Source organism: Lemur catta, chromosome 13 (assembly GCF_020740605.2).
Source record: "Lemur catta isolate mLemCat1 chromosome 13, mLemCat1.pri, whole genome shotgun sequence".
In the NCBI taxonomy this organism is placed as follows: Eukaryota; Metazoa; Chordata; class Mammalia; order Primates; family Lemuridae; genus Lemur; species Lemur catta.
In genome coordinates, this window is record NC_059140.1 from 79,109,101 (window position 1) to 79,253,279 (window position 144,179).

A 144,179-nucleotide genomic window follows, 5' to 3' on the forward strand; every position below is an offset into this window, starting at 1 on the left:
GACCAACAATCGTAACTGCCCAGTGCCCAGAGCCCTGGTGGCCTTCAAAGGCGTGGAGAACAGGGCCCGCCTCACTGCCCGTCCACTCACTGTCTCCGCCGTAAGTTTTATGGCACCTGCCTGAAGGTCTCTACCTTTCAAACAACTGGAATTGTGGATTGTGGGGCACTGATGGGTTTCCCCAGCCTGGCTAAGCTTGACCTCTTCTGGTTTCCACTGGCAATCGAGTGGAAAACTGCTTTTAGCAGGGCTTCACTGCAATAGTCGATATGTCATTAGCTGCAGCTATATTTAAACCTACAAGAATCAATTTCTAAGATCCCAGCAATTGTTATTGACCTATAAGCTGGTTCCTCAAACACCCTTAAAAAACGATGGTAGATCTTGGGGCGGATGGACGGAAGGTGCGTGCGTGGATGGGTGGAGGCGTGGTGTCCATGCCTGCCCTTAGGTAACCACCGTGCTCCGGGAACATTATGAGCTGAGGGGCACAGGAAGAATTCTTAGGGATTTTAAGGCAGGGTTGGGAATGAAATCCTCACAGAGGCATCTAGAAACAGTTTTGCCAGGTAATTTTGCTGCCAAGAGGGTGAGAGAAAGGGATGAGGAATATTAAGAATGGATATAAAAATCAAGGCAAATGTTAGCTCTTGATTTTCTGTTCAAAATGGGAACCATAAATAGTCACAATCTTCACCCTTGTTGGCTTCTTATAAGGAACCCTTGCCTCGGTGCATAGGCTGCGCGGTGAGGTCTGAGCCTCCAGCTGGTTCTATACCAGGAATACGGAAGACTTTTTGGAAGTGTTGATGGGCACATGTGCTTCTCCTCGGCACCGCGTGTCCCTCTGGTCACCCTGCACAGAGCAGGGGTCAGTAACTGCTTCTCAGAGAGAACCGGAGCCACAGGGATGCCTCCTGGTATGGTCAACAGAGTTAAGTGAATCTCAAATCTCATCAAGAACACCTAACTGTGACTACTAATAATAGAAATGAAGTCAAGATCTAATTAGTTTTAACAGGTCTAAGGCAAGGAAGGTCATGACACAAGTTGCTTTTTCATCATGACTGGAAGAATGGAAGAGGCAGACGCTGGCGTTGTTCAGTTGTGCTGCGTTCGTCACAGTAAGCAAGCATGCCGAGTCCATTTGGGAAAGCCGGCTCCCACGGACACTGCAGGACTCCAGGGTGCGTGGGCTGAGGATCGAGGTCTCCTGCAGCTGTCAAGGCAAACAGCAGACCCTGCCCTGGGGGTGCCCACCGCAGCATGGACGTCCAAGGAAGCCACACACGCTCTGCCTGTTTTTCCAACTGTTTCCATTTCCCAAGGGCAGACTTGACTGTGCACGAATTCCACCCAACGTATGCTAAGCAGTATGACAGGGGTAAATCACATTTTCTCAGGTGGCATTGGACACCCCTAGGTGTTTGAATTAAAGAGGCAATCCTGGCCCTGGACCCCTCTCCCCAATTTCACCTGCTAGTAAAAAGAGTCGCGATTATCAGGGACAGGAGATGCTGTGCTGCTGTCGTCCTCAGCCCCCTCCCCTCTCCACCGCAGGGAACAGAGGGGCTGGCTGTGGGCAGCTGCAGGCACCTAGGCTTTTTTAAGACCTCGGCCACCTTTGCCTTCCGCTGATTTCCTTTCATTCCCTTTCATCTCAATCGTGAAGTGGAATTCTGTTCAGAGCTTTAGCTTTGTGCCTCAAGATTATTTTAGGGCACATTGTGTGGTTTTCATTGTCCCTTTTTATATTTTTAATGTTCCTTCACCGTCTCTAAATTTTTGGAATGCTTAGATTTATTTTCTTTAAAATTGATTTCACTTATAATTCTATTGCTTTTTAATTTTTTTTTAACTTTTGACTTGTCTCTATAATGCCTTCTAGCTTCTTTTTATTTTGAGGGCAATAATTGTACCTTTTATATTCTTGTTCTTTATCTTTTATCCTTTCTACTTTTGTGTTTTAAGTTTTTGCTTTTCTGGATTTTTATCTCCCTTAGCCTAAACGGTATTTATCCTGTCTCTATTTTATTATTTAAACATTTTTTGACTTTCAGTCTTGATGTGGTTTACTAGATTCTCCTACTTAAAATGTCTAACTGATGTTTTAAAGTACCGTTAATTCCTCTCAATTCACTGGATTTATGCTCCTCTTGAATTATTACCTTTCCTTTTGCTCTTTTCTTTCTTTTCTTTTATATTTTATTTACTTTGTGATGTAATTTTAGGGTTTGTACATAGTTTAGGATTTATTTTGGGGATCACAAGTCCGGGCCGGAAACACGAATATGAGACTTGGGCCGCAGGGGAGCAGGTGGCCCGGGGCAGCCACAGGCATGTGTCTTGCCTGGAAGCTCCAAATAAAGCAAAAGCCGTGGAAGCAAATATCTAGGACAAAAGCAGGTGTTAACAGTGATCTATTCTGAGTAGGACTGTAGTTTGGTTTTCTTTCCCTGCTCTTCTGTCTTTTCAAAGTCTTTTACAAATACATTGCTTTTGTAATAATGGGAGAAAAAATAAAAAAAATAAATAAAAGGCAACAGCAGCAACAAAAACACCGTGCGCACTAGACAAAACACATCTGCTGGCTCCAGTGTGTGACCTTGATTTATTTTCACAAGGGCAGGAAACAAGCCCACGGTGCAAAGAGGGGAAGCTGCGGTCTTGCTCCTTACATTTGCCCTCGGCCACCCTCACCTCTGACCAAGCTCCTGGTTTTCAAGGGTGGTTGTCCCCAGATCTTTACTTGTCACTTCTCAAGGCTCTTACCAACCAGAGGGCTGACCAGTGAACCGGAAGGAGCGCGTGCTGCATTCCAAGGGCCACGGTTTCTTCGGAGCACCTGCATTCTTTTTATTTAGTAGATATGGTGGGTCATGTTTCCTTCCCCAGGTTAGCATCTAGGAAACTCAGAACCAACCAGGTCATCTGCTTTTTACTATGACTCGTGATCTCAGCGTCATCTCACAAATGTCCACCCCATGTTTTTTCTTTCCTTGATTTCCTCACTAATTGTTAACCTTGTTTTATGGAATATATTTCATGGGACACCTATGGTTATCTTTATAACGATAAAGGATATAAGTAAATTCATTGACTGAATACAAGCTGCCTCAGTTTATCCCCTCAGTCTCATTTCTGTATAACTCTTTCCATGCCTCTCTCCTACCCCACCAACGTGCACACACACCCTCACGGTAGACAGCCTTCTCCCGGGGCTGTCTCCAGAATCCTAGTGAGACTCGCCTGAATCCACCGTGCTTTCTTCAGGCCTTTGTCTTTGGTGCCAACTGTGTCTAGAGTTGGCTCTTTGCTTGGCCTCACCGATCCCTCCTCATTTTCAAGGTGTGAACTTTGAATCTACTCCTTGAGACGACTTCTTCAATCAGTTATCTATCTCTCCTGCCTTTCTGCTTAAGATGCTTCTCCCTGCTCTCATAGAACCCTCTAGAATAGTGTATGTTCTAACTGTAATAGTCTGTTTTCTTCTCTTGATCTTCCCTGAACTACAAGTTCCTTGGTGGCTGAGACTTTTTATTTTCTGAACATTTCTGTTAAGTGCAAGTAAAATACTCCCCGGACGCTTGCCCACATTGAAATGAGGGACAAAACCTAAAACAGCAACTGGTGAGGGCGATTTCAGAGGCACGGGCCCTTGTTTGGGTGAATTAGAATATCCTGTGTAGATTTTGCTCTAGTCATTCAATGGCATTGCCTGAAATCGCCTGACTTCCCCAGGAGAACCAGGTTTTACTGTATTCGTTACCTGTCAGGATCCATCATTTGGGTTGGTACAGATTAACCTCAAGTTTTGTAGAGAGACAGAGTTCAGGTTTTCGGATTCTAATAAATAAACCTCTGCACAGATGTATTTCCGACCGTAGCATTTCTCTTTTCATTTATACAGCACCTAATAAATTTCCTTAGCATTCACCATAAAACTGCAGATGTTCTCCTTCAAACTCGCTCTTCCTCCAGTCTACCCTGTCTGTAACAACATCCTCCTGCTCCTCCTCCCCAGAAGCCTGAAACCCTGAAATAATCTCTGACATTTTAATCTCCTTCTCCTGTTTCTTCCAGTCAATAGCCAAATCCCCTGGGTCCTATCCTTGTGACATGTCCCACTCTGCTCTTCTCTTTGTCTTCTCCTTGCCACTTCTCCGTTGAGGCCTTCTTTACCTGCTGCTTATTTGAGAACTTTATAACCTGCCTTCTGCCTCCCGTCTCTCCTCTCCAGCGCCCTATACTTGGATGATAGAAATCTTCACAGAGTGCACAGCGCCTCTGCGCTTCGCTCCTGTCCCCGGGGAGCTGAGCCCGACCCAAGGGCGTAACACACTTCCGTGAATGGAGACACAGCCGTCAGGGGGTCCTCATTGTCTATGGGTTCATGTCGGAATTTTCTAGCAAGACATTAATGACTCTGCATAGTTTTGTCTTCACCTGTTCTCCGAGCTTCTTTGCAACTCTCTCCAGCATTTCCCAACTCTCCGACTTCTCCCCAGCTGTGCCCTTTCTTGCCCTGTGGTGTGCCTCTCCAGTTATCTCTGCTTGTCAGGTGACATCTACCCTTTAAGCTTCCACTTCAATGTCACCTCCTCCATGCTTCTACTTTGATAGATATGTTTCCCCTCTCCTTGAAGTTCTGGCAGAATTTAATTTATAATCTACTTGTCTCCTAGGTCCCACTGCATTTTTTCTTGACTCACAATTACTGCATTTGACTACATGTCTGAGTTTCCCCTTCCATGCTGTGGGGTTCTCCTTCATGGCAGGAGGAAACATTGTATTTAGCTGGGTGTCCTCTACACCCGCAGTCTCCAGCCTTTTTGGCACCAGGGACTGGTTTCATAGAAGACAGTTTTTCCATGGACGAGGGTATGGGGGATGGTTTCAGGATGATTCAAGTGCATTACACTCATCGTACAGTCAGACCTCTCTGCTAATGATAATCTGTATTTGCAGCCACTCCCCAGTGCTAGCGTCACCGCCTCAGCTCCACCTCAGATCATCAGGCATTAGATTCTCATAAGGAGCCACAACCTAGATCCCTCACATGCACAGTTCACAGTAGGGTCCGTGCTCCTATGAGAATCTAATACTGCCATTGATCTGACAGGGGGCGGAGCTTATGTGTTGATGTGCACTATGGGGAACAGCTGTAAATACATATGAAGCTTTGGTTCCTCACTGCCACTCACTTCCTGCTGTGTGGCCCGGTTCCTAACAGGCTAGGGACCAGTACTGGTCTGAGGCCTGGGGGTTGGGGACCGCAGCTCTAGAGCATCTTGCAATCCGTCCCTCCTTTTATTAAGAAACCTTGATTATCTCTCATGGGTACTGAGGGCCAGTGGACCTGGCATGGGAATCACAAAGTTGAATAAAACACAGTCCTTTCCACCAACTATGACTCAGACTGGGAACTAAGGCAATCAGGAAGTCTTCTGGGATTTGTTAAAATAAAAATCCTCTGTGACCCCAGGCAAGTCATTTAACTTCCTTGAGCCTTAGATGACTCATCTGTCAAATATCCTCTCTTCAAGGGCTTTTCTAAGAAAAAATAAAATTTTAAAAATACCTAAATCAGTTAAGATCTTTAAATTTTATAGAAAAAAACCCACTGCATATATAACTCACATGTGTATGAGCTTGGACTGTTTAACTAGCAAAAACCCCAGGCTCTGATGGTCAAGGAGAATGTCTGATAATGAAGGCAAGTTTTTCAGGTGGCATCAATCTGGGACTTATTTTCTTCCTGCCAAAAGCCTGGGTGGCTTACATAACTCTACCTTGCCACAGCACAGAGATAAAAGCCAACCTTAGGTGACTGCAGCAGGTAATTTTGCAGAGTATGCATTGCAAGAGAGTGTTATACATTTTTTTTCAGGAGAAAATTAGGGACAGTAATAACCCAAGCAATAAAATGAAGACTCTGTAGTTTAATAACTTAATTTGGAGCAATAGCTCTTCAATTTTTATAATAATATGAAAACAAGGTACACGTGGATCTAAAAGCACAGGTCCCAGACAAGGACGAAGAAATTGTGGGAGGGTCTATATGGGGCGAGCGTAGAGTCATTGCCCTCAGCTATATCAGGCTATAGGGTTTCATTTAAAAAAAAAAAACAACAATTCCTTATTGGAATGCATAGGCTTATCCGATATTTTTTGTTGGTTCAAATATGGGTAGTGAACTTTAGTTCGCCTCATAAACTTTGGTTCAGTCATTTCCAGGTAACACTCTTGGTCGTTTATCAAATATCAACTTAGAACAAATTTCCTTCAGGAGGTGAAAGCAGCAGATCTTATAAATCAACAAGTGCGGTGTGAAGAGGGAGGGATGAAGAAGAGGAATAATGAATACTTGCTGTCACTGGCAATTGTACGACTGTTTTTATGCTCATTTTGTAGGGGGACTCAGAGGCATTAATTTACTTTCCCAAGTAAGCTGTTGACCTGGAATTTAACCCTGAGTGGTTTAATGCAACAGCTCACGCTCTTTGGGTCCCATCCCCCTGTCTCTGAGGTTCTGGGGTCCAGCATAAGCAGACAAGGAGGCAGACACGAGAGGTGTCTAATTATGGCTGGTGCTTACCGTGCTGTGGCACATTCAGCAGTCAGGTAATTCCGATCCAGGTGCTCCTTCCTCGCCCCGCCCCTGGCAGGGCCAGGACTGTGCGCCTGTTGGATGGGGGTCAGGAGCAGCTGCTCAGCGTGTGGTGGGGCTGGAGCAGTGTGGGAGCAGGCAGCACGCACAGGCCCACCCGCCTGGAGCTACACACACCGCCAGGCCAGCACCTTCAGTCCTCCTCATGCCATCACCATCAGCTTCCTGACTTTCATGGGGGGGTGGCAGCCCGTTCTCCACGTGCTCACCACCAACATTTCTAAGCCTGATGCCTTAGAGCCCTCTTTGTTTATTGATTGATTGCTTGGATATTGGTTATTCCTATGACATCATGAAAACCCATTCAACAAATACTAACCGCATGCCCCATATGTGTTAGGGGCTAGGGATTCAAGATGAATTTGAAATGGTCTCTGCCCTGTGGGAATTCCCTGCCTGGTGAGGGACAATGAATTAACTGTGGCAATAAAGCCACGTGAAGGAGTGCAGGGCGAGTACAGAGGCCAGCGTGATTAACTGTGCCCAGGAAAGCTCCAGAAAGAGATGACATTTGAGCTGCATTGTGAAAGTGGAGCTTCCCAGGTGAGGAGGGGCAGGAGGGCTGTTGTGACCGAAAAAGCCCAGGGCACGTCGGAGAATGCTGGTGGCGCAGGATGCTCTAGGATAACCGGATGGAAGCTGGATTGTTATTACTGGCTTTATTTCATTTATCCTGTGGACCGTGGGAACCTCAGAAGGTTTTTGAGCAGTGTAGAGATGCAATCAGATCTATATTTTAAAAATCACCCATGAAACTGTGTGAAGACATATTGAAGAAGAATGAAACCAAGGGTAACGTGTTAGAAGTATTGTCACAGCACAGAAAGTGATGACAGTGACCTCGGCTTGGGTAGTGGCAATGGGAAGGGAAGAGCAGGGACACATTTGAGAGAACTCAGAATATTGTGCACATGTTGCTCTGTTGTCTCACGCAGCAAGAACAGCAACGTTTATGGTTGTCCTGGTTCCCAGGAAAAACAGCCTGCCTGAGAAAAAAAATCACTGACTCTCGACTGGGTAACCTTGGGGAAATGGCACAAGTCCTTTTGACTCATCTGTAAAATGGGCATGAGACCACACACCCTATAGACATCATGAAGGTTAAATATAACAAGTATATCATACTGTACATAGTGAATTCGCAGCAATTTTTGTTATTTTCACCTTCCATAATTTCCTCACCTCAAAACAAGGTTAATATCAATACACTGTCCTGCTCTCATGAGATAATTGTGTTAATATTCAAAGATATAGTCACTTATATTTCCAGAAAAGATTTTATTTTTGTGAGATGTAGGTATGTATGTATGTATGTGTTTATTTCACTCTAATGTCAAGATAAAAATAAATACTATCCTTCAAAAGAAAACTAAATGAAATATGTTTAGAAAGATTTATGTATGGAGTTAAATTAAGTCTTGAGAACTGAGGTATTTGTAGTCATTATATTACTTCATTCTGAGAACAAGTACAAATGAACATGTCAAAAGTGATGACAATTATTATGCTTTTATAATATGATTTCCTACATATTCTAATTATATTCTTTTAATTAGCAACCACTCTTTGTTCTTCAGCTTCCCCCAAAGACTGAACTCCATTCCTAATGCAAAACAGTTTGTAATTTTTATGTAAGATGACACGCTATTAAGTAAAAAGAATGACAATTGTTTTTCCACTAAAGACTTAGTAATGACAAATGAGAACTTAAGCAAATCACTGAACAAATATCTAATTTATTAAATGTCTTGAAAAAGTTACTGTGTCATCACTGTCAGATTCAAAGTAACGAGAGAGGACTCCAAAGCCACCTACATTTAAACTTTGGAAATTTATCCAAGATTTTGACCAGGCAAGGAACAAAGATGACACATTTCAAGAGGTTTTAAAAATGTCGTTGTGAAGATCTTGTTAGGAATGTGTTGAGAGCTGTCTGGGTACCAGCATAATGCCGGGCAGCTGCGTGCTGCTCATGTGAGGGCCCACGACTGGCTGCACCACACACACACACACACACACACACACACACACACACACACACACACACACACACGGTCTCACAGAACACTGCCAGTCACCCGCGTCACCGGAATTCTCTTCACCAGTGTGCCCTGTCACCACCTCCCCTCCTCCCAAATCTTATTTTACTACTTCAATATGATACTCCTTCGTGGGGATAAGGGCATTGTATGTCAGGATGGTCAAATATTAACAGAAAAAAGGTGGAGGAGGATTAATGAAGTCTTGAGTGGTTACAGGTCCCCATGAGCTCATTTCATAGGCTCTGCATGTCTCTGCTTATATACTACAACAATCAAGAAATTTAGGGTGAAGTATCTTGGTGTCTGCAATTTGTCTTCAAGTGGGTCAGTTAAAATAAAACCACGGGGAGGTAGCGGGGGCCGGGATGGGGGCGGGGAGAGAGAGAGAGAGAGAGAGGGAGAGAGAGAGGGAGAGAAAGCAAATGTGGTAGTGTGTAGATAATTGCTGAACTTGGGTAAAAGGTATATAGGTGTTTGTTGTACCATTTCCTCAAAATTTCTTTATGTTTGAAAATTTTCAACATACAAAATTAAGGAAACTTTCCAAAATCTTTTAAAAATTTTATTTATTTATTTATTTTTATTGTATTACTTCTCACCTGAGAACATCCAGAAGCTTTTTTAAAAAGTAGTTTATGTGATGAAGAACTTTTTAAAAAAGATTTACCAATAGTTGAAGGGCAATGGAATTGTGACTGCAATAAAAGTCCATTAATACAGCAAGGCGACCTCTCTAAAAAAAACAAAAAAGGAACTTTTCTCTTTGTATGTTAACTATGGTTCCTATTGGCTTGGTTATTTTGTAAACAATTAAGAGATTTTATTTTTTAGTAGTTTTATATTTATAGGTTGAGGAGATAGTACATTGAGTTCCATATACTCACTACCCTCTTTACTGTTTCCCCTATTATTAACTTCTTGCATTAGTTTGTACATTTGTTACAATTAATGAACCAATATCGATGCGTTTTTATAAACCAAAATACGCAGTTTACATTAGAGTTTACTCTTTGTGTTGTACATTCTGTGGGTTTTGACAAATGTGTAATGTGTATCCACTATTACAGAATCATACAGAGTAGCTGCACTGCCCTAAAAATCCTGGCCTTCACCTATTCATTCCTCCCTCCCTCCCCTCCCCTCCCCTCCTCTCCTCTCCTCTCCCTTACCCTGACCTCTAGCAATTACTGATCTTCTTACTGTCTCCATATTTTTACCTTTTCCAAAATGTCATATACTTGGAATCAGCCTTTTCAGACTGACTTCTCTTATTGGGCTATATGTATTTAAGTTTCCTTCATGTATTTTTGTGGCTTGATAGTTCATTACATTTTATTGCTGAATAATATTCCATTGTATGGATATACCACAATTTGTTTATCCATTTATCTAGTGAAGGACATCTCTGTTTCTTCCAGTGTTGGGTGATTAAGAGTAAACATTCAGGTACAAGTTTTTGTGTGGACATAAGTTTCCAACTCAATTGAGTATATACCTAGGAGTGTGATTGATGGATCATACAGTAAAATTATGTTTAGCATTGTTAGAAACAGCTAAACTGTCTTTCAAAGTGGTTGTACCATTTTGCATTCCCATTAGCAATAAATGAGCATTCCTCTTGCTCTGTTTCGTTGCCAGCATTGGTATTGTTAGTTTTTTTGTATTTTAGCCATCCTAGTAGGTATGTCATGGTATTTCATTGTTGTTTTAATTTGCAATTCCCTAATGACACATATTGAGCATATGGTTTTTGCCATCTCTACTTTGGTGAGGTAACTGTTTAGATCTTTTGCTCAGTTTAAAACTGGGTTGTTTTCTTATTGAGATTTGAGTGATTTTTTTTTAATAAAGTGGGTCTTCTCATGAATTAATATGGTGGGGATTCAATACAAATTCACTTAATAGGCAACTGTTGCAGCTGCTTTTCGCTCCTGAGCTCGGTAGTGAAGGTATGAATAATTACTTGAAACACATAGTGTTTAGAGAGAAGAGAAGAGAAGAGAAAAAAATCTGAAGGAGAAAATGGCCTCCTCAGCTAAGGTCCTCCCTGTATTTATTTCCAAGGACACGTGCAAAGGGTCAGGGCCATTGGCTAATTTCTTTAACAACTTCCATACACGTCAGCTGTTTTCAGCTGAACTTTGCGCTCAGCCTCAGCAAACAGGCAGCTTCGGGCAGGTGTTTTCACCTGACCCTTCATTCACCTGCTCACGTTCTTTCCATCCATCCATCCATCCATCTATCCATCCATCCATCCACCATCCCTTCTTCTAGGCCCAGCCCTTACAGGCAATGATGGCAGGTGTTGCTACTCTCATACCTGGTGTTTGTATTCCCCTACTCCCTTACTTACCCTAACATTGATCCACACAAAATCCCAGCTTAAAATGCTTAGTAGTTCAGACTTCTTTGCAGCTAAGGGTAGTCATGTGACATGGATCTGGCCAATAAGAAGCAAGCAGAAGGTGCTGGCTAGGGCTTCCTAGAAAGACGCGGACTGGATTGGCATGTACCTCTTTGACCTTTTGCCCTTTACCTGTCCCCTACCATTTTCCTGAACATGATGCAATGCCTAGATGGGAAGCAGCCATTTTGTGAGGATGATGACAAAGGTCACAAAACAAGGACAGTAGAGCCAATGGCTAAAAGGAGCCTGAGACACAATGATACTGTGGAGTTGCAAAAGCCCTGGAGCTGTCTCTAGACTTCTTGTTTTGTGATAAGAAGTGCTCCATTTGATAAGCACTTTAATCAAGATTCTGTTACAGGTAACCAATTCACTCCCTGATTCAGCAACATTTTTCAAGCACTTATTAAGGGTGAGGCACCATAAGTGGTGGACATTAGCCCCCTAACATGACTACTCTGAGCAATTTTTATTTATAGGACTGGTTCAAAGAAGTACTATATTTGATATGATTTTTTATTATGGACACAGCACTAAGGGTAGAGTTATATTTACCACATGTTCCACACTGGATGGGCATTATGAGGAAAGGGAAGTGGAGTATTAATTCAGGACTTTACCATCATGGAAACGATGATCTAATTAGAGAGATAAGATTGACTCATATGAAACAAACCTGAACACTTTAGGACAGTGTGATTAAGGGCTAATAGTGGGTCCAAACTGATGTAGCAGCAGTTCATACAAGGCAGGGGTCTCAGAAGAGGGAGCAGCTAAGGAATTATGGTTAGCAACCTAGCAAACACATCCTGGGCATCTATACCTTCATATTTTTGAGTTCTAAATTAATGATCTAAATATAGACATGGAACTATTCCCCTGGGTAAACAAAGATGAAATGAAAGAAAGTCATTTTAATTTGAATATCAATTTAGCATTGAACTCAGCAGAAGTTTATCATTCTGGTATGCATATTTCAAATACTGGGACATTGGAATCATTCACTAACATCCTGTTTACCTTATTAATTACCAGAATATTTTATGCTGCATGATAAGGAAACTGAAATATATGTCATCTTAAAATAGAGCCTTTAAAATCCTTTTGAAAGTAATGTAGGTTGATAGATTAGACGTTTTATGAAGAGGAATGCATGATTTTTCCACTGCATTTCTGGTGCTGCAAACTTGGGTAAAATTATCAACTGCCATTCATCTTCCCCAGCGTTCTGTTGCTGTTACTAGCTAGAACAAGATGTTGATCATTATCACACATTTGTAAAGACAAGAGCGAAACAACTTGAATTAGTTTTTCTTGGACTCTTTACTGGGAATTGAATTTTTTTTCCTAAAACTTTTTCAATTTAGTTATCTTATTTGTAAATAAAAAAAATAAAGGCATGCAAATAAATAAAGATAATATTTCTATTCGATGTTTTTAACCCCCTAGGGACACCTAGGAGAACATACTTGGCTTTCGTCTTCTTCTAGTGCTTTCCTTTCCTCTTCCCTTTTGAGTTTGTTTATGGCTCAGTCATTGGGCAGCACCAGGCTATGTTCCACTGTGCTAGGGCTTAGGTTGGTAGTTTTAGGGATATCTTATGTTTTATAGATACTGTAGATTTTTCCACATCTGGGGTTGAAAGAGATTGGATAGGGTGAATAAAGAGGGAAAGAGAATCTGTGGGAGGAGAAGATGAGAAGATTTTAAAGGCGGAACGTTAACGGATTTGACCGGGGCATAAAACCAACGGAAGACAGGGCTGTAATCCCTCGGGGCTGCCGAAGCCTCAGCCCCGCAGGACGTCTGACACTTCACAGGTAGACAGACCTCTGTTTCCGGGAGCCCCCAACCAGGCAAGATTGGAGTACAGGTGGAAACCCGAAGGGACTGCTGTGGGTACCCAGCAACCAGAGGTGATCTAAGGGCCCCAGCCCGAAGCTTCCCACCTCCAAGCGCTGGAAGAGACTGTCGGCCGGAGCCGGGGGCGGAGGACGAAGGGTGAGAGCCTCCTCCTCCGCAATGCCCCGCCCCTCGGCGCCGGCGCTCCGCGCTGCTGCGGCTCCCCATTGGTCCAGACGCTCGCCAATCCTGGGGAAGGGGCCCCGTGAGCGGGCCCTGGTTGGTGGAGCCGGCGCTGGGCCCCCCTCCGGTCTGGCCGGGCCCCCCGCCGGGAGGGGGCGTGGCCGCGGCCGTGGCCGGGCCGGAGGCGGCGTCGCTCGCGCCGCTGCGTGCGGTGGGGTGCGGGCGGGAGCGCCGGGCGGCCCCGGCGCGGCGGGACCATGGAGGTCGGAGCGCAGCCCGGGCGCCGGCGGCGGGACCGCGGACCGGTGAGTGCGGGCTGCGGCCGGCCCGGCTCTCCAGTCTGGGCTGCCCTTCCCGGCTCGGCTCCGGCCGGGCGGCTGCCGGGGGAGGGGCGGGCGCGGGGCCGGGTCCCCCGCGGGCAAGTGAAGTTGCTGCATCGCGCCGCGCGCTCCGGCCCGGCGGCGGGGCCCACTGCGGGCCGCGGCGCCGCCCCGCAACCCGGTTGCATCCTCGGTCCGGCGCCCGCGCCGCCCTGGGCTTCCCGCTGTGGCTCGCGGCCCGGCGGCCCTTCCCCGCGGCCCCACGCCCGGCCCTCCAGCCCCTCGCCGTCCGGGGCGCGCTCCCAGGACGCGGGGCAGCAGCCCGCCTGGCCGCAAGTGGCGCCCGGGCCTCTGCTCGCGCCCCACGCGCGACGCCTCTGGCCGCCCCGCGCGCGGGACCTTCGCGTCGCTCCAGCTCGTTGCGCCTCACCCGCGTCTGCTCCAGACCCCGCGTGCCCCCGCCCGGGTCCAGCCTCTTCTCCCTCGGCGGCGCCTTCCCGGTGCCGCGTGCGTGGCGGTGCGGGCGCCCCTCCCCGAGGCAGCGGGGCCGCGTGGCTCTCGGCCTCAGGGCCGCGCTCGGCTCTCCGAAGCCAGGAAGGAGGTCGGGCAGCCCCGGCGGAGAGGGCAGCGCGCCCCGGGGCCGCTCCGCCCGGGATCCTCCCCGGAGACTCTGCGCGGCGGGGCCGGCGCCTGTCCCTCGCGCCGCCTGTGTGCAGAGCTCAGCGGGGGCAGAATCTTCTCCTCTCCCACCGGGCTGCTCCACGGGCAATGGCGATGTCTTCGTGGTGTGGCCTCGCTGCATGGGATAGTTCCCCGGTGGAAAGCAGAGTTCTTAATTATTAAGAAACTATGCCCTGGGCTTAGGGATGAATGGGAGCATCTGATTTTCCTAGGTGCTGTTGAATGGAATAGGAATTGTTTCTCATTTTGGGATTAATTTTTACGTTGGCGGTTTACTTTCAGCCATAATTTTTTGGGTTTTCAAAAACTGAAAGGCCACTCTTTGCAGCTCTTCAAGTCAAATGCATAATAGAGCATGACATTCGGAATCCACATTTTATAAGGGGAGAGGCTAGCTATTTGAAATATTTTGCATCATAAAAATTAGGTTTGCCTAAAACTGCTAAAATGCCTTCGACTCTATGTCAAAACTAAGTTCAAAGTGTTGTAATTGACTTATCTTTCTGTTGCCTCTAGGGCAAATTCTATTGAAGGTTGGTTGCCTCTTTTTAGGTAGGCTTTACCCAGCTTTCCTTTTCTGGAAGTTTAACAATGCAGTGATTCTTTAAAGCTAGTTCTTTTATCTACTTGAGAGGTTAAACAAAAGAAAGCTGGGTTTGACCTTTCCCAAAGGCAGTCTCATTGTGTCCTCTTCAGCTCCCTTCTCCCAGGGTTCTCATAACTTCAATGTAATACTCATTTTTCTTCATTTTGAAAGATTTTTGATTTTCTTAATTGATATTCACAAAACCTGTGTCGTTTCAGATGTTTAAAGGTTGGAAAGTTTGGTTGACTTAATATATATATTTACCTTCCAATCTGTGGTTGTTCTAGAACTATATATAAAAATTGTTCTTGCACTTCCATTTGCTGATGTGAACTTGCTTAATGGTGTTCTTTTATCTGTTTGCTTAAAATTTACAACCTAATGCTCAGTGACGTGCTACACTGTTTTACACAATTCTGATAATAAAGATGGAACACGCCTTGCTACGTGGTCATGCCAACATTGTAGCCTCCTATCTATTGTCAGTGGGTCTTCATCATACTTTACAGTTCCCATAGAAACCTGCATGTGGCAAGTAACCTTTTGGCTATTGGCATATTTTGATTAAAATAATTGCATAGTGTAAGTATTAAAAGAATCGTCCTATTGGTGGTCAAGTACTAGTGGTCATCTTTAGAGCTCCAAGAACTTTCGTTGAAGCATACTCACAGAATATGATTTTACTTGGGAGGGGCTCTGCATTGTTATTAGGGACCTTAAATTACTCCACTTCTCAGTCCTTTTTCTTTAGTGGCCTGTTTGCTTCTTTAAAGTGAGGCTTTTTTTGGCTTTACTCTTGGGCATTTGGAACCAAATGCTGCTGGCAGTCATGCATTCTTCTTTCGGGCTTGTTCTTTGCATGTGACTTAATTTATGCAGGTAATACAGAAATATTTTATGCCAGAAATACATAAATAATACACATTGTAAAATGAATTTAATGTCATTATAGTAGAGAGATTTATGAAATAAAAGGCTTAGTTTCCTTTTCCCCTTATTGCTGCCCTAATCCTGTTTCTTCAGAGATAACCATACTGTGAAGTGTATCCTTCCACATTTTTTTCATTAACCTTTTATATTCAAAAACCATTTAGTGACTGCCTACTAAGACTGAGGCACTATTTTAATCACTGGGGTTGCAAAAATAAGAGACTAGAGCTTTCAAGATGTTCATAATTTACCAGGACAAGCAATTACGGTGTAGTGTGATAAGTACTGTGATAGAGCCAGTAATCAGTGAGGGATGTGGGAGCCTCACAGGCACAACCTCATCCATTCATTCATTCACTAAACTTTAGAGTTTATAATATGTGCTGCGGATACAGAGATAAACAGGGCAAATACCTCTCTCAGTCCCAGATGAGCTTGCTGTTCAGCGTGGGTGTCAGACAGTTGTAGCTGTTGGTTCAATGCAATGTATGGTAGGGGTCTGAAAGTGTCCAGCTCACAGGAGGACCACAAACCCAAGCGTAGGGGCTATTCAGAGATCAAGAAAAGCTTCCCAGAGGAAGTAGCATGAGAAGGAATTGGTCAAAATTTAGGCTGAGGAGAGAGTGTACAGGGAGATGGTCAGGGAGATGGTGCATTGGGGTAACTGAAAACAGCAAAAGTTCAGTGCCGCGGCATGGTAGAGTGCAAAGCCAGGGAAGTGGCCAGAGGTGAGGCAGGAGAAGTAACTAGGGCCGTGCCACGTGGGGCCTTCTGATTCCTGTTGTATGGTGTTTGGACCCCTGTGGGCAATCGGAGATGGTCGAAGAATTCTGAGCAAAAGAGGGTCGTGGTCAGTTTGCACTTTGGAGAATGGATTAGAAGGGGGAAGGCTGGAAGGAGGGAAATTTGAGGAGGTGGAACTGCAGGGACTTGGTGGTTGTGGGGGGTGCGTGTGTGTCTGTGTGACGCGAGGGGGGTATTTAGGTCAGTGTCCAGTTCTGGTTGGGTGGTTGGGTAATGGTGCCATCCTTAGATAGGGGGCGGCAGCATCTTTGTGGGGGAAAAAATGTTGGCTATGCTTGGCTGGGTGGTTTTAAGTGCCTGTGGGACATAATGTTCAGTTGGCTATGTTAGGGCTCTGGATATCAGGAGATGTCTGGACTAGAGATACAAATTTGAGCATTCTTAGCTGTCCCAAACAGTTTGAGAGTTCCCCGACTGTCAGCCAGGGTGCCACGGCAAACTCACAGGGAGCCTGGGGGGTGTTTTAAATTGTTGAGGAAAACGCAGCAATACTTCATATCTGTCTAACCCTGTGGAAACGTCTAGCTCAGGTAGTTAAGAGTTTCTAGACTAGATTGCACTCCATTCCTTTCAATGACCTCATCTTTGTGAAGAGGGGTTTGCTGTACCATGTGGATATCAGTGTGGATAGGAAATGAGGGAGGTGGTGTCCAGTCTGACTCCAGCTTTTGGGAGAAATGCAGTGCTCAACAAGTGCAGACTTACCACTAGTAAGTACTTGTGGTCATTTCAGAATGAAATAAAAATACTATTTTTCTCTGAATCGAAGTATACATTTTTCAAATGGGTGCGAAGTTGTTAGGACATAAATACTTAAGTTGCTATGCAGTTGTTGGTGAAAGGCCTAGCTAGATAATGGTTTAAAAGTTTCCGTTGGAGTTAGCCCTGGGATATGATTCGTGATTTTGGCAAAAGAAGTCTCAGGAGCCTTGTTGCTGTGGATTCCGGAATGAAGGGTGCTGAGGAGGGGAGCCGGTCAGTTCTTTCCAACACTGATTATGAAGAGGAGAGAATTGCATTAACTAGAGAGGGGCACTGGTGCAGGGAATTTCTTTTTTTTAAGCGGTGACTTTATTTTTCTCTTATTAAAAACTTTTTTAAAGAACATGTTTTGTCTTCCTTTCTCCAGACATGCTAGGAAAAGCTTGGCCTCGCTGGTCTTTCTCAGGGTGGGTTCTTCTCAGCCTGGCCTTGCCTTTTCCTAAGTGCTTGTGTCCCTTGAGGTCATAATATCTTTGTGACTGACTGTCCCCTGCTGTCCTGTTCTTCTGATTGAATACTTTCTCCTGTTGGTGCTTTCTCTGGTACTTAGCTCAATGCCAGTTTTGTTTGTTTTATGTCGGAGCCTATCCCCCTATCTTAATAGATATCCTTAGATGAGAATAATTTTTCCATACTCAGATTTCACTCTTAATCTTTGGAGTCAACCCTATTCTGTTTCTTTTTTTTCCTGGACCTGTGCCTATGCTCTTGGAGGTTAGCTCTTTTCTTCTGTTGACTCTTTTTTTTTTTTTTTTCTATTTTAAACATTTCAAACATCCCAGGGTATTTTCTCATCTTTCACATCTTCTGGAGGTTCTAGACCTTGGCTCTGTGCTCAGCAATTGGGATGATTTCTCAACTTTTTGAAATTTCCCTAGGGCCTGTTCTTAGGGTGCCCTCTGACCTCCTGGAGCAGTGGTCTTTAATTGACCTAAAGGTATCATCCATTGTATTATATGTTATTGAAAATTTAGTATTTTAGTTTTTTTCTTTTAGATTTTGCTCTATGTTTCTTTTCAGTTGGTCCACTAATGTTTGCTTGCCTACTATGTCTCAGACACTATTCTAGTTACTGGTGATAAGAATGTTTAATGCAACCAAGCTCCTGCCCTCAGAAAGCTTATGTTCTAGTGAGGTAAAAACAAAGGGTATGTCATCTTGCTAACTAGTTTACAAACTCTTTTTGGCAGGAACCAGATAGCATGGTGCCTTGTACGTCATCAGTGCTTAGTGTGTGTGTTCTAGCTTGTCAGATAAACTCTCAAACATTGTAGCATGTAAAGACCTTCATGTAGGTCTTTTTTTTTTTTTTTTTTTAAAGATGGGGTCTCACTATGTTGCCCAGGCTGGACTTCCATTCCTGGGCTTAAACAGTCCTTCCGCCTCAGCCTCCCAAGTAGCTGGGACTACAGGCGCACACCACCACTCCCAGCTTTCATTTAGGTCTTGACCTTAGTTCACTATGATAATGCCCAGTATCTTCTCACACTGGCTGACCTCTCACAGCCTTTGTGATCTTTGGTTTTTGTATACTTCTGTTTGCTAGCAGTTGAAAGCTGTACTGGATTTTTAGAAGTTGCTCCAGTACATGCTGAAGATTTTATTACCATGCTGCGGCAGTTCCATTTTAGTTCATCTCATAGCATCCTCTTGTTGAGAGCTGTTATCCATTTTGTGCACGTGAACAGCTCAGTGAAATTATATTGCAGTATGAAAGTATGGGTGTGATTGACTGCAAACTAGAATCTGTGTGGCTATATTTTATCAGCTAAATGGATGAAATGGTGCATTCTTTGCACATAGTAGATACTCAACAAGTATTTTTACATTGACTGAAAATGTCATGTATTTTGATTCACAATTATATAAAAAGCAGGACATTATCACTACTGTGTAATTTACAAAATTTGGTCTGATTCATTCTGTTCCACTGATAATCTTACTTATTTTCCAGCCCCTCAAAATATGTATGTGACAAGGCTGTTTTTGTTTTTTGCCTGTTTTGTTACATAGTTCTGTGTTAGGATGTTCCTTAGGCAGGTTTCAGTTCTGAATTGGCTGTGCACCTCTTTGCTGGGCTGTATTCTATCGTAAGTTTAGAGCTAATGTTTATGGAGGGGCTCATGGATTTAAATTGTTTTCTGTGGTGCATGGAAGAAACTCTAGTCCTCATTGAGGGATGACATTAACCAGAAAGGCAATAGCGAGTGTAACTTATGTTTGCGTCATCTGACTTCCTGTGTCATCAAAAGTAAGATCTTAATTTTGAGGGGAAGATTGTAATTTTCCAATGTAGGATACATGTCCATTTTTCATAGAAATAGAAAAATGCATTTTTTAAAAATAACCAACTCAGTAGAATTTAAAACATATCTGGGTTTTCCATAGTATTTGGCTTCATTTTTGCACACCTTTTAGAGTTAATTATCATGGTTTTTGATCTAAAGACCAGAAATACACAGAAACCCCCCAACTCCCCAGTCACCTGTCTTCAGATTTTAATTACACACTGCAAACAACATTGTTTCCCAAGGCTTCACTAAAATGTGAATTGTTCTTTGAGATATCCCAATGAGGAAGATTATTAAAATGTTACTCCTTTTCAAAAGTTGGCACTGCAATTTAGAATGGTTACAAGGTTTATCAATGATAATGAAGTTCATACCTGAGCTGTAATTAAAATTTTCATAGCTTCTCTGCTGTTTGTCTGTGTTGCGTTGCATGGGCTTAATTAAAAACTTCTTCCATTTCTGACATGTCTAGTTCCCTCCATACCCCTCCTCAAAAATATTTATGGAAACTTGTGCAAAACTTCAGAACATCATTTGAAGGAAATATATAGGGATTAGGCACTAAAGGGTTTAGAACAGCTATTAATACTTTACGTTAAGCTATGTTTATGGTTACTTTTTCTTGCCAGACAGGAATTTAGAAGTTTGTGGTTTTACTTCTTAGGCTATTTGGTTTCTAATGATTACCAGATTTCGTTTGAGCCAAAATATCTTGCCCTGCATTTTAATATTTACTCAACATTCTTTCTCTTTTTGGATGCTGTCATAACTCAGTTCAACTTGTATATAAATGAAACTTACAAATAGATTTTTGTTTAAATGAAATATGTACTTTATGCAGATTTCTATTGTCTGAGATATGATTTTATTGAATATAAACAGTGGAGGCTTATCTCACTTGTCCTCCATCAGATAAAGGTCTGAATTAGCTTACAGGAAATACTCATAAAGCTAAATATAGACAATCAGAAGTATATGAGGATCAGAAATGAAAACAACAAAACCTATACTGTTTTTTTGTTTTTTTCCTCATGGCTTGGACAATAGTTCAACAAAACCTGTACTTTAAATAAGGTTCAAGTCTCTGTGGTCAGTGTTTTAGACATGAGGGCTAACTGCTTCAATAACTGCAAGATTTCAGTGACTTAGCACAAGAAACATCTGTCTCTCACCAGTGTGGAAGCTTACGTCAGGGTGCTTGTGGGATGGCCTTCCACGTGGCTGTCCAGACAGTAAGCTTTTTTCCACCTTGTGACTCAGCCTCCCATAGGAGTTGGAAACCCGCTCACCTGGTGGGTGGGGAATAAGGGCAGAGTCCTGTGGGAGGTTTTTATGGGACAGCACACATTACTTTACATTGCGCTAGCTCAGGTTTGTCCTTGCTTAGCTTAGCTAGGAAACATAGCATAGCTGTGAACCCCGGGTGAGTAGGGCATGGGCATAGGTGGTGTAACTGGGCTCTGCTCCAGACTGCCTGGGAACTTGGCTGAGCGTCCTGGTGGCCACAGTGAAAGGGAGCCATGCTCATCTCTGTGCTGTAGTTCCCACCATCCATGAAGAACATACTAGTTTCCTTTCCTTAATATGTTCCCTGATTTCACCTTGGGGCTTTGTATTGGTTACATTGAAAAGTGTGGTAGGTGATGTGCTCAGTGGCATTTTTATAGTATATAGAACAGTGGTTCTTCTAAGGCTGATTAACATAATGTCCTTAAATGAAACAAAAATGTAACTTAATTAAAAACAATTCTGTAGAGGGTCAAACTAATGTGGTTTATATACTTTCTAGTGGTACAAATGAACACACTGTACATCCTTCAAACAGCCTTTCAGTAATGTAATTGATTTCAAATGGATTTTTTGGTGAAAGATGTATAGAAGATAGTTTAAGGTTATTGTTTCTGATAAACTTGAAGTTGCCAGTATTTTATGTTGTCAATTAAAGGTAGCTTTAGAGACCAAGAGAGAGACGATTGATTAATTCAAAGTCAATATACTGCAAGCCAAGCTTGTACTAGACCAGGGGTTGGTAAACTACAGCCTGTGGGCCACATCTGGCCCTTTGCCTGATTCTGTAAAGAAAATTGTACTGGAACACAGACATGCCTATTCCTTTATGTATCATCTGTGGCTTCTTTAGTGCTGCAGGGCAGAGCTGAGCTGGAATAAGTAGTGGCAACAGAGACTGTCTAGCCCACAGAGTATAAAATATTTACTATTTGGCCTCTTACAGGAAAAATTCCTGACTCCTGTTGTGGAGAACAAATTTTCTGCCTTTTCTTATGGGGCTCATATGATAGTAGGGGAGAAAAATAATAAACAACATGTAAGTATGTGTAGTAGTAATAGCTATAAAGAAAAAGTGAGGGAGGAGAGAGTGTCAGACACTGCCATTTTTGTTAGGGTGGTCAGGGTGTCACTCCGAGGTGACATTTGAGCAGAGATGTGAATGAAGGTAAAGGAGTGAGCCCGCTAGGCAAATATTTTGGGGAAGAGGCTCCTGGGGGGAGGAGCCGCAGGTACATACACCCCTGTGCTTGAGGAGCAGCAGGAGGGCAGTGTGCATGAGGGGGTCATGGTGACAGCAGTAGTAAAGGGCTGGATTCTGTAGGGCCACGTAGACTGGGGTGCACTTTGCATTTTGGATCTGAGGTGAAAAGCCACTGCAAGGTTTTGGGCAGGGAAATGATATTTTCCTTCAACTAAAAGAGTCGCTAGGACTGCTGTGTAGAGGACAGATTGTAGGGTAAGCTTCAGAGGAGGGTGTCTGTGTCCTGGGCATTCCCAGGTGCTGTAGCTATGAGGTGAATCAGATGGATCCTGGCCTTGAGGGGCTGATCACATAATAGCAGAGAGAGGAGATCACCGTACAGCACTGCTGTTGATGGAGAAGCGAAAGGCACCCTGGATGGCACGGAAGGGGAGCCTGGTCCAAACTGGGAGGTGGCGCCTGACTGGGAACGTGGAGGGCGTTAATCACGACTCTGATCCTATACCTGAGCTCCAAGGTTCTGGGAAGGACTGCTTGTGTGGAATAATTTTCCTCACCTGTTCGACCGCGTGAACAGGTTCTCAGCCAGATCCTCAGATTCTGCAAGAGCAGAGTTGGCTGTGGCTTTTGGGTCACGTGGCGATGCCAGCAAGTGTGGTCTGGAGCATTGGGGGTGAATGATTCTGAGGCTGCATCCAGGCTCAGTGGGTACGACGCCACGGGCACTGAAGGGCAGGGTGAGATTTGCCATCTTTGTCAGCAGGACCAAGATAATTTTGGTTTGGAAAAATTAGTACCATGGGCTGTAGAAAACTCTCAGTAAATTGTCTGGAATGTATTGTAGAGCATTGCTGCTTTCCCCGTGTGCCTGGCAGTGTGAATTAGTTGCAAAATGTTCTTCTGCATAATTAAACAAATTGGTCTTCCTGTCTGGAGTTATTAGATATGACCCAATTAAACGTTGGGTGATGTCTGTAAAAATGATTTAATTTTTGAGATAAATGGTACTACACCATTTCGATAATAATTAGCTGAAAAAATATTGTCATTTAGAGAGGATATTTGCCTTTCAGTTCTCTATAAAAGGGTGTCCAGGTCATCCAGAAAGAGTATTAGTGATCATAATCTGCAGAATACATATTCTTTGCAAGTACACTGGATGTTCACCCAAGCTTTTAGCTTGTTGGGGCAAAAGCAAGTTTCAGCATGGTTTAGAGGATTGAAATCAAACAGAAGTGTTTTCTAAATTAAACTAAAATCAATAGGAAAAGGTAACTAGAAAATTGTTTATAAATAACTTGTGATCAAAGCAGATATTATATTACAATGAGAATTAGAAAATTTTAGAAATAGTTTGATTAGCCTTAATATAAAAATACTGTATATCAAAGTTTGTGGGGTGCAGCTAAAGTCACACTCAGAGGAAAATTTATAGCATAGGCTATATATTAGGAAAGAAGAAAACCTGAAAAATACTTAGTGATCTGAGCATTTATTTCAAGAAGTTAGAAAAGAATAGCAAACTAAACCCAGAAGAAGTAGGCAGACATTAAAAAAGGAGAAATTGGTAAAATAGAAAACAAATACATAGTAGAGAACATCTGCAATGCTAGTTCTTTTGAAAAGACTGATGACATCAATAAATTAGGTGAGATTAAAAAAGGCAGAAGGCACAAATAACCAATATTAGCAATGAGAAAAGGGAATATCGCAAAAGATACTAAAGGTTTTTCACAAGATATTACGAACATTTATGCTTGTAAATTTTAACTTTAGGTTAAATGGAGAAATTCTTCCCTTCAGTGTGGTTTTGTTATTCATTTAAATTGCACCTAGATCATTTGTGTTAGTGTCCCTTCCCCATCCTGTTGATTTGATTTTCTTTATAACACACTAATATTTTTAACATGCTTCCAAAAGTGCAAACTGTACAAAAAGTTACAGTTTCAGAGAAGTATCACTCATATCCCTTTGATCCTGCCCTTCCTCACCTTTATGGATAACCAACCTCACTGTTTTCTGGTTTCTTTTGTGAAGATAAGAAAATATATCCATGTTTTATTTCTCTTTCTCTCAAAACCAGAAAGTAGCAGACTGTATATGTTCTGTTGTACTTTGCTTTTTTTTTCATTAAAAGTATACCCTAGAAATTACTCTGTATCAGTTCTTAGAGCCCTTCTTCATTACTTAATTTTACAGTTACGTAGTGCTGTCCACATAGTGTGAATATAATGTAGTTGATCACCTAGTCTTCTATGCTTGGACATTTAGGTAGTTTCCAATATTTTGCAATTATAGTACAAATAGTGTTGCTATGAGCAACCTTGTACATATGTATTTTTGTATTGCAGGAGGTTTAACTTGAGGCTAAAGTCCTCAGAGTTGGATTTCTGGGTTGAAGGATAAATGCATATGTAATTTTGTTAAATACTGCCAAATTCCGCTCCATATAGATGGTACCATTTTGTGTTGCTATGAGCAGTGAGTGCCTATTTCTTTATAGCTTTGCCAATTAGAATATATTGTCAAACTTCTGAATTTTTACCAGGCTAATGGGTAAAAAATCTTGGTGTAGTTTAATTGCGTTTCCCTTTTTATGGCTAAAGTTGAAGATCCTTTCGTGTGTTTAAGGGAAATTTTTATAGTTTTTTGAGAATTGTCTATTGTCCATTTTTTTCTATAGGATTTCTGTTCCTTTCCCATTCAGTTTTTACAAGTTCTTTTTATGGACTGGGTGTGGTGGCTCACAGCTATGATCCTAGCACTTTGGGATGCTGAGGCAGGAGTTGGAGGCCAGGAGTTGAGACCAGCCTGGGCAACATAACAAGACCCTGTCTCTACAAAAATGAGAAAGTTAGCTGGGCACCCCTAACTTCTCTGAGACCTGTGAGTAATAAACTTCTGTTTCATGCATTTTGCCTTCATTTCCTTGTTGTGTCTTGTTTGACACGACATACTGTAGTGTTGTTCTCAATGTTATTTAATGTCTTTAACAAATCATAACAATCATGAATGGGCATTGCATTTTATGTAATGCATTTTCTGCATCTATTGAGATGATCATGTAATTTTTGTCCTTTATTGATATTATATAGCATGTTGATTTTTGGAGGTTGAACCAAGCTTGTATTCCTGGCATAAATCTCACTTTTTTGTGGTGTATAATCCCTTTATATGTTGCTTGATTTAGTTTGATGATATTTTGTTGAGGAATTTTACATCTGTATTCATGAAGGATATTGATCTGTAGTTTTCTGTTTTTGTCTCGCTTTGGTGTCAGGATAAAACTGGCTTTATAGATTGAGTTGGGAAGTGTTTCTTCTTTTGTTTTCTGGAAGAATTTATGAATTGATATTTCTTCCTTAAACATTGACCTGTGAGGCCATTTGGGCCTGAGCTTTTCTTTGTGGGAAGATTGTTAATTACTAATGCAGTCTTTTAATTTGTTATAGGTTTTATTCAGCTTTTTTCCTTTTTAAGTCAGTTTTGTTAATTTATATTTCCTGGGATTTTTCTTTTGATCCAAGTTGCCTAGTTTGGTGGCATAAATTACTTCATTGTATTCCCTTATAATTCTTATAAACTTTTTGTAATTGGTAGTGATCGATATCTTTGTTTTTATTCCTTATTTTGCGAATTCGTGTGCACATGCATGCGCACATGTGTCCTCTCTCTCCATTTTCTGGTCAATCTTGCTAAAAGTTTGTCAGTTTTGTTAATCTCAAACCATCTAGGTAGGATTTAACCTTAAGATTGTTTTTTAAAAAAATCATTATCTGATGTCTGTGACTGCCTTTTCAACTCTAGAATTTTAGAATGATGTTTGTCTAAGTCTGTCTTTAGAATGTGAAACTCATATTTTCAAAAACAAGAAGAAGACAGAAACTAGATTAAAATATAAAAGTAAGTAAAATATCCAAACTAGAGAAGGGGAAAGATGGTGATGATTATCATAAGCAAACTATAGTAATTATTATTTTTGATGACCATTAGTTAATTTTTTGGGTAGTAGACAAATATTAGGCCATTAAATACAAAATTCATGATTTTGAATCAAAAGTATAGTATATTGTGTCTCAAACAATAAGCAGTACAATTAAAGTAGCCGCCTAAACTATCATAACAGTTTTGCCATCTTAACCGTAGCTTGTTTATGCCTGCAGCAATGAAGCCTGGAGAGCGAGTGGCAATGAAATTGTGAAAGGTGTTTCTACAGCTTGTTGAGAATTGAGTATTTTTCCTTACAAGAAGTGGTCCAAAGCCTGGAAGAAGTTGTGGTTACTTGGTGTAAGGTCTGGTGAATATGGTATATGACAGAGTGTTTCCAAGTCCGGCTTCTGTAGTTTGAGTAGTGTCATTTATGTGACATGTGGTCAAGTGTTGTCTTGGAAGAGGATTGGCCTGTCTCTGTTTGACCAATTTCAGCTGCTTAATGGCAAGCATCCTCATCATTTCATCCAAGTGGGTAGATATCCACTGTAATCGATTGACCAGGTTTCATGAAGCTGTAGTGGATAATACCAGCACTGGACCACCAAACAGACACCATTAGCTTTTTGTGATGAATATTTGGTTTTGGACTGTGTTTTGGCATTTCATCTTTGTCCAGCCATTGTGTGAACACTTGCTATTGTCAAAAAGAATCCATTTTTCATCATGTGTAACAATACGGTGTAGAAATCGTTCACCTTTACATTGCTTTGAGACAGTTTCTGTTCTGACACTCATTTAATTCATGCAGAACACATCTGTCCAGCTTCTTTACTTTGCCCATTTGTTTCCAATGGTCCAGTATTTTTGGAATAGTAACATCAAACCTTGCTGCTAATTCACACGTAAGTTGAGATGGATTCACTTCCACTACAGCTTTCAGCTCATCATTATCCACCTTAGTCAATAACTTAATACATTCAAATATTTTAATATTCTGTGGAATATATAGGTGGGTAGTCTGGTTCCAGACAGATGTTAAATTGAAGTGCCAAGGATAGGAAACAGAGTTGAAAGTAATAGAATTCCTTTTACTGCGGAGACATTTATTTTTTGGGTTGTTTTGCAGATATAACAATATCTTTATCTTGTCTAATTTACTACTATTTTTGTGTCTCAGTGAATTCCTGAAAAAGAAAAAAAAAAACAACAACACAATTCTCTATGTATACCCCGCCCCCTGCCCAGTGTTTGACGTGATAAACCTGTCTGATTACCCTTTTCCACCAGGAGAGGACATTCCCAGTCGTTAGTGTGAGCACTGATTGTGCTTGGTCACCAGAAACGAATGAACTAGCAAGCAAAACGAATGAATGAGCTCAGAAAAGAATGAAACTGAATCATGCTGAAAAATATAAATGATTTTTTTAGGTTGCCTTTATTTCCGAAACATTAGATATTCAAAATTGGAGGTGCCTGTATATCCAGTAATTAAGGCAGTTCTTACTATGCATTTTTGGCTTTCCAGTGTTTAAGATTTTATTAAAAAACTCTTAAACTTTTACTGCTAGAAGAGTATGAGGATAGGCTCTTATTAATATGAATGTGTGCAAACATTGGCATTTGTGGTTTTCTTGTCTCAGAAGTGCTATAACATAATGTAGATTTAAAATATGTGCAGTTTTCTGTTTTTCTCAAGATGTTCAGTTCTTTTTCAGAAATCTGAATCTCAACAAATGGTGCTAAACTTTCCATGGGCTTTGTCTAAAACTGGCCAAGCATTGGATTCCTATTAATATTTCTTTTGTAGATCCAATTAACGTTCACATATTATTTCTGAAGTGTTGGATTTCATAAGTTATTTTTTGTTGCTTGTTGATATTTTGGTTATGTGGGAGGGGGCCTAATTCTAGTGTCAGCCTCAGAGTATTTCTGGTAATTTTGAAATTTATTTTTTTAAGATTGTTTTGCAGGCACTGGTTGTTGACAAAATGAGGAACTCATGTCTGAATGGATAGAATGTGATTTCTTTTCCTGAATTGAATAGAATTTGATTAATTTGACTATCTTTATTAAAATGCTAAATAATAAATTTAGCAGATTTCATTGCAATTTATGTTGACAGAATTTTTGAAGTGGTAATCTGAGCAGTTACCCTAGTTCAACCACAGTTTTTTGTAGTTGAGTGAATAGAAATCCAGAAAGATTTGAGTTGACCAAAGCATTTTGATCTGTTTTTTTTCCTCTTGCCTGGAGAAACCAATAGGAAAACTTTCACTTTTATTGCAGAGCCACTCTCTTTTAGTTGTTTGGCATTTTGATTAAAACTTTATTAAAGCCTGAGCAAGGGTGAGACCCCATCTCTACAAAAAAATAGAAAAATTAGGTGGGCGTGTTGGCACGAGTCTAGTACCCCAGCTCCTCAGGAGGCTGAGGCAGGAGGATCGCTGGAGTCCGGGAGTTGGAGATTGCAGTGAACTAATATGATGCCACTGCATTCTAGCCAGGGGAACAGAGTGAGACCCTGTCTCCACAAAAGAAAAAGCTTTATTAAAAATAAAAAAGTGCTGTTAAAAAAGGTTAAAAAACCACTGCTTCTGTGGGGAAGGGGTCCCAAGGAGATATGTTGTCAATGGAAGGCAATCAGAATCTGTTGACTTTAAAAAAAAGAAAAAAAAAAATTGGCACCTACTAGAGATTCTTTCCTTGACAAATCATTTGCTGTAAACTGGGCTTCAGTATCATGAGAGTAGACGGTGACATTTGGAATATTGAATACAGAGGAAAATACAGTGATTCTTCAGCCTTTGCTTTGGCATATGATGTTAGCTAGTATGGACTTAACTATGCTGAAATTACCTTCGGCTCCTAAAAGCATGGAATAAAGGAAGTTTGTGTGAATAGTTGGTAGATTTATGGTTTATAGACACTAAGTTCTGTTATTCATCAGCTTCCTCTTTAGAAGTTCTTGAGCTAAATTTGTGGTTCACCTTAAGCCAGTGTATAGATCTAAAGGGATGCTTTTTGGCATGAGTCTCATTTCTAGCTTGTTTGGTGCTTCTAGTCTTTTTTCTTCTTCGCTTCCAATAAATGTTATCTTGCTTTTTGAACACAGTGGGATATACCCAAAGGCAATCCTGTGGATGGTTCCTGACTAGACTTCACCTCTTTGTAGGTTTTGGGCTCGATCACCTGTGAGAACTGATGAGACAGAAGGTACCTGGTGAGGAGCAGGGACTTTGGGGCCAGCCTGGTTTGGATTCACATCTTGGCTCAGCTGTTCGTTAGCTGTGTGATTTGGGGGACGTTTCTTAACTTGAGTGAGCCTTGATTCCTTCATTGAAAAAAAAAAAATCCTTACCCCACAGGGTAGTTTGTAAGGAGTACACTTAAGTAAGGGAATGTAAATAATAAATAAAGTGCTGAGTACAGTACCAAGAATAGAATACTGCCCAGTAACCGGCAGAGTAAAGAACAGCTACAGCAGGAAAATCCCTAAGAAACCTTCAGATCTGTGTTTGTGTTCAGACACACTCTGGAAGAGAGGGCAAAAACAACCGAGATGTCTTGTTTCGCTGTTAACGTATCCTCCGTAGGATAGATACTTTGAGAGCATAATTAGTAAGAAAGATGAGGACAGGCACCTCTATGGATGCTAAAATGGGAGCAGAAGGAAATTAATGCTAAGGTAGTAATTTGAAGCCTGGGATCTTAGTGAAAAGATAGTAATAGCTGTGGTACCGTGGCTTGCACAGAATGTGAGTAACATGTATTAGTTTTCATAAGTCTGCATGTTTGTGTAATGATTTATAGTTGTAAGTAGCTTTAATTACATGATCTCAGGTGATATTTACAACAAGACTGTAAGATAGCTTATTATTCAGATGATCCTGGCTCTCATGAGTGCAATTTCCAAAAGGAGATAGCAAGGATCGGAAGAAACAGAATTATTTTCCTTAATGGGTAAGAAACAAAGGTTCTCACATGTACACATAGCAAGTGGTTCAGGAATTCCTGATTCTAGTGTAGGGCTCTTTTTCCTATAGTGTTTGTTGTTACTTTGTTTTTGCTCAAAATGGGAGTACTTGAAGATGCAGACTAGCATAACTAGAGTAGAAGACGTAGGGCTGCAGCAAGAGCACAGGGCCCCTGAGCCCAAGTAGGAGTTCTTTTCTGCTAGGTGCTGTCTTTCAAGGAAAATTCCTTATTTCATTACAAATTATGAGTTTGATTATATTATTTATTCTTTCTTTGAGCACTTTTTCATAAAAGTGGACCTGAACACACTCTCTTAGGGAGTTTGGACTTTAAATGACCCTCTGTATCCATTTCTAGAATGTCCCCTTTCCTTTTCTTAAAGCCTGGACTGTCTCTTGAAGTCACTCCAGCTTTGTTGTAGTTTGCTTTTGTGATCCAGAGGCTGCCTGAAGACCATTTCATTCTCTTCAGGTAGCCACAGTGGGTAGTAAGGAAGTGTGGTTGCCATTCAAGTAGCCCAGAAAGGTTTGCAGTGCAGAAGCTGAAAGGGTTGACCAGAGACGTGACCCACTTGGAAAGGTTCTGAAAACTCAATTCAGTGAAGAACATTTGGGCTCTATGCACTGGACCTGGGACCTCCAGTAAGATAGTTCATTTTTGCCCTTGTAAGTGGTATTTCCCCACCTCCCTGAGAAAACAAAATACACACACTTGGTTTTGTGGCATTGTGAAGATCTATTATAGCAAGCATCATAACAAAGACACTTCCTTCCAGATGTCTTTTTTTCTCTCTCATCATAGTTAATCACTTAGTTGCAAGGGACCAGTAAGTTAACAGGATGGTGGAGCAATTTTCCTATTGCTTTTCCTTTTTTTTTTTTTTTTCTTTTTTTGAGATAGCGTCTTATTCTGTCACCCAGGCTGGAGTGCATAGCTCACTGCAACCTCAAACTCCTGGCCTCAAGTGATCCTCCTGCCTCAGCCTCTTCAGTAGCTGGGACTACAGGCATGGCCCACCATGCCTGGCTAGTTTTTCTATTTTTAGTAGAGATGGGGTTTTGCTCTTGCTCAGGCTGGTCTCGAACTCCTGATCTCAAGCGATCCTCCCACCTTGGCTTCCCAGAGTGCTAGGATTACAGGCGTGAGCTACTGCCTGCGACCTTCGTATTGCTTTTTCTTGGCTAGTATGGTTTCTGCTGGAACACAGGTGAAACATCGCAGGGTTTAAAGATCTTTACTCTGAAAACCCCTGAATGTAGCAAATGAGAATATCTTGTTAATTCCCAGGAAACATTTCCTAAGAGTACTTCTCTTGAGTGCTTGTTTGTAAACCAAAAATGTGATTTTAATTTCCAGTACTATACAGTGAACACAATTTTTTATGTAATACTAGTCATAGAATTTGGAATGAAAACTATGAGGCCTCTGTTAACCTCATCTAGATTGGATACATACACTGCACTATATTGAGAGTTCTGGTTGTTAACCAGTGGAATTATTTATCACAGAAATTAATTGGAGCTTATTGGAGTTGACTTGTAATTTCAGCCATTTCTTTGTAATTACCAGGTAAAAGGGTGATTTGTCTTGAGCTCAATTATCTCTGTAAGTTAAAATAAGGAACTTATAAAATATCTTCAAGTTTTATGCTCAGTTATCTAGGAAACACAGCCAGCAAAGAAACATGTGAGATAATTATTCAGAAGTTGTAGTTGCTAGTGGTAGTGTGTTCAAGGTATATACAAGACAAGACATTTTGGAATCTCTTGCAAAGTCAGTATTGCCCTGTATATTGACCTTACCAAAAGTCATTACTGTTTCGAGGTCTTTACTGCTCTGATGGTTCTAATAACTATATCAGATAAATGTCAAGAGAGTAGAGGAATACTAGCAATACTAGTATTCCCAGTATCATCTAGGAAGAGAGTGTAGTTAGGTGGCAGATTCCCTCCTTCGAATCAGAGCTTCCGTCGTAACATAGGTGATATAGTTTTCCCAATCATTAGTGTGGAAAGTAAAAAGAAAGAAAAAACTTTTAAAAAATGGACTGAAATGAAGAAAGGCAACTCATAAATAATGTAGATCATTAAATATGAAATGTCTGATTTTGAATCAAAAGTGTAGTTTATTATATCTCAGACAAGAAGCAGTACAATTAAAGTGTGCACCTGAACTATGAAAGTGAAATGTCAGAGATACCAGCTGTCAAACTTAGCACTTAAGGAAATCAGACATATCCTATTTAATAACCTAATATTTTTGTGTCAAAAAGGAAAAACAAATTGATAACTTGGAGAAATACCAGATATGGATAAAGGGGAAAAGTCCATGGAAGTAAAAACCAGTGGAAATCAAGATGATACTGAACTAAGGATCTGAATGCAGACAGCAGCTGTGAACGTTACCTGTGGACGGAGTGCCTTGTTGAGCTGATGTGCTGTTAGGGTAGTGCTTTCAGGTTTTAGGTTCAATCACTTTGGTATACCCATAAATGAGTTTTAAGAAAATCACATGGTTAGCTGTGGTTTGCTTATAGTAGTAAGTTAGATAACTTCAGTTTTACTGTATTTAGTTATATGGGAAGATTTGAAGATTGAAGCATGATTGTCTGTTACTGCTGTTGGTAAGCGGACATCCTTACCTCATGGTCTGTTTGACTAATAAGTTAGTTTTTAAGTGTCTGGAAGGCAGAAGACTGGTTCTTCATCTCAAGTTTTGCATAATGCCCTCTGTATAGTTGGTGTTCAGTGTTCTCTGTTGATGTTATAAATTTGGTAACTATTCACTGTCAAACCTACATATTGGCAGTAAGACCATACATCCTGCAGTAAGCCTAGAAAAACCTGTTGACCAGTTATTGCTTTACTGTGTGTATGGTCTACTAAAATTACACTATGACCCCCAGATGTGCAGTGAAACACCTTGCCCTATTTATTGTGTGGCTGGCAGTTTCTAATGTGAGTGGAGGTAACAGCTGAGTGTGGTGTTGTGGAAAACTTACTTCATAGGTCTAGGCAAGAAAGAAAGGTTTAAGATTGTTACCATGGGTTCTGTTAGAATACTTGGTATTTATTGTTTTAAGAGCTTTCTTCCAAGTGACCTCGGATTGCGTGGGATAGAGGGAGAGCTGTACTTGGATGCCATAGAGCCAAGCTTTGCATCCTGGAAAGAATTGTAATACCCTGAAGGGACCTCATTTGATACATAATCGTGACTTTGTTTATATATACATTTTCTGTAATGAGATAACAGTTGATTTTTTTCAGGTTGCTTACTGTTTGGCTTTTATTGTTTTTCAATCATGTTTTGAAAGAACTTCTCCATTTCAAGATTGTTAAAAAAAATTTCTGTGTTTCTTTTAGTCCTTTAGCAGTTTCAGTACATTTTTGCTACATTTGAAACTTCGTTTGGTATAAGGGGTTATGTAAGGACTCCATTTGACTTTTTTCTCCTAATGGGTATCCAGTTGTTGTTACAGTAGCGTTTAATGAAGAAACCTTAGCCTAGTGATTTAAAATGCCATATCCGTCTAATACTGAGTCCCTATGTATGTGTTAGGCAGTTTCTGCATTTTCTAATCTGTTCCATTATAGGTTTATTGACTCAGATGACTTCAACACTATATTATTTTAATTATTGTAGATTTATAATGTTTTAGTATCTGGTGAGGGATACTCTCTACTCTTTATTCTTTTTCAGAATTATTCTATCTTCATTTGTTTTTCCAAATGGACTTTAAAATCCACTTGTCTATTTCCTAAGAGAGTTGTCAGAAATACTTAAGAAAAACCTTCCCTCCAGGTTGAATTATTAGAGCCTCGTCTGTCTTATAAATCAGGAGATTTGGTTTTGAGACCTTGTTCTGACATTAACTGGCTCTGGAATAAAAAGATTAGATTCATGTTTTACTGTTTTACAGATGCTTGGAGGCGCTTTTAAAAGAATTACCGTGTCCTTACCACTTTTTTTTGTCTTTATTTTCTCAGTCACTACATACAGCTATTGTAAAAGTCCTCAACTTTTTTTTTTTTTTTTTAGCATTGTAGAGGGGGTCCTCATATTTGCAAAAGTTGGAAACAACTGAATTAGAGTTCCATGAGCCCTTTTTTATTTTAAAATTCAATTCTAAATACTTAAAAGGTGGAATATCATCAATTCAGTCAAGTATTGAATTTAAATATTTGTAGCCATGAAAGGGCTACTCTACTGAGAGAAACTACAGAAATGGCTCTTGGCAAGATCATTTGTCTGTTTCTTTCTTTTCCTCTGTGACCAGTTGGTGTTTTGAAAGGAAGCATATTGTCTAGATTTTCAGAGTTCTCCAAAAACAAGATGGGGGAGTACGTTATTTTTGAAGCATGTAACATGATTGCATCTTCAGCAGAATTAAGTGCTTTGAAAGCTGGAATCCTTTGTGTTGTCAGAGTTGACTATTATGATTGAAATAAGTATGTATATATCTTCTTCCCCTTTTGAGTGTTCATTGTTAGATTGAGAAGAGCGGCTAGACAGAATGATTGGTTTATGGGAGAAGACAATCAAGGCTGTGATAATTCTCAGAAGTCAAGCTTGACATTTTGAAGGGCACATCAGATCTATAGTTTGTGCCAGATTGGAAAATAATGGAGCAAATGAAGAGAAAAAATGGGCCTTCATCTGTTGGTGAATGGCAGTTACCATTAAAATGAGTTTTTAAAATTAAGAGACCAAAAGTTTTTTTTGTCTCTTTTAGAAAATTACTTTGAGAATTCATTGATTTAAGGTTGCTATAGGACTTAAAAAAAAGAGTTTACCAGAAATTTTATAATCCCATCAAGAATAATATTCTGAAGTAGAGGATGAGGTTTGGAATTTATTGAGTCTAGTTACAACAGACTTAGTCTATTGAAGAGCTGTAAATAATGCTCTTAAGCAGGAGTAAATATAATCAGATAAGTAGATATAAATTAGCATTATTGAAATTAGAAAGATGAGAAAAGGGAGTTTAGGAAAGAATGTAAGCAGAAAATTATCCTGGAGTATATATTTGAAAAAATTAAAGTGGAAGTCAGGTTATTGAATCCTCAAATGCTGTTTGTTTGTGTGCCAAATAGGAATAGAATATGCCAGGAATGTGGGGCTTCTTCAGGTGAAGGTCTGGATGTATTTTATGTTTCCACTGTCCAAAAGCACATGTGACCAGATGAAACCAGAAATACACGGTCCCATTTTGACATTCCTGGGAGGGACACTGTGGCCCGGTTTGTGTAGTGTCTGTCCTGGTCCAGTTAGCTGTGGCCAGGAGGTCAGGGGTAAGGGATTACCCTTCCTCATGTTTCTAACAAATCAAGTGGTATCCCCAAATTGACTTCTGTTTCAGCTGTCATCACAGATTACATTTGGGGGGATACATATTTCTTTCCTCTAGGGTCTAATTTGATCTTGTGAACCCTTCTGCTGTCTTAGAACGCTTGACAGTCTGCACTTCCCGTAGTAATGTGTAAGAGGGTAGGTACCTGTATCTTCCCCCATCCTGGCAACATGGGAATTTTTATGTGTTTTAATCTTTGCTAATCTAACAAATTAAAATGGTATCTCATTGTGGCCCTAATTTGTATTTCTTTGTATTGCGTGAGATTGAGCATTTTTTCATGTTTGCTTTTCAAATAATCAGTAGATGGATCCTCCCTTGGTTCCTTTCTGTTTTTGTTCAACCAAATTCGTGGCCTACGGGGAGTCTTCTGTTTTGTGAGAGTATTAGTTTGGAAGAAGTTTCCACTTGTTCTGTCAGGAGTGAAGGTGAGTGCTAAACGTGGTTCATCCCAGGACTGGCCAAGGTGGAGTGGAGGGGGCAGTGCCCGGAGAGCAGTGGAGAGAAGCTGCCCCTGGACAGGCTGTCATGGTGGGAGCCTTTGTGATTGGCAGGTATCAAAGCCTTTCTACAAAGTGGGCCCACTGGGGATGGACACCTGCGTGGTTTAGAAGGTGACTTATGTAGGCAAGTGGTAAAGTCTTACTGAGGCTTAGAGTTTTTGGCTTTGTGTGGCATCATTCACAGATGTCTTTGTATGAAGGGTCTTCCTGTTTTGGCATTAGTTGAACTTTAAGAATATTATTTTAAACACGATTTTGCCTATGTTTAGTATTTAAATCTTTCCTTTAGTTATTTCTCCAAAGCATAACAGAGTTTGGCAGGTTTATATGTGCACTTGTCTTAAAAAAAAAATCCTGTTCCTGTAGGTTGGAATGTAATGTACCTTCTGCCTCTGACAGAATATTAAGATCTCATGCTTTGGATTTTCTTGAACACAGATAAATATACTCAGTTTGACTAGATGTATCTGGAGATTTTAATGTTAGTGAGCAGTGTCGTCACACTTCTTACGTAGTGTCTTGCCAGGCTGTCCTCCAGTGCTGCATTGATGGCAAGGCAAATGGAGGTTTACTGCCTGCTAGCTCAGTGTGCAGCAGGAATGGAAACCATGAACACGCTTTTTTGCTTTTGTGTGTGTAACTTACCCTTCCTCTTCCCCTTTGAAACCAACTCCTTTGGAAAGCTGAAACGGAAGACCCATATCTGAATAGCATGCTAACAGTATTCTCATTAATATGCTTTGTCAGTCCTCAGTTTGCAAGACGTTGTCAGGATGTTCTTGGTTTGAAGCCTGGGTGCTTTGATTTCCATCCTGTTAATTTCCATCCTATTAATTTCTCATCCGTGACCCTCTGCTGAGAGGGTTTTTTCCCCCCCTCATTTAATCACTCTTAGGAAAAAAAAATGGTAAAATTTGTGATATGTATTTTTAGTTGTTTCTATACGAATAAGATTGCCATCTCTTACTGTCTGTGTAAAGATGTAATATGGTATTTACTTTTGCTTCAGTAATTTTTTTGAATTTGGACCTTTTTTATTTGAGGAAAAAAAAAACAAAAAGAAGGTGGAAAATTGTTGATTAATCTTTTTAAATTTCTCTTTTTCTCTTTAAATGTCTTTCCTACTGCAGATGTCACCTTTAAAAGTGGGTCTTAAGCCAGAAGTATGCCCTACAAATTTACTCACGAAAAGTAATCTGGATGAGATTTAAGCTCAGGCAGATCTAGATGAGATTGTTAGATGAGGTCACCAAGGGAAGGCATACAGAGAGAGGGTCCAAATAAATATATCCAAAATCTGGTAATCTAACATTTCTCTAGTTTCTTCTATATAAAATATAGGAATGACATGCTACATAAACTTTTCATTCTTTCAGCAGTGAGTTATTGAACACCTGCTGTGTGCCGCGCCATGTACTGTTCTGGGCACTGAGGACACATCAGTGAACAAGACATTTAAAAAATCTCTGCCCTCCGGAAGCTGACATTCTAATGGGAGAAGTGGGCAATAAATGAGACAAATAAGTAAATTATATACACACAGCATATCTGAAAATAATAGATGCTAATGAAGGAAAAGAAATCATTGAAAGGGCGTAAGGCAGTTCACTTTTAGGAGGTTGCTTATTTCATAATTAGATTGTTTGCTTTTTTAAAAAAGTGCTTAGTTTTGAGAGTTCTTCATAAATATTTTTGCTGGGTAAAGAATCGTGTGTGACAGTTGTTTTTCCTATCAGCATTCTAAATATGTCAGTCCTTTGTATTCTGACCTTCATTGTTTTTGGTAATATTTAGCCACCTTAAATGTTGCCCTTATAGCAGTTTTCTGTAAGGCATATGTTTCTTTTTCCTCTGGTTGCTCTGAGTATTTTCTTTTTGTCTTTGGTTTTTGGCAGTTTGGCTGTGATGTGCCTAGGTGTGGTTTTCTTTTGTATTTATCCTCTGAGTTTGAGCTTCTTGGATCTGTGGGTTGACATCCTTCATCACATTTGGAAAATTCCCAGATTATTATTTCTTCAGATACTTCTTCCCCCCATTCTTTCTCTCCTTGCCTTCTGTGATTTCAATCACACATGTATTCAAACCATTTGGTATCATCCCATGGATCTTGGACATTTCATTTTTTTTTTCATTCTGCTTTGTCTTCAAATCAGAGACCCTTTTTCCCCCTGTGTCCAGTTTACTGTTAAGTTCATTGAATAAATTCTTTATTTCTGAAATTGTAATTTCTATTTCTAGCTTTTCTATTTACCTATTTAGTTCTTATTTTACCCTGCTGAAATTCTTCACCAGTTCATGTTCATCCGCTCATCTTTCTCAGTAGATCCTTTGGCACATTTAGCATAGTTATGTCTGCTGATTGCAACATCAGGGTCCTATATGGGTCTACCTCTATTGACTGTTTTGTTTTCTTCTTCTTTTTTTTTTTTATGGGTCATGTTCTCCTTGTGCTCTGCAATTTTTTATGGTATACTGGACGTTGTGTGTAAAGGAACAATAAATACTGAGGAATATCTACCCCTGGAAGAGGACTTGTTCTTTCTTTTGTCATACTGCTAATGTGGGGCCTGAGCTGGGTCTGGGTATTCTAGTAGCATTAGTTAGATTCAGTTCACTGCTGGTGTCATGCATTTTGAGAGTGGGATCAGGACTTCATTTTCAGCAGCATTTCCAATCTGAGCTGCACTGTGACCTCGGAGATCTCTTTACGTCTCAGAGCCAAGCTGCCAACTTCCTGAGCAGTGAGAGATCTCTGTTTTGTAGCTTGGCTGCAGGTTTTCTGCACGTTGGTGAGTTCTCTCTATTCTCCAGCCCATGGCTTACTGCTCCTCAGGAGATTTCTCTTTGCTCTACTCTTCTTTAGAGGATTTTTCTCAGCTCTTCCACCTTTCTCCTGGTGCAAGACAAGCTGTTGTTCTGCATCTGGGGACTTCACAGGTACCCGAGATAGGGGACCTCTCAACTCTCCTGCCCTGGCTCCTTGGGCCCTACCCCTGTGTATTTGGTAAGGGCCCACAGGAAAGAGTTGGCAGGTGGTGCAGACGTGCCGTGTGTTTGGGGATCTGTCATTTCAGCTCACATGCAGACATTAAAAGTTTGTTGGCAGTTCAGCTGCTATCTTCTAACCCCTATCTGTGGCAGATGCTTTTTCTTTTTGTCACTTTGCCAGGGATAAAAACAACTGTGGATTACCACTTTCCTTAGAAGGCCTTGTTGATACCTGGTATTTACTTCATTTAGGTTTCTTTGTGTTTTGAGCTAAGTGTCGGGGCAGATTTTCTCTTTGTAATGTTATGGAACAGAGGTTACAGTCATCCCATGGGGTTTGATTCATTTAGACAAAGTGGACAAAATATTTCCAAAGGCATCGTCTATGAATGGACTGGGGAGTTCAAACCTTGCCTTTGCCACTCAGAAGCCTTGTGGTAGTATCCAGTTACCTTCTCTCTGAAAGTACTCATTTGTTGGTTGGAGGTTATAGCTCCCTCCTCTGCCATCCTCTTTGGGCTGTGAAGATTAAATCATGTAATGTATGCAGAAGTACATAGTAGACATTCCAGGGCTTGAATGGTTTGCCTAGAATTACTGCACAGAGGGATGTTGAGATTTACCTTTAATAGTGGGGTGGGCAGTAAGGGGAGTGGAATAGCTTACCTGATAGCTTTACCTTTCCAGAGTTTATCTTCACAGTGAGATTGTTATTTCAAATGAGAGAATGTCAGGCTAGTGTTTTAAAGCATAGTCTCTGAAACCAGATTTTCTAGGTTTGACTCTCATCTCTGTTATGTTTTGCGTAATCTTGGGCAAGCCACTTCACTTCTCTGTTCCTGTTTTCTTGTCTGTAAAGTGGGGGTACTCGTAGCACCCCTTCCTAGGGTTGCTGTGCGGATTGAGTGGGAGGCAGGGCATTGCAGGCCCGGCAAACGTCAACTGCGGGGCTTCTCCTTTGCTCCTTTCTGAATGCCCCATGTCAGGGCAGACCCATTCCTGGTTAGCTTTTCAGCCCAGCAGAGAATTAAAGATACAAATCCCGACTGAAAAGGTGTTTTTAATAAGGCGTCTCACACTGCTTACAGGAGCTGGGGCACTCTGTGTTGGGTGGTTGGTGTTAGAGGCCAGGTGCCTGAGCTCCTCTTTCATGACGTTCATCTCCTTGTGTTGCGGTCTTGGGCAGAAGAGGAACAGCAGCATACATGTGTGCAGCCTCCGAGAAGAAGCAGCGCCACGGCACTGGGGAGTCTTGATGTCTGTTCTGCTCTCCGAACCCTCTGTCCGTCTCCTCACTTCTGTCTTTCCCCCTCTCCCTAATGGTCGCAGGACTGTGGTGTGTGGCAGTGGTGATCGCTGTCTTTGTGGTAGGGTAGATGTGATCAGCATATGGTTCTCTGAGGTTGAGAATGCTTAAATTTATAGATTATGTAAGAGGGAGGGCCGTGCTATGTTGAAATCCATGATTTTCTTGATTTCTATAATGTCTTCAGTATTTTTAGTACTCATGCACTTGCTTTCAAATGGATATTAAAAATTGCTGATCACTTTTTATGTTAAGATTTAAGGTCACTTGGCTGTGCAGAAGCTTTTTAATTTGATCAGGTCTCATTTATTTGTTTTCATTGCTGCTGTGATTGCCCTTGGGGTCTTCTCCATAAATTCTTTGCCTAGGCCGATGTCTTTAAGAGTTTTCCCAACATTTTCCTCTAGAATTCTTAAGGTTTCACGTCTTAGGTTTAAGTCTGTTATCCATCCTGAGTTGATTTTTGTGGGAGATGAGAGGTGAGGATGCAGTTTCAATCTTCTGCATGTGGTTATCCAATTTTCCCAGCACCATTTATTGAATAGTGATTCTTTTCCCCAGTGTGTATTTTTGTCTGCTTTGTCAAAGATTAGATGGCAGTATAAGGATGGTTTTATATCTGGGTTCTCAGTCCTGTCCAAAGTCTATATCTCTGTTCTTGTGCCAGTGCCATGCTGTTTTGGTTATCATTAGAGCGAATAAACAACCTGCAGAATGGGAGGAAATATTTGGGTGCTACATGTCCGATAAAGGGCTGATAACTAGAATCTATATAGTACTTAAGAAAATTACCAAGAAAAAATCAACCCCATTAAAAAGTGGGCAAAGGACATGAACAGAAACTTTGCAAAAGAAGACAGGCTAATGGCCAACAAACACAAAAACTGCTCAATGTCTCTGATCATCAGAGAAATGCAAATGAAAACCACAATGAGATATCACCTAACTCCAGGGAGAACTGCTGGCATGGATGTGGAGAGATAGGAACACTCTTAAACTGCTGGTGGGACTGCAAATTAGTACAACCTCTGTGGAAAATAATTTGAAGATATCTCAAAGAACTAAAAATAGAAATACCATTTGATCCAGCAATCCCACTACTAGGCATCTACCCAAAGAAAAAAAGACATTTTACAATAAAGCATCTGCAGTCAAACGTTTATGGTAGCACAGTTCACAATTGCAAAGATGTGGAAACAACCTAAGTGCCCATCAATACATGAGTGGATTAATAAAATGTGGTATATGTATACTATGGAATACTACTCAACCATAAAAAACAATGGTGAACTAACACCTCTTATATTATCTTGGATAGAGATTGAGCCCATCCTTCAAAGTGAAGTATCACAAGGATGGAAAAACATGCACCACATGTACTCGCCATCAAATTGGTACTAACTGATCAACACTTAGGTGCTCACATGGAAGTAACATTCATTGGGTGCCAGGCAGGTGGTAGGGGGAGGTGGGGATGGGTAAACTCATAACTAATGGGTGTGGAGTGCACTGTGTGGGGGATGGGCACACTTACAGCTCTGGCTTGGGCGATGCAAAGGCATTACATGTAACCAAAGTGTACCCCCATAATATTCTGAAATTTAAAAAATAAATAAATTGGAAAAAAAAGATTTAAGATCATAAATTTTAAGCATTGAGATGGATAAAAATGGTACCTAATCTCTATGTATTACTAATAACATGAAAAGTGATATAATTACACATCTTTGGTATCTGAATCATAGCATTTATTTTAGGAAATTTCCCTGGAATTCCATCTATCCCAGTAGCTGCAAAGGGAGAAGAGAAAACTGTACATGAAATTTCCTGGGGTGCCTTTTAATTTCAAGTTATGTTGACTATCTCTGTATACAGGTTTGTTGCCACTTTGATTTCTTCAGCTTACTTTATATGTGGAGTCCCATAGTAATTTAATCATTACTCTTGTGCTAAAAGGTTCTACAGAGGTGAGGTCGGCCTTTGTGAACGTGTGCTCTCGAGACTTTGAAAGAAGCTGCCGTCAACGTAGTGGGGATGAAGGTAGACGGAACAGAATCTGGATCTTGGTAGCCTCGTGCCTTTGGGGTTAACAGACTCAGCTGGCATTTTATGCAGAATTCAAGCTATTAACAGAAAACTCTACAAAGTAAATGGAGTTTTACTTAAGATAAACATGAGGATTTGAAATATGAGAGTATCTACTGCTTGGAATACCCACATTTCTGTTCCCCTTCAGTGAGTAAATGATCATTACTCATTATCTTTATTTGTAGAAATGGAAGAAGAGCAGGGTCAGGGACATCTAGCACATTGGCCGCTGGCCACAAACATGAGCTTTGTTGTTTGGAGACAAATCAGTGCTACCACCGTAACCTCAGAGGGACCGAGGAAAAGACGTGTCATCTGCGTACAGAAATGTGGTGGTATTAGCACTCCCTCTTTGCCACGTGGGCTAAGTAAGGATGCCAGATTGTGGTGGCTGCGCTTGGCTGCAGACAGGGTGTGTGTTTTGCTTTCAGTAGTAGGTGAATAATATCTACCATTTATTAAATGCCTCTGCCACCTTGCTGTGTTCTTTGCCCATGAGAGCTCATCCTCCCCTCATCTTCACACTCTAAGGAGAGGTATGATTAGCCTTATTTTTACACATGGAGAGACTGAGCTCAGACAGTAATAATTCTCCCAAGGCCCAGAGCTTTTGGTGGTGGATCCCGGATGGAACTCAAAGCTCTGACGCCCAACACCTCTGTCATTTCCCCTTTGCCATGCAGTCTCTGGTCCTCAGAAAATGTTTCTTACAAGATCATATTAGATGCCACTATTGAAGTGATTGCTGCTTAAATAATCAGAGATGGAATTTAATGCTAGAAGTATTTTTGGTACTAATGAGTTACTTTCTAGGTGACTGAAATTTTACATTCATTTCTGGGAGGTGGTCATTTTTTTCCACCTTGTTTTATTTAATCACCTTCATAAATTATACTCTTGTAGTGTGGTGGTGAGCCATATAGCTCCTGATTACTTTAGATATAGTGTGAGTTAGGGTTGACTAGAGGCTCAGGAGAACCGAATGTAGACATGCTGTAAAATGTTATTGCTGTGTTTATCAGTCTTGTTTGAACACGTAGGGTCCCCTGTGGGTGGAAGTTTATGGACTCATTTGTTATGGTGGCTGCTACTATACTTTATCCTCTGAGAGAAAAAAGAAAAACTGAAGTTATTTGTTGAATTGCACATCAAATCTTTATGTCAGGCTTAGTATTACAGAGCTAGCTTTGAAATATAGTTGGATTTTGGAATAGGTAAAAATTGTCGTGGTAATAATGAAAAAATACTTCTGCAATGCAGCATTTACATCTTATTTCCCTCAGATTGTGTGTAGATTTCATAAGTATTTTTTGTGCATTTACAATAATTTTCTTTATTTTCTTTGTCCAGATTTAAGATTTTGCATATTTAATGAAACTAAATGGTAATCTTGACTTGGTTATGATCTAACTTCATTAGTATCCAACAGATTGCTGACTCTGTGGTATTTTAGCCCAGGATGCTTGTTATCTGATTTTTAAGTACAGGTTTGAAGAGGAGGGAGATGAGGGCCGTGGGGAGTAAGAGTTACTATCATCTCAAAATAGCTGTGGATGTGCAGAGCTCCAGGTGCGAGCTGAAGGTAGAGAAGGCGGCACTGTCCTGCAGCCCCCTATGTAGGGGCCTGGGTGGTGCCATTGTAGGGGTTGGACTGTGGTTGATGTGAGGATGGATTAGAAAGTCAAGATCCAGAGAGCCAGCAGGTTGGAAGTTAAAGGTGAGCATTCTGGCACCTGAACAGGAACCAGGTGAATATTCAGGAATCAAAGTAGGTCAAATTAAGGATGTAAAAACGCAGATTTAACTAGTGGATTGGGTGAGTAGGTGCTCAGGGAGCAACATGAAGTCAGATGTAGGTGTGGGAGAAGGGCAGGAAGTAAAGCCAGTGAGATATAAGGCCACTTTAACCACAGGTAAGGAAGCCTCTTTAGTGCTTATTTATGACGGCCTGTGAACAGCTTCAAGGATTTTCTTGTTGGAGATGAAAAGGTGGTACCAAAGCTAATGGCGATGCCCTGGTTTGGTTGCTAAAGTTAGGGAGACATTTGTCTACTAGATTATTCTTTGACAGGTGGCATCATAAACAGCAATTAATGTATGCCTATTACATAGTGCATGGTATTATTTTAGACATTTAAGAAATATGATACAGTTCTTGCCCTCAAAGGGCTTCTGATTGAGTTGGTAAGACAAATCCTAGGCCTCCAAGCGTCGAGCACAGTGGAAAGTAGCCCATGGCTGATACTCCCAGTGAGTTCTGTCAGAGTTAGGAGGAAGGGGTGGTCTAGCTGGGTTGGGGTGGTCGTGAAACTGTAGTGAAGAAGATAGAGTCATAGAAGGAGTGGAGTTTGGATGAACTGCAGGACTTAGGTGAAGTTGATATAAGTGAGCATTATCTCCCGCCTTTACTGACTGTGATTTTTGGGTGAGTGTTCCACTCTTTAAGCCAATTTCCTAATTTTCCTCATTTGTAAGATATTTAATAGTTAAAGTAATTCCTATCTTGCTGGCATCAGGGTTGTTGTGGATTAAATGAGATGATTTATGTGAGAGCCCTTTGTAAATGGCACTGTGGATTCAAATGTAAGTTATTAATAATTTGCCATTTGCAGTGGCCTGTTGGATAACAGCTTTGTTTTAATTCATTCACCGTATGTAAATGAGGTGGTACTCTGGCAATCAGAGCTGTTTAATGAAGGTCATGATTAGACGTAGAGGGAAAGAGTCAGGAGACTGTTTTTAAGTAAGGTTAGAATATGCCTGAAATTTTACTTACAAACTTATAAATACATAATTAGTATTTGAAAATCAATATTTAATGTGTCTCTAAAGTGTTTTATAGTTTTTTGGTTAATAAAAAGAGGAACTGTACCGAAGAGTAAGTTACTGAGCTGTAAAAAAAAAAAAAAGTAAGAGTCCACTTAGTAACAAAATTACAGATGCTTCTCATTCTACATTCTAAAACAGGCTATTTTTAGCATCTCTTTGAATCAGGGATGAATTCTAGTTATAGGGTTCAGTAATTAAAGTGGAGAAAAATATAAAGGAGTTTAGGCAAGAAAATCTTTTTACTTGGGTTGGATTTGTTTTAAGATTTAAGCCGTTGTCTCAGGGGCCTCCCTGGAAGCCACTGCTTTGCAATCTTTGTGGGGTCAGGAGCAATAGGAAGTGCCAAAAGATCAGCCAAGGACATAGCGACCCACTTTTTAAAACAGGGGAGCTTTAAAAATTCTGGAAATCTAGGATTTCTTAACTGGTAAACTTGTATCTATGCTGTCTGCAAAATCCAGACAAAGTTTCAAGGACCCTTTGGTCTTACCCTGTCTGTCCTGTCCTGGGGCCCTTCCCTCTGGCCAGCTTGCTGCTTCCCTGGGACCTTCACCCCTCTGTCCCTGGCACCTGTTCCGCCTGACCCTGTTTTCCTCCAGCTCTCAGGCCGCCTCTGAGTATCGCTAAAGAAAACAGCTTAATGATGCCGATTGGTACCAGTCCACATTTGTGTTTAATTATTGCAGATTGCTCCGTGATGTTGCTACACAGCTTTTTTCCTTGCTCCTAGTCAGCAGTCTTTCCTCAAGCTGGAAGCCTTATTTTATCACCAGCAAGTTATTATTATTTTATCTTTTTATGCCCATTGCAAAGAAGCTCATTTAACTGTTTGGTGAAATTGAAACAACTGTTGTGTTGACTCACATTCTCATGCTTTTTGCCTGTGTAGCACTTGGAAGTGGTGATCACAGAGCCAGCACAAGGTCACTAAATACATGGCAAGGCCAGCTTTTCTGGTTGGAATAGGTCAGGAAGGTGCATTGTGATTTTTTTTTTTTTTTAACCCAGGCATTTGAGAAAATTGGCTTCTTTGACAAATGCTTTTTGACTGTTGTCTATGTGCCAATCATTGTGCTAAGTGCTAGGAATTTAAGAAAAAGAAAAAAAGATTGTCACAGTGAAGAATAGAGTAGGGGTCAAAAGTATTAGGACTCACAGGTGGCTGCCCAGGCCAGACCTGTCTACTGTAAACATTTTTTTTTTTTTTAAAGCTTAACAGTCACATGTAGGCAGAAGCACCATATAATTACATAATCCATTTTTCCTTCGAAAACCAATTATATTTACTACGGATTTCTGACCATTTTCGACCCTTAAAATTGAAGTAGAGGCTCTTTGATCTCCAGCAGTTCAGTACTTTGTGTTGCCGTAATGAATAACCAGGCAAATTTAAGAGTAGGGCTGAATCTGAACTTCTTAAATCACCTTGGTTTTAGGTATTCGTTTGCTCATTTGTTCATTATTTGTTTTGTTCTGGACCACATTGATCGAGAGGTTGGTGTGAACTGGGTGAGCCCTGGGGCTGACACCGAGGTGCAGTGACACTCTCCCAGCCCTGGTGGCTTGCACAGCCGCTGGGGTGGCACCTGGTGGCGCAGTAAGTAGCAGTGGCTGGTGTTCTTTATTGCTCGTTACCGCGTGGCCGGCCAGCCCTTCCCACGGTTAGCTCGTTTAACTCTCACAGCCTCCTCTTGGTAGGTGGGGAAACGTGGGTTTAAATAGACGGCCGAAGTCTCCGGGGTGTCAGCGGAGGAGCCGGTGGCGCTGTCTGTGCCGGGCCTGTGAAGGGGAAGGTTCTGCGAGGAGCTGAGCGGGCTGCACGGGAGAAGGGGACCCGGAGGCCTGGCGAGGGGGAGCCGCGGTGTAGAGAAGCAGCGTCGGGGAGGTCGGAGCGTCAGGAGAAGCGGGGCGAGGCCGCCCAGGAAAGGCGGCAGTGGACGCTGCTCTCAGGAATGGGACTCGCTGCCCTGGGGCGCTGCGGGCACAGGGTGGGGGGGCTGGCTGTGTGACGGGGAGGGTGTGGCTGTGTGGCCTCCTTGCTGGGCAGCACCGGAGGCTGGAGGACGGCCGTCCCCGCCCTCAGGGCCGTGGGAGCCGGTCGAGGGGGAAGGCTCCTGCGGACTCCGGCCTCAGTGGGCGAGCAGGAAGCCCCGGTTTGAAGTTGCGAGGATGAAGGCTTTAACTGAGTGTAAAGAAAGCCTTATTTCAAAGCTACAGAGTGAGTCGGGTTACAAATCATGAACTCCCAATGTGTTTGAGCGGAGTGGACAGGGATGTGCCAGAGACCCTTCGCTTAGCGAGAGGTAGAGCTCTCAGGCCCCTTCGCCCAGCAGTGCCGGTTCCAGTGTGTGGGGCCGTAAGTTTCCTGTCGCCTTCCAGGAGATGGACAGGCAGATGGACACGTGCTCTCTGTTTCAGGAGCAAGCTCTGCCTCTGGGAACTCTTTGACCACCTCTTGATATTCAGGTGGTGAGAGCAGTTATCTTCATATAACTTTGCATACTCCATACAGCTTAAAGAACAGAAATCAGTCTCTTGATGTCACTGTTCCACATGCAAATTGTAGATCTTTTCTTGTTTACTGCAGCTGGAACCAGTCTTCCCTCATAGCACTCTGTGTGTGCAGTAGGATACTTTGAGAGAGAGCTCATATTATTCATATTATGTATCACAGTATACTGTGTTAGAATTGTTCTGTCTTATTATTAGTTATTAATCTTGTACTGTGCCTAATTATAAATTTAACTTTATCATAGGTATGTAGATACAGGAAAAAACATAGTACATACAGGGTTTGGTACCATCTGCTGTTTCAGTCATCCACTGGGGGTCTTGGAACATACCCACCACTGTTTCTGTCTTGCCACATTGCATCTTCCAGCTTATGGTGTGGTGCCTTTTTGTATATAGCTTCACCTTTGTCTGATTCATGGTTATATTTCTGATTCATTGTAGGAAGCTAGAGTCAAAAGACAAAATTAAAAATCTAGTTAAAAAAATTAAAGATCTGAGCTGAGCATGGTGGCGTGAGCCTGTACTCCCAGCTGCTCATGAGGCTGGGGTGGGAGGATCACTTGAGTCCAGGAGTTCCAGGCTGCAGTGCACTGTGAATACATCTGTGGATAGCCACCGCACTCCAGCCTGGGTGACATAGCAAGACCCCATCTCTTAAAAAAATTTAAGATCTAATTGGCTTTTATTTGCAGTTCTAGAATCGTCAACACCTCATTCTATAAAACAGCGTGAGTGTTCCAATGAGCTGAGCAGAGGAGCTTGGCTTTGTAGGTAGAACAGGGCTGAAGAAAGCAGAAACAAGGAATGAAAAACAGATTGGTCATTTCAAAATTACTTTGCTTATGGGATTAAAACAGGGAACTTATTATGCCCGGTTCTTGTAAACTGGGCCTCTTCTGATTGGTCGCTCTAAACTCCTGGTGTTTTTTGGAAACTGGCCTGTTCAGAGTTTGGTTTGAGTACCTGGCAGTTACCACCAGAGACTCCATTATGCTTTGGTCTGGTCTGCAGGGACCAAGTGCAGGAGCTTAGTCTGAAATAATGGCCTCCCCTAAACTTTGTTTAGAGTGGTTCACATGGCCCAGATCTGAGCTGTTGAGAGTCTCTGGCCCGAGGCTGTTAGCCCATAAGTATGAGCCAGTCATGGATCTTTGCAAAGTCATATTATGTGTCAGGAATTGATTGCCTTTTGTCCATATTTTGCTAGGCCTTTATTGTTCATTAAATGGGAGAAAATATTATTTTATGACCTTTGTATTTAGGTCTATGATAATTTTTGAATGAGTAAAGAACTCAACACTGGGAGAGTTTTTCTTCATCTCTCTCAATTAATGCAGTCTCATTAATTATTAAAGTGAATGTGCACCTTGCTGACAGTGTGATACACATAGGTGTTCAGTCAGCTAACGTTATTTTTAACTCATACTAGTGTCCTTTCTGCTGCTCATTTTGTATTTACACTTTTTTACTCCTTTCCACCAGATACAACTTTCTGGGGCAAAGACCTTATCTTATTAATAATTTAGCATCGCTTTTGCCTTGCTTTCTGTAAGAGTTCACTTGTACGTTGAATTGAACGGGGAGCCAGCTGAGCGTGTTCTTGTTGGCTCTGATTTAAAAAGACGCAGGACGGTTCTTGCACTGGGGAGTCGAAGCTCAGGTTGTCGACCTAAGAGACCAACGGGAGAAGCACAAAGTTGCTGTTTTATTGTGCTAAGCATATACTTCTTGCTAAAAAATTTGTATTTAACATTCTTATGAGATATGATTTCTCTGAAGCTTATAGTGACTACATGTCCTATAGTGTCTGACAATCTTGTAAATAGAAACTTATGTGTGAATAGTTAAAAACATTGGTGACATGATGTTATGGGTAGAAGTGAAAAGAATGTAGACTTTCAGCCTGGTTTAGGGGGTAAAGCTGGAAAATGAAGTGGGGAAATAGAGCTGCTCTAGAGCATATGTGAGTATTATTATATACACGCAGGCTTCCGATTTCTGGAAAACTGGAATTGGAAGCTTAAGAGAGAGGTCAAGGACCAAAATAGTAAACAAATCCGAATACAATCAGATTAGGATAATATTGGCAGATTAACGATGAGTTATTTAGATACAACCTGTTCTCAGGTTAAACATTTTCATATCACAGAATTCTTTATTTCATGTTGACCTTGGATGTCCTGGATCATTAAGATCAAAGGACATATTACTAGGGGAAACTTTATTATCAGTGACCTTGTACAGTGCCCTGTAGAACAAAATTAGATATTTCATGAGCAATTCATTTATTTCTCTCATCAGAGTACAGAGGGGTGAACTGCTCACGTGGTCAATGGTCTGTAATGTGCTTGAAATCACCTGACCTCGTGCTGGGTTTCATAGAGCTGTCCAGTCTTCTCCCCTCCCCTTATTTTTCTTCTTTTTCTTCTTCTTCTTCTTCTTCTTTTTTTTTTTTTAAGAAAAAGGCCTTTTTAAAAAATAGGTGGTTATTTATCTTGGCTCAACTTTGGTCTGTGACTGTTCCCTAAATTGTGACTTGTTGTGGTTTCATGATGTAGTTTGTCTTTTCCTTTTTCCCCTGAATGGTACGAGGAGTTTTTGCTTGGTAGTAGTATTGGAACAGTTAGGCTGAGACTTGGAGACAGCATGACAGCATTTTGATGCGACCACCTTGAAGGCATTATTTGGACCCTGAATGAACATGGATACATGTTTGATGGGGTTTTGAACAAAGATCACCCAGTTTTTCTGTTCATTGATTTGTTCATTCTTTTATTAAAAAAACATTTGAATGTCCATTTGCTTTTCATCACAGTATTTCTTTTCTCAGATATTGGTAATAACATCTTCACCCCAACCGTCTCAAGCTAAGAACCTTAGAGTGGTATTGTCCAACACAGTAGCCACTAGCCACATGTTGCTATTTAAATTAACATTAATTAAAATGAAATAAAATAAAAAATTCAGTTCCTCAGTCATAGTAGCCACATTTCAAGTGTTCAGTCCAGTGCTCCATGTGGCTGGAGGGCTCCAGGTTGGAGGGTGATGCTCTAGAACGTTTCTGTCTCCAGGGAAGTTCACCTGGACAGCCCTGCCTCACCTGACTCCACACTCAGAGTCCACTTTATTGCCCAAGACCTGTGTGTCTCAGATTTGTTCACTTTAAAAAATTCTCCTTTGTCTTAGTTTAGGTCTTCATCATCTGTCACCTGAATTAGGGCTCAAATTCAGTTACCAGTTCTGTGAGGCCTTCCTTGCCACTGGCCCTATGCCTGGTGGCAGCCACCTTCTCCCTTGTACTCTGTGCAGACCATATGCACACCTGTGAGAGCCCTGGTCCCACGGAATGCTACCTGCTCGTTTACACAACTTGTCTTTTGGTGGACCGAGAGGTTCTTGAGGGTGCAGGATTGGGCTTTGGTCATTCCAAGGTAGGGGCATACATAACCACAATAAATACGTGTTTATTGAGCAGGTAGAAAGAGGCACAGGTGGTTGTAGGAGGGCATAGTAGGTTGTATTCTGAAGGCTAGAGACCTTTGGATACCTGGAAGCGAGATGAGAGGAGGGCATTTCTGGCACCGGGAGCATCAGGGACCTGAGCCCAGAGGTAGGAAATTACAAGGCAGTTGTGATCCTAGGCAGTAGGCACCATGAAGTGCTGTCAGCACCACTCAGAGCTCCACCATGGACGTAAACCGACTTGCAGTGATTGTGTCGCATGTAAATGTGCTTCCCTGTGCTGGCCAGTACTGTCCCTCTTAGTAGAGGTGCTGTGTTTCATGCTTATAACCTTAACCTGTAACTCCAAAGGAGTTAAAGATATGCTTTCCCCTGTAAAATGGAGGCTACATACTCGACAAAGTCTAGTTAATTCCTTAAGACCTTTATGATTCCTGACATGTTAGAAATGTTAGCAGTTCAGTAGGACAGTAAAATGCAATTTAAGACTGTTCTTAACAGTCGTATATAGATGTTAAGAACAGTGACTTTGTAGTCACATTCATTGAGACTCCTTTTCCTAGCTGTGTGAGCCTGAACAAGTCACCTTTTGATCCTAATTTCTTCATTTTTCAATGGAGGTATTGTCTGATATATGTGAGGGGTTAGCACTATGTTTAGTCTTGAATGAAACATTTATCAAATAATAGCTCATAACAGAAACAATTCCATAGCCTTGCACATAAATGTGAAAATTCATAATCGTGTTTCCCAGAGGAAGAGTTAACACATGATTCTTAAACATAAACGGTCATCAGGAAAGTACATAGGATGTGGGATGCTGCCCTTGCCCCTAGGCACAGTTAGCTAGGTACAGCCATCTCTGAAGGGAAGTGTGTAGTGCTGGTTACTCTCAAAAGCATCAAGTCAAACCAGCTGATCTGATAGAGGTAAAATTAGGCCTGGATAATCTAAAACCCAGGGATAATTTTCTGTATTTGGAAATAAGGTGATTACTTATGCAAATTACTTAGGAAAAATTCACTTTTCTCTTTTCCTCTGCATAATCAAGAGCGTGCTGTACAGCTGCTCCTAAGGAAGAGAAGGAAAGTGGTGTGCCGCTTTCAATTTTAAATAAGTAAAAATAGGACATGTATAAAATAGAGTATCACAGAATGATCATTCCATTTTTTTTATAATAATATACTTTCAAAAGGATGGTGGCAGTCTTCACTGTGTAGGTTCTTGAAATCTCTTGGCCTGCACGGAATTCATACATGTTGAGATGATTCTTTCTAGTAGACACAAAGTTGCTTTTCTTCCATACTGAAATCTCACAATTCCTACTTTCCCATGCTCCACCCACCGCCGGACCTTCCAGAAGTTGTTTGGCATACCTCACCACACCTCTGAGCTGCTGTGCTCTCGCTTTCTTGCATCCACCTTATTGAATTAAAATTATCTGCATATATTAATATCTGTCACCCTCATAAGGCTGAGTATATTCACAAGCAGGCATTTTCTTATTCCTGTGTATGTGTTCAGTATTTAAAGAGGGGCTGACTTATACAAGATGCTTGGTAAAGTTTTGCTGGCTGCATGGATGTGTGCCCGTTCACTAAATTTTTCTTACGTATTCTTCCCAAGTACACCATATCTCTGAAATGATAGGAAACTGTATGACACTTCTTATTACACTTCTTGTTACCACAGTAGCTTTGGCACATTGGTAAACATTTATCCATTTATCCCATTGCTCTGTGTCCTTGCTGTTAATATCCACTTTCCTGGAAACACTTTCCAGGGTCCATGTGGCAATCATTGAATCTTTGTTTCTATTTCATCCCCATGCGTACTAGTAAAATATTTATAAAATGACCACCAAGATTTTTATTGAGTTTGTTACAGGGAAAATGAATACAAATGCTCTTATCAGGTACAGTTCTTCTGCGAATGATAAGCATTATTCGGTTCATGCTGTAGGTAGTAACGAAACCTAAAATGTGTGTGTTGTTGAGTAAATGAATTGAGTAGTGTAGTTGAGCATACCTACAATATACTTGACTTTGGTTTTCTGCCCTTGGCTGTTATTTACTGTGAGTCCTTGAAGTTAATTTCAGAGGTTATTCCAGGGTAAGGAGTTGGAATTATACAAGAATCCACATACCTTATTAGCTCCTAGCTTAAACTAATTAAAAAAGAACTAGTTCTGGGATTAGAGCTCCCTTGATGAAATTATTGAAATGTGAAATTTGAATTTAAGACTTTCTTGAAAACATAAATGCGTTTTGCCTACTGGTAATTAATTTTGGGTTTTTTTTCCCCCTTTTCTTTTTAGTTTTAATTTTGATTGCTGTTACTACTGATATCTGAGCCAAAGTGGTGATGCTACTCGAGGGAAATTACTGCAACCCCTAAGTCAACGATTGTATGGTAAGAGTGTGTGCCTTTTACCCTTGAAGCCATTTAATTTCTATAACATTACAGTTTAGAAATTTAATTGGAAATAGAATAGCATAAAATATTTTAATGTTTTTGAATATTTAATATTAATGTTTTAATATATAAATATGAGCAGGTAATATTTTAGAGCTTTAGATCCTAATCAATAGTTCAGGACTTTGAAAGAGAAAAAATGTAACTTGATCTACTCATTTCATATTCGTTTTTTATGTGAAGAACAAACATGAATATCTAGTTTATGACTTATTAAACTGAGATCTCATTTTTTTCCCTGTATTTTTTGACTATTTGCTTTTTCTTTTCTGGGGTTTAGCTAGTCCTTTGTTATGTCTCTTGCTAATAATGAATGGGTATGAGAAGTCAAGATTTAAGAACTTAAACCTAGTCAGTTTTACTATAATTTACTCTGAACTGAAGTGGTGGTGGTGATTTTAGCAGTGGCTAAAATGAGTTTTTTGAATTATTGGATTTCGATGATCTGTCTTGCTCTATTTTTGAGAGATAATTGAGGAATAATGAGACATAGTAGACTACTAGGGCAAGTCATTTCTTTGAGCTTCACTTTTCACGTGTGCAGAATACTATCATCTGTCTAACTTGTTTTGTGGAATTGTAAAAATCGAATGAGATGATGTGTGTGAAATTTTCCCTTTTTTCCCTTCTGTCCCTCCCTCCCTCCCTTCCGTAAGGTAGAGGAAAGGATGCTATACCAGATGTTGGAGGACTTGATTTCTAATCCCGTCTTACCTTGGCCTCGGGTGTATCATTACATTGATTTCTCATAGGAAAATCGAATTTGATTTCCATATTTTCACTTTACATGTAACTTTTCAGGAATATATCAATATTCTCTGACCATAATTGAATTAAGCTAGAAATCAGTGTCTGATATCTGGGAAATTCCCAAATACCTTGAAATTAAACTATCACATTCTGAAAACTGATGGGTTAAAGAGGAGGTCACAAGGGAAATGAGAAAATATTTTGAATTGAATGTAAATGAAAACATATCAAAATGTATGGAATGCACTTAAAGTACTACTTTAAAGGGAAATTTATAGTGTTAAATGCTTATATTAGAAAATAAAAGTTTTGAAATAATCTAAACCTTCACCTTAAGAAATCAGAAAGTAAAACCCAGAACAAGAAGAGGAAGGAAATAACAAAGATCAGAGCAGAAATCAATAAAATAGAAAATAAAACAAAATAGAAAAAAAAATTAGTGAAACCAGAAGCTGGTTATTCAGTGGGATAAAATTGATAAACCTGTAGCCAGACTATCAGGAACAAAAAGAAAGAGAAAATAGAAATTTCCAATATTAGAGAAGAAAGTGGGACCATCACTATAGATCCTACACATACACATATTAAAAGGATAGACAGTAAGGGAATATTATGAACCACTTAATACATTTGATAACTTAGATAAACAAATTTCATCAAAGATACAAGCTACCAAACCACACTCAAGAAGAAATGGATAACCTGAATTACTCTTTGTTATACAAATTGAATTTCTCATTAAAAAGCTTCTCACAAAGAAAGCCCTAAGCTCACGTGGTCTCATTGGTGAATTCTACCAACCGTTAATACCAATAATATACATGCTCTTCAGAAAGTAGAAGGGAGGGAACACAAGCTTATTTTATGATGCCAGTATTATTACCCTGATCAAAAAAAAATTTTATTTAATAAAATATTAGCAAGTTGAATATAGTTAATATAAAAAGTTATATATCACGTCCAGTGGTGTTTATTCTGGGAGTACACTCCTGTTTGGTGTTGTACTGGAAATGCAGTCAGTGCACTGAAGCACGGGAAAAGGCAAATGGACAGGGAAAGAAGACATAAATCAAATTCAGAATTCTCTTAGCAAGGGAGCCTGAGAAATGCAGATTTAGTCTTCAGGCTTAGCCTCTGATGTACGAGAGAGGACAGAGGATATGGGAATGGATGCTGAATGTCAGTAGATAATACATTTTGGTTTTTGTGCTTATGATCTGAATCTGAAAGTCCTAAAAGCAGGGCAACATTTATGTCACTTGTGGTTTTCAGTTACTGTTTACTTTGAAGTAAAAAGTGAGCATCATCGGTTGGGAGAGTCTTATTTCAGAATTATCTTTCTTCTGCTAATATAGCTGGGAAAGCTGCGTATGGTACTTAAACGTTATACATTGGTTTAAACGCCATTAAATGTTTTAGCTCTTGTTTTTTAACTTAAAGGACTGCCGGAACCAGTGTTAAGATGTCCTCTTAAATTCTAATGGAAAACAGAAATATTTGTTAAATGTATTATAACTATCATTTAGCTTTGGATGAGTTTAAAATTGCTTTGTGTACTTGCTATGCCTTGGAATAAATTGACATGTTTTCTATAACAATATAAGCCACATATTAATATTATGCTTATTGATTTCTGCTCAGTAATTCCCAATGTTTGCTTATTTTAATGAAGGGTAACATTGTAGAGTTGAGGAAACCTGAATTCTGGTCCCAGCTATCTCAGCCTGGGATAGTTATGTGATAACACATCAGTGTCTCTGGATGGTTTCACTGGAATTATTTCTAAGTCTCTTGTAATGAAACATTTTTACAACCTAAGTGGAATGCTTATAAATTTAAATGAATATGTGCCTTAATAATTGTGTGCCTTTCTGTTTTAATGAAATATTACTGACCATATCAGATGGTGTTGAGTACTTGGTAGGGCAGAATGATAGAGTATAGAATCATATAGGGAGTATAAGCTTAGGAGTTAATCTTGCGTTCAAATGCTAAAAACATATTGTGCAAAATCCACTTAAATCCTTGAGCCTCAGTTCCCTCATCTGTAAAAGGAGGATAATAATCTTGGGGAGCTTCTGGAAACATTAAAAATAATACTCAAAGATTTTAGCAGATAGTAGGCTTGGGAATGTTGACTCTAATAGAGAAACTTTATTGCAGAAACATGAGACTTTGGCATCTGATAGATAGTTCTTACATTTACTCCCTGATTTCTTAATCTGTTAAATGGGGGAAGTACCAAACTTGAGAGTTGTAATGGGACATAAATGACACAGTATCACCATTTAACCAGTTTACCACCATTGGCTTTATTTTAATTTTTTGGTTGATTTTCTATAAAGTTACCCAGAAACACTGATCTTTCTTGAAGGTGATTGGTATTTATTTGTTGGGTTATGTTCAGAAGAATGGAGCTGATAGGCTCCAGCATTGAATGAGGACAAGCACGTAGGCTGCAAATTTGGGATACTTACACTACCTAGTATTTTTCCTCCTGTTTTCACAGCTCAGAGAATTGGGAATAGTTGATGAAAATAGCCGTTTAATTTGTCTTATCTTTCTTTCATGAGTAGTTTCTAGTTGCCAAAAGTAATGCCATCGAGATGTCTCTTGTTTCTAAAAACACAGAAACCCAGGTTTGTTAGCATACGTGCTGGGGAGCTCCTGGTGGGTCATACGGCTTTACTGCTGTTTTGACCATATCCTGTTGTGTTATGTTCACTTATATGATATTGCCAAGATGTGACCGTTGTAACCAAAAAAAATGTTGATTTCACATGGTTCAACTTGATAGTTCAAGGTATGGTGAGTGTTTTCTTTAAAGACTTGGAAAATCGTCCAATTTTGTAATTTTTTGTTTCCCCTTGGAATTTACATTTATTTCTAGTGCATTTTGGATTTTCTTTTGTAAATTTTGTGTTTAATGTCATTCTCAAAAATTGATTGGTAAAGTAGAGAAAAATATGTGATATATCTTTCTTAACAAAGGGAGATTCTAATTTTTTGTAAGACTTGTAATTTATGGTTAACTAGATGGTTAGAAACAAAAACTGGAGCTTTTTGAGAATTAAACCTTGCATAGGTCATAATGGATTCTGAGTACCTAAAAATTCTCTGTGAACTTTTCAAATTCTTTGAAATCAGTATTTTTTAGAAAGTTATCTCTTTCTAGCAAGTTGAAATATTCTTGGAAATTTTAACTTCTGAGTATTTATTGATGTATTTTATATAATGAATGAAATGAAGCTTTAGCTAAATTTAAAGTTGTGTTTGTAAAATGGTTACATTCTGTTTTTATTATACCTTGAATAAGGAGATAACAATTTTAGTTTTCTTTAAAAGAGCATAATTTAATAAATAATGTGGATTGTAAATAATAATAATGTAGTAATCAGCTTATGAGCTTTTCCTATGTATCATAATGTGATTACAAGCTAATTGTAGTTCTGATAAATGACTTCTTCCCCTTCCTTTCAATTTATGTGAAAATGGAGGTAGTTAAATTTTTTTAATTTGTCACATAAGCATTAATTTTTAATACGAATACAATCTAGTTTTGTGTTCTGCTTTGTAGTCTTTTTTGGGGGGGGGGGTTTGAGGTGTATCGTCTAATCACAGCCTTTTGAGATAACCAGGCAGATATTATTGCTTTCCTATTTTAAATAAGGTTTTGAGGTTTAGCAAGGTCTTAAATGACTTACCCGGGTCTCAGCTGTCGAAGAACTTGGGGCTTCTGTTTGCCACGCCATCTGCTTGTTTGGCTGTTGTGCTAGGTTTTCAGGCCTCCTGAGGCAGAGCCCTCTGAGCACAGACTGTTTTAAGTGGTCCCCTCTCCAGTTAGGCTGGTGGGGCAGATTCTCTTCAATGAGGGAATTCTTGAGGAGGAAGGTTTTCTTAGGAATTTAGTTTTTATTTCTGTTTGCTGTTCATACTATGCCCATTAGCAGTGGCCTTTTGTAAGTTCTTTTGGAGCTGTGCCTGTCTCATTGCTAAATTAACTTCTTGTTTCTTCTGTCATGCTGTTTAGTCCCATGTTCTGTGGCGAACATTTGACTTATTTTTCTGGACCACATGTTAAAAAGTAAATACTAAATAAATGTTCAGGGATTTCCAAATCTGTCTTACCCTCTTACCTACCTCCACAGATCCATTTTTTAAACCACTTTGTTGGGGCATGGTTAACATTTAATAGACTATGCTTATTTAAAATGTCCCATTTGGTAAGTTTTGAAACATGCATACTCCCATGAAGCCATCACCGTACTTGAGATGGTGAATGTGCCGTCACCCAGAAAAGTTTCCTCGTGGCCCTTGGTCATCCCCACTCCCGGCTGTCCCCCACCTGCAGACAACCACTGCTCTGCTTTCTGTCACTGGAGATTAGTTTGCATTTCCTAGAGTGTTATATAAATGGCAACGTACAGTGTGGACTCTTTGGCTTTCATTCAGCATAATTATTCAGAGAATCGTCTCTGTTGCAGGTGTCAGTAGTTCCTGCCATGTTATTCCACGGCATGGATGTAATGCACGGTGTTTATCCATCCACCTGTTGATGGATGTTTGGGTGGTTTCTAGTTTGTGGCTCTTATATATAAAGCTGCATGAACATTCATGTACAAGTCTTTATGTGGGCAAATGCTTTTATTTCTTTTGGGTAAATACCTAGGAGTAGAGTGGCTGGATCATGTGGTAAGCGTGTATTTCACTTTTTAAGAAACTGCCAGACTGTTTTCCAAAAACTATTTTACATTCTCTGGAGCTGTGTATGAGCATTCCAGTTTCTTTCCTCATCTGTTCTCATCTGCTTCCTCTTCTGGTCTGGTCTTGTCTCCTCCTTTTCCTCTCCCCCCCATTCCCGCTTTCCTTAGGGTCTTGATCTGTTGTCCAGGCTAGAAGTGCAGTGGTGTCACCACAGCTCCATAGCTCACTGCAACTTCACACTCCTGGGCTCAAGCGATCCTCCTGTCTCAGCTGCCTGAGTAGCTGGGACTAGAGGCCCATGCCATGATGCCAGGCTGATTATTGTTAGTAGGGACGGGGTCTTGCTCTTGCTCAGGCTGGCCTAGAACTCCTAACCTCAAGCAATCCTCCTGCCTCAGCTTCCCGAAGTGCTAGGATTACAGGCATTAGCCACCCCGCCTGGCTGAATATCCTTTTTAAATAAAGGAAAGTTTCCCACTGAAAAAAAAAACTAAGCACAATATCTGTTCCATAGAGTACTCAATAAATGTGATTTTTCAGAGAAAAAAAAACAGAAAAACCTCTAATATAGTGCTTGTCATACTGTATTATGACTTTATTTATATGTATCTTTCATAAGCCATTAACTCCTTGAGGAAAGGGATTTTATTTTGTCTGTGTAGTTTTTGTATTTCCAATGGCTAAAGCATAGTGAAAAAACACACTAATTGTTTGGATAGAGTATGGTAGTTCCTGAAAGCCAGCTGGATGTCTGACTGGAAGGAAACAAAGCATACCAGAGCTGGGGAGAACTCAGGAGAGCAAATCTGCTTTTCAGGAGGGGAATGGAGGCCCATCTGATTAAGAAACTTGCATAGGGTCATGAGTGTTAGTGGCAGAACTGGGACTAGAACCCAGGTCCCTGGTCCTAATCCAGTGTTGCTTAACTCTACCTCAGTGTCTCTCAGCCTGCAGAAACATGCAGAACACGTGCCAAAGAGCAGAATGTAAACATTTATCCCAGCAAAATGCTGTTGATTGCATTATATGCAGTCTTTCTTCCTCCTCTGCCCCCAAATCACAACTTTCATCTAAAGCTTAAAAAGGGGGGGATGGGTAAGGCAATGTGGCTGTCAAAGATGGCGTAACAGTTGGGAATTTAGGAAGCCCAGGCCCTTCCTTTGGCTTTGGGAATATAATGTCATTAGTGACTCTCTTCTGGGAAATGTCAATAGGCACTTGACCCCCGGCAGGGTGCTGCAACACTGAGGCAGGCAGACATAGCCCTTGCCCTTCAGAGGAAGAGGGTACAGTGAGGCGAAAAGTCAGAGGAAGGGCTTGGGCCAGCACTGTGTCACTCACTCTGTGTGAGCATTGAGACAGGGCCACGGATGCTTGGATCACATTCGCTCTGAGGGCAAGACTCATACATGCAAGGAAACATGATTAAAAAGCCAAACATCTGCAGTATGCACACATTCAGTCTGGGTGTGTAATAGAGCCTTACTGCATGATTGAGCTCTGCCGTGCACTGCACCCCTGATTGCCTGGCATGCAGCAGGCAGAGCAAAGGTTACTGGCACATCAGAAATAGAAAAGACAATCATTAGCACCATCAGGTTCTGCAAACTGTGGATGTTCTCAAAACTCGCATGATAGTCTTTATGGCTACAAAGTGGAGAAAGGAATCCATCACAAAATCTATGCAGTTAATTTTGTACCCTCAATTAGCTCTAACCATGAATGATGTAGTTTTAAAATAAGTAATAAGGGCTTAGTTCAGTTACTATGTTACTCTGCATCCCATCAGCCCTTTCTGTAGTGCAGTACAGACTGGGGGTGGTCACAGTTGTGGGTTTCAATTTAATTTGTGTGGCTCATTGAAGTGTATTTTACCTATGAAAGCCGTTATCCATGCTAATATAGTAGCGGTGATGGTCTTTCTTTCCAAAATAGTTTTTTCACTTTAGAGTCTGCACACACACATTTTTAGAGTGTACTCACACGTTCACTCTTCAAGAATATTAGTTTGCAAAAATAGTTACCAGTTTAAAGTCTTAACAAATGAAGAAGCTGATAATGTTCATCTTGTTCTTACTGTGATGGTGGAGTTTTTCTCCCAGTTAGGATATAAGAGGACGTTGTTTTTATTTTAAGAAAGAGAAAAGGCCAGATGATCTACAAAATAATAACCTTTCTTAAATCCCAAGGAGTGGCGAGCCGCCTGGAGGAGAGAGGACCCTTGTGCAGTTTCACATGTGGCAGAGCACAGGGGGAACAAGTGATCACCATAGAAGTGCAGAAGAAGAAACCAGCTAAAATTTTAATGAATTCTTAAGTTTGAATGCTGATGTTTGTATTCTGAACATCAGTTTAGAATAACTGGGTTCCCCAGATACAAGGGCAGTTTGCACTTACTGATAAGCTCTTTTCTACAGGTGCTCATGAGACGCTCGGGGCAGCCTGGAGGCCAGACAGAACTTCCCCTGGCGCTGCGGCCCTGTGGGAGTCCGTCTCGGCTGCCCCTGGGAACCAGCATGACATAATGTCTGCTTCCCCGGAGCCTGCTCTCCTGTGACACAAAAGTTGCTGGGAGGGCAGCAGACCCTCTATCCTGTAGGACTCGGCAAAGATCTGCTTCTGGTAGACAACTAGGAAACCTCCTTTCATGCTCCCTGTGACCAGCAAGATCCTCTGCGTCTGGAGCAAAGGGTAGTAGCAAAAGCAGGACAACCCCTTAGGCCTGCGATGTTTTACTGATGCAAAGCAAAGGTCTGCTTCTGCGCAAGAGGGACGGGAACTCTCCCATGCCCAAGACAGGGACAGACGTAAGGCGGAGTTTAGTTGCCACGGGGAAGAGCCGCGGGACCTGAGGAGGCACCACTCTGAGGTCCAGGTACACAGTCCTTCCCAAGACTGAGCCTGGCACCAGTGTGCCAGCCCCCGTGCTTGGTCCGTCCGGTCAGCGTGATGGTGTTGATCTCCTTCCTCTCTACGCCCAGCGCTTTCGCAGCTGTTGTCTTTCATACGGGCTTGGCATCCAGGAAGAAGGGATGCATGCAGCACGTGTGGGGCGGTGGGGAGGGCACCCGCCGCCCTGTAGGAGAGGGGCTTCTGCAGGATCTTCCAGTTTGGCCGAGTACAAGCCCAGAGGGTGCTGGTGGGGGGCCGTGGGTAGGCGTTTGGACTCGACAACGTCCTGGGCGTTCATGTAGAATTCCCCATCCCATTTTCAGGACGCCAGGTTTCCTCTTTCAGGGCCTCGACTGCGTGCCAACACCTGCCGTGGCCGAGCACCCGCTCTGACGCCCACTGTTGGGCCTTCAGCCCGCGGTGCTCCATCGTGTCAGCCTTCCCAGTACAGGTCGTGGTGAGGGCCACGCCGTACCCACCGGGAAGGCCCTGTTGTTCTCACGCTCAGCTGTTAACAGCAGTTCTGTCTCTCATTATCCCTGTGCAAGGCAGCAGTACAGCCTAGCAGGTATTAGCCGACTCTGTTTTTCCCTCTGAGTCTTCCAAGTGTCTGTGTTGTTACGCCTGACGCGGCATATCCGTCCACCAGGACGTCTCCAGGTCAGCGCCAGTGAAACCTTTAGCGATGAGCCGTGAGCTGTGCCAGGGACTCACGGTGGCCCCACCTATCAGCTGGGACAGCATCCCTCTCACCTGCAGAGTGATGTGTGAGCAAGTCCTCAGCCCCCATCTCACCCCCTGCTTTCTCAGACCCTTCCCAGGCCCCTTGTGTTAGTCTGGGTCTGAGAATCAGACCCCAAGGTGGGGTCACAGCTGCAAGGATTTGACTAAGGAAACCACCTGTGTGAAAGGAAAGAGGGTGGGGGCTGGGAAGCTGGAAGAGCCATCAACCCACGGGGCAAGCCTGACCCTCGCAGGGGAGGGGACGGGGTTGGGGGGAGCGTGCTCTCCTGGTGTGCCGTGAACTCAGGGAGACAGGGCACGGCCTTGGGGAGCCCTTGCCTGTCGCTCATCTTTGCCGGATTCTCAGTTATTTCGTTCTCATTTCTTGCTGGGGACTAACTCTGTCAATCTCCATTCCATGTGGAGGGAGTTCCCTGTCTCCACTGCTGACGAGACGGCCAGACCAAGCTGGATACCATGGTCCCACTTCTAAATTCCTAGGGAAGGACCCTGGCCCAGTTTCAGTTGTGTCTGGAATCTAGTTCACAGTTACGTGAACCAGGTTGTCTCTCACTAAATTGAGACATTTCCCAGAAAAGCTGGACAAACTGTGGGCCTAACACTAATCTCTTATGTAACCTCTAATAGTACTTAAACATTTCATTAGCAACCTTTGTTTTATTCTTAGCATATAGACTGACTTTGAAGAATGATTTGGACGGGCTGTAGTTCTTCCAACAAGGGGATTGAGGGGGGTACTTAAGTCGGTGACTAACTGGATGAGTTCATTATGTGTTTGTTTTTATAATTGCAAAGTGTTTTCAGGAGTAATGACTGACCCAATATTTTTTCTTTTGCCTCTTCCTTGCTCTTCAAAGTATTCAAAACTGAATTAGTGTCAGATAAAATAAAGGCTATCAGGGAAAATAATACGTATGTTAGAGTACTCTTACGGTTTAGACCTTCTACCTTGGGTGTGTATGTTTTCATTTAATGCTTTTATGTAAATATTCCTGCCTGTTTTCTGAGGTTAGGTTTTCTCCTCAACCAGTGAACTGTTCCTGTTTTAGTATTATAATTGAGATAATGATTAACATTATAATAATCAACATATCATATAAGATGTAATAAAATCAGTCACTTACGTTTGAGAGTTACTATATGCCAGGTACTGTTCTAAGTGATTTATATATATAGTAACTCATTAAATCCTCAAGCCACGAGGTAGGTACTTCCCCATTTCCCAATTGGGAAATGTTATCATCTCCATTTTATAAGGAGTAAACTGAGGCATAGCGTTAAATGATGAGCCAGAGGCAGTGCACCCAAGTCAGTGGGTGAGGTAGCATGTGAGTCTGAAATGATCGGTATGTTCACTGCTGTCCTGGTGGACATAAGGCAGAAACAGTAAATATAATCAAAACGTTGACATCCAGCAGAGCTTTTCATTGATACCTGCCATCTGCCTTTGCCCTCCTGCACTTCATTCCCACGTCACCTCTGCCATAGACCTTGGGCGAGCGAGGCCTTACTCGTCTTTCAGGTCTCAGTTCAGCAGACGTGTCCACAGAGAGGCTGCCCGTGACTCCTGAGAGAGGTCAGACCCCTCCCAAAAAGGTTTCTTAACTCCGAGTCCCCCTTGCAGCACCAGTCACGGTGGGAAGGTGTGTTAACCTGTCTGATTTAATCCGTGTCTCTCGGCCCCACTAGAATAACAAGTTCCATTGTGGGAGGGACTTGACCTTGTCTGTCTTCACTCACCGTCACATCCTCAGCATTTCACACACTCCTGGGTATGTGGTAGGTGCTCAGTGTTTACTGAATGAGTGAACCGAAGGTTATAAAGAAAGCAGGAAGAAAAGCAAAGATTTAGTGTAGGCTTATCACATTCCAGGTTCTTTAGGTACCATGTACCAGTCAACGATTGTACTAGTTGGGGATAAGTTTTACTTTAAGTAGCAGAAAACGCAACTACAGTGGCTTAAACAAATAGGAGATTATTTGTCTGACATAACAAGAATTCTACATTGGCATTTCAGGGCTGGATTAACCGCTAACACATGTCATTAAGGTGCCAGGCCTTTCTGTGTTTCTGTTCCTACAAGTTGGGTAATATGATAATCTTGTCAAAATGAAAATATATCCCAGTCATTGGATTTTCTAGTGTTGTGTGAAGAGTTGGTTGGTTGTACGAGTAGTAGATTTGAGACTCTGTATACCTCCTTAAACAGAAAGTTGAGATTTGATTTTATTTACAATGTACTTTTCCAGGAGAGAGGTGAATGGGATTCCCAGGATGTTGGAAGGCTTTCCTGAAGTGTCTGGCAGATCCTTGACTGTACTTTCTTAAAAACAGTCTTGAGGCACTAAAAGCTAGTGGAAATTGTGTGCTTGGGGAGGTTTTTGATGGTGTTACTGCCTCGCTGGCGTTGCAATAGGGGGAAGCCCTCTCCCCAGTGTCAGTGTTTGTAGATCTTTTTGCTTTAACCATTCCCCAGGAAGGAATGTTCCGGTCTTCGAGTGGGGAGTAAACGCCAGGCTGCCTGAGTTCCGGGAGCCGCATGGAGCAGGGAGCTGAGCTGGCGAAGGGAGATCTGTCTTGCCAGTCAGTGTGGACTTTGGTTTAATTCTCCTGTTTTCAGTGCATTTCTTCCCCCCTGCCTTAGCTGTGCCTGGAGTCCCATGTCCAGACTCTCTGACTCACCTTTTCCAGAGAGTAAAACACGCTGCCCGAGGAGGGGCAGCCCAGGAAGAGACAAGGAATTCTTAAATGGAGTTTGGAAAGCCGTCCCTCCTATATTCATCCTTCCCCTCAGTTCCCATTTCACTATCTGGTGCCTCCTATTCCTGAGCCTTTGGTAGGGAGGGTGGGCAAGGTTCCCTGGCCCTGTGGGCTCACTCCCTGCCGCCCCCTGTTGGCAGCCTAGCGATGGCTTTCCTGTGTCAGTGGTTAAGCTCTGTCCACAGGTTTGTGGTGGTTGTTTCCCCCACTCCGCTGTAGGACTGGTGGGCTTTTGCCTTTTCTGTCTCTCAGCACTTCAGTGGAGAGGGAGGGAGGTAAAAATGCATGTATTTGGTCTTGTATGCTTAACTGGAAGTCCAGCATGTATTATTTTTTATAAAAATCATATTATACTATATATATACATGTCTTTGAAATCTATAAAAGTCATTTAAGTAATTCACCATTGGTTGCATTTTAGCTGATTGACATAAAAATGATGAGATAATGAAAATTCCTAGGAAATAGTTCATTTTCAAGGGAATTAGAACTCTAGTTTGTTAAAATGTGAATATCAGCTTATAAAAAAAATGTCTTTTTAATTTTCAGATTGTGAGCCATGCCTTTAGTGAAGAGGAACATCGAACCCCGGCACTTGTGCCGGGGGGCTCTGCCGGAAGGGATTACCAGTGAACTGGAATGTGTCACCAACAGCACTCTTGCTGCCATCATACGCCAGCTAAGCAGTCTGAGTAAGTCATCTATCTTTCTGATTACCAGTGACATGTTTTAATTTTTTGTTAGTAAATTGATTTCAGTTTAGTGCTAGAGTGATTGTCCAAAGGAGAGACTGCAGCCTTAAAGGAAAGAACCTCCCTCCCTCTGCATTTCCCAGGGCGAGAGTCACCGTCGCACCTGCTAGCGATGCACAGCTTTAGGTGATGCAGATGTCAGGTTACTACCAACTCACAATTTATTGGATAACACTGAATGTGTAGATTTAAAACAGTGTTAATTTTTAGAAGCTCTTAAAAATGAAGATAAGAGAGTTGGTAATTTTTTTTTTTTTAGACTTTAGTGAATTGTTTTGTTAAACTTGAATAGGACTGATTTTTTTTTAAAGATTTAGTAGATTGAAAACTAGTTAGCACGTGTAATATGGCACACAGTAGATAATAAATATTTGTTGATTGAATAGTAATCCAAATGAATCATAGAATAAAGCCGAAAAGCAGTAAGATGTGCTGATTTTTACCTACTAAAAGTAAAATACAGGCACTGAACTCCACATTGAGGTCAGGAAATGAGCTGATTATTACATGTATGTGGTACCTGGTATGGTATGCATAGATATATGGCAAATATATGCATAAGAAAGAAAAAACTTCCTGTTATTCTAATTTTGAATCTTAATATTAAATACGCAAGGAATATTCCATTTTTTAGGACTCAAGCATGCAAATACTTTTTCCCTCAAAGCTTTTTGAAGTTGCAATATTTTTCTCCTACCTTTTACATTTATATAATGATCTTGTTTTTTCACTTTACCTACTTCTTTTTGGTTTAGATGGTTTAGATGGCATTTTTGGTGACAGGTTTTTACAGTTAAATATTTGAGAAACTATTAATAACTAGAAAATCCTCTATGAAATTCCACCTACTGGTAGCCTCGAGCACAGAATTTTTTTACAACTCAAGTTCTTTTATTTATTTTGAAAAAGAAACATTGTGGGTATTTGTTTCTTTAAAAGAATTGTACTGTATTGTTAATGATATATTTTTGATATATTTATAGTCGTTGGCTAAGACTAAACTAACTTGTGAATTACTTAAAATGTTTTTTCAAATGGATTTCTTCTGGAATCTAAGCTAATTACAATTGATTTTTGGTAGTGGTTATTGATAAAACATACAAATTCATATAATTACAGTGAAGATTTCTTGTAAATTATTGAAGGGTAAAATGTTTCTGTTTGCATTCATATGTTTTTGTAGGAATGCTTTAGTCTCTTGTTTTTGTGGCTGAAATGTCTGTTGGCACAAAGTGTAAGTGGTGAAAACCAACATAAACTGCAAAAGTTTTAATAATCAATCTATGTCTCATGCTGTAATATTCAGCATAGTGTTGTATTAGCTATGTTTATGGTGCTGCTTGGCCACAATCTCTTTTCAATGAATCTGCCCACAGGGTATGTTGTATTCCACACACCCTTTGTGGTAGGCATGATAATAATGGCCTCTCCAGAGAAATCCACGTCCTTATCCTCAGAGCCTGTGGTCATGTTATGTCACATGCAAGGGGGAGTTAAAGTTGGTAATCAGCTGACTTTAAGAGAAGGAGATTATCCTGGGTTTTCTGGTTGGGCCCAGTGTAATCACAGGGGTCCTTTACGTGTAGAAGAGAGAGGCAGAAGATTCAGCATCAGAGTGATGTGATGTGGGAAGGACTCAGCTGACCATTTCTGATGTTGAAGATGGAGTAGGGGCTGCGAGCCAAGGGATGCTGGCAGTCTTCAGAAGCTGGAGAAGGCAGGGAGTGGATTCTTCTCTAGAGCCTCCGGAATGAACACAGCTCTGCCCATACCCTGATTTTAGCCCAGTGAAATATATTTCAGACTTCAGACCTCCAGAACTGTAAGAAGCCACTGAGTTTGTGGTAATTTGATACGACAGCAATAGGAAACTGATATACCACTCTAGCCTTGGTTATGTTTTGCACAACATAATCCATTCTAGCCTCATGATAGGACCAGGGATGGGTAACCTGCCTCAAGGGGTCTTAACATTGCCTCTCTGTCAGCATCATCTGGGGAGCTTTAAAACAAGATGCTGGGAACTGCCCCAGAGGTTGTGATTGGAGTATGCACCAAAGATGACCCATGAAATTAGATATTTGGGTGAAAGATGAGCTGAGTTGGTCAGATCCTTTCAGGAAGTTTGAACTAAGAAATACAATGAATTTGCTAATTCATGGTGGGATCTGCTGCTCTAATGTCATTCAGGGCTGAAGAAGCCACCACGACCACCTGCAAGCCAAAGTTGTAGAGAAGGCAGAACATAGGAGACAGCAGAGCAAGTCAGCTGGTGAGGACAGGTGAAAGGAAGAGTGTGCAGAGAGAAATGGGAACTGAACGTGAGAGAGACCCTGAGGCCTGTAAGGTGGAGACAGCAGCTGGTCCTAGACCTGCCCAGGATGGCTTTCTCCTCCCACTCAGAGTGTGTATTGCGTGGGTGTCCTTAGAGGGAACCCTCCCTTTCTTCAAGTTCCCTGAGTGCATTTGGGGCTTGCAGTCCAAAGAGCCTCACAAAAAGAGAAGTACAGTGATATGTATGGCAAGGATATAATTTTAGGAAACTAAGAAGACAGAGTGCAATAGACTGAATGTTTATGTCTGCCCAAAATTCGTATGTTGAAATTCTACTCCGCAACGTGATGGTCTTTGGAGCTGAGGCCTTTGGGAAGTGATACGTTGTGATGCTGCATCCTCATGAATGGAACTAAGTGCCTTATTAAAGAGGCCTGAAAGAGATACCTTCCCCTTCCACCATGGTGATGCAGCAAGAAGTCACTGTCCTGAAGCAGAGAACAACCCTCACTAGACACCAAAGCTGTTGGCACCTTGATTTTGGACTTCCCGACCTCCAGAACTCTGAGAAATACATTTCTTTTGTTTATAAGCCTCCTGGTATATGGTATTCTGTGTAGCAACTCAAGTTGACTGATACACTGAGTTATTAACTGGTGGTAGAATAGCAAATTAGATTATCAGTAGTTTGTTTATTAGTGGTTATTTACTGAGTACCCCTGTTGGTACAACAGGTGGGAAATAAAATTGAATTGCTTTCTACTTAGAAGTTAAAAACATTTATAATTTATAATTTATAAACTCAACATGGTCATAAAGTAGGAAACGTAATTATTATGACCTTCTACAAGACAGTACTAGCACATAGTAAGTGACATCTTTGTTTGTTTTGGGTGACTCTTTAGTTTTTGTGGGTTTTTTACTAGGTGTTAATACATTTTATGATCTAAAGTTCTTGGGAAGAATAAGAGAATTTAAAAGAATATTTTAATGTTATTTTCTAATTTTAAAATCATTAGATATTTTTAAAGTAAAATTTCAGGAGTACATGAATCTGTTATAGGAATGAATACTTCTTTTACTAAGTATTCATTGCTATGATAAAGTCAAAATATAATCTTTTTTTATCCCTTTGGATATTTGACCATTATTCGGTAGGTCTAGATGAGAATGGACCATCTCGATCTTCCCCACTTCTCTTTGCACCCTCCCATAGCCAGTATGTTATGTCTGGTTTCCATCAGAAAGTTTCAAGGCATATAAAAGGCAGAAAACAGTTTGAAGAGCCAGAGTAAGCATCAGAACCAGATTCAGGTATGGCAGAGATGTTAGAATTGTCAGACTTGGAATTTAAACTAGCTATGATTAGTATGCTAAGGGCTCTAATGGAAAAAGTAGACAACATGCAAGAAGAAATGGATAATGTAATCAGAGAGAGGGAAATTCTAAGAATCAAAAAAATATATTGAAGAACATAGTGGAAAAGGTGAACAACCTTTGTGAAGAAATAGGAATTTAAGGAGAGAAATGGAAACTATTTTTAAAAATACTTGAGCTGAAAAATATATGGTCTCAGAAAGAAAGAATTTACTTGATGAGCAGATGGGACACAGCAGAAGTGATCAGTAAGCTTGGAGACAGGTCGGTAGAAATTATACAAACTGATTCACAGAGAAAATGAATTTAGGAAAAAAAAACAAACAATCAAAAACCTGGGGCACCCAAAATATGGGGCAATATCAAATGGTCTAACACATATGTAATTGGAGTCCCAGAAGAGGAGAAAGAGAAAGAATAGAGCAGAGGAAATAACGGATGAGAATTTTTGGATATTGGTGATAGTTATCAACCAACAGATATAAGAAGCTCAGCAAATTCCAGAAAGTATAAATTAAAACCACATCATAATAAAATTGCTAAAGGAACAAAGATAAATAGAAAATATTAAAAGGAGCAAGAGGAAAAATATACATTATATAAAGGGAGGGAACGATATTTAGAGTGACAACTGACTTCTCATCAGAAACAGTAGAGACCAGAAAACGATGGATAAAGTGTAAAAGAAAAAAATGATCATTCTATTATTCTATAACCAATGAAAATATCCTTCAGAAATGAAACTGAAATAAATACGTATTCTATTCAGACAAAATCTGAGAGAATTAGTCTTCCTGCAGACCTGTACTACAAAAAATGCTAAAAAAATTTCTTTAGGCTAAAGGAAAATGTTGGAAAGCTGGATCTGCAAGAAGGAATCGAGAAAATATGGGATTAAATATGAAAGATCATTAAATATTTTATGTCTATATCTGTTTGTTTAAAAGATTATTTAAAATTTATTATGGAGTTCATAACCTATGTAAGGATAAAGTATGTAACCGTAAGGGCTCTAAATGTGGAGGGGTAAATGGAATTACGTTGCTGTGTTTTACATTGCTTATGAAATACTGTGTTATTTGAAAGTAGATTGTGATAAGTTAAGGATGCAGATTGTGATTTCCAGTAACCATCAAGAATAGCACAAAGAAGAGAGAAAATGGAATCATAAAATAATTATTTAATTATCCCAGAAGAAGGCAGAAAAGGAAGAAGGAACAGAAGGGACAAATCAAATATCCACATGTCAGAATTAAACTCAACCAGATCAATAATTCTTCAAATATAAATACCCTCTTAAAAAGCAGAAATTATCAGGCTAAATAAAAAAATTAAGTGAATCTCAAATATGTGCATTTTAAGGATGAAGATACAAATTTAAAGAAAATTATGGAAAAAAAATACCTGACAAAGTATAAGAAAGCTGGTGTGGTTATGATAATATTAGATAAAGTAGATTATATTAATAAAATAAGGGACATTTTGCAGTAATAAGAGGGTCAAGAACACATATTCTTAAATGTGTATATACCTAATACGAGGGCTCCAAAGTACATGACTAAAAACAACCACAACTAAGGGAAGAAATAAGGAAACCCAAAGTCACAGTTGGAGATTTTAATGAGAACCCCTCAGTAATTGAAAGAACAAGTAGACAAAAAAATCTGTGAGTATACAGAAGGTTTGAACAACTACCAGCCAATCTGACTTAATGGATCTTTATGTACTAAACTCCCAAACTGTAGAATACACATTCTGTTAATTTCCCATGAAACATTCACCCGGATGGAACATCTGGTAGGCCATAAAATAAGAAGTTTGGAAAGATTAATATGCAGCATGTGATGATAATGAGATAGTAGTTTTTTTTAGATAATTCTCAAATATTGGAAAATCAAGCAATATCTTTTTAAATAATCTTTGAGTCAAAGAAGAATTCAAAAGGGAAATTAGGAACTGTTTCTAACTGTGTGGTAATGAACACAAAATACCAGCATATTTGTGGGATTTAGTTAAAGAAATGCTTTGAGGGAAATTTGTAGCTTTAAATGTTTATATTAGAAAAAAAGAAAGATTTGAAATCATGAGCACATTCCTCAGGTGAGCCTTCCGTGTTGCTCAGCAACCTGCCATAATTTTTTTGTTAATTAGTTTTTATGCTCTTGGAGTGCTTATTTCATGCCTTGGCTTTCCACCTCACACTTCCCTGCTAAGGACTGTGCTTCTTACCTCACTGGTAAAACAAAACAATCGGAGGAGAAGTAAACATGGCCCTTCTGACAGACCACCCCACTGGCAGGCCTCCGCCCGGTATGCCCTGCCGGCCTCCTGTAAGGTGGGTGGACTGTTCGTGCTTCTGTCTAAAGCTGTCTCCTCCACCTGAGCACTGGATCCCCCACCCTCGTGCTCACTCTGGGACTGCATTTACTTCTCTCGTCTCTCTGTCATCCCCCCCATCGTTCTTGCCAAATATATAGAACAATATCCCAACTTAAGTAAGCCTCAGATCGTCCTCCCCCAGTCACCCATTTCTTGCTCCCCTTCACAGCGAGATTCCTTGGAAGAACTCTTCCATCTCCACTGCTTGTACTTCTCTTGTTTTGTCCTGTTCACTCTTTCGAAACTGTGCTTGTCAACATTACCCTTGACTTCCATGTTGCTGAATCCAGCAGTCAGTCTTGTTACCTGATCTATTAGTACCATTTAACTCTTTGATAACTTCCTCCTTCTGGAGAAGTTTTCTTCACCTGGCCTCTGGACCACCGCACTGTTTTTCCTGCCCCACAAGCTACTCTTTGATGATCTTCCCAACCTCTCTGTGATGGAGTGCGTCAGGGCTTGGCGGTTAAACTCTGCCTGTTCTCACTCACTAGGTGTTCTCAGGTCCCGTGGCTTGAAATACCACCTTTATGCTGATGACTTCCAAATTTATGTCTTCAGTTCTGACCTCTCCCCTGGACTTCAGACTTGTATCTACAACTACCCACTCTGTATCTTTACTTGGATTTCTAATATGCATCTCAAATCAACGTGTCTAAAACTGAATTTGTGATTTATTTCCTTTCTGTTTCCCAATCCTCCACCTGTCTTAGCAAGTGGGAACTCTGTTCTTCCAGTGCTTTTGATTTGTCTCTTTTTTTCTCTCTTACCAAACATCCATTCCGGTAGCAGATGAGGTCAGTCATCTTCAGAGTACGTACCAAATCTGTATGCCTGTTAGCTCCCCTGGTGTTCACTGTTCCGGTCCAAGTCACCATGTCATACCTGCCCAGCAGTAGCCTCCTGTCTGATTTCCCTGCTTCTGCTCTAGTTACCCCAGCCCCCCAAAGGGAAGGACATTTATTTCTCTGTTCTCTTTTGCCATTTTCCCACCACTCACTGGGCTCCAGCCACACTGGCCTCCTTGATGTCGCTCACACACACCAAGCATGTTGCCACCTCCTGCCTGGAAGGTTCTTCCCCCAGAGGTTCACGTGGTAGCCCCCCTCTCTTCAGGCGGTTGATACCACCTTATCAAAGAGGCCTTTTGTGACTATCGAAATTCCACCCAACTTCCTTCTGCTCAGGGTCTTTACTGTTTTAGTTTCTTCATAGCACTTATATCACCTAACATATTATTGTGTGTTTGTCTGTTTCATCCAACCATAGTACACACTTCATGAGAACAGGAACGTGGGCTGTGTTCACTGCTCTGTGTCTTCAGGCCCCTAGGACAGTGCCTGTTTCAGACTGGGTGCTTGCTGAATATTTGCTGAAAAACTGAATTGGCTTAATAATCAGTGTCTGTTGTCTTAGTTCTTATAAAATGCTTAGAATAGTGTAAAACACAAAAAAGTTTATTGTGGTTAATTATGACATTTCTTTTAATTTTTCTGAATTTTCCAAATTTTCTACCATGAGCAGGTATTAGTTTTATAATCAATCAGATGTTAGCAGTAGAGTCTTTGGTTGAACTTTGGGTCATTTTTCCTATTGGTTACTTCTCTTTATTTTCTGCATTTCTTATAATAGGCATGGATTGCTTTCATAGTAGAAAAAAATAAAGCTTTAAAAAGGAGGAAAGACCTGAAAGCCCAGTAATTATGACTTGTTATTTTCTGGAATTCAGTAACAATTGGACATTACAGATATTGTAATAAAGTTTCTTTTTTAACTTTTTGTTTTGAAATGATTTCAGACTTTAAAAAGGTCAAAAATAGTATAACGAATTTTCATGTACTTTCACCCAGATTCGTCAGCTATTACTTCATCATATTTTTTCTTTTTTTTCCGAATTCTTCTTCTACTCTCTCCATATATGTGTATGTATGTGTATATATACAATTCTCTTTTTAGTCTCCTTTAATCTTAAGTAGTTCCTCAGTCTTCCTTTGACTTTTATGGCCTTGATAATTTTAAAGGGAACCAGCCATTTATTTTGTGGAATGTCCTTTGGTCTGGATTTTCTGTTTCCTCAGGGACAGATTTAGGATGTTGACAGAAAGATCACAGAGCGATGGCACAAGCTCCTCAGGGAGTTTGATCAGGAAGTGCATGTATCTGCCTGCACCATAACTGGAGATTTGACTTTCATCAGTTGATTAGTGTAGGTTTCTGTGGTGTGAAGTTTCTTCCCCTGTGTAATTAATAAATATCTTATGCAGAGACACTTTGAGACTAAGTAAATATCCCATTTCCTATCCCACGTCTATAAACCACTAGTCCCAGCGTCTATTCTGGCAGGTTTGATTCTTGCCCGACACGGTTTTGCTGTGGTGATTGCAGGATGTTGATTTTTGTTATTCCATAATGTCTTCGACATCAGTTAGTTTGCGTTCTGCTGTAAGTGCTTTCGCTTCTTTCCTTATTTACTTGCTCACTTGTATCAGTGTGGACTGATGGATTATTATTTCATTCCATGGGTTATAATCCATAGTCTCCGTTTCGATGCTCACATTTTCCCAGATTTGGCTAGTAGGAGCTTTCCACGCAGGCTCCTGTGTTCTTTTGACATGTTCCTCCCAATCTTTGAGCACTTTACTTTTTCTAGCACAGCAATATATTCTAGGATCATCTTGTATTTTTCTACCCTCAGCCGTGGAGTCATTTTAAGGAGCCTGATTCCTTTTAGCGGAGAATGAAAATCCAAAATCTTGGCAAACCAAGATCTGGGTGCTAGTTGGGTGTGCTAAAATTTTTGAAAGCCCTAGTTAGGACTGCTTTCCTGCTCCACAGAAAGGACTCATGTATGACCCTGTGATGGTTTCCGATAAATCGTCACTGTTAAATATAGTTGAAAATCCATGCATAATTTTTACGCTTTGGCAATTTGGAGGCGTATTCCTCAACCTGACGTACTTGAACACGAGTTTCTGTGGTACTGTGAAGTCCAGAAGTGGAACCTTTATCAATAAAGAAGGAAGAAATTGCACTTACTTCAATGTGGTCTTTAGTTCAATTCAGAATTATTTTAGTTTAGCTATTAATGGACTTGCCATTGAAAGAGTAGAATTCAGCTTTTCAAATCAGTTGCTGTTTGCAAAGCTGGAGAGTGTAATTGCAACACTTTATTCTTATTCATCAGAAAATATAGCTCCTTCCACTTTCTTCCCTTTAGTCACTTGTCGGCTTTCAGCAGCCAGCAAAATATTAATTACACAAGTCTTTAATTTCTGTGTCTCTTTATAAATTGAGAACTTCCAAGTGGAAATACAGTATCAATTGCAGTTTTTCTTTTTTGCTTTTTAACCCAGATAATTAAAAATAATTTTTTTTATTTCAAAATATTAAGGGGGTACAACTGTTTTTGTTCCATGGATACCATGTATAAGGCTTAGGTTGGGGGTTTTAGTGTGAAGTATCTCAGGAATGGAAAAACAAATGCCACGTGTACTCTCTCATAATTGGGAGCTAAACAGTGGGCACACATGGGCACAAAGAGATGTTTTTCCAAATAGGGTTAAGCATTGAAGGTGGAGGAATGTGCTATTTATCCTTTTCTGCTTCTGTAGCATCTAGCAGAGTACAGAGTGGTGTTCTCAACAGTAGTTACTGTGCTTTGAGAATACTGCTGTAACTTTTGCAAGAATATGGTATACACTCCCAAATTCTTGGTGATATGTGCTGTTCCTATTATTACAATTAGTTTTCTGCATAGCTGAAAGGGATGGGAATTTTTAGAGTTGCACTGGAATATATGTTTGTATATAATTTATTATAAGCTATGAATGGTCAAGTAGAAAGACAAAAATCGAATGGTTTCATTTTGACAGTGTCAGACATTCAGAAATAAAGAACGGATAGACTTGCACATGAAGTATTTGCAACACGGTGCTTGTCTACAGATCACTAGCATTTCCCCAGGTGGATTTCATAGAACAATAGTTTTGGAAGGTGTTATTAGGTGTTTCCAGGCCCAGTCACTTTGAAAACAATTACGTGTTAGATGCTTCTCTTGCAGATTACCAGTGCACATTAGCCTGTTAATGATTTTGAGATGCCCCAAGGCATAGAAACACGTTTAATCTTTTTAGCCCAGTGTTTCCCAGACTTCCTTGAGCAGGGAGCCTTTGTTGGCTGTGTACTTGTTAACAAGAAAACACTGGTATAGACCACGTGCCTTTTGTTCAATGGATAGTTACACACTGGACTCTGCTCCCCACAGTGAGTGCTCGAACTGTGGTGGCTGTTACCGTGACAAAGAGGGTGAGGTGGCCGGGGCTGAAGGCACAGATGGGCGCGCGGAGCCGGCGGGCGCAGAGATGGCAAGTCGTGGGTTCTGGCCACAGCACAGGGACAGGGCGGGCATGAGGTGCAGAGGAACTTCCACGCCACGCTTGTTAGATTTTATCCCGAAATGGTGGGGGGCAATAAGGACTCTCAATAGGAATGACACAGCCCTTTCTGTTAGAAAATCCGTTTGGCAGTAATGTGATTAATGGATTTGGGGGTGGGAAGTAAATCTAGAAGAGGAAAAAACAAAGTTTTTGATGTAATTCAGGAGAGAAATGAGGGTCTGAGATAAGGTGTCGTGGGGACAGAAGGACGAGATCTGGCATTCAGTTAGCTGTAGAGCGAATGAGTGGTCACGGACGACACCATTTCTGGCTTGGGCTTCACATTGGGTGGTTGGTGCCATCCATTATGGGATGCGAGTTTGAGTTAAGGTGAAAAGGAATTCGTATTTGAACTCGTACTCAATAGACATCAACATGGAGATGTTTGATAGCTAATTAGGTGCACAAGTCTGGAGCTCAGGAAAGAGTCCACTAGGCAGTAAACACGTTGATTCTGGGTACCATATCTAGTGACCTATTTAAAAACGTATTACATATCATTTGTGTGAAGAGTTATTTTTTTGCATTTGTGGAACCATTTTCCATGTTGTGAGAGTGGAAACCGTTGACAGAATTTTAAGGAAACTCAGAAGACCATGGTGTGGGCTTTAAGAGAAAAAGTTTACTGCTCAGCTGAAAACTGAAATCTGGGTTTTGCCCCTTTTTTTGGTGGGGGTTGGAGGTTGTATTTATTGATTTATTTATTCTTATTTTCTAAGAGGAAATTCCTCTTAAGACAGTTGCACAGTTAGAATATATGAAATCATACTAATTTTAAATTCATAAATATTTGCCCAGTATCTAGGAGTAACCTGTTAAGCAGTAAAATATTTTAGTCCATTTCATTAAGTAGATAAGAAATTATCAAGTGTCTCATGGCTTGAAATAATTTATGACTTCCAGCCCAGGAAGTTTTGTATGATAAAAGCAGAGAACTGAAAGATGACCAAGTTTTTGTTTCATCTATTTTTGCCACTTAGTCTCCATGGGATTTGGACAGATCACCTTTCTGATCCCAGAAAATGCAGACACCAACTCCCTGTTCACCTCCGGGGCTCGCTCGTTCCTTCATTGGACTAGTGCGTACAGGAGCCAGTGTTCAGGGTGGGGCCAAACACTGCACAGTCAGACCTCACAGGTCACAGCCTCGCGGATTATTGCGGAGTCCAGAAGGTGGCTCTGAGGGCAGCGTACAAACTATAAAGCACAGTGACAACTTCAGCGTTACTCTCGCTCGGTGACATTATCGTCCTGGAGCATTCAGGTTCTCTTTCTCATTTGAGCAATAAAATGGATAGAAAATGAAAATAGAAGGGGTAGGTATCTCTGTCAGAGAAGTTAAAGTGTAGGTGTGCCTTTTACACTCAGAGTAGGCAGCTATTATTTTTTGTTGAATAAAAGAATGGTGTTAGGTTTTGGAAATTCAGTATAAACAGGGACTGATTCTTGTTAAACTTTCAGAAATGTTCCACACATTTTAGGAAAAGTGGGAGTTATACCTAGCACTCACAAGACTGTAGAGGTGGCCCATGCAGGAAAATTTAACTGAATTCAAAATGTCAATTTTTAGAGAGCGCCAGAGTCAGGACCGTGTATCTAGATTTCAAAGTGTTAATTAGAAAAACTTAATGCCATTGGAAAGTGTCAGGCACAATATGAGATCCCTAATGTTTTTGATTGTGAATAAGATAAAATCCTAAATTTAAAGGCCAACATGATTTATTGAATTACCTTTGGGAATAAGAGGAAAGTTTAGTTGCTGAGATTGTTTATACTTAAAGCATGCAAAAGGAGAACTTAATTTGTTTCCAAAAAAGTTGTGTTTAGTGGGAAACAACTGGAGTGATAGCTCATGCAGCTATAAGGATTCTGTACTATCTGGGATATTTTAAAATTCTACAACTTGGGGTCAATTTCAGATTTATGTGAATATCTCTAATAGATTTTGAAAGTTCTAAAGCCTTGGTCTGTGATGTTTTATTTTCATACTCATTTGCACAAAATCGCGCGTGTTGACAGGAGTAAGATGGGTGGGGATGTGTGAGGGCAGGTTTATCAGCTTCCCGACAGATGGGTTTCTCCGTTCATTCCCTCTACAGGCAAACATGCCGAAGACATATTCGGTGAGTTGTTTAATGAGGCTAACAACTTCTATATCAGAGCAAATTCTCTTCAAGACAGAATTGATCGCCTCGCTGTCAAAGTTACCCAGCTGGATTCAACAGTGGAAGAGGGTAGGTAATTGCATGAAAGCAGTGAGCTAGAAGTGATGTTGACAAGATGGTAGCAATTAATTGCAGTGTAATTACTGCTTCTTTCTTGGGGTAGTATGCTGATATTTCATCTTGTCTTTTCCTAGAAGAATAGTGAGGGGGAAAGCCCACAACTTTCGGTTAATTAGTGATAAAAAGATTCATATTTTGTCTACTTGGTACTCCATACTCTTTTTTTTTAAAAAAAAATAACATAGTATTTGTTTTAAAGACTTCTTCAAATGCATTCAGTATTATAAGTCTTAGTTTAAGTTACTGTAAGTTATTTTAAAAATATTTTCTTACCTAAGAATCGCAGAATCACTCCAAAGACATGTTCCAACCAAGAGGGAGGGTTATATACACATTGTGTGACAGAGCAAAGGCTTCAGCCTGACACTGTTGTTTGGGATGAGAAATAATCATAGTGATTCTGCTGATTTAAAATTTTTATTTACCTTCTCAGAAATAGCATTTACTGAAGGCCTTTAGGCTTCAGGCTTTCAAATAATGTTAATATTGGCAAGCATGTAGTTAGCTGATGATATCCCCTGAAATTGTGTCAGTTTCAATAAAATTAAAACTATCAGCAATTCCTTTTTAAAAATTTTACTTTCGGTATCTTTAATGAAAGACTTGAGGTTAGGCTGGAAAAAATAATGCTAAAGTACAAGATATACCAATTCATATTTACTTTGAGAAAGATATTCATGTTAAAATTTATTTTTACCTTCAAATAATGGTAGTTACAGTTTCCCTTGGTGCTTTAAAAAGATCCCAACATTTGATTTTTGTACTACTTCTGTTGTAGTAATATTGGTAAAAAAAATAAAGCTTTTACTTTTTAAAAAATATTAGTCATTTGTGGAATTCATCCTTCATCACTTAAAAAAGGTATGTTTGCTCATATTCAGATCTTTTTCAAAGGTCAAAATTAAATCAGTGAGTTACAAATATAATAAAAATGTAGAACATTGAAATTTTACTATTCATTGTGAACATTCTTACTGACTTTCAATAAGTAGTCAGTAAGCAAAACATGCTCTTTTTAATTCTATTTTTAAAATTTGTTTTTCATTTAAAAAATAAAAATTTGAATAACTACCTGGTCTATTCAGATAAGGAATTCTTAACATTTTAAACATTCACTTTTCAAATTGGTATCACAAGTGATTTTTAATATTTGTTCATCTTCCTTCAGCTTTTTTTGGCTCTTGTAGTTGGAATGGTTGTGATAAATCTTACCCTGAAAAAGGTTAATCTATAAGTTAAATTTTATGGGATTTTTCAGTACATGTCATATCTTTAAAATCCCTCTCTTATCAAGATTTTACCTTATTTCCTTCATGTGGATGTTAGATTTAAAAAAAACCAGTTGACTAAAAGTTAGGAAATCTGTGTTCTATTTTGGCCTTGCCACTTTTTTGCTGGGAGATCTTGGAAACTTATCTCTGAATCTCAGCTGCAGTGGCTGATTTTAAGTGGGTTAATAGGACCAGTTTGCTCACCTCAAAAAGTCCGTGTTCAAGTCAAATGAGTTAATAAATGAAATGTAGAGTACTGTACACAGACAAGAAAGAACTAGGCTCAGCCCTGATTTCCTGGCTCTTTATTGTAATTTTGTATCATAGATCAAGCTGCTTAATTTCTAGGACTGTATGTGTGTTGAAAAGCTTTGCCATCTTTCCTTAATGTTATAACAGTTTCAGAAAAACTTAATATGTTATTTACACTTGGGTAATTTTTGCAGAAGTATTTCCCACGTGTATTGTATTTAAACTAATATTAACTGTTTGAATGGTGTTTTCCTTAGGATACTCAAATATATATTTACATGCCCATTATACTCATAACTGTATTCCTATGTGGCTTCTGAAAAGTGCTATTTAAATAAAGAAGGATGCTCTAATATTAGGTTCAATGAAATAATTAGATCGCTATAAAAGAAAAAAAGCCATGATTTGACCTAATTTCAGAGATAACTTATCTATAAGAGGAAAGGAATGCCCATGCTATTTAAGCATGGTTTTAAATGAACGATAACATTATTTGGTTATTCTAGGAGGTTTTTATGATTGTGAGTTAAATGATACTTACTGTTAAACAGTTAAAATTTTTTCTATATAACTCAACTTGGGGGACTTTTCTCTACATAGTGTCACTACAGGACATCAACATGAAAAAAGCTTTCAAAAGTTCCACAGTCCAAGACCAGCAGGTGGTTTCAAAGAACAGCATTCCTAATCCTGTTGCTGACATTTACAACCAGAGTGATAAACCCCCACCTCTGAACATCCTGACGCCGTACAGGTACGGCCTCCTGGGCCCAGAGCCTTCCTGTAGAGGCTCGGGGAGAGGTGGGCAGAGCCGGGCTGATGCGTTGTGTGCGAACATTCTTGATGGCTCATCTGGGTTAAAATTAAGAATTTTTTCAAACTTTGAAAATAATATTTGCATTATTATATGTAATGAAATTAGTCATTGGTACAGAATTATTAAAGTTTTAGTATTTCAAAATGCAGATGCATTTACCTAGAGCAGTGTGAGCTCTCTAGGTAAATGGTAGATGTGGATATCTTAAGTAGAAGTGAGTATATTACATAGCAGTATTATGTGTGGTTATGTTGTTGTTCCTCATATTCAAAGTCAGTGTGAAAGGAACTGCATAATTCATTTATAATGCTGCAAAATACCTGTCTCAGCATTTCAGCACTGCAGAGACATTTGTTATTTAATTCAGAAGAATGTATTCTGCGGTGTTAGGGGTTTTTAAGAGTGGAAATAGTCAGCAAATTAACCTTCTGTTACTGTAAAATGGTGGGACACATTATCACGTATCATATAAATATACAAAAAATTAATATGAAGAGGGTACCTAAAAACACCTGTCCTGCTCCTTCCACCTTAGTGCTTTCTTCCCGTATCTGCTGTCACCTCCTGTCTGCTTTCTCATACACTCTCTCATCGTCCCTGTGGCACGTCCTGTCCCTCTCCCCATCTCTGTGCCCTCCTGTCAAGCTCATCCTTCAGCCTCTGACAGCACAAGCTGTGGTGGCCTGTGGTCCTCACTGCCCCAGGGCCAGCTCTGCTGGTGATGCTCCTGTGAGATCTCCCCTTCTGTGACTGCCCTTCATGGTCCTGCCCTTGGGGGCAGTGTCCTGAGTTTTTTTTGGTCTGAATTCCTGGCCTTTCTCAGGGTCCGCAAGGAGATGCCTAGAGTTACCCTTTATTGCAGCTCTGCTGGTAAAGCACTATTCAGACAGTATCCCTTTCTTTCTGCATGGACAGAGAGATTGTCCCAAAATAATGTAAGTGACCACATGGAAACTGTGGTGGGAGAGGAGCAAGATGCCATGCCTTTTTGTGGAACAAGCTTACTTTTCTGAAGGTTTTAGCACACTCATTTAAAAAATTAATGATATGTGTGAATAGTAGCATTGTAAGCCTGTTTTGACTTTTGACTTTGTTTTCGTTCAGTGGGCATTTTTCTAGGGCACTTTCAGTTTTATTTAGCATTGGGAGCTTCAGTATGTACATAATATAGCGTGAGACTTCGCTCATTAAACTTTTCCTACCTGGCATTACTAAGAAACCTCACTAAAAATTCTGTTCTAAAGGGGAAAAAACCGGAAAACCCTATCAACTATTTATATTTGATTAATCAAGATCGTGTTTAAGTATTTGGTTGTGGTAATTGTAAAATTTTAATTGCATGAAAAAGTGATTTGACCTTCATGTATATTATGTGTGTGTGTTTTCAGTCTTACGGAAAATAAAGCATGTCTTTGACTTTTTAATAGTGTGTTTAAGAATAGCAGTGCCAGCCCAAATCTACTTTTCATTAATATAACAATATCTGCGCTATATAAAATATATAAACTTTTGCATTTGAACTTACATAAGATACAACAGTGTTTTATTACAGGAAGCACAAAGTGACTGAAAAGTGAAGTGTTTAGATGCTATAGACATAGGATATAGCTGCTTATATTCTTATATCAAGGTTAACACTTGTTTACTTAAGTGAGTTTCTGCCATCATTAAAGTACTAACTCCATTTATTAAAAAAGGAATGTGCATTTTATACACTTTTATAGCTTTTTTATAACCTTACTATATTCAAGGCCTTAGTATCTTAGGGAAAAAAATTCTCTTTTTGACAATAATGTTGTTAATAAAATATCTATCATTCAGCTTGCTTATTAATTAGAAGGGAAAGATTTTAAATAACTAAAGTTAATTAAAGGTTAAAGTATAGAGTTACACTGGCTTGTCCGTGATTTTCAGACACAGTGACTAGAATAGTCCTGTAGAAACCTGGGCCTTAGTATTGGATGGTGAGAAGCTTTACCAGGAGGTGGCATTTCAGGGGCTTTAAGGACAAACCTTTTTTCGTTTTTTCTCCTGAGTAATTCAGTGAGCTTTCTTTAACAGTTTGGACATAAACTCTTCCCTGTACTCATTTAACTGGTTTTGCTTCCCCTTAGTGTCTTAAATGACTTGTTGAAATACTAATATGAAATGTAAATGTTCTATTTTCTCTTGAAGGAAGTATACAGGCCAAATACTATTTTAAAACATTAATAGAATGTTTACTTTGTATCAACATTACTGTTGATGTATATGACAATTTTGGGTTCCTATTAGCTGCATTATTGGTTTTATGATAAATGAGTAACTTATATAAAGGCTTGAAATATTCTTTAGACCTTAGTAACTATAGCAGTACTTTAAATGAAGTGGCTACAGGTGAATGAAGTTTCTTTGTAGGCTACTTCCACTTTGAAAATACATAGTTCATCACTTTTTTCTAGTCACATTTACTATGAACATTTTACTTCTTTCCTGCTTGGATTAATGGATGTTGGGCAAACCTTACTAAGAAAAAGGGGTGGAGTACTTATTAATTTGTATCCTGATAATATTGAAGCTCTAGAGTAGAAGTAAATGTATTAATGTATGTATTAAGGATACGTCCATCTCTGTATAGCCCCCTGTTGGAATAAACAAAACATTTCCTGAAATAATCGAAGTATTAAAAATTGCTCTTTATGAGCCATATTGTGATCTTTTTGAGAGCAATTTTCTATACTTAATTCTAAATAAGCAAGAGTACTTTTAACCTAATTATTCTAGAGTAGATTGGTGTTCTTGCATGTTTTCACATTTTTTCAAATAAGGAAATTTGGAGACTTACTAATGCATAGGATACTTAGATGCCCTGTGTATATGTTACAATCCCATGAGTTAAAATTAAATTAATATTCACCTACATATGAAAGTATCTAACAATCCTTTTTCTCTGACTGGTAATACATTGATTTGCAGAGATGATAAGAAGGACGGGCTGAAGTTCTATACTGATCCTTCCTATTTCTTTGACCTCTGGAAAGAAAAAATGCTACAGGACACAGAGGACAAGAGGAAAGAGAAAAGGCGTCAAAAGGTAAGTAATTTCAGTATGGGAAATGTGCGTATGTGTAAATGGGATTCTTGCTTAGAAATAAATCAGTAAATTATTTAAATGGTTGAGATGTTACCTTTAGTGCTGAAGTTTTTTTGGAGGTTGCATTTTTCACATGAAGATCCTGACAATTCAGTGTAACACAGTAATACTATTTTTCAATAAATACTATCTCTGATTTGCTCTATAGCACTAGCTTTGCTTTAACAAAAGCGGTGGCTAAAATTTCAGTTTTGTTTGTAACCATGTTTTATCACTTTTCTCCTCGTGCTTGCTCAGACTTTCATAAAGCAGTCAACAAACACAGTGATGAGCTTTGTCTTTTTAACATTCTTAATTGTTGGGTTGCCACCCACCTGTAATTAAGACTTGGGTGAGGTGTTCTCTGCAGTTGAGAAGCTTGTGTGATCCGCATGTTCCTGGATAGTATTTACTGAAAACGAACCTCCCTTTCGGGAAGTGTAATGGTAGACGAGAAAGTTGCAAGGGTGAGGGTGGAGAAACGAGCACTTTCGAGAGGAAAGCCCCCTCTACTCGGGCTTTGAAAATGCCCCTTTGGGGCTCCAAAATTGGACTTTAGCCACTGAAAAGAATAATTCTCTAAGACCAAGCATTTACTAATATTTTTATATGTCAGCTGTGTTTTAAAATGATGACCTAGTTGGCTTGACGAATATTAGGATGCTTAGTTAGGAGAAATGCTTAGCATTTTGTGGGTTGATGGCATCAGGTTTTGAGGCATTTAGGTGTGTTGCCCAATAGGAGTGATAGTTTGGGATTGGGGAGAATTTGAAATTTGAAACAGGATTTAAGAAAAGGAAACATAAAAACAGACTGTGCAGGTGTAGGATATTACTACCACTAGATTCTGGGAAAGGATTCCAAGTACTTGGTTATTAACACGCTCTTTCTGTGTTCATGGCTTGGAGAGATTTAATTGGGAAATCTTGGAAAAGTTGCGTAGTTTACAAAATATTCAAGCAAAGAGAGGAAGATACTGATCTTTTGAACAGAAAAGAAACTGATGTCTAAGCCACGTTTGTCTTAATACCCATACTTTTTGTAGTTACAGGACAAAATGCCACGTCTTTTAAGAGTACCTTCCTTTAAAACTTGCCTATCCTCTTAAAAGGCCTTCTAGGTTTTCCTTCTTAGACATACTTTTGGCAAAAAGATTTAATTTTTTTTTGCTATTCTCATTGACAAGAAAACAGCTTTATGCATGGCTAGTGTGTCTGTAAAACCATTTGTCATTTCCTTGACTATTTTATCTCATTCCACATTCCTCAAACACATAAAATTCTGATAAGTATTTCTCATTCATTCATTTATATAATGATTCTTTGTTAAGTGTCTTCTAAATGCTTGATAGGCAGTGGTGGGAAAAACGAGGTTAGCCCCTCATGGAGATTACAGTATAGTGGGGACACAGGCATTGAGTAGTCACACAGCCCTCTGGAACGCAGTTTCAAAACGTTAACACTAGTCTGCTTCGTATAGGAATAAAAAATGGGGCAAGATAGTCTTCATTTCCCAGGATTTTAGAAACCCAAGTCATGTTCAATTTGCAGTTGACAAATCTGAAAGAAAAATTAGTTTAGCAAATTTGGGCATAAAAAAAATTCATTGTCTTTGAAATTTGTTTCCTTTAATTTGATGCTTTAAAAACATTAAAAAATAATTATGCAAATAAATATGAAGTTTTAAGTATGTCATTACACTGTTGATAAGTGTTGTGAGGAAGAGTACAGAGCACCCCGGGTGAGCTGACCTGGCAGGGTGACAGTGTACGTGCAGTGGGGTGTCACGGAAGGACCCTCTGGGGGGGCACCATTCACGCTGAGATCCGAAGGGTGCTTAAGGGAGGGGGGTTGAGGCGGGGTTGCTGGGTTTGGAGAAAAACGAGGCAGGTGGGTGTACTTCAGAATCGAGGGGCCAGGTAGAAATATCTAAGATCATCTGGGAGAGGAACCAGTTTGGCGTATTCTAGGGATTTTAATGTAGACCAGTATACCTGGAGTATACATTGTTAATATTTTGTCGTGGTTGGCTCAAGCAAACGCACCTGTCTGTGTGTCTCATATGCACGTTGATAGATTTGCAGGCCGAACCATTGTAAAGAAACTTACAGATACTGTAACACTTAATTCCTAAATATGTCAGCATACGTCTTTTGCAAAGTAAAGGTAATAGTTATTAATTATTTTAATATAGTGGTCCTTAATCGGGATGCATATTGGAATCACAATAAAATCTTCCTCATCCCCTTTATTTCTTTTGGTTTTTAAAAGTACGTAAATAACACATACTAGTTTTAAAATGCTTAGATAGCACTGAAGGAAATAAAGTCATGCCCCTCCCTCGGAATAACTAACCACTGTTAACAGTTTGGTATGCATCTTTTTAGACCTTTCAAGCATTCATAAATATATGCATACACATTTCACAAAGTATTTTGTATATAGACAGACTACACACGACTTACACTGATGTTATTAAAGATGCACGTCATTCTCTTTAATAGTTGTGTACTATTCCAAAAGATAAATGCTTCGTAAGTTACCCATTACTGTTGCTATTACAGTACTGCAGTGGTCGCCCCTGTACTTACGTGCAGATATTTCCTCACTTCTATATCTTTTGTGAATTTCACGTTCACGTCCTTTGCTGATTCATTACCAAAGCCTCCTGACTACCTCTGAAAACAGTGCAGTTTTCCTTCTTCACTATACGCTGAGCCCCCTGCCATCTTCCCACCTAGACCACCTCAGTAGCTTTTTCACTGGTGTCCCTGTCTTTCCCCTTTACTCTCTGCAACGTAGAGCCTAGCCTTCAAGATCTTGCCTGCCTTTTAGGTCTTGGGCCATTCACCTCAGTTTACTGTTTACCTTCTTTCCTTTCTCCTAATGCAGGGCTGTCCCTGCTCCTCATGGCCCTCGCACAGTCTGTCCTCTCCCCCCGGCACGCATCTGACCCATGCTCCTCTGCAGAATCAGTGCTACTCATGCATTGTCTCTGAGTCCTTCCAGAGCACCTCCTGACTTGCAGACTGGACAGTGTTTTACATATATGCATAGATGTTTACATACATAAATGTATTTAAATATACAGATACAACATATTTATATGACAATAGATAAATATTTTAAAATATATAATAAAATGTATACATATATTTCAAATATAAATGCATTTACATTTTACCATGGTTTATAACTGTACATCCATTTGTGTCCTTGTGTAGGCTTCCCTCACTTCCCTGCAAGCTCCATGGGGACAGAGGCCATGTTTATTTTGTTTGTTTGCCATTTGTGTCGTCAGTGCCTGGAACATAACTAAGTACTAGAAGCTCATGCCTGTAGCTTTGATCTTAGCCAGCATTTATTGAGTGTGTATTCTATGTAAAACAGCGTGTTGAGGTACCGTAGGAAATAAAGGCACATAGTTCTCATCCTTAAAGATCATAAAATCTTATGAGGGAAACAGGAAAAACTTACACACATAGAAGTAACTGTCCTCACCTTTAAAGAAGTACTTATGTAGGACCGAAGCACTTACTGAATCACGGTTTTGCTGACAAAGTAGGGCTGGAACAAGAATGGCTCTTTGTGTGCAGGTAAGTTTTTATCTTGTTCTGTATTAAGCTAGTTGCAGGATTAGCTTAAATATTCTATAATAATCATTTAGACATTAGGAATAGAACATTGTGAATTATTGTCTTTGAAAGATAACTGCATGTTAACAAGTCAGTCAAAATTGTGTGGTGAGAAATGCTTTCTCTGTATGGTGTTGCCAGGTATCCCACCTGTCTAACACAGATACAGAAGGTCTTGCTTAGATTTCAAACCAGCTACAAGCCTAGTAAAGTAAGAGTTCTTTACCAAAAATGATGATAAGCAACCCTTGTAGCGTAGCGCAGTTACTTTTAGTTCAGTTAGGTTGGGGAGCTAAGTTTGCATATCAATTACTGTTGTTGGGTCAGTCGGGTAAGAGGAATATGCTGCTTTAGAATGTTCTTAACATGAGGGTGATGGAATGCAAATGTCTCTTCTGTACGTCAGGCTTGGTTCCCGTTCATTACAACCACATTTAACCTGCTGTTTTCCTTTCCTTTCTGTCTCGCATGCTCTCTTTCCTTTCCTGGACATCAGGAGCAAAAGCGTATAGATGGCACCACCCGTGAGGTGAAAAAGGTTAGAAAAGCCAGAAACAGGCGCCAGGAGTGGAATATGATGGCATATGACAAAGAGCTTAGACCCGACAACAGGTTGTCTCAGAGTGTGTACCACGGAGCGTCTTCCGAGGGATCCCTGTCCCCAGACACTAGGTGTGTGTGTGTGTGTGTCACAGCTCCCTCAGACCTGATGCTGTGGGCCACTGGTCCTGCCTGGTTTTATTATGGTTTGAAATGCACCAGTAGCCTTGGGGTTTATGTGGCCCACAATATGTAAAAATTATTTATCTGTATTTTGTTTTCAAAATAATAATTTAAGGCAATATTATTTTACATTGAGTTCCTTTGATTTTTTTTATCTCTCTAACTTAAATTTATTATTCAATTAATCTAGATGTAGTTGTTTTAATATTGATTCTGAATTGGGGTAACTGCTAATGCTAATTTTTGTTTTAATAATCATTTAATCCTTTCTCTCTAGCTTGGAATGTTGAATTTCCTTTGCCACTTGGTATCTAAAAATGATTGGTAGGTGGTAACTAATGTGACTAAGGAATACCTTCCTTGCTCCTTTTGATGACCCTTTGAAAAAGTGATGAACAAGAGACATTTATTTCTTACTTGAGATAACATATGTATTCTGATTTCAGGAGAAGAATTCTGTTAGAATTTGCTTTAAAAATTTGTTAGCAATTAAGTAAAAATATTTCTTGCAGTTGTGAGTAATGTTGCCAGTAAGTCACAGTTGTTACAAAAGAGATTTATTGAATGACAGGAACAGACTAGTCAATGTTAACTTTTCATTCATTTTCCGTTTCTGCTTTTGTAAAGTAGTCTTCCATCAGCATTTAAAACTTTGAATACAGGAATCTGACAATCTGTGATTCAAGACTGTTTCAAAAACAGCAGCAACCTGGACCTTGGGTTAAATCTGTGTCCTTTTTTTTTTTTTTTCCTTCAAATCTTTTTTTTTTTTTTTTTTTACCTTTGTAACCCCAGTGTTTGACACAAACTGTAACATAAGTGTGTGCTTGAATGAAAGACTTATTTGGTAGTTACAGCGCCTTAAATATTGCACCCCAGGAAGGTCTGTAAGTCAAGTTCTGGGTAATTTTTCTGTACATGTTAAATATTAGAGAATTATTAGAGCTTTAACTGAGTTCTAGCCTCAAGTTTGAATTTTAACATACAATTCTACTCACAGTTCTTTGGATAGGGAGAAATACGTGAACTTAATAGCTCCCATGATGTCAATTTGCCTTTTTGTTTTTTCCAAATAATTTAGTTGTGATTATTTATTCATGTAAAACATACACTTCAATTTTATCCCATATATATTTTTTTAATAGATGCAGTTGGGAAAATAATGGGGTTTTTTGATACCTTAGTTGAATGATTAATATTTATTCTAGCATCTGAGATTAGATTATTCCTTGTTGGGGATAAAATTAATAGTCATTCAGATTATTTAGTATTCTGCCTTTGTATTTGTTGCTTAGATATATTATCTTCATTTGTGTTATTTTTTAAAAAGCAAATAGAATTGTTTTATTTCTTCACAATTTCCTTTTGTCTCATACTGTTTCCCATGGCCTCTCACTATTTGCATACATTATTTACTAACAGATACATAGATCATAATCCGTCATTGTGCTTGGGTTATAGCCCTTAAATTAATTTAGAAATTTTTATTTTTTTACTTTACTAAAGTGTGTTACTTTTTTTAAAATTATAAAATAAAGCATGCTTTTTATGTCTGGAAATTAAAGAAGAAAATTAAAATGAAATATTTTCCATAACCCCACCATCCAGAGGAACTACTGTGTCTGTTGTAGTTTCCTTCGAGTTAGTCTTCTATACATGTGTGTGTTTTTTCTTTTAAAGAATTGGAATCATACTATGTTTTTTCTTATGACTTTTCAAAATTATATCTCGTTTTAAGTATTATTTAGAAACATGCGCATGAGTGGCTGTATCCCGTCAGCTGAGCATATTTGAGATGCAGAGGGAAATTTGATATCAGCTTTCACAGCAGGCGTGTAAGCCACTCGTGTGAACGGTATACTTTGCCCAGCCCACGTAAACTAATCTTACATGTTTGTTCTCTCTCTCTCTCTCTAGATTGTTAGGAATGGCTTGTTCCTAAGCATGAATGTACGATGAGAGCTGGGGAAGTGTGTGCCTGCCGTATAACCAGCTCTCTGTCACTGTTCCTCAGGGGCATCACACCTGTGTGCCCGTCTGTCCTCGTTACTGTCTCTTACCCTTGTTCTGGGCCCCGGTGCAGCTCCTCGACTCTGCTCGCCTGTCCACCCGAAAGCCCTGGGAGATTACTGGACTCTCTCACTGAGTTTCCACTGCTGTGCTTACTTCTTCCTGTTTCAGGGTCACCTGCAGCCCTCCTGAGCCTCTTTTCTGTGGCAGGTGATCACTGATCATCACAAAGCTTCAGGACCCCCACTCATCTCCACCTGGGCCTTGCCTCTGTGGCTGCCTCTGCCTTCCCCCCAGGCGGGTGCTCCGTCTCCCAGCAGCCACCTGCCCCCCCATCCCCCGCCAGATGGTGGCCCCTGTCCTGCGGTCCTTCCCTGTCAGACTGACCAGCCCCTCTCCTCTGTGCTTATCAGAGTCCTGCCCTCTAGACATCACCTGCTCTAATCTCGACCTCAGGTGTGCGTGGCCTCTCCCTTCCCTCTGTCTCCACCTGGCCAGCCCCTTTTCTTGGCTCCATCTGCCCAGTGTCCCACACTCCTGGACAAGGACAGCACCCGCAGTTAGGCCACAGCATGTGCAATTCCTTGCCACCGTCGCAGGAGGAGTGCGCCGTGTTTTACTGCATGACTCTGTTTCCTTTAGAAAGTTTTGCTCACGGTCACTGACACACAGTCATGCACGGAGTCAAGCACATGTCAGGGACTCTAGAGTTTCAGGTGTTTATATTTTTAAAACATACTAAACCTAAATACAGGTCAGATTCTTCCCCCATGAAAAACATTTTTAACTCATTTGGAGTAGTTTGCATAGTTCAGGAGACATAATCATACGCGCACCATACTCTAGAATTCATGCTGAGATTAGGGTAGAATAAATGATTATTACTTATTGTTATACTGCAGTTAGGAGAAAGGGGGGAAAATCGGTCTCTTCTCATTTAGAAAGGTTTTCTGTGCCACGCGGTGCTCCAGTTAAGGAAAGCTACTGTCTGAAGTCCCAGAGATGGAAATTCAGTTTGCGTCTCTGCTGCTGCCTCTACATCCCCAATGTGTGTTTGCCTATTTCCTTCAGAGGGAGAAACACAAGCTGAACCCTCACAGAAACCAGCAAGTAAATGTGAGAAAAGTCAGAACAAGGAAAGAAGAGTGGGAGAGAAGGAAAATGGGCATTGAGTTTATGAGTGACGCGAGGAACCTGGAGCAGGCAGGGAGCGCGAAAGAGGACAGGATGCCCAGAGGGTTTGTCGTTTTGCTTTCTTTGGCTTCCCAGCCTCAGGCCACCCCCTGCTTCAGCCGTCATGAGAGGATGTGCAGCCCCTACTGACAACGCGTCCTGTAACCCGGGCCGGCGCGCGTGACCGTTACTAACGCCCCGCGCTGCGCGGCTGCCGCACGCAGGTCCTGGCTCTGCGCACAGGGGCGCGGCCGGAGCCGGCACCCCGCAGCTTCCCGAGCTCTGCTGCACTAATACGCCCCGTTTCTTTCAGAGTTCACACTCGACTGTGCGTGCACGGAAAACTGTGGAAAGCAGGCCTTCCCCCAGTGCACCGCATTGCCGCTTTCTCTTTTGGTTAAATACACTTTCTGTGTTTAAGAAAGATATGATTCACTATACTGCATTCTCATGTTCCTTTTCTGTTCTTACTGTTAATATTTATCCAGTTCACCTGACATTTTATATTTTCTAATTATATGCTGTCAGTTTCATTGCCACTGAAATCCTATCTGTCTTAGATGCTGTTTCTAAATTAAACGGAATTTCTCTTGTAGCTTTCTCTCTTAGAGAAAAAGTATGCAGGAATGTCGCGAAAACGAGGCTGTGCTGTTTCCTGCTTGCTGATCTGTCTGACTTATTCACTTCAAAGCTGTGCCTCTGAATCCATGTAACACCGGGGCTTGCTGCTAAAATAGTAATTATGTTGTTGCTCGGAAGCTCTCATGGGGCTAGGCCTCGTTGAAAGTAAAGGAGATAAATGTCTGATTTCTGTGCATTGGCGATGTTGTTATTCAAATACACGTTTGTGCCTGTTGGAAGAGATTTTTTAACTTCAATTTCTCCCACCCCTTTTTCTGGACCGTCAGGTCCCACGCGTCGGATGTCACGGATTACTCCTATCCAGCTACGCCCAACCACTCTCTGCTCCCCCAGCCGGCGACCCCTTCGTACGCGGCGGCTGGTGACGCGCCGCCGCACGGGCCCGCGAGCCAGGCTCCCGAGCATGAGTTCCGGCCGCCCTCCGCCTCCGCGAGGCACATGGCCCTCAACAGACCCCAGCAGCCGCCGCCCCCGCCGCCCCCGCAGGCCCCGGAGGGGTCCCAGGCCTCCGCGCCAATGGCTCCAGCAGACTACGGGTAACTCAGTGTGCCTTGTGCTCTAATCCCTATGCTGTGGGAGGTAGAAGAATTTTCAACTTTGATATTTTGGGGCCCAGAATATCGTCGAGAATGGCTGGACACGGATACTACTGGTTCTGCCAGATTCCGTGTTGAATAAAGCAGGGGCAGGGTCCTGCTGCCCCCCCTGTGTCATTACAGCTCAGTCTCGGGGCTGTGTCAGTGCTCATGTGACACATTGCCACCTGTGGGTCTGAGTGGCTCTGTAAGCCAAGGCATTGATAAAGGATGAAATGCCAATTTTGCAAACCCGACCCAAACCCTTACGTGTCTCTATACATCCTGGGTCTGTCACAGAGAACTCTTAGCACAAATGGGAAGACCGTGTAAGGCAGCTCCCGTGGGTTGGCCGTATGCTCTCCTTTCTTGACCTCCTGGCACAGAGACATCATTCTGTCCTTGGTCTGGCAGGTAGACTTCAAACACCTCCTACCATCAGTCCAGGACTCACCTTTGATAGGCAGGCTCTAGCGCTGTGTTTTTTGCATAACCCTGAAGGGTGTGTCCCCACAGAGTCGGTGCCCAGTCGGTGCCCATATGCACCACCCGTGTTAACGTGTGTGCTCTTCCACCCAGAGCAACGCGTCCCTTACCACTTGTCTCCCTGACTGCACAATCCTGGAGGTTTCCCACCTGCGGGTTCTCTCAAAGTCAGGCTTCCCAGAATGTGTTTTGAGGCTGTGCCAGGCAAAGAGAGTCTGGTGGTTTGGAAAGTGGTCCAGTTGGTTTGGAAAACCCTTGGCTGAATAGAAGTCAGCAGATTGCTCGGCTGTGTGACTTTTTAAAGCTTCTGATACTCTGCTGGACACTGGAGTTCTGTGGGGGTCGGCTAGAGAAGGTAGAATTCTCCCAACCTGGCTGACTCAGAACCGCTCCAAGGCAAGCCTGTGAGCCACCCGCTTTTGAGACGCCCAGGATAAAGGCTGCAGTGGTGGTGCTAATTCCCACCTCCGCAGTCAACTCCTTTGTTCTAGCTTTGCACAGAAAATTGCTTCACTTTTCGAGTGGTCCTCTTGGTGCATTTCAGTAGAAGATCTTGAATTCCATCATAATGTACAACTGTGAAAATAACTGACCCAAAGTGTGGATACTTGCGTCCCGCCATGCTTTGAGTTCAGGTGACAGTATGTGTTGTGTCTGGGGAAGCCTCTCTGTTAGGCATGCCAGGACGCAGAGGCCGTGACCCTCTTGCTCCTTTGGTGACTCTGTGTTTCATCTCTCCATTAGGCTGCTCCCAGCACAGATCATTGAGTATTACAACCCGTCAGGACCTCCTCCTCCCCCCCCACCGCCCGTGATCCCCTCTGCACAAACTGCCTTCGTCAGCCCTCTCCAGATCCCCATGCAGCCCCCCTTCCCCGCGTCAGCCGGCACCACCTACACGGCGCCGCCTCACCCTCCCTCCGGGCTCCTGGCCGCAGCCCCGCCTCCCCCAGGCCCACCACCTCCCCCGCCAGGACCGCCTGGCCCGGGGTCTTCTCTGTCGTCCTCCCCGATGCATGGCCCCCCAGCGGCTGAGGCCAAGCGGCAGGAGCCTGCGCAGCCACCAATTAGCGATGCCCGGAGCGATCTCCTTGCTGCTATTCGGATGGGTAAGTGGAGCACCCCAGGTACACAGCCTTGCTCTGGGGAAGAGATTTCCTTGCGTCTCCAATTAGGTACAGCCGTGTTGTCTTCAAGTTACTACTCCCTGTGTTAAATTAGTCTTTAGAATTAAAGGGGTCTTGTTTGATTTTTTTTTTTTAGTAATGTGTTTTTGCCGGTATAAGGTAAACGCATTATGATAAAAAATTGAGAATTTGGGGAAGCTATACGTCACTAGAAACCAGAAATCAGATAACAGAAATGATCAATTAATTAATTGGATCTCTTCTCAGCATTCTACTATAAGGGTAAAAGTATAAAAGAAAGAAAATGATGTTAGTTTTTTAAAAACAATCTACAGTATGTCCTAGACTTGTCATAGTTGATATGCTAAGCCGGTGGTTTTTTTGGCATTTATTTAACAGCATAACCCTTTTGTCAGATAAAAGTCCTTCACTGACCCCCAGACCACAAAGCGTGTAGAAGCAGAGAATCTCGGGTGGAATCGGTGGGGAGCCCGGCCCCTGGCTCATCTTGGCCTGCCCTCAGACCCCGCTGTAAAAACCTCCAGCCACACCAGTCATTCTTAACCAGGCCACAGCCCGGGTTGGTTGAGGGTCACCAATGTGATCTGGGACTACTCCAAGAGTTTCTTCCATGGTGGGGACCTGCACACACTCTTGGTCACAGGCAGTCGTCTCATCAGGAAGTGACTTCGGACGGCTCCTTGGCAGCTGGAAGTCAGTGTTGGTGACATCCTCAGAGGATGCTGTGATGTTGCTGCCTCTGTGTTTTGCGTGAGCACCTATGAATCAGGCCCAAGGTGTGGCACACATGCCCTCCTGAGGACCTCAGGGTCTTCTGTGTATCTTGAACATCATTGACACATTTATTTTGTCAAGGAAAAAAGTCCCAGAGGTATAGTAGCTCATGGTATCAAATCTGGGGTCATAGTAGGACAGTGTTGGATTTGTTTTTTTTTTTAACATGTGTAAGTCCTGCCTAATAAGAGTTGGCATGTCACCTGGATCTAATCACAAGGAGATATCTGAGACACCCAAATCGGGGCCCATTCTACAGAACAGCTGCCTGTATTTTTCAAAAATGGAAGGTTGTGACACACGAAGACTGGAAAACTGTCCAGATTAAAGGACATGAACAAAATATGACAACTAATGTAACAGGTGATCCCACCTTGGATCTTGAACTGGGGAACGATTTTTCCATTTGCAATTAGATTGGGTCTCTTGGCAAAATTTGAATAATATTTGTAGGATAGATAGTGTTATACTCTTAATTTTCTGATTTTGATTTTTTTTAAGGGAATAGCACATGAAGTATTTTAGGTGTGAAGGGATGTTATTTGCCAGTTACTCTCAAACGGTCCATGGAAAAGTGTCTGTGCACGTGTGAGGATGACGGAAAGATTGGGAAACAATGTGGTCAAATGTTGGCAGTTGGGGGAACCCGGGTGTAGAGTGTACAGGAATGTTTTCCTACTGGTCTTCTAGTTGTTCCATAAATCTGAACTTATTGCCAAACAAAAGATTATAAAAATGAATGGATAAACATTAAATCATCAGAGAACTTACTTTGTAATTAAGCAAGAAAGTAGATGATAGTATTTTATATCATTTTCAATGATAGTTGTTGAAACAAGTTTCCTAGTTCTCAGGGTAGCTGAGAACTGTTTGCAAACCGTGGATTATGGCGCTGTCCAGTCAGGTGTTCTGTGACGATGGAAATGGCCCAGCCCACCCCGTCCCGGGCAGTGCCACCGGCACACATCAGTTCATGCCTGAAGAGCTACATGTGGCCATGGCTACCATCTGGGACGGTGCAGCTCTAGAACTTTCTTTGCTGATGTTCGTGTGCACTGAAATTATAATTAACTTTTTTATACTTTAACACATTGCTTTTTTATAAAAACTGTTACGACTTTGAGTGCACATGTTTTTGGTCATGAAATGTGTTTCTCCCCTCAAATTTCCAACACTTTAATACTTTGTGTCAATAGACAAAACAAGTCCGGTAGACTGTCAGTTTATTTTTCCTTAACTTGGAGCATGCAAAGGGATTTAATTCTAAACTGCGTGTCATGTCTCCAGGAATTCAGCTGAAAAAGGTCCAGGAGCAGCGTGAGCAGGAAGCCAAGCGGGAGCCGGTTGGGAACGACGTGGCCACGATCCTGTCCCGGCGCATTGCCGTGGAGTACAGCGACTCCGATGACGACTCGGAGTTCGACGAGAACGACTGGTCCGACTGAGCGGGCTGGGGCGGCCTCGCAGGGCAGGTGGACAGCGGGGAGGCCGCATGTTTGGAGTGTGTTGAAGATTTTAAGTGGTCTCCACACCCAGATAGTGGTATTCTAATCCTATAGCGTAGCACCTTTTGTATGAATAATGTGATATTGCTTCTGCACATCCAAAACTTCTGGGTTTTTTCAGTATTTACTGTGTAATACTTAAGTGCCACTAAACATAGCAAATCGTGCTGCACATGAGGAAATAACGCTGTCACTATTGCATTGTCCTGAAAACAGCACCTGCTTTCCTCTCGGCCATGGGAGTATTTAGTGCAGTTTGGATTTACCCTTATTGATCATTACACTCCTGCAGACTTGCTGTGTGTTTGTGAAGCTGCCCGGTGTTAGGTCTCTGCAAGATTCATGATATGTCAGAGTGATGTCTTCCGACCAGTAAGTGATACTGTTTTCCATTTGGGTTTTTTGTTTCTTTTAAAATGTGTTTCTGAAGAAGTTGGTTCTGGAGAGAAAAGTTTAACAAATAAGGAGAATTGAATGTTTCTGCTTTCAGTTTCTTGCTTGGTAGCCTCTGAGCTGAATGACCTCGTTGCCTTTGCACACGCTTGTCTAACGCGGAGTCGGGAGGGCCCTTTCAGACCGGGCTCCCTTGGTAAACGCTTGTTGATTTTTATAAGAGGTTTCAGCAGCTCGGTAGCAATGACAATGAAGGACAGAGTCCTCTTTCCTTTCAAGGCCACTGGGGATGACACTCAGAATACTCGCCAGCCCTGCCAGCGTGGGCACCAGCCGGCCGCAGCAGATGCCAGGGGTCCAGGAGCCGCGGTGCTGGCTGGCAGAGCTGCCGCGTGGGGCCCACACTGCAGAGAGACCCCCTCCTTTTATTTCCCGGCAGTCGGGTCCTCAGTGAGGCCATAGCAGTTCCTGGCTCCTCGGTGCCCGACAGAGAGTGCTTCAGATGGCACCTTGCGCCCCTTCGGCTGAACACTACAAGCTTAGGTTTGGGTGAAAGTAGATAGTGACAGCTACTCACTTGTCACGGTGCTGGGGCCAGAGCAGGGATCACTCCGTGAGGAGGGCCTTCCCCTATCCTAGAAGCACACGGCTCTCTTTCCCCCTATTGTTGTTGGCACATTCTCTTTTAAAAAGTACCTCACAGGATGATCGTGATCAGCCCCGTAGCTGTCGCAGGGCGCTTTGCTCTTGCCTGTGCCCTCACGGTTGTTCCTCCCACATGGAGACGGTGGGGACCAGTGGGGCTTATTTTCCTGGCCACGGTGAACCATTGGGAAACTCAAGAATGAGAGCTTCTATTTTGTAATTCTGAATGAAGGGTAGCTGCTTGTTTAGAATAAATAAATGCTCCAGGCTTTGTTAGACTTCAAAAATATGCTAAGACCCTTTCCTGATGGAGGGATTCTTACCTGCTTGCAGTATTTCAAATGGAGTGCAGTTCTTGGTGACTCCATTATGACGAAGGGAAGAATCCTGAGCTCGAAGCAAAGCTGTTTGCAGTGATGGGAGGACTGTAAACAGGATGGCAGCTAATGGGTTTTTGTTACTGAGTTCTCTTGAGCAGCTCGGCCCAGCCCCAGGTCACAGCTGTGTCTCCAAGTGGACGCCTGCTTGGCCTGTGGGCATCGTCATATAAAGCACGTACATTGGGTTTTAGTGACATAGATTTTGAACCTCTGAAAACCTAATGTCTGCGTCCCCTTTCCAAGACTGCTTATACCGGTTTGTCGATTTTCTCAGCTGTACCAGCTGTTGGGCACATGTTCTTGAGCTCCTCTCCTTGGAGCTGGTCACCATTTGGCTGTCACTATCATTTTCTTGAACATACATAGTAATAGTTATTAATGAACTTTTACATTTCTCTCTAATTTCTCCCCCCCCCCTTTTTTTTCCCAAAAAGGGCCTACTGTGTTGGCATTATTCTCGGGACTTTTATTACTTTTAAAGTCTTACTTTGTCCTTACTATAATAGGTTTGTCTTTATTGTTACTTTTGTATTAAAGTTACCTGTATAATCCTAGAATTCAGGTTTGATGGTGATGCTTTGTTTTTTGTGGCCCTTCTGTTCTCAGGATGCAGAGAACACATTAAAGCTACTATCCATGTCAGGTTTATTCTATTTATATCTTATTACAATACAATTAGTGGCACTTTATTCATAAGTATTCATGAGCCTGTTAATTATTAGTTGTCTTCTTGTAGTCTCATCAACAGGTTATTTTCAGTTTGATTTTATGACTAGTGAAAAAGCTTTTGCCCTGTTGTGTTCCATAACCTTTGAAAGAATGGAAAATGACTAAATTCTAATTTAGGTTATTTTTAGAGTATTTTTTCAACAAATTCAATTTATTCTAAAATTTAAATCTGGATCTTTTCTAATGTGGTGTTACATGAAAAGAAAAAAGTGAAGATTTTGAATTTTCAGTGTTATTTTCGAAAAGTATTTAGAATGGAGAAAAGCATTTAAAAGCATATTTCATTCCTATAAAGTTTATGTTTTAAATTACACTTACAAATGGTAAGGTCATTTTAAACTGCCCCCAGTTTTATTTCCCCATGTATATTTGAGTTTAATTTCTTCCCAGCTTTCTTCCGACGGCACAGACTTAGGGAAAGGGGAGGGGAAGGTCGGTCGGTGCCACGTGCCAGCCACACATACGAGGTGGCTGAGCAGAAGGCAAAGGGCCGTGTGTTGTTAGCTCCACACCGTACGCCTGGGCACACTTGCTTTTCTTTATTAAAGGTACTATTAGAAAATTAACATTTTCATTTCAGTAAATTTTTACGACATCAAAATGTTTTATGAGCACCAAAAGGCTAGGTTGTGAAAGTTTTATAATAATTTGCAACTAAAATACATGATACATTTTAATCCATTAAAGACTAGTGGGAATGTATCAGCCAGAGTAGCAAGTAATTTTTGTTTTATAAATCAGAGTATCTGTCATCTTGCAGTATTACCAATGCTGTTGTAAATTGAATTTAAAGTGGTATTAAAAAAACTGTTAAACAATTTTTATCTGTTTGTATATCTTACTATAGATTATGTACAAGTAACATCTAAATAAAATTACACTTTTAACCCTAAAAGGTTTTGCTTATTTATGACAGTGTTGTATGTTTGACTTATTTGAGGAGGAGAAGTTGAGTGTTACGTGTAGGGAGGTTATTTAGCATTTTCCTTACTAGATGCATAAGATACTATTCTGATTCTTGTTTAAATTTCTAAATGACTTTTGTGTAACCAAGAGTTCAGAGAGAATTATGTGAGTGACTCGGGAAGCCCTGGCAGGGTTAGGAAGAAAGAGCCATTCTGGGAGCGGGAGAGGTGGAGGAGAAGGACTTAACCACACGCAGACTCAATCATGATGGTAACTAAGACTCTGTAGCATTTATTGCTATGAGATGTTTTCACTTAATCCTTAAAATAATCGTTTGCAGTAGGCATTCTCTCTCGTGCGCATGAGAAGACCAGGGTTGGGGTGAAGTTGCTCACTCGAGGACCGTGGCAGGTACAAACTCCGCCCCGGGGCGGAATTGCGTGTTGGGGTGGGTGGGAGTGGAGATGGGGGGGTAAGCACGGGTGTCGAGGGGGCCAGGCCGCAGGGCAGGCTTCGCATGGCAGCTGCTTTCGCTTGCGGATGCACGCGGGGCGCACCTCTACCACGGCACGCGCCTCACGCGACCAGAGCCTCAGCACAGCGCCGGGTCTCAGGGGGCAGCTGTGTGTTGAATGATTGGATGAGTGGGTGGATTTCTGAGTTACCTTTAGCAAACAGCATGCAACCTTTTAAAACATGGAGAATTTTGCCAAGTACCTTGTATTTCCTTATCAGGACTTGTCATTTATGCCTGGCTCCCTCCGTGGTGTCCGTTCCCCACCAGACCGAGTGAGCTCAGCGAGGCAGTTAGGGCCCCTTATTTCCTGTGACATCCTGTGTCTGGAGCACAGTGCCGGGCACTTACTCGGTGTCGATCAGTAGTTACTGAGTGATTGTTGTTAGGGGACAAAAGGAGAGGCTTCTTCAACAAGTATCTGGGAGCCGGATACGAGCTTAAACGTGTGGATGTGCGTGAACACCTCCAAGAGCGCAGAACACCGAGCAGACACGCGGGGGACGTGGGCCGTTCCCGTCGGCTGCGAGCCGCTTGCTGGAGAACAGGGAGCAGGCCAGTCCGTCCTCATGGAGCTGTCGTCTGATGAGAAAAACAGACATTACATATTGTCAGATAAGCAATTGAGATCATTTACACGTGCTCTGGTTGGGGGCGGAATGGGGAGCGCCCAGTCTAGTCTGCGGGCCATGGGAAGCTGAGGTTTGGGAATGAGCAGAAGCTGCTGGAGGCACAGGGGAGGGAAAGGAGTCTCTCAACAGAGGGAACAGCACGCGCCTCCCTAAGGTGGGAAAGACAGTGTGGAGTGAGAATGAGCCAAGTGTCAGTGAAACGGGAGGAACGAGAGGAAGAAGGGTCATGAGACAGGCTAAAAAACACTGGAAACCTCCATGCCCAGCATTCAGGATTGAGGGTAATGCTTTCAGTGGTTGTGAGTATTTTGTTCAGTTCACAATTACCTGTATAGAGCTGGTCTGGAATGGGCTAGTTCTCCATTCCTAGAAGCCTCATTCTATAAATATTTGATGCAATGTTTATTTTCAAAAATATTTCTAAATGCGTGCCGGGCATGGTGGCTCACGTCTGTAATCCTAGCACTCTGGGAGTCCAAGGTGGGAGGATCACTTGAGGCCAGGAGTTTGAGGTTGTAGTGAGCTAAGGTGATGTCACTCTAGCCTGGGTGAGACTCTGTCTTAAAAAAAAAAATTCTAAATGTGATTTTAAAAATGCAGACTGATGTTGAATGCCAAATTATAACACGACTGTTTCCATTTTTCTGCCAGGCAAACCTGTTTTTGCATGGACCACACAGTAAAACTCGTGACGTTTTTATTTAACTAAGTGGTATCCAAGGATTGCACGGTCCATATGGAGTCCTTGTTGGTGTCTCCTTATCTCTGTGAATCAGAACATTCTCAGAACTGTGCAAGCAAAACAGTACACGAGTAATGTAGAGATTCAGACTAACAAATTTTAAATTTTATTAAAACTTTGTCAATTTTAATGTCTCAGTTTTAGTGTTCACCAAATAACCTTAATGAAAAGTTTTCACTGAGTGTTACACAAATTTAGATTCGGGAATAAATCTATACAAATAGAACGTTTACTTTTTATTAGGGGGTTCATTTGAAACAAGGGTTCCACTACCTAAGAGTTTGAAAACCACCGCTTAACATCACCACTGCATGTGTGTTCTCGTTGTTGCAGCCCCTTGCACTGTCCCCTCATTGTGTATTTTGTGGAGACCGTCCTAATACAGAGTCCTGTCACAAGCTGGAGAGGACGTATATTATAAGGTCTGAGTAACTTGTAAAGGTATCGCAATAGGAGCACAGATGATAAAGAGGTTTGCTTTCAAAGTAAACAGTCTTTGCAGAGCTGACAGCTGGACGTTGATTTGCCGAAACTGTAGCGCTGTGCGGTGAATATTTGCTCCTGTGGTTTTCCTAAATCCCCCACCACATTCGCCCTGTGCACTTGTGGTTTGAGTAATTAGCTTCAGACACAGCACCATGATTAGTTAGAGGTGGTGAACTGGAAGATGATTTACCATGAAGAAAAATTAAGAAAATATGCCATTTGAGAGTAATTTTCAGCCTGCAAAGTGGTACTTACCATGAAGTGACATTTAAAAGTATTTAATATTCTAGGATGTGCTTCAGCCACTCCGGCCTAAAGCCAGTTTAAACAGAAGTCACGCAGTTTGAAACCGTAGCCTGCATATCCTGAACGTGTGAGTGTCACTTAGCATTTGCATTTATAAGACATCCCCGTGCACGTGTGTATGTGACTGTGTCTCAACATGTACCTTCAACTCTTTTGCAATTCAGACTTTAAGATCATGATAATTAAGTTAGGGTGCCAACTTTCAGCTCCTTTGAAATGTCTTTTAATATTTCAGAGACCTGGGCATTCATGTGGCTTTCACGTTGGAGAGTTTCGGTGGCACGTGCATTGGGGACTAGGGCAGAAAGTGTCGCCGTGAGTCAGCACTAGACGATTCCCCATTGCGAGTGCGAGCCTGGGTTGTCCCCTCTTGGAGCGCCCACGCTGTGTCCGCAGCTGCTTCAGGGCACTTCACCACATGTCCATTTGCACAGGGCTGCAGTGTTATGTTGGCTCCAGCAGCTGTGTCCCTCCTTTCCCTAGTTTCTGGGTGGCTTGTCACGTGACCCTATAAAGCCTCCTCCATCTGCACAACCTTCATTTGCCAGGCTCCTTCCGTCCTCACAGGGGCCCTGGGTCCCTGTGGCCCCATGTCGCCGTGGCTCCTGCCATCCTTCTGTTCTCCCCAAGCTGCCTGCAGGTGACCCGTCCCCTCTCCTCTCCTCCTCCAGTGCTTCCACTGCCGGCCCGGTCAGACCCAGCCACATCGGGCTTTGGGGAAATTTGGGGGTGCAGAAGCCCATGGAAGTTAATGAAGGAGCAAGCCCTCTCTAAAGTGGCTCTACATGGTGACTGAGCTGAGATGGCCCTGAATGCCAGGGCAGGAGCTGGGTCACAAGTCCCCCTCAATGCTTTCTCAGCTGAGACTGAGCCTTCTCCAAGGTCGTTCCCACATCAGCAACTTCAGAAGTTCCTGGGGTGCCGGTTAACATGCAGAGTCCCAGGCCCTATCCCAACCCACGGAATCAAAACCTGGAGCAGGGGACCCCAGGTCCACAGTGTATCCAGTAGCCTTATGGAGTGATTTTTAGCAGGCACGCCGAAGCTAAGAAGCTGTGCCACGCTCAGTACCTGCCCTTGCATGGTTGATAGGAGTCCAAAGATGCCACCTGCGATGATTTGGGCTCTTGGGACAACTGTCATCGCCTCACAGACCCGAGGCGGAGCCAGCAGCCGCCAACTGTGGCAACGGGTTGACGGCAGATGGAGCCCACCCACGGGGGTGAGCTGAGTTATGACCCGGTCGTTTTCATCTTTGGACCCCGGGTGCAGGGACGCAGAATGGCCATCCCTGAGTTCACGTCTGGGGGCCTGATTCCACGTTCCCTGCGTTTCCAACCCCCTGGTGATCTGCACCCCGCGCTGCAGAGAGGTGCGGAAGGACGGTTTCCTCCCCTGTTGACCAGCGTCCCTCGGGGCTGCTCCCAAGGCCATCTGAAGGGAGCCCTCCCAGGGGGCTGCGTTCCCGTTTAGTTAATTGACTTTAAATGGGAAACAGAAATAACCTCCTGGGTCGGTCCCCACCTAGGAATCATGGTTGTCTGCCCTCTGCTAGGACAAATGGCCAGGGATTGAGTCAGTCCCTGGTGTGGGCCTCGACCTCGCTCTGACAAAGGCCACAGCTGTGTTTAGCCTGGTGACCCAGCAAGGCGCAGTGTGGCCGCGGGGCGGAGGCGGAGACTGCCCCTCTGCCGGGCCGCTGGCCTCATCCCCAGCCTGGGGTTGAAAGAGCAGCGCTGTCTGTCCCCAGGCCTCGGGAGAAAGATTGTGAGAACAGATCAGGACAAGCGTCTCCCTTCAGGACTAGCAGGGGAGGCGCTGGGGCCTCCTCCGCGGAAACGGAGCGGGAGAGGCAGGACCAGGGCCGGGAAGGGGGCGCACCCACCCGCTGGGGCGCTGCGGGGGCAGTGAGCAGGCCTGACCCTCCCCTGCAGGGACAGGTGACATGAAAGCCAAGCCCGGCACCCCCAGGGCTGCAGGGCGGGGCGCGCTGCAGAGGGTGTGGCCTCGGCCCAGCGTGAGCGCGACCACGTGCTCGCTCGCCTTTCCCGCCTGGAGGAAGGAACTGCCCGCGGAGCAGGATTTGGGCCGTGAGCGGGACAGTCTGACAGGGCCCGGGTGGCGGGAGCGGCTGTCTGCTTTGCTGCGCGCACCTTTTCAGTGACGTGGGGCTGCATCCGTGTCACAGCTGAGGACACGGCCCGCGGGCAGAGCTGCGGTTCCAGCCGCCTTCGCCGGGACGCGCTGAGCCCCGACTGCCACCTGGCCGGTGGCCGCAGAGGCCGCGGAGGACACCGGACACCCGCCGTCCGTGAGCCTGGAGCGAGGGGCGGCCGTGTGGACGCGGCTGCAGGGCGGGCCCAGCTCGGCCTGGAAGCGAATTGCTGAGCTCCCGCGGCTGCCCCGCGGCTTCACCCGCCCTGACCCCGCCCCGACCTCCGGCTGAGGGGTTGAGGTACACAACCGAGGTGGGTAGGGGACATCTGCCCGGATTACCTGGTTTTTAAAAAGGTTACGCGCAGCGGGATCACCCTGCCGTCGAAGCGCACTGCCCCCTCGCCTGCTTGGGTCCCCGCGCGCGGTCGAGGGTGTCGGCGGGGACAGGAGCGGGGCCCGGCCGGCCGGCGAGCAGGGCCCACGGGGCGGGGACAGGAGCGCGGGAGGGGCCGGGGGCGTCGGGACGGGCCGCCGACAGGCCACGCACGTGGGCAGGCCCTGCCCGCCCCGCGGGAAGGTGGGGGCGGGGGTCTCGCTGGGGGCCCAGCCCTGGGTGCCCACCTGGGCCCAGGTCCTCCCTGGGCTCCGACCAGGCCCAGGGCTCAGGTCAGAGCCGTCCCGGCAGGCGCGGGGACGCGAGGTACCACCTCTGCGGAGCTGCGTCCCTGCGTATCCGATTCGTAGGTTCAAAACTAAAAGCGTTTGTAAATCTGCCTTTGAAAGAATTGCGTCGACCCCCTCGGGCCCTGAAGAGGGGACAGGTGAGCTCTGAGCTCTGGGCCTGCGGTTCCCGCGGGGGGACTTTGCACAAGGGTCAGTCCGCACCGCCCAGTGTAAAAAGCACAGGAAATGGGAGGCTCGAGTCCTGTCTGCCCTGTAAGGGTCGAGCAGGGGCGTCGTGCTAGGTATAACACAGGGCCCGCGTGTTGGAAGACGCCGGCCTCCCCTACCCCAGCGAAGGTCGCCTAGTGCCGGCGCATCCCTCGGAGGGCGCCCCCGTGCGTCCGCGGGGAAACACCGCCCTCCAGTGGCCAGAGGGTGAAGTGCGCCCTCTGAAGACCAGCCTCACAGGTGCAGCCCGTGCACTCGCGCGCTCGCTCCTTCCTTTCCCAGGCGTGAGTGCTGCTGAACGTGAATCGGTACAACTTCTCTGCAGGGTAACTTAGCACGCCTAGCGGAATTAAAACTGTACATACCCGTGGCCGAGAAATTCCATTTCTGGAAATATATCCTAGGCAGACTGGATTTTCCAAAAATGGTGACTACAGTGTTTCTGGACCTATATTCTCTTCCAGAATCTTGCCACTCCCTATTAAGAGGTATACCCTGTTTCGCTTTTCTGGAAGCCAGTGAGATTTTGGAATTGCCTGGCTGCATGCCTGACTTCCACGGGTAGTGCCTAAAAGGCAATGAGGCTTCTACCTGGCTCTTTCTCTTAGAATGCCATTTCTGGAACTTGGCTACCAGGTTGTGAGGAGGCCCAGGAAGCATGGAAAGGCCGCATGTGCGGGTCCGCTCCCAGCTAAGGTCTCAGCCGCCAGCCAGCATCACTTGCCAGTCCCCTGAGTGAGCACGACTCTAGAGGACTGGGGCTCCCAGCCAGTGAGCTGCCTGGCTGCTGTCCAGTGGGACAGAGACGACCCATCTCACTGAGCTCTGCCTGCTGAAATTGCAGATTTGGGAGCAAAAATAAATGTGGTAGCCGTTTTAGGTTACTTATATTTGCAGTAATTTGTTATACAGTTTTAGTAACTGGAACAAATATCTATTTCAGATTTATTTGCACATGGACACAATGACATATTCACTGCAGCATTGTTTGAAATAAAAGAGTGAAAAAAATCTTACCATTCTAGCTACAGAATATTGATTAAATCATTGTATATACACAATGGAACGTTCTGCAAATGCTAAAGGCATGAGGATGTTTTCAGTGAATAATATGATCTGCAAGATAGATTGTTAAAGTGAAAAAAGCAAGGAGCAGAAAAATGTGTATATGTGCTATTCATTAGATTAAAAGAGAGGAAAAAAGAATATATGTCTTTATTGATATGTGCATAAAATATTTTTGAAAGGATCCACAAAAAAGTGATAGCATTACCTTAGGGGAAGGCCCCTGGGGTAGGGAGTGGAAGGGAGCTCTCTACTGCAGACCTTTTCAGTACCTTTAATCATGTGAATGTTTACTTTTATAAAAAATTTTCTAATTATTTTTAAATATAAAAAACCTCTTTGATATGCTAGGCATGGTGATGTAGAGTGAAAGACATGGCTCCTGCTCACCATCATAAAATTTATCTTATTGCTCAAAACAGTAAAGCATGGGGATCATGTTGTTCCATTATTCAGGGTTCTCCAGAGAAACAGCCAATAGGATATATATGGGAAGAGGCTTATTACGAGAAATTGGCTCACACGATTATGGAGGCTGAGAAGTTCCACGATCTGCCTTCTGCCCAGTGGAGACCCAGGAGAGCTGGTGGTGTGATTCATCTGTGTCCAAAGGCCTGAGAACCAAGGGGGCTGAAGGTGTAAATCCCACTACCCAACTTCAAGACCTGCTGTGAAGCTACAGTGACCAAGACAGTGTGGCATTGGCAAGAGAATGGACAGATCAGGCAACACACAGAGAGCCCGGAAATAGACTCACACACTGTAGTTAACTGACCTTGACAGAGGCTCAAAGGCGATTCCATGGAGAAAGGTGCTTCTTCTCAACAAACGGTGCCGGAACAGCGGGAGGTCCACAGGCAAAACAGTGAATCTAGACACGGACCTTATGACCTTCAGAAAAATTAACTCAGAATGGATCCTAGACCTAAATGTGAAGTGCAAAACCATAGAAATCCTAGAAGATAATATAGGAGAAAATCTAGATGACTTTGGATTTGGCAATGACTTTTTAGATACAACACCAAAGGCATGATCTATGAAAGAAATAATGGATAAGCTGGACTTTCTTAAAATTAAAAACATCTGCTCCACTAAAGGCACAGTTAATAGGATGGAAAGACAAGCTGCACATGGGGAGAAAATATTTGCAAACATATCCCTGGTAAAGGCCTTGGGAAGTATGGGGTAGTTGTATTTGCAGTGTGCGTGTGCATCTCACCGGTCCCACTGCCCGTCAGCACACGGGCCCTGCAGGCAGGGTCCCGGCGGACGTAGTGGGATACAAAGTGAGGGGCCCTGGCCTCGCCGCCCTTCTGCTCACGCCCCCGCCCCCCACTGACTGCAGGGCCCTGGCAGGTCACTCGCCCTTTGGGAGCCTCGGCTCCTCCCCTGTGAGGTGGTGAGGATGTTGCCTACCACGAACCTGAATCCAGTGACACATGAGGACTCCTCCCAGGCTGCCTGGGGCTGGGGAGCAAACGCTAGGCAATGTGTCCATCCTCACTGTGACGTGTGTTACTGTGAGCCTTTGATCACAGCGCCAGGCCCTTCTGGGAAGCCAATTTACAGAGCAGTTCACAGGCTTTCCACAGGGTGTCAGCGGTGCCTCGGAGGCCTGCCGGCGTCTGGGTATGTTTGAAAGGACTAGGATGAGGCTGGGCGCGGGGGCTCACGCCTGCAATTCCAGCACTCTGGGAGGCCGAGGTGGGAGGATGGCTTGAGGCCAGGAGTTCAAGACCAGCCTGGGCAACATAGCAAGACCCTATCTCTACAAATAATAGAAAAATTAGCTGGGTGTGGTGGTGCATGCCTGTAGTCCCAGCTACTCGGGAGGCTGAGGCAGGAGGATCGCTTGAGCCCAGGAGTTTAAGGTTGCTGTGAGCTATGATGAGGCCACTGCACTCCTCCCTGGGTGACAGAGGGAGACTGTCTCAAAAAATCAAAGGACTAGGATGAGGTGTCACAGGTGCCAGGTGTTACAGGGCCAGGGCCCCTCAGTACTCCTGCACGTCCAGAAGTGGTGTCTGGGGCCCCCCTACTGGCTTGTCTGGCCTTCGCCTTTCACTGTTCTGCTCCTTCGTGCCCTCGGGTTGCCTGGCTGCACAGTCCCCAGGGGGCACGACCACTGCGCCTGTCCCCCTGACCCACCCCCACCAGGCCTTCATTCCCTGTCAGCTGAGTCTTCTCAGCGAAGGGCACGGAATTAGAGTGATTCAACCTGGAACTTCTGCCTCCCAGCACTATCCCTGTTTGGACACAGGTGCTTCCTATCAAATGGAATGTCCCCTGTGTGGAGCCTGGGAAGGGGAGGCGGTGAGGGAGGGGGTCCGGTGGAAGCGTTTTGGTTCTTTTTACCTGTCCCACCTGGGCCTTCGTTCCTATTTCAGAGGAGCAGGTGTAAAGCAAAAACAGAGAATTATGAAGCCCTGGTTTGTAGCGTTTGCCAGTTTCCGTGGTGTTAAGCCTCCGTGGCAGCCTATTTCCTGCCACCGACACGGCGGAGGGGAGAAGACGGGTGTGCACTGGAGCCCAGGCCGCCTCAGTTTCCTCATAATGAAAATGGGACTCGCAGTCGTACCTGCTGCTCTTGGTGAGTGTGACGACTGAAGGGCTGATGTGCCTGGCACAGTGCCCGGCGTGTCCTGGGTGCTGAGTAAGTGTCAGCTGTTCCCGCCACGACCACTCGCACCACTCCTGACTCTGCCTTCCTGTTCTCATGCCACTCGCCTCCTCTGTCCTGTGTCCCTGTCTGCAGGATTATCCTCTCCCTGTCATAGCGGGCCGATGGGGGATGACACGGGCTCTGCAGCCAGGACTACCTGGGTTTGAACCCAGCTCTGCCACTTACTAGTTGGGTAAACTTGGGCAAGTTACTCAACCCCCATGCCTTCGTTTCTGCAAAATGGGCATGTGTTTTTTTAAAGTCCATGTTTGGTAGTGTTGTGAGAACTACAGGAGCTGGCATACCTAAAGTGCCTGGAATCGTGCCAGTTGCAGAAGAAGGAAGCCCTCTGACTGGGTGGGAGGTGAGCCCCCAGAAGCAGTCAGGCAGCTGGTGCCCTCCAAGGCTTGCTGATAAGTCCTGGAGCTGCAGGGTCCAGAGGGGGTCCCAGGCCTGGCTCTCTGACAGCAGGTGACAGACGAGCAGGCCCACGCAGCACGGTAAGATCACAGAGGGCCCCGCCTTCCGCTTCCTGTGAAGAATCATCTGTGACAGACCTGCTGACTGCCTTTATCCTTTCTTTCTTAAAAATAGAACCCTGGTTTGTCCAGGTATGGGGAGCAACGTGGTCAGAGAATGCTGCCCCTTCTTGCAGCCTCAGGGAATGAATCCCAGTCATCTGTTCCAATGAGCAGCGTAGCCTTGGAGTGATGGCTTAGCACTGGCGCAATGGTTTAGCACTGAAGCAATGGTTTAGAGTTGGAACAATGGTTTAGAGTTGAAGTGGTGGATTAGCCTTGGAGCAATGGTTTGGAGTTGGAACAATGGTTTAGCACTGGAGCAATGGTTTGGCGTTGGAGCAATGGTTTAGCACTGGAGCAATGGTTTAGAGTTGAAGCAATGGTTTAGCCCTGGAGGGGTGGTTTAGAGTTGGAGTGATGGTTTACCAAATGGAATCTGGGAGAAGTCAACTTGGTGCTTATGAGAATGGCCGACTTTCTGATACAAGGATTAAGTTGCCTGAGGAGAAGTATTATTCATTAATTCGCCTACCTTTTTTTTTTTTTTAATTTTTTTACAGGTCTGTCTCCTCCAGTGGGTGAGGCTTTGAATCCTGTTCTACCTTTCCTGATTGTGTGACTTTGGATCATTTACTTACTATCTCTGGGCCTCAGTTTCCTCAGAACTAAAGCAAATGTTATATTTATCTCATAGAGTTGCTGGAAGGATTAAGCGGGACAACAGACATAATGTCCCTGGCATAGTGCCTGACCCGTAGCAGGTAGTGGAAAATTAGTTAGGTTCCTTCTCTTTCCCAACCCAAGAAACGAAGGCTCAGAGGTCAGGTGGGCTAGGCAGGGACCCGCTACAGATAAGCGGGGTCGCCTCCAGGGTCGCTGCTTCCTGGACGGGTGTCTTCCGTTTCCTGCAAGCAATAGTTTTGTTTTCGCAAAGTGAGCCTGGACTACATCCACGCCTGCAGTGTGGTGTGTGTGAAGGATTGTTTTTGCCTTTTTGAGAGTGTTTTAAAATGAGCTATCTGCTCTGTTCTTTTTTCTTTTCTCTCTCTTGTTTAAAATGCAGTGCTAACAAAATATTTTTGGCATAGTAAGCATAATATATTGAGAGATTTTTATAAAGGATTAATGTAACTTGGAATCCAATTAAGACTAAGAAAGCAGCTCTCGTTAGGATTCCAAATTATGCCAGGCAGTACAATTTTCTAATGATTAAGGCAGGCAAAACAGCAAGATAGCTGGATTTTCTCAGCATAGTGCAATCTTGATGTTATGATCATTTAAAGCCACATGTGGTTATTTCCCTGTTTGTCAGGTAAGAGGCCTTGGTTAATGGCAAATGGGTGACCGGGGTGCTCTGGGCCCATGGTCCCCAACCTTGGCTGCACAGAGAACCATCTGGGAAGATTTAAAAATTCCTGGTGCCCAGTTTGTGCCCCAGACTGATTATATCAGCATTCTGGGGCAAGGGGGTGCACCCAGGCATCAGCATTTTTTAAAGCCCAAGTGATTCCAGTGTGTAGCCAATGTTGAGAACCCTCAAGTCCCAATATTAACCCACCTGTCCCTCCTCCAGAGTCCTTTTGTAGTTCTCCTCACCTAGATCTTGTTCATATTTTGTCAGATTTATATCTAAGTATTTCATTTTTTGGAGTGCTAGTACAAATGGTATTATGTTTTTAATTTCAAATTCCATTTGTTCATTGCTGATATACAGGAAAGTGATTGGCTTTTGTGTATTAACTTTGTATCCTGCAATCTTGCTATTATGAGGGGTTTTTTTTTTTTGGTTGTTGATTCTTTCAGATTTTCTACATAGACAATCATGTCATGTGAACAAAGACAGTTTTATTTCTTCCTTTCCAATCTGTATACCTTTTGCTTCCTTTTCTTGTCTTACTGCATTAGCTAGGACTTCTGGCACAATGTTGAAAAGGAAAAGTGAGAGGGGAAATCCTTGCCTTGTTCCTGATCTCAGCAGGAAAGCTTTGAGTTTCTCACCATAAAGTATGATTTTAGCTTTAGGTTTTTCTTTTTGTTTTTGCTTTGTAGAGGTTCTTTATCCAGTTGAGGAAGTTCCCCTCTGTTACTAGTTTGCTGAGACCAGATGTCCTTTTGAAGCCACTTACACACTTTCTCGCACACACTGAACCAAAGCCAAGCCACCTCCATTTGTGTGTATATGTATGTGACTTAGTGATCCTATAGAGACACCTGAATTTTTTTTATTCCTCTAGAATCTCTCTGTAAGGACAGTGGTAAAAAGTTGGGGTGGTAGAGGGTTGGCTTTGAGTCTTAGGTTTTACAAAATAGAGAGCAGTCCTTGATCTGGGTCTAGGGTTGGGCAGCAGTGGGGACTAGACATTAGGGAAGAGAAAGGGGATTCAGGGGGAGGGCAGGGCTGATATGGGAAGAAAATGACCTGGGAGAATGCACTGGAACTTCCATGGAGCATCCCAAGAAATGTTATCCTGGGGGTAGACTTGGCCTTCAGCTCCGTGCCAGCATCCTAGCCTGTCCTCTGATCACCTGGCTGGGGAGGGAGGGAAATGGGCTAAGTGCTCATTTCTAAAGCAGCTCCTTTGTCTTGACGCTCTAAGGGAGGTGAATCCTAGGGCCAAATCCCAGCTGTCCTCTCCACACCACACTTCTGTCGGTTGAAATCAGGTTAAAGCAAACGCCATGGCAGTCCCGGAAAGGACAAGATATTACATAAGTGTTTACGGAGGACGTGCACAAGCTGTGGCCCGGTAGGACAGTTGTGTCCTCAGTTGGGAGCTACCCCCCCACCCCGCTCCTACTGCTCTGCTCTGCTGTGCGCCCAGAGACTCCTGGGGCCCCAGAGGGCAGGTGCTGGGTTTTTTCCTGAACTGCTGAGCCCTGGAGAGAAAGCAGCAGGGAGCCTTTGTCACTGAGCCGGCATCAGGACCCCTGGATCACCCCGGAGGCCTCCTTTATAATAAAGAAACTAGTAGATGGTGATCTTTTCTGGTTCCTTGTTTCTTACATGGATTATTAGTCAAGACCTCTTTGGTTTCAAGAGTCAAAAATGCAACTCAAACTAGTTTAAGCAGAAAGAGATGATTAGTTGGGAAGACTCCGCAGCGGGCCACAGAGCTGCAGGAAGAACTACAGAACCAGGCCTCGGGCCGGAACTGGGGCCTCAGTGCCTGCGGGGCCTCCCTTCCTCTCTCCAGGTCTCTCTGCGCTGGCGGCTGCTGGCTCTTGTCTGTAGGTGGGCGCGGGGTGCTGGGGACCACTCGGCCCTTCCTGCCGCTCCCAGCCCTGCAGCGCCAGAGATGTAGATGAGCACCAAACACAGTGGGACACGCAGCAGGTACGCGGGTTTGCTTCCTGAAAGAAATTGGTTTTTTCTCTCTGATTATAGAGATGCTACCAACAATACAGAAGAGTATATCAAATTAAAATAAAAATACCTCTGCTATGGTTTGCCTATTTGTCCCCTCCAAACCGCGTGTTGAATTTTGATTCCCAGCGTTGGAGATGGGGCCTAACAGGAGGTGTCTGGGCCATGAGGGTGGCTCCCCCGTGAATAGACGACTGGCTTCCCCGGGCGTGGGGGAGTGAGCTCTCACTCGGCTAGTTCCCGCGGGAGCTGGTTGTTAAAAAAAGCCTGGCACCTCGGTCCCCTCTCTCTCTCCCTTCCTCTCTTGCCATGTGGTCCCTGCACACACTGGCTCTGCGGAGCCCTCTGCCGTGGGTGGAAGCAGCCCCAGGCCCTCGCCACACATGCGTGCTTGCACCCTGCTTCTTGTGCAGCCTGCAGAGCCAGGAGCCAGAGAAACCTCTCTTCCTCCTCCTCCTCCTCCTCCTCCCCCTCTTCTTCCTCCTCCTCCTCTTCTTTCTTCTTCTTCTTCTCCTTCTTCTTCTCCTTCTTCTTCTCCTTCTTCTTCTCCTTCTTCTTCTCATTCTTCTTCTTCTTCTTCTTCTTCTTCTTCTTCTTCTTTCCTCCTCCTCCTCCTCCTCCTCTCCTTCTCTTCTTCCTCCTCCTCTTCTTCTTCTTCTTCTTCTTCTTCTTCTTCTTCTTCTTCTTCTTCTTCTTTCCTCCTCCTCCTCCTCCTCCTCTCCTTCTCTTCTTCCTCTTCTTCTTCTTCTTTTTTTAATAAATGACCCAGCCTCAGGTATTCCCTTGTAGCAACACAAATGAACTAAGACAGCCTTATATCCACGCTCAGGGGTAGCTATTGTTTAATACTTTTTTTAATGTTCAGCAATGTTTATTTCAAGAGTTTTCAACAGCAAAAAGAAAAATCAAGTAAAATTGGGAACAGTAAGGGATAGCATCCATCCTGGTTCCCAGCCCTCCCAGACCTTCCTAATACCTTTGTTAAAAAGTCTCCTGTCTGCTGGAACTGCTCTGGGTGTGCTTCTGTTCTTGTAAATATGAACTCTGGCTGAGAGAGGACGTTGCTAAGATAAGGATTTGGGAAAGAGCCCTGTTGTCAGGCCTGGGCTGGGTGGCAGCCAGGGTGGCCTGGGCCGAGTCTTAGGTCAGGATTCTGCAGACCCAGGGGGGTCAGACGAGAAGGGAGCAGGGGCTGCACACCAGGGAGAGCCTGGCGTTCCCTTCCAGCTACGTGCTTATTTAGGGCCGAGGAAAAACATCTCCCTGGGCAGACGCCCTGCCGCTCTGGGCCAGAGAGAGGGACAACTGTCCAGGAGAGGACACAGAGGAAACAGAGGAGCGGGTCCTGTGAAGACAAAGGCAGAGACTGAAGCTGCCACAAGCCACAGAACACCAGCAGCCACCAGAGGCTGGAAGAGGCAGGGAAGTCTTCTTCCCTGGAGACTTCGGAGAGAGCATGGTCCTGCTGACACCTTGAACTTGCACTTCTGGCCTCCAAATGTGAGAATAAATGTCGGCTGTTTTAATCTACCCAGTTTGTGGTCATTTGTTTTGGCAACCCTAGCAAATGGATATGTCTTCACAAGACTCAAATGTGTTGCAGGCCAGGATGCATTTCCCTGAAGGCCTGACTGCAGTATTCCTCGATCAAGCTGAATGAACTCATTAGCCAGCGAATTTACTCAAAATGCATTATGCAAATCCCATCTGAGAAGCACTGGGTCCACCTCACTGCAATCCTAGCTGTGCGACGAGGGCTGGGAGAGAGGGGTTGAGAAGGGTGTCTCCTGCCTGCATTTCACTGCGGTTAACTAACACAGCCAGTCCAAGGCGGCCCCAGGGGACCCCCTTCATAGGGGGCTCAATTGGTCTTGGAAATTGGGTGAACACTCTAAGTGCAGAGCCTGCAGGTCTGTACAAGTAAGACTGAGTTCATGTGAGAGTTAGGGGAAAACCCACAATACCGACATCTTTTACTTTCAAGCCAAGTTCGGTAGTCTGGGGCTGGTTTGGCACTCAGTCCATGGTTCCATTTTCCATGGAGTCTCTTGACCTAGATAAATTTTTCCAAGGATCTCCTTCCTCCAAAAGGTATCTTCTCCGCTCATCCCCCCCGCCCACTGTCCCTGAAGGCAATGTAAGGAGTCAGGGCGATACCATTCAGAGTTCTTTTTCAAGGCTAGTTAAGAACCCAGATCCTATGGAGACCATTAACATTTCTTGCACACTATTTCAAAAGCCTTGCATTGTGTTTTCCAGTTCCAAAAAATCTGCTTGCACCCTCCAAAACTTCCTTTTTATTAAAGCAATGACTACTTCTGGGGAAGCTGGGAGGGCCACCGGGAAGTGGTGGGGCTATTAGGGAAAAGTCTGCTGTAGCGTTGGATCTAGCCCAATAACCCTTCCAAACACAGAGATTGAGAGGATGGAACCGGAAATAGATGGTGCGTTACATTTCAGGTGTTGTCACCTGTGGGCCTCCTTGTGTCTCCATGAGAGATGAGGAAACGGAGATTCGGAGAGGGGAAGGAGGGAGCAGATTGCACGTCGAGCAGCTCAAGGGCTGGGTTCAGCTGCCGGTTCTCCTGTCTCCCTTCTCGTGCTGCTCCCGCTGTAAGCCCCTTCTGGGCTCCCCAGCGGGGTGCCGTGGAGAGGGTGCGGGGGCCTGAGCTCACTCCCACTGTGTGTGCCAAAGTGGGAACCTTCAGGAAGTGCTCCTGCTGGTGAGGGACTAGACCACCGTCGTGACGCAGGAAACTGCTCTGGGGAATTCTTCAGCTGGGAGCCGTCGCCTATCCATTTCTTCATCTTTACACCACTTAGCACAGGTGGCTGTAGTGGACACGCCACTTTGTCCTGCATGGCCCAAATAACCGGCTCTCACTAGCAAGCTGCACAGCTGCCCGGCCTGACTCCTGAGGCCCACTCCCCTCAGCCCCCGACGTGCAGCCATGAGATGAACGAGAACCCTGGGCTCAGCAGTCCTTGGCTCAGGACGCAGCGTTGTCCCTGTGCTGGGCCTGGCCCCCTTCCTCTTCTGTGGCCTTGTTGGGGCACCCTGCAGAAGCAGGATGGACCCCCACCCAGAGCTGGGGTGCTGGGGCTCGGATGTGGAGACTGAGGACGCTACACACCAAGAGGGTGTGAAAAGTTCACGACTCACATAGCCAGGCTTTCTGGGGAGAGCAGGCCAGGCGCCCGGCAAGTCCCAAAATGTCTTGAGAGAGCAGAGAAAGGAGACTGGCTTGGGGCTTTACTGTGTTTGGGGAGCAGATCAGGGTGAAGGTCCTGCAGGCAGGGGCTTGTGAGTTTGAATCTGCCACAAGTGCCAAAGGGGAGAGAGAGCTCTGGCCTTCCAGGCCAGCTTGGGGCAGAGGGGCAGAGGGTGAGGCTTAAAGCTGGCAGCAGGCAGCTTTCAAACACTAGGGTCTGACCCTTCATTTCAGGGCTCTGTGCACCCCTTTCTTCTGAGGAAAAGGCTCTGGCTACTGGATTTGCCTTCCCAGCACCTGAGCGTGGAGTGATGTCCGGTCTTGTCTTTTCCACCATGGCTGCCTGAGAATTGCGTCAGCATCTGCAAGTCACTCTGAGGTATGGCAGAAGGTGTGTCGTGGGTCCCAACTTCCTCAGTGAGGTTCCAGGAACAGCTGTGGCGGTTCTGGGAGAGGGATGACTTAGCAGAGAATGTGTTGAGGGAACTTCCTCTCCAGAAATGAGCTTCACCGGGGGAGCTGTGGCATGGGTATGATGAGAGACATCTTTAAGACGGAGAGGTTTCTGGAAAAATGCCTGGAGAGGCATTAAATGAAATCTGATGAGATTCCTGGAAGGTCTGATTAGAGCACAGGCTCGGGTCTGTTTCAGCAAGCTGAGAAGTGTGCTGTTGCTTGGGGATTTCCACGCCACTTTCTTGCAATTCGTGGGACAAAATATCCCCACGTGGATCTTTTCAAGTGTAGATGGCGGCCGCCTTTTCTTTCACAGACACCCACTGTCTGGCTTATCTGCTGGTGCGTGTGAAAGCAGTCCCATGTCCTGAGTGGGCAGTCCTGAATGTCTCTGGGCACCCCCACACAATGGGCCAGGTGGCCTCTTGCCCTTTGAGGAGCACTGGGAGGGCCACCAGTGTACCACCCGGTGGGGCAGATCTTCTTCCGCCCACACCTCAGGTCTGTGCAATTTCCTCCCAGTGATACCCTGCAGAGGGAAGACAATTCACCCTCCCCCAGGGGTCCACTTTGGAAAGTGTCTCACCATATCTTCAGGCCACACACCCTCCTATGGTCCACATGTGGCTAAGGCATCTTGGAGAAAGTGGGTCTGAGTACCAGCATCCTCCTGCACCTTGACCTGGAAAGGGTCTATGACTCTTGTCCAACCCCTTCATCCTCTGCCAGGCATTTTTTTCACAGGATGCTTCATGTCTACCCTGCAATTTGACTGTCTTCTGCCATTCCCATCTGCAGTATCAGATGGGGTGGGCTTGCAGATGTCTGGTTGCCATTTATAGACGAAGATCGAGTGTGCTCCCCGACAGAAGATGGTGGGTACAAACAGATTCATGAGAAAGCAGGGACTCCACCTGCTGGACAAGTGGAGCCTCGGCTCTGGCCCAGCTGGGACACCTGGATAAACACATTCAACAGTCCAAGGCTAGGGACAAAAAAATGAACAGGAAACAAGCCACAGAAGGAAGAAGCAGATGAACCAATTAATATTGGAATTTGATATATCTAGAATAGTGTTGTAATTGCTATGGTAACCATTAGATGACTATGAAAAAGTGCACAGTTTCTAAGCTAGCAGAGATTGAGGTGAGATAAAAAATAATCTGAAATATACAATGTCATTAATTGCAAACAGGCTGAGTGCTCTTATTTGTATAAAGTTTGTCAGACTGGATAAAAACAAAACCCAGCTATATGCTCTTTACAAGAGACACATCTAAAATATAAGGAAGATACAGAAAGTTTGAAAGAAAAGAAGTAAACATGTAGCATGCAAACACTAACCAAATGAAATCTGGTATTGCTCTATTAATATTAGCCATATTTTGATTTAGGATGACAATCAGAATTGATAATCACAGATAAAGAAAGTCACTTCACAATAATAAAAGATTTAATTTTCCAGAAAGATACAATTATTCTTAATCTAACACAGAATAGTATAGCTTCAAAATATATAAAGCAAAATTTTTGGGAATAAAAAGAAAAAGACAAATTCACAATCATTGTGGGAGATTTTAATACCTTTTTCTCAGTCATTGGTAAAACAAATAGATTTAAATATTATTAAGGATATAGAAGAATATAGAATGAACAACATACTTGTACTTAGCAAACTTGACCTAACGAACATGTAAAATACTGCACTTAAAAGCTGCAGAAATCACAATGTTTTTAAGGACACATCGACACGTTGGCCATATGCTGAACTGTTAAATAAGTCTCAAAAAATTCAAAAGATAAAAATCATACACAGGATTTTTTTTCACTTCAATGCAATTAGGCTAAAATCAGTAACAAAAAAGATACCTGGAAAATTATTTGTGTGGAAATGAATCAGTACTTTTCTAAAGAACCTATGGTACAAAGAAGAAATCATAAGGGACATTAAATAAATTAGGATTAAATGCTACATATCAAAACTTCTGGGATGCAGAAAAAGCCACACTTGGCCCAAAATTACAGTCTTAAAGGTTCATATTAGAAAAGAATAAAGGCTAAAAAAATCAATGAGCTAAGAACCAGCTCATAAAGTTTGAAAGAAAAGCCAAAGAAAGTGGAAGTAAGGATACAACAAGGATAAAGGCCAAAAATAATGACTTAGAAAAATAAATGTGCAAAAGAGGATCCAGAAGGCGGAAGACTGGCTCTTTGAGAAGACTGACACAACTCACAGCTGCCGGGCAAGACTGCTACAGAAAAAAAAGCAACTAAAAAAAATGATCAATGTCAGGAATTATAAAGTGAATTTTTGCTAAAGACCTCACCATCTTAAAAAAATAAGTGAATTATGCCAAAACATTTGAAAATGTGGGTGAAATGGACAAAGTCCTAGACCAACAGCCTGGGCTCCACAATTTTTGTTAAGATTGAGACCCTAATGTGTCACACACAGTATTGCTCATCTCGTGCCATGCTCTGGAACCTGGTCTAGAAAATGCCAGACTGGCAGAGACAATCTTAGCGCAAAGTCCAGCCTGCAAGGAGGAGGCGGCCACGCGGTCCCACCGAAGCCTCCGGAGGCTCAGAGCCGGCAGGGGCCCCTCTCCAGGCGCGCATCCCTGCGGGAAGGGGTGTCGCCCACCCTCATGCAGTGAACCGCAAGTGCCCTGTTGGCCTCCAGATTGTATTGTGACAACACAGAGCCTCTGCACAGTCCCTGCCCCGTGCGGCTGCAGACATTTCCGGAATTGGCTGTGGCCGGGGCTGAGTGCGTGACTGGATGCCACCGCACTGGCCTCTCCACCTGGGCAGGGCGACACTGCCCGAGGCGCTGCGCAGAGCTGGGCCGGCCGCCTCTGTCCCCAGGTCGCCCTCTGCGTGCTGGGCGTTTCCAGCCGCGCCTGCTCTTGCCGGTAGAGATCAGTGAACAGCGGGACCCTCACACCCGGGCTCCTGGGAGCTGGCGGGCAGGAGGGGCGGGCAGCCCACGGAGGGGACTATTTTTAGACTATGTTTTATTGTCCCATAAATACAGTGTTTAGACCGCCTTGACTGTAGTTGGTCTGCTTTTGCAGCCCTGTACCTTTGATTTTCTTCTCTATAGTGAGTCAGGATTATTGATTCTTTCCCAAATGCTCACTGCAGTTACTGTCTCAACTATGGAAACTCCTCCCCCTCCCCAAGTAAAACAGTCGTCTGTGAACTCCTGCTATGTGCCAGTCAGGTCTCCCTGTACGTGGTGCCTCCCCCATCAGCTGAGGCTGGTGGGTTCAGATTGATGCGTGATGGAAAGATCTTTGCAGTCGGAAGAGCTGGATTCAAAGCCTGTCTCTGCTGTCTACCCACTGTGGGGCCTTGGACAGCTGTGCCAGTGTCTGAGCTCACTGTCCTCATCTGCAGGAGACGGGCTGTAACTGCTCTAGTGAGCCGCAGTGCGTGGGTGAGCTCTCAGCACAAGAGGGTGGTGGTTTTCTTTTTTGCCCTCCAGCTGCACTTTGTGAACCTCCATTTTCTACTGTGTAGACCTATTACACCTAAAAAGCTGTCAACAAACTCAAGATCACATAGATTTTTTTCCTGTCTTATCCTATAGAAGTCTTATAGTTTTGTGTTTTACATTTGGTTTATGATCGACTTTGAATTAATTTTTGTGAAGGTCTGTGTCTAGATTCTTTTTTTTTTTTGCATGTGGATGTCCAGTTGTTCCAGCACCATTTGTCCAAAAGTCTATCTTTGCTCCATTGAATTTCCTTTGCTCCTTTGTCAAAGGTCAGTTGACTGTATTTGTGTGGATTTATTTTTAGTCTATATTGAACCCCTCTTTCCTACTATGTAGGGAAATGATCATTTAGATTCCATATCTTTTCACCAACTTTTGCTTTTTAAAGCAGTCTCACCTCAGTAGATATTTAATCTTGTTCTTTTATGCTTGGTGGTTGTAAAGTCCTTCTTTTCCCCCTCTGTCCCCCATGGAAGCCACACCTGTGTGGTGACTTTGAGTGTGGTGGGAGAAGGTGATAGTGTACTTTTTTGTTTTGAACCTTTTAATGAAGCCCAAAAAACACAAAAAATTGCAGAAATCATAAATAAATAGTTCACCGGATGTTCACAAACCGAACACACCTGTGTGACTAGCGCTCAGATGAAGGAGCAGGAAGTGCCCAGACAGTGCCAGTGCCCCATGCTCCAGTCACTGCCCCCCACCCCAGCTCACGCTGGCTTTGCAGTTTTTGTAAATATGATCGTATAGTATGCATTCATGTGTCTAGCTTTTCTCACTCAACATTATGGTTATTGAGTTGCAGCTATTTATTTACATTGCTATAGAGTATTATAGGAGTCAGTAAACTTTGTCTGTAGAAGGACAAATAATAAACATTTTAGGCTTTGCAAGTCACAAGTGATCTCTTACATTTCCTTTTTCTTCTTCTCCCTTTTCTTCTTTTCCTCCTCTTCCTCCTTTTTGTGGGGTTGGGAGATTGGTTATGACCCTTTAAAAACATAAAAATGATTCTTAGCTCTCAGGCTGTACAAAAACAGGCCATGAGCTGTAGCTTGCTGATCCCTGGAATATTGCATCATGTGACGACAGCTTATTTATCCATTTGACTCTTGATGTGAACTTGGGTAGTTTTCACTGTGGGGCTATTGTGAGTATGAGCAGCGCTGCTATGCACATCCTGCTGTGTGTCTTTGGATATATTGGTTGTGTCACCTTGGGTAGGATTGCTGGGCCACAGAGTATTATATTTCTGCTTTAGTAGGTCTTCCAAACAGTTTTCCAAAATTGGAACATGCTCACCAGCAGTGTGTGAACATTCTGATTGTTCTACATTCTCACCAGCATTTTCCGTTTTTTTCAGCAGACCCATTTAGGTGGGTGTGTGGTGCTATTTCATTGCAGGTTTAATTTACATTAAACTTTTTATTTTTCTAAGTTGAGCACTTTTTCATATGTTTCTTAGCCATTTGGATATCCTCTTTTGCAAAGACTTTTACCCATTTTTTTTTCTAATAAGTTGGTTTGTCTTATAGTCCCAGATTTCTCCCTTTTCCCTGAGAGCCTTGACGCCAGCAACCATTCCTGATGCCAGTCTCTCTGCTAGGTAGGGAGGTTGGTCACAGGCAACAAACCAGTTCTGACTGGTCCTATATTGCCAGGGTTCTCCATTGAAACAGAACCAATAAGTACCAACACATATATACATGTATATATATACATTTATGGAGAGAGAGATTGATTTATTATAAAGAATTGACTTGTGTAATTATGGAGGCTGACAAGTCCCAAGACATGCACTTGGCAAGCCGGAGACCCGGGAGAGCCAATGGTGTAGTCTAGTACAAATGCAGACAGGTTTGAGACCCGGGAGAGCCAATGTTTCAGTTCAAGTCTAAAGGCAGGGAGAAATCAAATGTTTTTCAAGGCTGTCAGGCACGAGGAAAATTCTCTCTTGCCTGTAGGGTGTTGGCCTTTTTGTTTTATTGGGGTCTTCAGTTGATCAGACGGGACCCACGCTCACTGGGGAGAACCATCTGCTCAGTCTCCAGATTTAAATGTTAATCTCGTTTAAGAAAAAAAAACTCACAGAAACACCTAGAAGAATGTTTGACCAAATGTCTGAGCACTCGTGGCCCAGTCAAGTTGACACATAAAATTAACTGTCACAGAGTGCAATTCTGGGACTTAAAGAAACAGGATCAGGAAGGTAAGGAGCCAGAGTGGCAGGCTCAGAGTCCGTGTAGCCAGGAACGAGCCCGGGATTGCCCTGCAGGACTGGTGGCCTGCGGACTCCACCCTGTGGCCCCATGATGTCACTGCCGCTGGGCACAAGCACTGCTGATGCACCTGCTGCTCCAGAAACCAAACCAGACTGAGCAAGATTTCTGTTTCTAAGCACTGCAACCCCGAAAGCAATTATCTAGCATTCTTGGTTTTATACTGAGAGGTGAAAATTCACCAAATATTGGAGAGACATTCAGGAATTGGTCACCAAAAGGGGCAGTATTGGCCATTGCATCTGTCATCCCTCCCATGTCCCACTCATCTGGTGGTGTGGACTCTGGCCACATCTTCGTCCTGAATTCCAGCCTCCCTGTTTTGGGCTCTACATTAGTGTTGATCCATACTTGTCTCTGAGAATGCGTGAGGAGCCAAGTCCAGGTTCAAGTTTGACTGTGATTCAAACAAATTAAGATCAAATTTCAGAACTGGGGTGGGTTTGGCTGGACTTAGTGAGTCTAGTGTGTTTCCTACCCATCAAGATTGGTTGGCCTTGAGGAGGTGGGCAGTGAGGTGGGGGCCTTGCGGGGTGAGCCTCTAATTTCTCACTTGCTTTCCTCTGGCCATCCTCGGCAACACTTCAAATGGTTGTCTACTCTATAAAGCACTATTGTTGTACATGTCCCCAACTCAAGAAAAAACGATCTAGGGTTTCCAACAATTTTCAGCATATGGATTTCATATGATGACTAAGATAGGTGCTGTAGCTCCAGCCATCACGTATGCATTCCAGCCAGGTAGAATAAAGAAGGGGGAAAACTGTTAGTTCTAGAAACCATCCATGCTGATATTCCATTGGCCACACCAGGTGCGAGGAATGTGGAGAAGTGTACTTTTTATTCTGGGTGGCTATGTATCCAGCTAAAATATAGAGTTTAATACCAATGGAAGAAAGGGAGAACTCCTATGAGGGAACACATCCTTGTCGTAGTTTCCTGAGGGATTTTTATTTTCTCATTAAAACGAATGTGTGAAGGACCTCAGGGGACCCAGCTCACCCAGGCTCACACGAAGCTGACCCAAAGGTTAAACAAAGCTGCATCTTACTAAAAACTTAATATTATTCATCACTTTGGACACTTTATGCCACTGCTCACCTTGAAAGCCTCTTGCCTCAGAACCGAATCTCTAGAAAACACCGTCACTGGATATGGCCTCAGGCTGATTTTAAATTCCTTTGTTTCCAATCCCACCTTACCTCTAAAGAATTTTTCTTCGCTATGGCCACTGTTTTACTTAAATGAACATATTGCCTGGAAACCAAACTACAACTAAGGTACACTTTGGAAAATACAGTAACAGGTAGACAAAACATTCTAAAAACGCCTCACTTTATGAAAAAAACTCCACGTGGGCACACTTCGTCTGTCTATTCTGTCACCGTGGCCTCCAGTCTATTTCCACACCAGCCCTGACGACTCAGCAAAGGTTCGTGAGCCCCTCCGCAAAGCAAGCCCACCCCGCACAGCATGGTTGTGAGGTCAGTCTTGCCGAAGAATTCACAGGAAGACGGATGAGAAGAACCTGGCCAGCTTCATCACATTCCCGTTAGAGTTTGGTTTTCGCGCAAAGCCAGTTCTCGGTCTCACTCTCTCTGCATTAACCCTTTCTTCCGCTCCACCTTTGGGTGCCCCTCCCGTCACGCACAGCGACTGGGCTCTGCCCACCCCGGCACCCACGGGCTTTGAACGGGCATCGCCAGAGAACATTCCGCCGGCAAGAGAAAGGCTTCCTTCAGACTACTGCAGGTGTCAAAATCCAGCCCTAGGAAAATGGCAAGGGTGATCGTCACTGTAAGATTTTACAAAAGGGTTTCCTGCCTGTGCCTCCTTACCAGAGGTCCCAGTTCTACGTTCACTCCCCTTCTGATTTCTCCAGAACCTTCTTTCTTTACTTATCCTGTCCCTGCATTGACAGTCCCCCCCCTTACTGGCTCATTCCCATCGTTTTTAAATGTTCAGGTTTCTCCCATCATTTTGTTTATTTAAAAATAAAACAAAAATCACTTTACCTTCTCCTGTGATTTCTGGCAGGCTGTGAAGTCGCACTTCCAGGGTGTGTGCATCTGAAAGCAAGTGTAGGGAAAGCATGCAAAGGTCCCAGGACTAAGGGGAGCGTTTCAGACGCTGTGGCGACAGGCGGGGACTATCTGAGAGCCCGGTGGCTTCCTCCTCTCGGTAGGACACAGAAGACCCGCTGGGCGGCTCCAGGAGGATGGAAGGTGCAGTTGGCCCTGGCTTTGCTGGAGGTCCCCGGTAGGAGGGGACGAAACTCCTCCTTTTGCACAACTGCTTTTATTGTCACCTTCCTGAGGAGCTTTTCCAGCCGCACTAGTCCACAGTGTTCTGTCTGCTATTGAACGAGCAGTTCTTTGATGCTCCCTTGGTAACAAGCACAGGCACCTTTGCACACACCCAGGCTTTTCAGCTCTGATGACTGTGCTTCGGCCCATTGTGTGGAAAGAACTTAACGTGTTCAGCCCTAATTCTACTAGTGGACGTGTCGTTTGTTCCTACCTCACTCTTTTTTTGTAATTGTAAACACTTGTGCAATCAATCTCCTTGTACAACTTTACACACGTGTGACTCTATCCATGGAATAGACAGTGGGACTTGCTGGGTGGTGGGAATGGTCTTATTTATTCAAAAACATTCCCCTATGCTTACTGGTCGGGTCAGGATCTCAGGAAACAGACTGAGGGACGAGGGTTTGTGGGCGGATGTTGCCGCAGAGTGTTCTCAAGGAGTCCTCTGGCCGTGGCTCCGGGCGGGAGGCAGACAGGGCACAGGGGGCGACAGCCTTTCAGAGCTTTCCTGGACTGAGGCATGGGGCTGGCCCATCCCCCCTTCCCCCACTGGCCGGCCAGCGGATGGGGCTGCCCAGGGCACAAGGCCAGTTCCCAGGGAGGGACGCAGCTGGGAGCCATCAACAGCCGAGGATGACAAGCTGCCATCCTCCAGGGGCATCTGGGCAGAACAGGACACACCTGTACCTAGAACAGCACCAGGCACTCTTGTGGAGGGTGGTTTGAAACTCTCACACAATTATTCCTCTTCTAGGATCTTTTAGGAAAAAAATCACAGGTGTGGGCAAAGGTGTATTTGGGGCTAGCCCTTGGAGCATGTTTCCAATAACAAAATAGGAAATGGTCTGCATAGTCAAAAAAAGAGAATTGGTTAAATAAACAGTGGTTTTTCCATTTGATATAATTCTACTGAGTCATTAAAAATTGTGTGATTGAAGACCATGTCATGCTAATAGAAATATGTTTGCTGTACGTTACGTGAAAAGAAATAGTATGTTTAAAAAATTATGTTATAAAACAAATGCCGGTAAAGCACTTAGCACTTTGCCTAGCTCTGTAGATGTTAGCTATCATCATTTTTAAAAGCATGATCTCAGGTTTTAGAGAAGCATTTATAAATAATGAAAGAACAGAATACATTACAACTTCAAGTGGTTATCAATGAGGAGGAGAATCATGGATTTACGTGTCCTTCTTTGTGCTTTTTGAATTTTTCAAATTGTCAGTGATGAAATACTACTTTTACTTGAGTGTCACAAAACAGTCTTGCTGGAAGCTGCTCACTTGCTGTGACACTGTCAATGTCTCCAAGCCCCCTGCTGAGAAGCGCAGGACGCACCAACCGCCTCCCTGTCCCTGCGCCGTGATTTGAGAAACTTCCCTTCACCTCTCTGGGCTTTGCTTACTTTTTGGGGAATAAAATCTGACTTTTTACAGTTAGGAGATACTTGCTTATGCTGACAGTCAGGAGAATTTTCATTCACGATAATACCAATAGCTCCGCTTCATGAGCCCCTAGTGGATGCCACTGTATACCCATGGTCTCCCTCAGCAGCATCTGATGGATGAGGGGGTTTAGGCTAATAGAAATGACATCACTTACTCAAGGTGACACAGACTGAAAGTGAGGGTCCCAGGATTTGGACAGCTCTATCCAGCTGCAGCCCCCAGCCAACTCCTTGGCACAGGACAGCTGTCCCAGGGGATTTATCTTGCAACCAGCTCAAGGACGCAACTTCTATCCATGACGGGCTCCAGTGAGGAGAGCAGGGTGGGGTGGGCTGGGAGGTTGGGGCTGTGGCCCAGGCGCAAGAAGGGATCCAGAGACGGCGAGGCCCCAGGTGAGCCTGTGCCCTGGGCCTGGCCCAGCCCGCAGCGGCTGTGGCGGGGTGGAGGAGCTGAGCAGGGAGGACGGCCCTGAGCGGGATCTCCGCCCCACAGGGCGAGGTCCTGGCTGCCAGTGGTGGTGAAGAAAATCCCACAGAAAGCCATTCCACCGTGCGGGGCGGGGCGCTGAGAGGACCCAGTCGGCGGTCTGGGGGTGGTGTGGGCTCTGTCTGCGCTGTTTCCGTGGGCTCTGGAAGTCGCTGCCACCCCCAAGGGACAGACTCATGCAGAAATGTCCTTTGTGAAGCTGATCTGTGCCCCCAAAAGCCGTTGTCCTAGGAAGTTGTCTGGGTCACCACCCCTCCATCCAACCGGATCCAGGGTATCCCCTAACCTAGCCTCATCCTGAACCACAGCGCACAGGCGGCCGGGCCCGATGTGGGGAGCACAGCCCCAGGGACAAGGCCTTGCTCACCTGTCCCTGGTGGCAGAGGGGGACAGGAGACCTAGCCTGCTGTCACCCACAGCAGCCTTTGTTTTGCTTACAATTTCACAACCCTAGCCATTCTACCCTAGGCCTGTGGAAAGGTTTCGGAACAGAGAGAAATGTTTTTCTCCACTGTTTCCTTCCTCCCACCCCAGCCCTCGGGTGGGAGCCTTCAATGCCCTCTCTGAGGTGGTGCTGGGGGCCCTTCCCTGCCCCTCAGCAGCCCCCGTGGCCATTCTAGAAGTGGCTGCCAGGAAGGTGACCCCCCAGCTCTGCACAGAAAGGAGGGGACCACTTGTGAGCAGGTCCTGACCAGCGGGAGAGGGAGCCTTTTCCCACGGCGCGCCCGTGTCTCCCCCAGACTCACAGAGAGAAAAGCAGGTGCTGTTACTTGGCTATTGCTGACCCTAGACTCGGGAGAGGAGGATCCTAACCCTACTCATTTCCCAACTCTTTGTAATCTTTGTATGTGTAGGGAGGTGTGGGCCAACCGCCCTAAAATCTGACTCTTAAAGCTTGCGAGTCAAGAGAAACCTCCGTGCTGTGTGATGAAGCAGTGTGCTGAGTGCGTCCCTGTCACTGGCTGGTGTTAGAAACTGACGTCTGCCTTCCTCCCTGCGGTACCCACACGGGATCAGGCGAGCTGGCGGGTTGATGGTGCGGGTTGAGGGGCCCCTGGCACAGAACTACTCTATGCATGGACGACATCAGGGAGGGACAAGGGGCAGCAGATTCCGACCCGCAAGAGCAGTGTGTCTGCTGGGCCATGCTCCCACTGAAGTCAAACGTCCATAATTCGGGCTGTGGTGGTGGTGGCCGTGCCAGGCAGAGCAGAGCCAGGGGGAAGGGGCTGGTGACCTCCCTCCCAGAGCCCAGGGGCAGCCCATGGGCTCGCTGGCCGGAGGAAAAGAAATCTGCCTTAGAAATACTCTCAAAACAGGATAAATCCTCAAAGGCAAAATCAGAATTCATTTTGGGGGTACATATGAATATTTATTTGCTGCTTAATCTATGGCTTGACCCATATAATCTTTGCATTTTTGTACATTCTAAAATTGTTTAGTTTATGCAAGAAACAGTCTAATCAGGATCCTGTAGAAATGTAATTAAATTACATGTTGTTAACTTTTTCAAGGTTTTGTTTTTCTGAAACCTGAACTTCCAGAGTCAACCTCTGCATCCTAGAGATAGGAGTCTTCTGTTTCTAAATGGCATATTTAGGTAAACTGAAAACAATCAAGAATGGTATCTGTTCCACATCAAGAAATGCACAATCTTTTTACAAAGCAAAATTTATTTGTCATACATACCACATACAAAATGTCACAAATCACATAGACAACTGTTCTGCTTTTTAACTAAGCTATTACACAACATGAGCTAGAAAACTGTACATTTTCAATTCAGCCACCGAGTTACAGCACAGTGCAATTGTGATATTTGACAAAAAATTACTTGTGCCATTTTAAAAATTAAAATAAAGTGCATTAACTGTCAAGTGAGGCACATCAATCTGATTTTAATCTACAGCTGAAACTGAGGACATTCAGGAAAGAATTTAACATATTTTCAGTATTCGACATTTTAAAGATCAGGTTTCAAAGTGTCACCATAATGTTTTAAGAGGCAGTATGAAAATTCATTATGGAATCGTCACACCATCAGCCAGCAGCTAACGTCACCATGCAGGAGCAGCCTCTCAGAGCTCACGAGCAGAGTCCCACCACCAAGTCAACCCGTTTGCTTTCATGAGAGGTGTGGGGCTCATAACTGTGTCCATCTCATGCTGAAATCACCACTGAGGTTGAAAGCAAATTAAATGCCCTGGGGAAGGCAATTTTTGAAACATTTTGTAGAAGGAAGATTGCTGTAAATTATCCCGCATTTCTCCTTCTCTCACTTACAAATCAGTGGGGGTGTGGGGTGGGGAATGTAGGACATGCACAATTGCAAAGATAAAAAGTGTCAGGATCAAGAAACTGTTTTCTTCACTGCAGGTGATCTGGCGGCTGTGATTGTGACCACCGGCACTTTTTCGCCAGCTTGAGTGTCCACCGCCCCCGGGCAGGCAGAAACCTGACTATTCCCACTGTTATTTAGGTCCCCTCTGTCTGGTGCGAGCTCACCCTCCAGTCCTGGACAGAGACATTACATGGCCAAGGGCACCGTTTCTTTCTTTTTTTTTTTTTTTTTGAGACAGAGTCTCACTGTGTTGCCCGGGCTAGAGTGAGTGCCGTGGCATCAGCCTAGCTCACAGCAACCTCAAACTCCTGGGCTTAAGCAATCCTCCTGCCTCAGCCTCCCGAGTAGCTGGGACTACGGGCATGCGCCACCATGCCCGGCTAATTTTTTTTATATATATTTTAGTTGTCCAGCTAATTTCTTTCTATTTTTAGTAGAGACGGGGTCTCACTCTTGCTCAGGCTGGTTTCGAACTCCTGACCTCGAGCGATCCACCCGCCTCGGCCTCCCAGAGTGCTAGGATTACAGGCGTGAGCCACCGCGCCCGGCCCACCGTTTCTAATTCTAACCGCCCTCCTCCGCTCCTGCCCTGCTCCGTGAGCTGTCTGTCACCTGCCACCTGGTCTGAGTCCTCGGCGGCTGCTCTCTCCAGGGACTGGCTTGCTGGGTGAGGAGCAGGTCTGCCTGCCACACCTGCTCCCGGTGACGGGGGCCTAATCAATACAAGAAGTTGGACGAGGCCAATAGTAAGGTCAATTGGGGGCAAAGATTGGCAGGACCCTTTTGAAATTTTAGAAAAAGAAGAATGAAAATAAAAAGCTCAAACTAAAACTGTCTTTCGGAGAGACATGGATACCGGCAAGGCCCTTTGGTGTGTGTCTGAAGGGCCAAGATGTGCCCTGTCCCGGTTTTCCCTACACACCCCGACGACCGTCTCCTCGGCTCCCAGCACTGTGACAAGTGCCAACAAAGACCTGAGCACCCCCCCCACACACAGATGCCCCACAGCAAAACAGGCGCACAAGGCCCTGGGAGCTCGGCGAGATGTCGATTCTGTCACTAGAACTTTCTTTTTCAGTCTGTGAATTCTTAAATTTTGCTCTACTTTCTATGAATGAATTTTATTTTAAAGGCAGGGGACTAAAAGCATATTCTTTTTAAAAGTCCATGGTGACTCTTTTGAAGTAATAACTCTTGTCTAAAGTGAGAATCACTCCTCATTTTTTAGTTTTATTGCTTTGAAATTTCTACACATTAGATTTTCTTAAAACCTGGGATTGTGTGTCTAATTTCAAGCTGGTAGAGTAGTAAGGAGGACAGGGAGGCAGAAACCCGGCTTCTAAAAATAACACTTGAAGTTATAATTGTTTCCATGAGAAAATTAGTTTAGATCTATGTGCCCAATATGGTAGCTACTGGCCACATGTGGATTTTTAAATTTAATCTAAATTGACGAAAACTAAATAAAATTAAAAATTCAGTTCCTCAGTTGCAGGAGTCACAGTTCAAATGCTCAGTTGCCACAAGGCGAGCCGTGACTGTATTGGAAAGTTCCACCACAGAAAGTTCTGTCAGACAGCCCTGCTCTGGAGGTCGCTAGGTGATCAAATAATAATAAATAATAATAGAGCTGATAGAACTTTTAAAATAAGTTGTCATTTAATTTGATAGTTCTATACTAAATATTTCCCAACTACAATTATATAACCCAAAATATGTAGAGTAATATTGACATTAAAAAAACCCCACTAGTTATTGAGCTGTGTACTTTCAAAGGGATATCAAAACACGAGTTTGGCATAATTGAGTATGTGTTCCTGGCCTCCTTAGTTTGGTCCTATTCCCATTATCTTCTGTCTTGTCTCTTGCAGAGAAAAGCAAGCTTGATTTTATACATCGTCAAAAGTTTGTCATTGCCGAAATCTAAATGGGTGTGCATAGGTTACATGTCTGCACTATACGTGTGCACACACGTCACTGAAGTACACTTTCACTGCATGTCGCCGTAGTAACGGGGATTATTCGTGGGCCTTGGGGTCTGTGAGTCAGCTGCTCGCGCTCCTGAACCAGATTGTCCAAATGCATCACTTGCAGCGAAGACTTTCATCAATTATAGAGTGTAGACCATCTTCTGAAAAAGCTTGCAAACTCGGCAGACTGGAACATGACCAATCTATGCCTTTTCTCACTCAATAGAACTAAGAAAGGAACTGTCCTGATATTTTAAAAATCCTATTTTTGTTGATTAGCTTATTTTGCAATTTCTTCAGGTTACCCGGCATTCTGTGATTTCAGATGTCTTCTATGCTTTCTTTGAAGGCATTATTGTTTGAGACTCCTGAAATCATCTTGTGTCAAGAGCATCGGGCCCCACCGGCCCAGGAGAGCAGTAGTGGCTGTCCTCTGGCCACATCTCCAATGCACACAACTCAAGTTGTGTTCAGGTGTTCAGGCAGAGACGCCAGCACTGGTGAAAGATAGTCTTCTGTTTAGAGTGTTACAACAAAAACTCTGAGCATCCCTGTCTCCCAGCAGCTGCAGCTGGTACCATGCCACGGGCGCGTTGGAGACAGACGCCCAGGTTAACCCTCCAGGGCAGATGGGAGGCAGGCATGGTGGGCAAGCACAGGCCTGCCACTTAACGGTGGGAGATCTCAGTTACTTAGTCCTTCAAGCCTTAATTTCCTTACCTGTGAAAGTGAGATAACGAAAGCACCTAAATGTCCCTAGGTCATTATAAAGACTGAAAGAGCTCCCTTACTTAAACTGTCCACTGCAGTGCCTGGGACAGCAAACACCCAATACATCTTTCTATTTGCAATGACCTTTAACAATAGTTATGTCATTCTTATTTCCACAAGCTCATCACTCTGCCATGTGTGGGGTTTCGCTGCCCCTTTTCAAAAAGGCTAGAAAGACACTCTTGTAAAATTTGGCAGAGGCTCTTCCTGGAACGAGTCTGTAAAAGCCAGCGAGTAACGAGAGGGAAAACAAAGTCTGAAAAGCGGGAAAAGCTGTCTTCACTAACAGGGGTAGACTAAATAGGCTTTGAAGCATTGGATCTAGAAAGCACGCCCAGGATGTGTCAAGAGCTCCCAGACTGAAACAGTTACCTGGTGCAGAGGGAAGACTTTGCAAGGAGAACAGGTTGAAGTGGGCTGTCGCACAGCCCTGGGCCAGGCCTGCTTTCTCCCCCTGCGGGCGGACGTGTTAGTGCTAAGTTCGCGGGAGTGGAGGGTGGGAGAGCGAGCCTCGTTCCCTTGACAGACTTCACATGGGACGTGGGCGGGGGCAAGGCCCACGGGGCGTGTCTCACTGCTTTCAGCTGTGGCTCCTGGCTCAGGGCTCGGGGTCACTTTAGTTATCGCCTCTGGATTCAGGTGTTTCAGAAACAGCTAGATTCTTGCTTGAAGACATCCCAAAAGTCTCAAGTGAAAAACGCATCCACATCTGAAAACTATCCAGTCATTGAGCTGGGAGAGTAGCCGCCTCTGTCCCAAAGCCCGTTCAGAGGGGAAAAGTCACCCCGTGCCATGTTTGTTGGATCTGCTGCTGGTTAAACTGGATCTTGAACTTACAAACAGAGAATGTCTTCAATAATAAACATTTTTGAGTACTTAAGCTATGTTCTCTTAGCTTCAAACATTCCTAAAGAAAACTGACCTGATCAATTTAGTGACGTGAAAAGGATAAAGGGCACCAGGAAAGTGTCATCGTTCTGCGCTAAGCGTCAACAGGGGTGATTCAGTTCTAGCATCAAGTCGGTCCCTAGGATTCAGAACAGTCCTGCTTAAAAATCTGTTTATTGTTCTTATTTATTGATCTTTCTGGACCGAGAACCTTAGGATGATGACGTTAGTGTCGGGGTGGGGTGAGAGGTCAACCAGTCTGCATCCTAGCAACCATCTTCAGCACGGAATCCCAGAAGTGGTTTTGTCCTGACTTAGGCTTGTGAGGCTGTGCCTATCGGATACGGCAGCGCCAGCCTGAAGGTCAGCCTCTCAGTCCTCTGCCCTGGTGCCCTGGACGTCCTCGCTGAAGATTTCGGGTCTGGGATTGGGGAATGAAGGTGGGAAGGATGTGGAAGTATGAGAGAGGAAGGAAAAGTGCACGGCTGTACACATGCACACGTGTGTGCACAATCACGTGAGAGGAGATGAAGATGGACAGATGATGCATAGCTGGATGGTTGAGGCCCTGACTGTGGAATATTCTGGCAAATTCATACATAGGTCGTGGACAATAAAAGAAAAAGACTTGTCTCCATGATGCCAAGAGAGAGGTCTCTTTGGATTTTTTTCTTCTCACTGAATTGTCTTTCTATCTGAGCTGCGTGACACATGATGGATGACAGTGACACAGTCCTAATGGAAGGGGCAGAAGTTTAATTGAGCTTGATGAATTAGAAAATAACCTTGACAACAGCAACAAGTTCCACAGAAATCAGTGCAAGGCAGTACATCCACAAACCAACGTCATCTGTGAGGGTACAGCGTGAGGACTGCCTGGCACTGACACAGCAGAAAAAGCTGAGAGGTCCTGTGACCCCGAGACATTAATGTCATTAGTGATGTCAGTAACATGCTAGGATTCAGTCAAAGCTGTGTGCAAGGTTCTCAAACACTACCGTGCATCAGCAGCACCTGGAGAGCTTATGGAAACGCAGACTGCTGGGCCTCATACCCTGAGTTTCTGAGCAGCAAATCTGGGGTGAGACCTAAGACTGCATTTTTAACGTGTTGCCAAGAGATGCTGCCACCACTGTTGGTCGGGCCCCATACTCGGAGAGCCATTGCTATACAGGCAGCAGAAGCAGGAAACAACCTGTCATTGCCCTCCATGCAGCACTCCATTTAGTGGAATATATATATATATATGTATATATATATAAAATCTCCACATTTTGATTACTAGATTTGAAGAGGTATGCAGAGAAATGGTAGGTGATATGGAAAAAAGAAAAATGTCAAAATGAGATAAAATAAAATTAGGAATAAATGATTTAATTGGGATAATTGTATTTGAAGAAGAAGAGAAAAATATTGTTTAGTGAATATTTTCTATCTATCAGTGTTGATGGGGACTAGGGGGTTCTCTGTGTTTCCAAAGGCTGGGCCAAAACAAAAATAGAATTAGAGTGCAATAAGAAAGATTGAGATTCAGAATATTAAAACACTGCTAAGCACTGGGAGAAAGTGTGGTACTCCTGTTTCCAACGATATCTTGACTTGGGTGACTCAGAAGGATCCTGGAAGCAGTAAGGATACGGTTGGATCAGCAGCAATTTTCCCTTAGGTTTTAGCAAGGCAGCATGATGTCTGTGAAAGACAGCCCATTGCCTCTCTGGATATGGAAGGTTTATATTTTCACCAACCCAAATAAAGAATGCCATGGATTCAAAGTATGTTGTTTGGTGGGAAATGCAAATCTAAGCCTTACAGAGAATTCCATAAGATGCTCTTTTGCCTTTTTAAAATATTCTACTGGTAATTATTCATTCTAATAGTCAGCTACCAAGGGAATCTGTGCCCTAGTAAATGTTTCCATTTCTGCCTCAAACTTATTTTCAGTTGAAAGTTTGTTCACTGGTGTTTGATGATAGTATCTGAATTTTCATAATTAAAAATTCCTAGATCTCTTCTGTAAATATCTTATACAATAGACATATTTAAGTTATACATTAAAATTCATCTTAACTATGTACTTTAACATACTTCTACTGGATAAAAAATGTTCTCCCCTCCTTGGGCAGAAAGGAAGCATGGTGACAGTGACTGGTCACATTAACACTAATACAATAGTATATTTGATGCTGAAAAATAAAAGTTTACAGAAAATGTCAAACGAAGGCAAGCTATTTTAAAAATTCTCTGATGGATTTGTCTAGAAAAATGTTGCTTTGGGATGAGTTCAGTTGAATTTCAGAACCCAGGGAACAAAGGTTTCCGTCTCAATGATCTCAAGATGAACTCACACAAGGCACACACAACCCTCAACTCAAACCACTCATGTCCCAAAGACCACTGCCCTTCTTGAACAAATGGAGCTGCAGAGGTTGCTAGATGTACTCACACACACCTATAGAAACACACACACTACATATATACAACATTTCTGAACAAACCCTCTTAAAATAATGGTAATCAGGATTTTACGAGGTCAGATCATTAACATGGAAAAGTACATTGATAGATTGTAGATCTTTACTATTATAGATTCTGAGTTGTTCTGGGAAAAATTCATATCAAACACAGACTAATTCTCTACTAACCTCTGAGAAGAAGAAACACTTTAAATATATATGTTTATTTATAGAATGTTTTATGTTATTTTTGCATTTTCAGAGTGCTAACACTGTGACACATCCTTGACTCAGAGCGTCACCACTGACCAGCAGCATCAGCATCACCCAGGAGCTTGTTAGAAACTCAGCCACGCCCCAGACTTACTGAAGCAGAATCTGCATTTTAAATGAGTCTCAGGTGATTTGTATACCCTCTAAATACTTAAAGTGTGAGGAGCCCCAGTCAAAATTACCAGTATTTTTTTCTGCATTGTTTGCTACGAGACAGCTTTGTCTGCTAATTCAAACCATGATATACAAAACTATTAGTTTGGTGATTGTTAAAGTTCTAAACAGATTTAAAGGTTCTAGCCAGATACCGAAACCATCCAATAACCATTAAAATGTTTAAAGGGGACAAGAAGGTAGTCTGTTTATTATACCAGGCATACAATCAAAGTGCAAACTTAAAACATTATTCAAAATAGCACCACAGTCATCACTTAGTTAATATGTATTTCAAATCTGAAATGGTAAGTTATCCTAACTTCATATGATAAATATATTACCATGAAATAAAGGCAATCATTATGTTAATGATGGATTAAGCATTAAAAAAATTTTAAGAAGTCTACAAGATACTTTTATTGGTACTAAGTACCTCTATGCATCATCTGCTCTTTTAAACATCTTGTTTCAATCCTGCTTTAAATCCTGGGGGAATCTAAGACTGTTTCTGCAGGACAACTGAGGAGTCCTCCCCTCTGCAATGTGGCTATTTAATTCAGGCTTCCAGGGCAAGAGGTGCTCTAACTGCACCCTCCTCCCCTGCCAGGCACTGTTTAAAGAAGTACAGAGTTCTAACTGCACCCTCCTCCCCACCAGGCACTGTTTAAAGAAGTACAGAGTTAAGGGGATGAAGAGAAACAAGACCCTGGATAGCCATACCTGGGTAGGTAGTCTCGCCTAACCAAGGCTTCTGGTAAGGTAACTCACCTGTCCTAGCTACGAGGATAACTGTTTCAACTGGAACTAATATAAATTCCTTGGTAGCTAGAAATTTTAATTATGGGGAGTAAAAAGATTACCTGCTACCCCAGGACTGTTGGAAATATGACTGTTCTCCATGATGTATTTGGTCCTGTTGCAAAGTTAATGTTATTGAACAGATGTATGCACACACGCACACACACACACATCCACTTACTGAGATGTGCACATTTTAAAATAATTAACATCATAGAACAAAAAGAAGGCTTGTAGAAAACCACATAAACATCTAAAATTTTTCAAAATTTAAAGTGAACAATAAGGACATGTTATAGCTGCATTGAGAATAATCTCTTAGCTGAAATCAGATGTTTTAAAAACAGGGGCCAAAAGCAACCACGTAACTAGCGCTTATGAGACCATTCCATACTGGTGTAAGGAACACGATGAGGACAGACCTCCTGCCAGTACGGCCACATTGCAGTCGTGCCACATGTAATTTTAAACAGAAAGTTTTAGGTCTTAATTATAGAACCAAAGCCTTGTGATACAAACACATAAAAAATCAGTTTCCTCAGCTCTCATATCCAGTGAGGGGTGAAAGATCACACCATTCAGGGAAGGGGTAAGACTTAGACTTTTGAAAACTTGGCTTCACATTCTGGTTCTACACTTGTGGCTCTGTGGCCTCGGACAAGTTTCTTAGCCTCTCCTCTCTTTGTCTTTGTTTTCTCACTTGAAAAATATGTGATTGTGATTGTAGCAGAAGACCAGCTAAAGCACCTAGCATGGGGCCTGGCACACAATGTTGTCAACGATAGCACATATTTTGTCATTGTAGTCCTTACTAGTAGATATATGCAAATGGAACCACCATTTCACAAAACATCATTTATTGCTTTACAGCCTCATTCTGGATATTTCCCAGCCTGTGTCAAAACCAACTTACCTTTGTCAATTCTCCCATAGAGACGCCATTAAATTTTAAGTGATTTAGAACAGACTCATACTCAATCTACCAACTCCATGAAATGTTCAACAGAAATGTTTTAAAGGCATCAACTAGATTTGATTGCTCATACAGTGAAATGTATTGAAAATTCTTTCCCACTTCTTAAATATTTCAATCCCTCTCCTGCTTCCATAAGTAACCTCAGGGAGGAGACATGGATTCAAGTAGAGGATTTATTCACACTTGTGCTACATTAGAAGAGGCTTTGGAGAGACAGCATCAGCGTGCAGGCTACCAGAATGGTCTGAGACCACTGTGGGCATAACATTTGAGACAAGCTGGTGAGGTTAATTTATTACAAATGATTCCCGAAGGACCCAGAAATACTGATCTTGCTGCAGTCTGAATGGGCTAAGTTGATGTGCTGCCAAGAAATTCTTCTCCTGGTTGGTTGTATAGATACAACTGTAAATCCATTGCAAATGGAGGGAAGGTATCTGTGTTTACATCTGTCTGCACTAACAGAAATAACACTCAGACACACTGATGTTACAGTAAGTTTAAAATGAATTCTTCTTTGTTACGTCCTGACTAAATTCTTGCTCTCTGAAAACAGGCAATACAGTTTTTATTGCATTTAATTTTTTTTTTTTTTTTTGGTGAAAAGAAGGAAAAGGATTTCAAACTTAACTTTTCATGAACAGCCACATGGTCATTCTGCTTGTAACATATATCACTGTCATGTAGGCACGCTATGCAATCACAAATTTTATCATTAAAATAGGGGACCACCTGTTTCAAATGCATTTTGCACCACAGATGATATGAGAAAACTTGGTCTATAACATTTAATCCTAATTGTCTCAATCAAGAATACCTATTAATACATTTTTAGATAGAAATAGCAAAGGTAATGCTTTTATATTTCATGATAGCTTCACATTTATTTATTTTTCAGAATATACTAAAATAAATTTAATCTACTTTTAATAGCTGTTATTAATATTTTTTTCCTTTTGTTTCCTGAAAATAATCAAACTGTAGTTTAAGAAACTGTAATGGTGGATCTAATCAGTCCTATGTCATATGAAATTCAAAACATATTTTATGATTTGTTTTAGAAAGGAATATTGCAAAACTGTATTGAAAAATGACTCCTTTGATTCTGGATTCACATGGCAACATTTGAAACTAGTGGTCTAGCTAACACAGGCAACCATGCAGAGTTGCAGCATTTAAAGAAGTACCAAAGTAATTTTCATGAACAGTAATTGCTGAATGGAGAGAAAGAATGAATAAGAATGGGTTCATGGTTTCAGTGTTGATGACTTATTACTGAGTTCAAGTTAACAAAATCAGGTCCCTTCCAAACATAATTATGTAAACTATTTTTGTCTGCTTGAAAGGGATCCTATTCTGTTAGATACATGCAGCATTGAAACTCTATCTTCATGTTAAAAAAAATCTGGAAAGAGTAATTCTTTCTCAATTTTCCTCAATAACTCAGATTTATTTTAAAGTCCAGGTAAAAACTCTGGGACTCATTTACTTTTTATAAAATCCTGGTCATATCATATCCCTTCCTTTCCCACCCACCAGCAACCCTTCAAACAAAATACAAAGCAAGAACCCCTGCCCCCAAACACAACAAAATAATAATTGAGTGAAGAACTCAACAATTTTTTTTTAAATGGTGAAAACACTGGTAACATTATTTTCACTTCAATCACTTAACTCATCTAAATGCTGTCCTTGTTTCAGGAGTGCTAAGTGCTCCGTGGCTTGACAGAGAGTCCAATGCAAAGAATTCAAGGGAAGCATCTGACCCCTGGCCGGGCAGTGGAAGTGCTTGGTAAGTGCAGGACCCTCCTGGGTGGACCCTCCTGGGCGGACCCTCCTGGGCGGACCCTCCTAGGCCCACCAAGCTACACGTCGCTGGGCGACCGCGCTCTTTGGGCGATGCCGGACGGGATGCAGCCGCAGCAAATGAGGCAGAGGGCTTTCTGGATCTCCTGGTTCCGGAAAGCGTATATGACAGGGTTGATGACGGAGTTGTAGGTGGCGGGCAGGAGGGTGGCGTAGGTGTAGACGGAGGGGTAGGTGTAATCCGCTATCAAGGAGTAGAGGGTGAAGGGCATCCAGCAGGCGGCGAAGGTCCCCAAGATGATGGCCAGGGTGGAGACCCCTTTGCGCGTGGTCACGTAGTGCGACGTGGCCAGGAAGTGGTGCTGCAGGGCTATCTGGTGGGCGTGGCGCATCACGATCTTGCAGATCTGGACGTAGAGCTGCAGCATGAGCGCGAACATGAAGAGGAAGGAGACCGAGAGCACGGCCGCGTTGTTCTTGGTGAGCGGTCTGACCACGCTGCAGGTGGACTCGTCCCGCAGGCAGTTCCAGCCCAGCACGGGCAGCAGCCCCAGGCAGATGGAGGTCCCCCAGAGCATGACGAGCATGACATAGGTAAAGGTGACCGTCCGCTCCGAGTGGTACGTCAGCGCGTAGTACAGCGAGAGGTAGCGGTCCACCGTGATGGCCAGCAAGCTGCACACAGAGGCAGAGAAAGAGGCGACGATGAGGCCGATGGTGACCAGCTTGGTGGCTTCCGACTGCAGCAGGTAGGCAAAGACAAAATTGATGATGAGGCCAATGCCGGCTAGCAGGTCCGCGAGAGCCAGGCTGCCTATGAGCAGGAACATGGGTGCTCGCAGGCTGGGGTTGTGGAAGATGATGAGGACCACAATGGCATTTTCACAGGAGATGAGGGTTCCCGAGGTACACAGGACAATGTCCCAGGGGTTGACTACCAGCTCGGGCTCGGGCTCTCCAGCAGGAACCCGGGAGGAGACAGCAGCCGAGATGTTCTCCGCGGCAGCGGCGTCTAAGTAATCCCGAGGCAGCCCGCTTAGATTGACCTTCAGGTCTTCATTCATTTTAACCCGCGTCCTCTTCAACGAAAAGACAGGCTTTTTAATGCCTAGACACAGCAGGGCGACAATCCAAGATCATGCAAGAAACACAGAGACAAACAGAAAGCCAGCCCTGCTCAGACACCAGTATGAAATGCCACAAGCTTCGGGAATTACGACTGTTGTGAAAAAGAAACAAAAGCCAAAGAGTCCGTGGTTTAAAGCCCACAACACAAACGCGGTTCGGCACCGGCGCCGGGGAGACGCGGGTCGGACCTAGACCCGCGCGCGGGCGAGGCAGGCACAGGGGCGCGCGGCGAGCTGTGCGCCAAAGCGCAGGGCACGGACGTTTGGAAACCACGTCTTGCACGCTGACAGCGGCCGGCTGCTGGACATCTGGGCCGCCGCCGCGGAAGCCACGCGGCCGGCGAGTCGCGAGCCGGGGATCGCCATCCTCGATGGAATATTTACATCGCCTATTTCCATCGAACTCCCGCCCTCCAGGAACATCGCTCGCGAGCGTGCACGCCCTCACACACCCCCCGGCCGGAACAAAGAGGGGTCCCAGACCAGCCCCCCGCGTGCACAGGGCAGTCGGGGAGGGCCACAAAAGGCAGGTGTGTGCAATGGGGGTGCCGAGACAGACAGACAGACAGATGCCCATGCACTGCCGCCGCTCCCCTCGCGGCGGGGACGGGCGGCGGACGCGAGAGGGACAGACAGCGCGCGGGGACAGGCGGCCCGCGGGGGCGGGGGATCATCGAGGGGGTCACCTTGGCGCGCCCAGGCCGAGGGGGCTCCTCTGGTGCTTCCAAAGTGCGCGAGCTACTCGTGTCGCCTGTCGGCGCCGGTGCCCATGGCGGCCAGGGGCGGCGGCTGGGCTCCCGAGGGGGCCGGGAGGGCGCGGGGGGCGCGCTCCGCGGCAGGTGAGCAGCGCGGCGGCAGGTGAGCAGCGGGCTCCGCTCGCGCCCGGCTCTCCCCGCCGCGCCCGCCCGCCCGGCCCACACGCTCCCCGCGCGCGCCCCCCGCCCCCGCCCCGCGCGCGCCCGCCCGCCCGCGGGAGCCCCGGAGGCCGCGCGCGCCCCCACGGGTCGGGGCTGCGCGAGGGCGGGCAGGCGGGGCGGCCGGCGGAGGGCGAGAGAGCCTGGAGCCCGGGTCTGCGCGGTCACCCGCCCGGGCTGTCCCGCCAGCGTCCCCACCCTGGGAGGCAGCTGCAGGGGTTGGCACCAGGCAGGGCAGGGGAGCGCTGCCCCGGAGCCCCCTGACCTATTTCGTTCCTGTGGTTTCCCTGGGGAGTCTGGGTCTCCAGGGTCCGGCTTCTCCACGCCAAACCCTAAACTGCCCGTTCGCAGCCAAAATAACTGCTTAGGGCGATAGTGAGATCAGCTGGGTGCGGGGGCGGGGGGTGGGCGGTGTGGGACAGGTTAGGGAGCAGATCGTTAAAACAGCAAAATGCCCAGCCAGCGCCCTCGGAATTGCTTTTGCCCACTTGGCAAAGGGGCCGCTTCCTCAGCAGCGTCCTGGAGCCGGTTCATCATTACCGTTCGTTCCCCGGAAACGTTCGCTTAACTGGGCAGATGCTGCCGCTATGTGCAGCATTGCTGTCACCACCAAATTGCACTTATTAAGTGCTCTTTGAGCTGTGTTTTAAATTGGAAATCATTTACTGAGTTCTTGCAGAAGCTTCCTGCCGAACTGGCCAAAACCCAATTTATTTGGGTGCTGAAGTGGCACCGTTAATTTATTTTTTCATTTTACCACCTCAATAGATTCTAAGATTAAGGACCTGATAGCTGTCTGTCTGCTGTATGAGCCCGTGTCTCCACTGGATACAAAAACCCTAGCACCCAGGAGATCTTAAAGACCTCCCCCAGTTTAAAGGTGGGAGAAGGAAAAGCATGACAGGCTTATCTTGTCCTGTCAGTAGTGAAGGTTTTCCCAGTTGCCTTTCTTCCCAGTAGCCAGGGGGTCCTGCAGAGTAGAGATGGTGTGCAGACCCCGGGACTCCTCGCCCCGGCACTCACTGGCATTGCTGCCCCAGCCCTAGGCGTTCAGAGCCTCACCCGCCCTTGACTGCTCCCTTCTCCCATCCATCAGCTCCTAACTCCGCAGGGTGCCCGGCCCTCTCCCTGCATGCCGCTTCTCATCCTCACCTCCCTAGTTGAGGCCCTCCTCACCTCTCCCCTGCACTTCTGGTACCCACCTGCCTCTCTCTTTCCCAGCCATGCCACGCACTCTTTGATTTGGCCCGTCTATTCTCCAACATCCGGGACCTCTCACTGCTTCCAGAACAGTCTGAACTTTTTACCTTGACAGATTATGCCAGATTCTGCTTTGGATTACATAGGTTTGGGGGTTGGTTTGCCTGCTTTTTTTTTTCTTTCTTTCATTCTATTTTATTTTTATTTTTTTGTGGTGTGTCTAGTCACGTCCCCCACCAGGCTTGAAGACTCTTTCTGGGTCTTTTGTCCCCCAAGGCAGTGCTTCTCAAACTTTGCTGAGCATACAAACCACCCAGCTTACAAATCAGTAGTTCTGGGATGGGCCCAGATCCTGCATGTGCAACCTCTTCCCCAGTGGCGCTGAGGCTGCGGGGTGAGAGCTCACACTTGGAGACGCACACGGTGCTGTGGAGTTCTAAGTGTTGCTTATACACGGTGGGGAGGCATCAGACACCCGCAGGTTCCAAGACCCTGGCCAGGGGCTGGGTGCACAAATTCAGTAAGACATGGTCTCTGCTCACAGGCATGCATGGTCTGGTGGTGACACACACAGAGAAATCAGCAATAATAGCAGGCAGCAAATGCTGTAATGAAGGGATGCACATCTTCCTCTCAATTTCTATGTGATGAATCAAAGCATTTTGAGAATAAAGTGATGAAATATGAACAGTTGTTTAATATACATATGGTATATTAAACCATAATACTGTTCATCATATGTGCCAAAATTTTAGGAGTCCCACTTTGGCAGTGCAGTTTAGGGAACGCGAATGCACAGGGCTGGCGTGCACAAGGCGAGTATCCTCAGAGAGAACTGAGAGTTTGGGAAGAGAAAAAGGTATTGAGGTGGACGGCAGAGGTATACATATGTTTGCAGTGAAACCTGGGAGGAATCAAAGGAAGAAACTGAGGCAATTTACACTTGGGACTAGGATGCTGTCACCTGGCAGAACCCAGGAGCCAGCTGCTAATGGCAGTGTGGACGCTCGGCTCCCCCAGACGGCCAAGACCCACTGTGTGTTCCCTGCTCTGTTCCCTTCCCCTTCCCCCAGGTGATTACTCTTAACTTTCCTGTGCTCCTGATTCTACATTTATTGGTGTGTTTGTTAGGACTTTTGTTGCCAAGGAGCAGAAATCCAATTCAAACTAGCTTAAGAAAAAAGGCATTTTGTTGTCTGGCATGGCAGGGAAAAATCTGGAGTGGCTCACAGAGAAGGAGAAGCTACAGGAAGCAGGTGCTCAGCACTGGGCAGTCGGCCCCTCCCTGATTTATTTCTGCTTGCACTTGCTTCTCTGTGTTTGCTGGCCTCAAACTGCTACCCAGACGAGCGTCTTCCATGCAGCCATGGAAAGCCACCCCAGGCAGCCCCAGGCTTGCACCCTGAGCCCACCTTCCTAGCTCGTGAGCGGATTCCCATGGAGAACTCTGGCCCGGCCTCAGGCTGTATGCCCTGTTCCCAGCCACCTGCCGGGGCAAATAAGATGGAATGG

The 144,179-nt window shown here is 43.2% G+C and overlaps 2 protein-coding genes across 3 annotated transcripts; one reads left to right on the top strand and one right to left on the bottom strand.

Annotated features, from left to right (window-relative positions):
* The first annotated feature begins 13,374 nt into the window (after nt 1-13,374).
* WASF3 (WASP family member 3) lies at nt 13,375-99,950 on the top strand. Of its 2 annotated transcripts, none has more exons than XM_045566933.1 (10): nt 13,375-13,449; nt 53,275-53,369; nt 65,833-65,975; nt 78,601-78,735; nt 80,910-81,063; nt 84,082-84,199; nt 88,369-88,544; nt 92,687-92,956; nt 94,226-94,590; nt 96,691-99,950. In XM_045566933.1, exons 3-10 carry the CDS (start codon nt 65,843-65,845, stop codon nt 96,846-96,848), a joined length of 1,509 nt encoding a protein of 502 aa, XP_045422889.1. In that variant the 5' UTR covers nt 13,375-13,449; nt 53,275-53,369; nt 65,833-65,842; the 3' UTR covers nt 96,849-99,950. The 2 variants fall into 2 exon arrangements, with proteins under 2 accessions (XP_045422889.1, XP_045422890.1); XM_045566934.1 differs by lacking the exon at nt 88,369-88,544 and adding an exon at nt 91,677-91,843 and having other exon boundaries at nt 13,381-13,449.
* Nucleotides 99,951-139,485: 39,535 nt separating this feature from the next.
* Nucleotides 139,486-141,437, bottom strand: GPR12 (G protein-coupled receptor 12). The gene is made up of 2 exons (XM_045566835.1): nt 141,240-141,437; nt 139,486-140,505 (listed from the first exon to the last, which is right to left on the bottom strand). The coding sequence occupies exon 2, from the start codon at nt 140,488-140,490 to the stop codon at nt 139,486-139,488; it is 1,005 nt and encodes a 334-aa protein (XP_045422791.1). The 5' UTR covers nt 140,491-140,505; nt 141,240-141,437.
* Between the last annotated feature and the right edge of the window lie 2,742 nt (nt 141,438-144,179).

Coding starts and splice junctions, on each gene's coding strand:
- WASF3 (XM_045566933.1), top strand. CDS start 65,843: ATGCCTTTAGTGAAGAGGAACATCGAACCCCGGCACTTGTGCCGGGGG. Junction 88,545..92,686: donor TCCCTGTCCCCAGACACTAG/GTGTGTGTGTGT, acceptor CTGGACCGTCAG/GTCCCACGCGTCGGATGTCA. Junction 92,957..94,225: donor ATGGCTCCAGCAGACTACGG/GTAACTCAGTGT, acceptor TCTCTCCATTAG/GCTGCTCCCAGCACAGATCA.
- GPR12 (XM_045566835.1), bottom strand. CDS start 140,490: ATGAATGAAGACCTGAAGGTCAATCTAAGCGGGCTGCCTCGGGATTAC.